This window comes from Garra rufa, chromosome 12 (genome assembly GCF_049309525.1).
Source record: "Garra rufa chromosome 12, GarRuf1.0, whole genome shotgun sequence".
NCBI lineage: Eukaryota > Metazoa > Chordata > Actinopteri > Cypriniformes > Cyprinidae > Garra > Garra rufa.
In genome coordinates, this window is record NC_133372.1 from 9,317,312 (window position 1) to 9,432,972 (window position 115,661).

General features: G+C 36.3%; 6 protein-coding genes across 10 annotated transcripts; 1 reads left to right on the top strand and 5 right to left on the bottom strand.

Annotated features, from left to right (window-relative positions):
* Positions 1-5,504: 5,504 nt before the first annotated feature.
* wiza (WIZ zinc finger a) lies at positions 5,505-27,739 on the bottom strand. The gene is made up of 10 exons (XM_073851969.1): positions 27,696-27,739; positions 26,822-26,946; positions 24,601-25,137; positions 23,504-24,415; positions 21,542-22,015; positions 19,378-19,698; positions 18,686-18,900; positions 16,566-16,830; positions 16,318-16,483; positions 5,505-6,653 (listed from the first exon to the last, which is right to left on the bottom strand). Exons 2-10 carry the CDS (start codon positions 26,922-26,924, stop codon positions 6,485-6,487), a joined length of 3,162 nt encoding a protein of 1,053 aa, XP_073708070.1. The 5' UTR covers positions 26,925-26,946; positions 27,696-27,739; the 3' UTR covers positions 5,505-6,484.
* A 4,100-nt stretch (positions 27,740-31,839) lies between these two features.
* On the bottom strand, positions 31,840-42,886 carry rasal3 (RAS protein activator like 3). 3 transcript variants are annotated; one of them, XM_073851782.1, is made up of 18 exons: positions 42,147-42,886; positions 41,660-41,799; positions 41,430-41,508; positions 38,297-38,364; positions 38,093-38,178; positions 37,727-37,853; positions 37,535-37,633; positions 36,774-37,445; positions 36,554-36,698; positions 35,748-35,892; positions 35,383-35,619; positions 34,664-34,865; positions 34,481-34,572; positions 32,919-33,210; positions 32,715-32,825; positions 32,423-32,613; positions 32,253-32,337; positions 31,840-32,151 (listed from the first exon to the last, which is right to left on the bottom strand). In XM_073851782.1, exons 1-18 carry the CDS (start codon positions 42,685-42,687, stop codon positions 32,062-32,064), a joined length of 3,402 nt encoding a protein of 1,133 aa, XP_073707883.1. In that variant the 5' UTR covers positions 42,688-42,886; the 3' UTR covers positions 31,840-32,061. The 3 variants fall into 3 exon arrangements, with proteins under 3 accessions (XP_073707883.1, XP_073707884.1, XP_073707882.1); XM_073851783.1 differs by having other exon boundaries at positions 32,919-33,207; positions 41,660-41,802; XM_073851781.1 differs by having other exon boundaries at positions 41,660-41,802.
* A 594-nt stretch (positions 42,887-43,480) lies between these two features.
* Positions 43,481-50,462, bottom strand: pglyrp2 (peptidoglycan recognition protein 2). Its single transcript, XM_073852040.1, has 5 exons — positions 50,232-50,462; positions 47,673-48,515; positions 47,384-47,594; positions 43,846-44,143; positions 43,481-43,751 (listed from the first exon to the last, which is right to left on the bottom strand). The coding sequence occupies exons 1-5, from the start codon at positions 50,293-50,295 to the stop codon at positions 43,731-43,733; spliced, it is 1,437 nt and encodes a 478-aa protein (XP_073708141.1). The 5' UTR covers positions 50,296-50,462; the 3' UTR covers positions 43,481-43,730.
* A 250-nt stretch (positions 50,463-50,712) lies between these two features.
* myh11a (myosin, heavy chain 11a, smooth muscle) lies at positions 50,713-86,225 on the bottom strand. Of its 3 annotated transcripts, XM_073851731.1 has the most exons (43): positions 86,139-86,225; positions 80,788-81,150; positions 80,034-80,190; positions 76,203-76,230; positions 73,397-73,496; positions 72,962-72,988; positions 69,504-69,596; positions 69,351-69,414; positions 69,135-69,233; positions 68,853-68,996; positions 68,645-68,740; positions 68,433-68,551; positions 68,159-68,311; positions 67,893-68,066; positions 67,499-67,672; positions 67,158-67,272; positions 66,698-66,891; positions 66,463-66,584; positions 66,142-66,211; positions 63,943-64,103; positions 63,754-63,862; positions 63,461-63,592; positions 63,166-63,372; positions 62,916-63,053; positions 62,697-62,820; positions 62,428-62,599; positions 62,075-62,287; positions 61,822-61,966; positions 61,526-61,732; positions 61,336-61,440; positions 61,085-61,237; positions 60,749-60,997; positions 60,450-60,662; positions 60,158-60,370; positions 59,920-60,081; positions 59,703-59,831; positions 58,542-58,630; positions 58,137-58,260; positions 57,759-57,967; positions 55,871-55,979; positions 55,592-55,764; positions 55,381-55,413; positions 51,803-51,941 (listed from the first exon to the last, which is right to left on the bottom strand). In XM_073851731.1, exons 2-42 carry the CDS (start codon positions 81,127-81,129, stop codon positions 55,389-55,391), a joined length of 5,832 nt encoding a protein of 1,943 aa, XP_073707832.1. In that variant the 5' UTR covers positions 81,130-81,150; positions 86,139-86,225; the 3' UTR covers positions 51,803-51,941; positions 55,381-55,388. The 3 variants fall into 3 exon arrangements, with proteins under 3 accessions (XP_073707830.1, XP_073707831.1, XP_073707832.1); XM_073851729.1 differs by lacking the exon at positions 55,381-55,413 and having other exon boundaries at positions 50,713-51,941; XM_073851730.1 differs by lacking the exons at positions 55,381-55,413; positions 72,962-72,988 and having other exon boundaries at positions 50,713-51,941.
* A 4,254-nt stretch (positions 86,226-90,479) lies between these two features.
* Positions 90,480-98,850, bottom strand: cep20 (centrosomal protein 20). Its single transcript, XM_073851951.1, has 5 exons — positions 98,804-98,850; positions 98,382-98,579; positions 98,171-98,255; positions 95,803-95,948; positions 90,480-92,197 (listed from the first exon to the last, which is right to left on the bottom strand). Exons 1-4 carry the CDS (start codon positions 98,829-98,831, stop codon positions 95,819-95,821), a joined length of 441 nt encoding a protein of 146 aa, XP_073708052.1. The 5' UTR covers positions 98,832-98,850; the 3' UTR covers positions 90,480-92,197; positions 95,803-95,818.
* A 1,409-nt stretch (positions 98,851-100,259) lies between these two features.
* Positions 100,260-108,834, top strand: ube2g2 (ubiquitin-conjugating enzyme E2G 2 (UBC7 homolog, yeast)). Its single transcript, XM_073852035.1, has 6 exons — positions 100,260-100,375; positions 100,735-100,770; positions 100,927-100,972; positions 103,541-103,659; positions 105,546-105,686; positions 107,858-108,834. Exons 1-6 carry the CDS (start codon positions 100,333-100,335, stop codon positions 107,968-107,970), a joined length of 498 nt encoding a protein of 165 aa, XP_073708136.1. The 5' UTR covers positions 100,260-100,332; the 3' UTR covers positions 107,971-108,834.
* Positions 108,835-115,661: the final 6,827 nt, after the last annotated feature.

The following is a 115,661-nucleotide window of genomic DNA, read 5'->3' on the forward strand; positions in this document are numbered from 1 at the left end:
TGGTAATAACTTTCGACCATAGTTGCTTTTGGAAAACACACCCTTGATTGATTAGAGAAAAGAAAAATAAACATGCTCACATGACAGCTGAAAATATCCTTGAGAAACAATGTCTTCAGTTACATGATGTGAGAGGAACAGCTGAATATATCCATAATATTAACAACCTGTCAGTGTTCTCTGTGATCTACCAGATAATACAATACATGAGTGATTTTAAGAAAAGCTATGCCATTTATCAAGCAGTTGAAACATCCTTTCGTATGAGATCATCTTACCTGAGCTTTGGCAGTATCTGCTCCAGACAGATCCAGTCGTGTCATATGAGAGTCCACTCCAAATGCAGAATCACTGTGTCATCAGTAGAGGAAACCAAAGATGCAGAGAGCAGCCAAGCGGAAAACATTTTGTTCCCATAGCACGACAAGCATTCGAACAACAATCAAATCAAAATGAATTCAGACACCTTCAACATTTCTCACATTATCAGTTTATTCGCTACAACTGTTAGTATGACAATATTTACATAACTATCAATATTTTGTTGACCGATTACCAAACAATGCTTAATGTTGTTCTCTCTGTGGTGTAAAAAGATCGCATTAGCAATTGAAGAAAAAAACACTTACGTGTCTGAATAATTTTTGGTCCAAAATTTTATCAGTTTTACTGGTAGTCACTTTATGAAGAATTTTTGGGTATAATATGTCACAGTTTACTTTATTTTGCTATTCTCACTTACATAAATGAACTATAGTGTCCTGCACCCACTAGTAAAAAAATATCAAAAATTATATCTGGTGTCTAAATGATTTTTGGTTTGACCGTACATCATCAGATACCAGGAATTGTAAACTGAACTGTCTGCGAAGCTATAAATCCAGAAAATAATGCTAAGATTTTCTCTTTCTGATGTTGTTTCTTCACTGTGGGTTTGTATTGACTGCCAAAGCTGATGTAAGTTATCATACACTTTATTCATTTATCATGACAAAAAGTTAAATAAAATAAAGAACCGTTATTCTTTGAGGAACATCCATTGAATAAGGTTTTAAAGGATATATTGTATAAATTATCCTTATTTTTGATGAACATTCTGAGGCAGCTGAAGATGGAAAAAACAAAAAAAACAAAAACATGAGTTCATCTGCAATGAGAAACGGCTCCTCGGAGAGCTCTGATTGCAAAGCCGCAAGTCGTGTGAGAAACCGTTCTCACTTGCCAAACCTTAAAGTTTATAAATCATCTATCAAGGATTACAGGCCTCGTTTAAATTGAGAAGAAGGTTTGGATTCTTTACTGTAAGTCAATATTGTCATTTACTGTTTTAACCAAATTCCCTTTTCTCAGGCCTTGTGGACTTATTTTAGTGTCTGGCTTAGCCAGTCTGTTGTACTTTGAAAAGGCTGTTCAAATAAATTTCTTACGACTATAAAATAAACAGAAGATTCTGAAGATTCCAAATGTCGTATTTTAAGTCTCTGAACATTTCATTCCAATTGCAGATTTGGTCTCAGGACCTAACATGACTTAAAGTGATACACTCTTAAAAATAAAGGTGCTTTACAGGGGTGCCATCGAAGAACCATTTTTGGTTCCACAAAGAACCGTTCAGTCAAATGTTCTTTAAAGAACCATTTCTTGCTTACTTTTTTATAATCTGAAGAACCTTTGTTGCCTCAAAGAACCTTTTGTGAAACTTTTGACCAGGGTTCATAAACGGGATCATATTACTCCAGTTTTTCAGTCCTTACACTGGCTGCCTGTGCGTTACAGAGTAGATTTAAAAATTTGACTCATTGTTTGTAAGTCACTACATGATATGGCTCCATCATATATTTCTGATTTATTGATTGAGCACAGTGTAACCAGATCCCTCCGGTCCTATGACCAGAGACTTTTGTTCATTCCCAAGACAAAGCGGAAGTGTAGGAAAGTGCTTCAATTGCCCCAAGACTCTGGAATGATCTTCCCACTTTTATTAGAATGGCTTTGTCTTTGGCTGTTTTTAAGTCTAAATTAAAATCCTATCTGTTCAACAAGGCTTTTAATTCTGGTTGAAACACTTTTTTATCCTTGTCCTATGTTGTGATGTTCCTTCCTCGTGATTTTACTCCTTTTTATTTTTATTTTTTCATTGTGTTATTGCTGTTTTTAGTTTTCTATTGTAAAGCACATTGGTCAACTCTGGTTGTAGGAAATAAAAAGGTTCTTCACAGCGATGCCATAGAAAAAACATTTTTGGTTCCACAAAGAACCATTCAGTCAAAAGTTCTTTAAAGAACCATCTCTTTTTTACCTTTTTATAATCTGAAGAACCAATTTTCACCACAAAGAACCTGTTATGAAACAGAAAGGTTCTTCAGATGTTAAAGGTTCTTTATGGAACCTTTTAGACAAAAATGTTCTTCTATGGCATCGTGAAGCACCTGTATTTTTAAGAGTGTATAAATAAAGTTGCCATTGCCATCTCTTTCTTACATTTCTATAATCTGAAGAACCTTCTTTCACCACAAAGAAACAGAAGGGTTCTTCAGATGTTAAAGGCTCTTTATGAAACCTTTTAGACAAAAATGTTCTTCTATGGCATCGTGAAGCACCTTTATTTTTAGAAGGGTATAAATAAAGTTGCCATTGCCATTGCCATCTCTTTCTTACCTTTTTATAATCTGAAGAACCTTCTTTCACCACAAAGAAACAGAAGGGTTCTTCAGATGTTAAAGGCTCTTTATGGAACCATTTAGACAAAAAGGTTCTTCTATGGCATTGACTTTTTTAGAGTGTAGTTCACCCAAAAATGTAAATTCTGTCATAATTTACTCACCTTCAAGTTCAGCTTCAAACCTGTATGAGTTTGTGTATTCTGTTGAACACAAAAAATACATTTTGAAGATAAGTAAACAGCTGCTTGTCCCCATTGACTTCCACTGTATTGGAAGTCAGTGGGGACCAGCTGTTTGCTTAACAACATAATTCAAGACTTCTTCTTTTGTGTTCAGTAGCATAGAGGCTTGGAACAACTTCAGAGTGAATCAATGATGAGATTTTTCATTTTTGGGTGAACTATTTCTTTAAGGTCAGTTCATGACTAAATTCATGACCTTCCATTATACAAAGCCACAGCATCTGCAATATTTATCTTTGAGTGCATTCAAAATGCTGTTGCTTGAATTGTCTTCAATGCTGAGGTCTTTTTGCTGGCTCCCAGTGTCTGTTCTGGGCTGACACTATTCTCAAGGGTTTGGGGCTTCACTCCTTCAATCTTCTATCAAGCATCCAGTTCAGCCTCCTCTTGATGTATAGCCCACATTGATCTCTATACGTAAGGGGCTCTTGCAAAAAACACTGCGTTGTTGCACTGGTAAGAAAGCACCTTGGTCATTCTAATGCCAGTTGTGCTGGATAATTTTAAGATTTCTTTTAATAATTTCTTTTGAAAAGGTTACTGCTGACCTTTCCATTCCCATTTCAGGTCCAAAGTATCATTAAAAATGATGTCAGAAAAATTAAACTGTAATTTTAATGGGGAAAATATCATGGCATAATGGGACTGAACAGAAAGTGCAGTGGCACAAAAATCTCCTAGACAATAATATAAAGGGAAAGTATGATACTTTAAATAAAATTTTGGTAAATGGTCTACGATATTAATGTAAAATGCCTGAACAGTGTTTTATTTTACATAAAAAATACTATATATATTACACTATAGCTATAAAAGCCACGGATAAAATAATATAAAATTATAAAGTAATTTTTGGTTTAAAGGTTCAATAAACTTCAATGTAAAAAAAGCCATAAAAGCTTCAAATAAAATAAAACAAAATAAAATAAATTTAGGTCTAAAGGTTCAATAAACTTTAGTGTAAAAAAAAATTAAGCCATAAAACCCACAAATAAAATAAAATTAAATAAAATAAAATAATTTTTGGTCTAAAAGTTTAATAAAATAAAATGAAATAGTGTTTGGTCTAACATTTCAGTACACTTCAGTGTAAAAAAACAAAACAAACAAACACAAAAGCCACAAATAAAATGAAATGAAATAAAATAAAATATTTTTTTGTCTAAAGGTTAAAAAAACTTCAGTGTAAAAAAATAAAGCCATAAAATCCACAAATAAAATATTTTTTGTTCAAAAGGTTCAATAAACTTTGAAGTAACAAAAGCCATACAAGCTACAAATAAAATAAAGTAAACTAATTTTTGATCTGAATAGTAATAAAATAAAATTTGGTCTAAACGTTTAATAAAATAAAATAATTTTTGGTCTAAAATTTCAATAATCTTCAATGTAAAGCAAGACACAAAAACCGCAAATAAAATTAAATGAAATAAAATAAATAGTTTTTGGTCTAAAGGTTAAAAATATTTCAATGTAAAAAAGCCATAAAAGCTAAAAAATAAAATAAAATAAAATAAAATAATTTTTGGTCTAAAGGTTTAATAAACTTCAATGTAAAAAAGCCATAAAAGCCAAAAATAAAATAAAATTAAATTAAATAAATTAATTTTTGGTCTAAAGGTTTAATAAACTTCAATGTAAAAAAAAGCCATAAAAGCCACTAATAAATTAAAAATAAAATAAAATAATTTTTGGTCTAAAGGTTCAATAAACTTAATTGTAAAAAATGAAGCCATAAAAAGCAACAAATAAAATAGAATAAAATATTTTTTGGTCTAAAACGTCAATGTAAAAAAAGCCATAAAAGCCACAAGTAAAATAAAACAAAATAATTTGATTATTTAGGTCTAAAGGTCTAAAACTTCGAAGTAAAAAATAAATAAATAAAACAAATAAATAAAATAACATAAAATAAAAAAAAATCAATGTAAAAAAAGCCACAAGTAAAATAAAACAAAATAATTTGATTATTTAGGTCTAAAGGTCTAAAACTTCGAAGTAAAAAATAAATAAAAAAAATAAATGTAAAAAAGCCATAAACCACAAATAAAATAACATAATTTTGGTCTAAATGTTCAATAAACTTCAATGTGAAAAAAAAAAAAGCATCATATGAGTTTGTATAAATCCAGGCTCTCTCTAATCAGAACTACAGCTAATGTAAAGCACATAATAATTCAGTTTGTCTTAACAGAACAGCCTGTTTCACAAGCACTCAATTTCCTCATTCTCGTTTGCTCTCTGAAAGGAGCCTTTATTCATGTAGGAGCTCCATAAAGGTGTCTGTCCAGTCTATATGTCCTGTAATTAACATCTCCCAGCACAGCTGCTTTACACAGACTCCTCACTGTGGGAAGCAGACCGAACTCTTGAAACAGGAGGCTTTCATTTACACAGGAATATAGCATTAGCAGACCTCAAGAGTGAAAAACAGCCATAAAAAAGTGGAAAAGGAGAGCAGCTCTGGGAATATCAGTGTCTTATTATGTCTCCGATACAAGAGACACAAATCGTACGCTGAATTTATTGTGTTGAAGATTCAATAGAGCACAGAAGCCTATAAATGACCAACAAAGTAGTAAATAGATTCAAAGTCTTTATTAAGTGGTTATCAAATGCAGGTATAAAAAGCTCAATACTGCATTTAACTCAATTATTTTGCAAAGATAACAGCGTGTTTGATTCAAGAATGATTGAATGAAAACCTTGCAAAACCTGAGACCAAGAAAATGGTGAACAAACCTCACATATCACATGAGAAATAATGCATATGGAAATGTACGTTTTCATATACAGTCTGGAAAGTATTTAATATTTGCTGTTGGAGTATTAAAACAGCCTTTACTCCAACCAGACACTGGCACAGTGTTTTACAAAGACAAATACACAAGTACATGTTATAGAATCACACGGTTGACTAATTTAACAGGTACTGTTAAAAGTATAGAAAAAAAACTGCTCCTGAAAAATGAGTTAGTAAAAACAAGACATATTAAAGTCTCATTTTAGTGCCTGGATCACTTGACGAGGCCTGCAGAAGTAGTGCTGGTTTCTATTTAAAAACATCCGTTTTATTGGCTTTTTTGGCATTGAAAAAACAGGTAATTGTAAGAAGCACCGCTTTCATAATCCTAAGTACTATATTAAAACGTAAGAACAATAACTTCATTTCAATGACCAAACGCTGGTCTACACAACTTTGTTCATAAAACAATAAAACCTTACTTAAAACGAAACACTTTAAGTACTATTTCAAACGTTAAGTACAACAGGTTTGAAATTTTGTTCATCAAGAAAACAGCTAAAATGTAGGAACACATTATAAACAGTGAGATGCAATAAACAGTAAAATACATTCAAAATATCCCAACCACGCCACTGGACAACACCTGACATGTTAAAAAAACCTGTGGTCAATCTCTTTCAGTAGTGTCTTACAAAAAATCAATGAAATTTAGGACGAAATCCACATCACAGTTGACAGTCAAGGTCCAGGTAATAAAGCTATACTTGTAATTAAAAAGTCAGTGTAGTGTGATTGCATAATTTTGAAAAGAAAGACCACAGCAGATAGAGCATCTAGACGGCCTGAGGGCCAATGAGCAGCGGTGCCTCGCTGTGACTGAGAGGAGGCTGCGGTGATGAGCTTGAGGCTGAATCCTTCTTCAGCTTGAGGATGTGCTGTTGTAGGTGGATGACCCAATCTTCTTGTATGGAGAGCGGTCCTTGGAAAACCTCCTCACAAAACCTGTCAAATCAAACAGAGATGATCACTTATTGTTCTAGTCTAGTTTTATTTTAAAGACATTTAATTATAATGAAATCAACTTGATTCAGATGCAGAACAGATTCAAATTCTATAAACTTTTTTAAAAGGATATAAATTGTTTTGTTTAAAGATCACTTTTTTTACAATTTTTTTTTCGTGCAATTGCGAGAAAAAAAGGCCAAATTGTGAGATGTAAACTGGCAAATGTGAGAAAAAAGTCTGAATGTGAGATGTAAACTCACAATTTCAAAAAACAAGTCAGAATTGCAAGATGTAAACCCGTAATCGAAGAAAAAGTCAGAATTGTGAAGTGGATCAAAAAGTCAAAATCAAAGTTCTAAGACAAAAAGCGGTATTGATTTGGTTTTAGAACAACTTTGATGAAAGGTTTTGATTAACTTCAAATGTTGACTACTGTAGTCCCTCAGTTGTCCACTGTGTAAAATGGATCTCAAAATCATACAGTCGCTGTTGAAAAGGGTTCAAATATGCAGAAGACGCTGGAAAAGCTAAAAAAGTACAGAATCTGAAGTGGGCAGTTAAACTGCACATGAGTAGGGTCGCAAAGGGGTGAAACACTGCTAAAATTCCAAAATTCTTTGAGAGGTTTCAGAAAATTTCCAGCCTTTTTATTAACTTTTTTAAAAATGATATCAATTGTTTTGTTTAAAGATCAGAAGAAAAGATTTTTTTCATTTAGTACCCTTCAAAGCAAAATAGGATGCACATTTCCTAAGACAAAATTATTGTATTCAAAAAGCATCAGTGAATGTTTGATTTTTTTTGTACTAGTTGGCAGAATAAAGTCCCTCAATCTCACAGTCGTGAGAATCATACAGTTGCTGTTGAAAAGGAGAATGTGCAGAATCTGAAGGATTTTTCAGAAAAAAACTGGGCAGTTAAACAACTTAGGACTAGGGGTGCAAAGGGGTGAAAAATTCCTTAAATTTGCCCAAAATTTCTGGCCTTTTTGCAACCCTACTCAAGACAAATAAGGGACTCCTGAACAGGTATGCGAACAGGTATGAGAAATCATCCCGTTTAGGACACACAATGTAAAGAATTAAATGATATATACAATGTAACATGTTTATTAAAGTTTTATTAAATTCAGCTATTTTTTCTTATATGTAAACATCTGTTAAAAATGTATGGAAGCTTGTTTCTGCAACTGAATATAAAAAAGGTAATTGTGTCTTTTTCAGTCAATTCTGACTTTTTTTCCCTCGCAGCTGCAAGTTTACATCTCACAATTTTTCTCATAATTGCAAGACATAAATGGAATTCTGACTTCATGTCGAAATTGTGAGAAAAAAGTAAAAATTGCAAGATTTAAACTTGAAAATGCAAAAAAAATTTGAATTGTGAGATGTAAACTTGTAATTGCAGGGAAAAAGTCAGAATTGTGGGATGTAAACTCGCAAATGCGAGAAAAAGTCAAAATTGTGAGATGTAAACTCGTAATTGTGAGCAAAATAGTCAGAATTGTGGGATGTAAACTTGCAAATGCAAGAAAAAGTCAGAATTGTGGGATGTAAACTTGCAAATGCAAGAAAAAGTCAGAATTGTGGGATGTAAACTCGCAAATGCAAGAAAAAGTCAGAATTGTGGGATGTAAACTCGCAAATGCGAGAAAAAGTCAAAACTGTTAGATGTAAACTCGTAATTGTGAGCAAAATAGTCAGAATTGTGGGATGTAAACTTGCAAATGCAAGAAAAAGTCAGAATTGTGGGATGTAAACTTGCAAATGCAAGAAAAAGTCAGAATTGTGAGATGTAAACCTGCAAATGCAAGAAACATCAGAATTGTGAGATGTAAACTTGTAATTGCAGGGAAAAGTCAGAATTGTGGGATGTAAACTTGCAAATGCAAGAAAAAGTCAGAATTGTGAGATGTAAACCTGCAAATGCAAGAAACGTCAGAATTGTGAGATGTAAACTTGCAAATGCAAGAAACGTCAGAATTGTGGGATGTAAACTTGCAAATGCAAGAAAAAGTCAGAATTGTGAGATGTAAACTTGTAATTGCAGGGAAAAAGTCAGAATTGTGGGATGTAAACTCGCAAATGCGAGAAAAAGTCAAAACTGTTAGATGTAAACTCGTAATTGTGAGCAAAATAGTCAGAATTGTGGGATGTAAACTTGCAAATGCAAGAAACGTCAGAATTGTGGGATGTAAACTTGCAAATGCAAGAAAAAGTCAGAATTGTGGGATGTAAACTCGCAAATGCAAGAAAAAGTCAGAATTGTGAGATGTAAACTTGTAATTGCAGGGAAAAAGTCAGAATTGTGGGATGTAAATTCGCAAATGCGAGAAAGTCAAAACTGTTAGATGTAAACTCGTAATTGTGAGCAAAATAGTCAGAATTGTGGGATGTAAACTTGCAAATGCAAGAAAAAGTCAGAATTGTGGGATGTAAACTTGCAAATGCAAGAAAAAGTCAGAATTGTGAGATGTAAACCTGCAAATGCAAGAAACATCAGAATTGTGAGATGTAAACTTGTAATTGCAGGGAAAAGTCAGAATTGTGGGATGTAAACTTGCAAATGCAAGAAAAAGTCAGAATTGTGAGATGTAAACCTGCAAATGCAAGAAACATCAGAATTGTGAGATGTAAACTTGTAATTGCAGGGAAAAGTCAGAATTGTGGGATGTAAACTCGCAAATGCAAGAAAAAGTCAGAATTATGAGATGTAAACTTGTAATTGCAGGGAAAAAGTCAGAATTGTGGGATGTAAATTCGCAAATGCGAGAAAGTCAAAACTGTTAGATGTAAACTCGTAATTGTGAGCAAAATAGTCAGAATTGTGGGATGTAAACTTGCAAATGCAAGAAAAAGTCAGAATTGTGAGATGTAAACCTGCAAATGCAAGAAACATCAGAATTGTGAGATGTAAACTTGTAATTGCAGGGAAAAGTCAGAATTGTGGGATGTAAACTTGCAAATGCAAGAAAAAGTCAGAATTGTGGGATGTAAACTCGCAAATGCAAGAAAAAGTCAGAATTGTGAGATGTAAACTTGTAATTGCAGGGAAAAAGTCAGAATTGTGGGATGTAAACTCGCAAATGCGAGAAAAAGTCAAAACTGTTAGATGTAAACTCGTAATTGTGAGCAAAATAGTCAGAATTGTGGGATGTAAACTTGCAAATGCAAGAAAAAGTCAGAATTGTGGGATGTAAACTTGCAAATGCAAGAAAAGTCAGAATTGTGAGATGTAAACCTGCAAATGCAAGAAACATCAGAATTGTGAGATGTAAACTTGTAATTGCAGGGAAAAGTCAGAATTGTGGGATGTAAACTTGCAAATGCAAGAAAAAGTCAGAATTGTGGGATGTAAACTTGCAAATGCAAGAAAAAGTCAGAATTGTGAGATGTAAACCTGCAAATGCAAGAAACGTCAGAATTGTGAGATGTAAACTTGCAAATGCAAGAAACGTCAGAATTGTGGGATGTAAACTTGCAAATGCAAGAAAAAGTCAGAATTGTGAGATGTAAACTTGTAATTGCAGGGAAAAAGTCAGAATTGTGGGATGTAAACTCGCAAATGCGAGAAAAAGTCAAAACTGTTAGATGTAAACTCGTAATTGTGAGCAAAATAGTCAGAATTGTGGGATGTAAACTTGCAAATGCAAGAAAAAGTCAGAATTGTGAGATGTAAACTCGTAATTGCGAGAAAAAAGTCAAAATTGTAAGATGCAAACTGGCAAATGCGAGAAAAAGTCAAAATTGTGAGATGTAAACTCGTAATTGTGAGCAAAATAGTCAGAATTGTGGGATGTAAACTTGCAAATGCAAGAAAAAGTCAGAATTGTGAGATGTAAACTCGTAATTGCGAGAAAAAAGTCAAAATTGTAAGATGCAAACTGGCAAATGCGAGAAAAAGTCAAAATTGTGAGATGTAAACTCGTAATTGTGAGCAAAATAGTCAGAATTGTGGGATGTAAACTCGCAAATGCGAGAAAAAGTCAAAATTGTTAGATGTAAACTCGTAATTGTGAGCAAAATAGTCAGAATTGTGGGATGTAAACTTGCAAATGCAAGAAACGTCAGAATTGTGGGATGTAAACTTGCAAATGCAAGAAAAAGTCAGAATTGTGAGATGTAAACTTGTAATTGCAGGGAAAAAGTCAGAATTGTGGGATGTAAACTCGCAAATGCGAGAAAAAGTCAAAATTGTTAGATGTAAACTCGTAATTGTGAGCAAAATAGTCAGAATTGTGGGATGTAAACTTGCAAATGCAAGAAAAAGTCAGAATTGTGAGATGTAAACCTGCAAATGCAAGAAACATCAGAATTGTGAGATGTAAACTTGTAATTGCAGGGAAAAGTCAGAATTGTGGGATGTAAACTTGCAAATGCAAGAAAAAGTCAGAATTGTGGGATGTAAACTTGCAAATGCAAGAAACGTCAGAATTGTGGGATGTAAACTTGCAAATGCAAGAAAAAGTCAGAATTGTGAGATGTAAACTTGTAATTGCAGGGAAAACTCAGAATTGTGGGATGTAAACTTGCAAATGCAAGAAAAAGTCAGAATTGTGGGATGTAAACTTGCAAATGCAAGAAAAAGTCAGAATTGTGAGATGTAAACCTGCAAATGCAAGAAACGTCAGAATTGTGAGATGTAAACTTGCAAATGCAAGAAACGTCATAATTGTGGGATGTAAACTTGCAAATGCAAGAAAAAGTCAGAATTGTGAGATGTAAACTTGTAATTGCAGGGAAAAAGTCAGAATTGTGGGATGTAAACTCGCAAATGCGAGAAAAAGTCAAAATTGTTAGATGTAAACTCGTAATTGTGAGCAAAATAGTCAGAATTGTGGGATGTAAACTTGCAAATGCAAGAAAAAGTCAGAATTGTGAGATGTAAACTCGTAATTGCGAGAAAAAAGTCAAAATTGTAAGATGCAAACTGGCAAATGCGAGAAAAAGTCAAAATTGTGAGATGTAAACTCGTAATTGTGAGCAAAATAGTCAGAATTGTGGGATGTAAACTTGCAAATGCAAGAAAAAGTCAGAATTGTGAGATGTAAACTCGTAATTGCGAGAAAAAAGTCAAAATTGTAAGATGCAAACTGGCAAATGCGAGAAAAAGTCAAAATTGTGAGATGTAAACTCGTAATTGTGAGCAAAATAGTCAGAATTGTGGGATGTAAACTTGCAAATGCAAGAAACGTCAGAATTGTGGGATGTAAACTTGCAAATGCAAGAAAAAGTCAGAATTGTGAGATGTAAACTTGTAATTGCAGGGAAAAAGTCAGAATTGTGGGATGTAAACTCGCAAATGCGAGAAAAAGTCAAAATTGTTAGATGTAAACTCGTAATTGTGAGCAAAATAGTCAGAATTGTGGGATGTAAACTTGCAAATGCAAGAAAAAGTCAGAATTGTGAGATGTAAACCTGCAAATGCAAGAAACATCAGAATTGTGAGATGTAAACCTGCAAATGCAAGAAAAAGTCAGAATTGTGGGATGTAAACTTGCAAATGCAAGAAACGTCAGAATTGTGGGATGTAAACTTGCAAATGCAAGAAAAAGTCAGAATTGTGAGATGTAAACTTGTAATTGCAGGGAAAAAGTCAGAATTGTGGGATGTAAACTCGCAAATGCGAGAAAAAGTCAAAATTGTTAGATGTAAACTCGTAATTGTGAGCAAAATAGTCAGAATTGTGGGATGTAAACTTGCAAATGCAAGAAACGTCAGAATTGTGGGATGTAAACTCGTAATTGCGAGAAAAAAGTCAAAATTGTAAGATGCAAACTGGCAAATGCGAGAAAAAGTCAAAATTGTGAGATGTAAATTCGTAATTGTGAGCAAAATAGTCAGAATTGTGGGATGTAAACTTGCAAATGCAAGAAAAAGTCAGAATTGTGAGATGTAAACTCGTAATTGCGAGAAAAAAGTCAAAATTGTAAGATGCAAACTGGCAAATGCGAGAAAAAGTCAAAATTGTGAGATGTAAACTCGTAATTGTGAGCAAAATAGTCAGAATTGTGGGATGTAAACTTGCAAATGCGAGAAAAAGTCAAAATTGTTAGATGTAAACTCGTAATTGTGAGCAAAATAGTCAGAATTGTGGGATGTAAACTTGCAAATGCAAGAAACGTCAGAATTGTGGGATGTAAACTTGCAAATGCAAGAAAAAGTCAGAATTGTGAGATGTAAACTTGTAATTGCAGGGAAAAAGTCAGAATTGTGGGATGTAAACTCGCAAATGCGAGAAAAAGTCAAAATTGTTAGATGTAAACTCGTAATTGTGAGCAAAATAGTCAGAATTGTGGGATGTAAACTTGCAAATGCAAGAAAAAGTCAGAATTGTGAGATGTAAACCTGCAAATGCAAGAAACATCAGAATTGTGAGATGTAAACTTGTAATTGCAGGGAAAAGTCAGAATTGTGGGATGTAAATTTGCAAATGCAAGAAAAAGTCAGAATTGTGGGATGTAAACTTGCAAATGCAAGAAACGTCAGAATTGTGGGATGTAAACTTGCAAATGCAAGAAAAAGTCAGAATTGTGAGATGTAAACTTGTAATTGCAGGGAAAACTCAGAATTGTGGGATGTAAACTTGCAAATGCAAGAAAAAGTCAGAATTGTGGGATGTAAACTTGCAAATGCAAGAAAAAGTCAGAATTGTGAGATGTAAACCTGCAAATGCAAGAAACGTCAGAATTGTGAGATGTAAACTTGCAAATGCAAGAAACGTCAGAATTGTGGGATGTAAACTTGCAAATGCAAGAAAAAGTCAGAATTGTGAGATGTAAACTTGTAATTGCAGGGAAAAAGTCAGAATTGTGGGATGTAAACTCGCAAATGCGAGAAAAAGTCAAAATTGTTAGATGTAAACTCGTAATTGTGAGCAAAATAGTCAGAATTGTGGGATGTAAACTTGCAAATGCAAGAAAAAGTCAGAATTGTGAGATGTAAACTCGTAATTGCGAGAAAAAAGTCAAAATTGTAAGATGCAAACTGGCAAATGCGAGAAAAAGTAAAAATTGTGAGATGTAAACTCGTAATTGTGAGCAAAATAGTCAGAATTGTGGGATGTAAACTTGCAAATGCAAGAAAAAGTCAGAATTGTGAGATGTAAACTCGTAATTGCGAGAAAAAAGTCAAAATTGTAAGATGCAAACTGGCAAATGCGAGAAAAAGTCAAAATTGTGAGATGTAAACTCGTAATTGTGAGCAAAATAGTCAGAATTGTGGGATGTAAACTTGCAAATGCAAGAAACGTCAGAATTGTGGGATGTAAACTTGCAAATGCAAGAAAAAGTCAGAATTGTGAGATGTAAACTTGTAATTGCAGGGAAAAAGTCAGAATTGTGGGATGTAAACTCGCAAATGCGAGAAAAAGTCAAAATTGTTAGATGTAAACTCGTAATTGTGAGCAAAATAGTCAGAATTGTGGGATGTAAACTTGCAAATGCAAGAAAAAGTCAGAATTGTGAGATGTAAACCTGCAAATGCAAGAAACATCAGAATTGTGAGATGTAAACCTGCAAATGCAAGAAAAAGTCAGAATTGTGGGATGTAAACTTGCAAATGCAAGAAACGTCAGAATTGTGGGATGTAAACTTGCAAATGCAAGAAAAAGTCAGAATTGTGAGATGTAAACTTGTAATTGCAGGGAAAAAGTCAGAATTGTGGGATGTAAACTCGCAAATGCGAGAAAAAGTCAAAATTGTTAGATGTAAACTCGTAATTGTGAGCAAAATAGTCAGAATTGTGGGATGTAAACTTGCAAATGCAAGAAACGTCAGAATTGTGGGATGTAAACTTGCAAATGCAAGAAAAAGTCAGAATTGTGAGATGTAAACTTGTAATTGCAGGGAAAAAGTCAGAATTGTGGGATGTAAACTCGCAAATGCGAGAAAAAGTCAAAATTGTTAGATGTAAACTCGTAATTGTGAGCAAAATAGTCAGAATTGTGGGATGTAAACTTGCAAATGCAAGAAAAAGTCAGAATTGTGAGATGTAAACCTGCAAATGCAAGAAACATCAGAATTGTGAGATGTAAACTTGTAATTGCAGGGAAAAGTCAGAATTGTGGGATGTAAACTCGCAAATGCGAGAAAAAGTCAAAATTGTTAGATGTAAACTCGTAATTGTGAGCAAAATAGTCAGAATTGTGGGATGTAAACTTGCAAATGCAAGAAAAAGTCAGAATTGTGAGATGTAAACCTGCAAATGCAAGAAACATCAGAATTGTGAGATGTAAACCTGCAAATGCAAGAAAAAGTCAGAATTGTGGGATGTAAACTTGCAAATGCAAGAAACGTCAGAATTGTGGGATGTAAACTTGCAAATGCAAGAAAAAGTCAGAATTGTGGGATGTAAACTCGCAAATGCGAGAAAAAGTCAAAATTGTTAGATGTAAACTCGTAATTGTGAGCAAAATAGTCAGAATTGTGGGATGTAAACTTGCAAATGCAAGAAACGTCAGAATTGTGGGATGTAAACTTGCAAATGCAAGAAAAAGTCAGAATTGTGAGATGTAAACTTGTAATTGCAGGGAAAAAGTCAGAATTGTGGGATGTAAACTCGCAAATGCGAGAAAAAGTCAAAATTGTTAGATGTAAACTCGTAATTGTGAGCAAAATAGTCAGAATTGTGGGATGTAAACTTGCAAATGCAAGAAAAAGTCAGAATTGTGAGATGTAAACCTGCAAATGCAAGAAACATCAGAATTGTGAGATGTAAACTTGTAATTGCAGGGAAAAGTCAGAATTGTGAGATGTAAACTTGTAATTGCAGGGAAAAAGTCAGAATTGTGGGATGTAAACTCGCAAATGCGAGAAAAAGTCAAAATTGTTAGATGTAAACTCGTAATTGTGAGCAAAATAGTCAGAATTGTGGGATGTAAACTTGCAAATGCAAGAAAAAGTCAGAATTGTGAGATGTAAACTCGTAATTGCGAGAAAAAAGTCAAAATTGTAAGATGCAAACTGGCAAATGTGAGAAAAAAGTCAAAATGTGAGATGTTAACTCACAAATGCGAGAAAAAAAGTCAGAATTGCGAGATGTAAACTCGCAAATGCAAGAAAATTTTTTTAATTGTGAGATGTAAATTTGCAATTGCAAGAAAAAAGTCAGAACTGAGACAAAAAGTTGCAATTTATTTTCAGTGGAGGTAAAACAAATGAGTAAATGAGCAAACATCCCTTTAAGCTCAAAGTACACTTGGGTCATTTTTTATGGGTACGTGCACAATTAAACACAAACCCTTTTCAAAACATACTTAATTTGATAGTGTGCATGAACACAGGGAGTCGACATACACACTAAACATATTTTTCTTGTACAGTGTCTGTGTCTTTTCTCTCAAAATTTTATGAGCGAGAAACGTGTCTGTACTTGTTTAAACTACAGTAGCGGGTATCTTTTGACTCCCTCACATAAGCACTCGTCTAAAGCCAAGCGTGTACAGTGCTGATGACGAAATTCATGGCATGTGCTCTGTTCACATAAAAAATGAAGTAAACTTTAAAGTTTGCAGACCCCTGACCTAGAACCATTTGAAGTGTAGAGAGCCAAGTGAAAGGAGAACAGGATCAGGCCATGATTCTGGCTGCTTCTCTGTGAGCACACAATTTTCACACAGCCAAATTTCATTAAACACAAACTAATTAGTTGTTTGAACTCACCTGCACTTGAGGGAGTACATCTTTCCTACCAGCTTTACTAAGCTATGCTCCGGTGGTCTCGGCACCAAGGATGGAATGTTTCCAGCCCGAGAAGGCTTTGAAGGTTCAGTTTCCCCTGATACACTCTCAGAGTGCGATAAATGCTTCGGAGGACGCCGTTCACAGCCTAAGACAAGGACAGTGATTCTCGTTATGCATATTAAATGTTCTTTATTGGTGAAAACAAGTAATACATATATATCCCTTACCTCGAGGTGAACGAACGTTCAACTCACTACGGGCTGTGGGAACCTGGATCAAGCTGTTTGAGGATAGTTCATATGATGAAGACCGTTTCTTGTGTGACGAGGAAGAGTGGCTCATCCCTGCTTTGCCCTCTCTAGTTGCTTTGGAATGCTGGGATACCTGCAGCTGACCTGCAGTGTCTTGAGTTGCTGATGAAGCTTTGTGAGAACCAAGACGGACAGACTCAGAATCTGAGGAAAAATATGGAGATGAGGTTCTTCTGGAGGCCTAAATCAGAGGGAGACAAAGAGACATTTTGTGAATATCAAGGACACAAGACATTGCTGACAATTTTGGGTATATGCAAATCTTAAGGAACACAGATAAAGCAGAAGATAAATCAATCAGTATTGTTGTAGTACAAGTAGGATGAGTATTTTCATGTAAAATAATTTAAACATCCTTGCAAATGCTTTAAGACCCTTAAAATACACATCATTTTATGTGTTGTTTTGCCCAGTTTTTTGTTAATTTTTATTTTTTAAAGATATTTAACCATTTAAAATAGTTACATTTGGGTCATTTTGGAGCTGGGTATGTCTTGAGTACCATTAGGTGTCAAAAATACCTTCAAAAATACTAGTAAAATCATTAACCTTACAATAAAGTTACAGTTGAGGTCAAGTTTACATACACCTTGCAGAATCTGCAAAATGTTAATTATTTTACCAAAATAAGAGGGATCATACAAAATGCATGTTATTTTTTATTTAGTACTGACCTGAATAAGGTATTTCACATAAAAGATGTTTACATATAGTCCACAAGAGTAAATAATATGCATAAAAATGGATCTCATAAAAATAGTCATTGTTGGAAGGGGTTCAAATACACAGAAATGCTGAAAAACCAAAGAATTAGTGGAACCTGAAGGATTTTTCTGAAGAACAGAAGGCAGTTTAACTGTTGAGGACAAACAAGGGACTCATGAACAACTATCACTAAACAAAAAAAGTATTAAGAATTACGTGTATTTAGAGGATTTACAGGATCATTTTTATAAATGCATCTATTATTTTCTCTTGTGGACTATATGTAAATGTCTTTTATGTGAAATATCTTACTCAGGTCAGTACTACGTAAAAAAATAACACGCATTTTGTATGATCATTTGCAGATTCAGCAAGGTGTATGTAAACTTTTGACTTCAACTGTATATTTGTGTCAAAAAATGTTTGCTTAATGTTTCTTTAAAAAAAATTGCCTTTTCACAATGGGACTGAATTTTGTAAATATGATAAAAATACTAAATTTATTTTGTCTGAAAACCTTTGCTGTTTTGATGTTGTTTAGTTTCGTACAATTGTATGTTCAAAAGATTCTCTTCAATATTGAAAAAAATATATGTATATATATTCTTATATACAACCATCATAGCTTTTTTGTGTGGTTAATGTGTAATTTTATTTTTTCAAAGAATTTTTAATTAATAAAAAGAGGTAAATAACATGGAAATTACATTCAACACTTTTTCCCCACATTTACTGATCAAATACAATATGGTTTTGTCTGGAAAGTATTAAGTTATGACTGTTGGACCTGGAATATGAATAAGTATGTATATTTTTATATGCATTATGAGGGTTACAGTTTACATTAACATGTGAAGCAAAAATCGCATTAGAAATTTAATAGAAAGTTAATATTAATATATATGATCATTTCCTAAAGAGATAAGAATATAATATAACTAGGATGATATGTGAGCCTGGACCACAAAACCAGTCTTAAGTAGCACTGGAATATTTGTAGTAATAGCCAAAAATACATTGAATAGGTCAAAATTTTCTTTTATGCTAAAATCATTAGGATATTAAATAAAGATCATGTTCCATGAAGATATTTTGTAAATTTCCTACAATAAATATATCAAAACTTAATTTTTGATTAGTAATATGCATTGCTAAGAATTCGATTTTCTCAGTATTTTGATTTTTTCGCTCCCTCAGATTCCAGATTTTTAAATTGCTGTATTTCGGCCATCAATGGAAAGCTTATTTATTCATTTTATTTTATTTTACCCTTAGGACTGGTTTTGTGGTCCAGGGTCATGTATTAAGTCAACAATTTAACCTGGACTCACCTTCTTAACAAGAGGCAAGTGCCCCTTCATGTAGCTTTTATGAAGCTCTGCTACCTTCCCTGGCTCACTCTTCATCCAGGCCGCCAGGGTCTCAATAGGAGAGCCGTTGATCTTCCAATCCACTCCCTGCTGCCTCAGGTGGGCTCTTGCATGGCTGGCCAGTGCCTTTCGATTCTCAAAATCAAAGCCGCAAAGTTCACAGGTGGCATCACAGCCTAGAGCACAAAGAGTAGAGAGTGGAGAACCCAAGACATGAGAGTAGACATTGCACCAACATTCAGAATAATGTCTGGATGCAGTCAGCTTTGGTCAGTTTGCCCTTAATTTGACTATATCTAAAATGAAATACAATGTACTTAAAATTTTAACATGATTTTCCTGAAAATGCATAGATGATGTATGGATAATGAACTTGCTTCATTCCAGCAAGTCTTCATTTTGACCAATTACATTTACTTTTTATAAATCATTAAAGATTTCAAATCTAAAATACAACACTAACCCTTGTCTTTGTGCATTTTTGGGAGGTTATAACGTTAGTTACTGAGAGACATGTAATCGTGCAGTTATGAAGAAAAAATCAAAAATACAACACTAACCCTTGTCTTTGTGCATTTTTGGGAGGTTATAATGTTAGTTACTGAGAGACATGTAATCGTGCAGTTATGAAGAAAAATCTTGACTGAGTATACCTGAAGACATGCTGTCTGAGGCAGCCTTCTCATTTTCCCCAGGTGACAGAGTTAACGTCTGAGGTGAGGATGCTGTTTTTTTCCACTGCACTGCTGGCCCTGATGCAGGTTCTGATTTGATTTGGGATGCCTGTTCAGTGCCCTCCCTCTTCATGAGTTCATACAGGGCCTCTATTGGTGGGACTTTCAAGGACCATCTTACTCCCAGTTGTCGTAAGTGACCACGTGCGTGACAGGACAGGGCTTTACGAGTATCAAACATCTCACCGCAGTATTCACAGCATACTAACGTTTTGGGCTCCTGCTTCTCAGGTTTTGGAGCTGTGGAAAGCAAACAGAAACCATTAAAAAACTAACAAAACAAGCGATCCACAATAAAACGTGATACTTGCGGTTAATAGTTACAGGGTTTCTGCAGGTTTTATGAAGGTAAATGTAAGACTTTTAAAACAGGCTTTCATACCCCACTGACAGATATTTGTTCTTGTTTTAAGCACAAATTCACTTAATTTTGCTTAGCTTTTCAGAAAACAAGACTTAATATCTTCATTTTGCATTCCCAAGTAAATTTATCTTGATTTAAGGATGTTTAGACATTTGTATTGCAGTCAGTGTAACACTTAATGTCATGACCATATTTATGCATCATCAAATGGCATTTAAAGTTTGATGCAAAATGGAAAAAGCGTTCCATCTTTGCTAAATATTTACATTAAAGGAACACTCCACTTTTTTGGAAATAGGCTCATTCTCCAACTCCCCCCGAGTTAATAAGTTGAGTTTTACCGTTTTGAAATCCATTCAGCCGTTCTCCTGTTCTGGTGATATCACTTTTAGCATAGCTTAGCATAGATCATTAAATCCTATTAGACCAATAGCATCACGTTCAAAAATGACCAACGAGTTTCGATATTTGTCCTATTTAAAACTCGACTCTTCTGTAGTTATATCGTGTACTAAGACTGGTGGAAATGCAAAGCTTCAATTTTCTAGGCTGATAAGATTAGGAACTACACTCCCATTCCGGCGTAATAGTCAAGGAAGTTCGCTGCCGTAATATGGCCGAAGCAGGAGCAGTAATACCACGCAGCACATGTGCAAATGCTAAACTAGCTGGGAACTCATTTCTGATAATACTCCGCCTGCTTCGGCCATATTACGACAGCAAACATCCTTGACTATTACGCCGGAATGGGAGTGTAGTTCCTAATCTTATCAGCCTAGAAACTCGCAGCTTTGCATTTCCAACGGTCTTAGTACACAATATAACTACAGAAGAGTCAAGTTTTAAATAGGACAAATATGGAAACTCGTTGGTCATTTTTGAACGTGATGCTATTGGTCTAATAGGATTCAATGATCTATGCTAAGCTATGCTAAAAGTGATATCGCCAGAACAGGAGAACGGCTGAATGGATTTCAAAACGGTAAAAATCTACTTATTAACTCGGGGGGAGTTGGAGAATGAGCCTATTTCCAAAAAAAGTGGAGCGTTCCTTTAAGCTTAAATAGTTAAATAGATGCAGGAAAGTAAGACCAAAAGTAACCAGGCAAATAGATGTAGGAAACATGACCATTACGAATTCATATGCAATTATTGTTGGTTTTTACACATTTTCTCAAATTTATACCTTTAATTTAATTATAAATAGCACGCCTGAGGCTGAAAAATCTAGAGAAAGTTTAAATATAATCTGCATTTTAAAGGGATAGTTCACCCAAAATTGAAAATTCTGTCATTTTTTACTCACCCTCACGTCTTTCCAAACCCGTAAATCATTTGTTCATCTTCGGAACACAGATTAAGATATTTTTGATTAAATCTGAGAGCTTTCTGGCCCTGCATAGACCGCAATGCAACTACCACATTCAAGGCCCAGAAAGGTAGTAAGGACATTGTTCCTTACTACCTTTCTGGGCCCTGAACGTTTCAGCTCTGTGGCTGTCTATGCAGAATCAGAAAGCTCTTGGATTTCATCAAAAATATCTTAATTTGTGTTTTCCGAAGATGAACTAAGGTCTTACGGGTTTGGAACAACATGATGGTGAGTAATAAACAACAGAATTTTCAATTTTGGGAGAACTATCCTTATAACTGGCATCAGCTGTGGCAAAAAAAAAAAAAAAAAAAAGAACAACAGAAGTAATGCTAATTTTTACTCACCTATCACAGGCGATCTAATTGTGTTGGAATCAGACTGAGGTGTTAAAGGGCTGGTGGGAGCACTTTGTGGTTTAGGAGACTCTATGATAGAGATATCCACTTCCACAGGCTCGTCCTTTGGTTTTGGGAACACAGGCCTGGAGCCCTTCTTGGCCTTTGGAACTTTGTGACGAACCGGAGAAGGTGAGGAAGGCTGGGTAATGGGTTTAGGGGATGGGAGGAGAGGGGGTACAGAGGGAGGTACAGAGGGGGATCCAGGTGGGGTCAGTGAGGGCGGACACAGAGGGCTGAGAGATCCTGCAGAACTACCACGCTGAGCCATGACCTCTCGCAGAGTGGCCATGGGAGACCCTTGGACGGACCACTCGGTGATGCCCATCTGACGCAGGTGATAGCGGGCATGACTGGCCAGGCTCTGACTCTTCTTAAACTTCTCGTGACAGAATTCACAGCTGACATCTTTGGATGGTTCACCTTTGTTATAAACAAAAGAAGAAACTATGTCAGTGCACATTTTTTGTTACAGAACTGTACGTTAGGGCATATTTCATAGTTAAAGACTGACCAAAGTTGGTTGGTTATTAGATGTAAAATCAAACCTTAATGCTTTCTGTGAGGAAGGTTAAAGGAGAAGTTCACTTCCCAAATGAAAATTTCCTGATAATTTACTCACCCCCAAGATGTTTGTCTTTCTTTCTTCAGTCAAAAAGAAATTAAGGTTTTTAAGGATACCGTTCCAGGATTTTTCTCCATATAGTGGACTTTAATGGTCTTTAATGGTTTAATGGCCAACGGGTTGAAGGTCCAAATTGCAGTTTTAGAGCAGCTTCAAAAGGCTCTACACGATCCCAGCTGAAGAATAAGGGTCTTATCTAGCAAAGTGTTTATCATTTTCTAAGAAAAAGACAAATTTATATACTTTTTTACCACAAATGCTAGTCTTGCACTAGCTCAACTTCACGTATTACATATTCTCCCATTCGTGACATAGGCGGAAGTACCAACCCATTTTTTTTAAAGCGAATGTGCAAAGAAAGTCAAACGTTAAAGTTAAAAAGTGTATCAATTATTATTTTTTTGTTTAAGAAAATGATCATTTCACTAGATAAGACCCTTATTCCTAGGCTGGGATCATGTAGAGCTATTTGGACCTTCATCCTGTTGGCTCCCATTGAAGTCTATTATATACAAAAAATGTCTGGAATGTTTTGCTCAAAAAACATAATTTTGTTTGCGACTGAAAAAAGACAGACAAGAAACATCCTGAATGATATGGTGGTGAGTAAATTATTAGGAAATTTTCATTCTGGGTAAAATTTTCTATGCATTTCTAATACATTTATTTGATCACAAATAGAAAAACAATAATATAGTAAAATATATTTTAATGCACAAAATTTTAAATAATGGTGTTCTGTTTCAATATATTTATATATTCAATATATTAATATATAGGATGAATAAAAAGAAAAAAAAAGTATTTATTTGCAATTTTTGTGACAATGCAAAAATCTTTATCGGTTTATTTAATGTATTCTTAGTGAATTAAGGTATTACTTTTAGACGGACCTCAAACTTTTGGATGGTAGTGTACATTTATATTGCTATTGACCAAAATAAAAATGAAAATTCAAAATATTTTATACAACAATTCAAAATGAGGTTCCCAAATTTTCTGATGCATTTCCATGACATTCCAGTAGTTCTTGACTGGAAAGAATTGTGAAAAAAAATTGTTACGATTGCAATCAAAAAAGAGCAATTTCTAGTCTTATACACAGATATTATATTAAAAATAAATATTATTATTTAAAACTGTATCCATTTCAAGTTTTCCAAGCCTAGGATGTCACTCTTTTAAAGTTTGGTTTACCATGTTTTGCTATAAATTATACAGTCAACAAGGTATTTAAACATTCTTCAAAAATGAAATAAAAAATAAAATAAAATTTAGTTTTTCACCTTGAGTGGGTGTTTTAAATTCTGCTTTTTTGTCAAGGGCCAAGCTCTCTGAAACATCTGTAGAAATCTTTGGCTTTGCCACCGAGGGAGGTGATTTCAAATCTGTTTTCTTGCTGAAAGACAAATCCTCTGCAACATCTGTAGAAACCTTCTGCTTTTTTGGCAGGGGAGATGCTATCAATTCTGCACTACCACTGAGGGGCGAAATTCCTGAAACATCTAGAGAAATCTTCTTCTTTTTCTTTGCAGGGGGTGATTTCAGTTCTATCTGACCGCTGAGTGGCATGTTCTCTGAAACATCTGGTGAAATCTTCTTCTTTTTCTTTGCGGGCGATGATTTCAATTCTACCTGACCGCTGAGTGGCATGTTCCCTGAAACATCAAGTGAAATCTTCTTCTTTTTCTTTGCGGGCGATGATTTCAATTCTACCTGACCACTGAGTGGCATGTTACCTGAAACATCTAGTGAAATCTTCTGCTTTTTGGCTGAAGGAGGGGATTTAAATACTACTTTATCACTGACGGGTAAGTTTCCTGAAACATCCTGAGAAATCTTCTTCTTTTTGATTGGAGGAGGTGTTGGACGCATAGACGACAGTCCTTTAAATGACAGAGGAGCAAGAGGGGGATTTTTGCTGATTGCTGATGAGGTAGAAGGAGTGGAGGAGGCTGATGTGCAGTCCTCAAAATCCAACCCTTCCCAATTCAAAGCACTGGCCTTTTCCTTAAATTCCTCACTCTGAATAAATTTATGAAGCATGTCTATGGGAGCACCTTTAGATTCTAAATTCACACCAAAGTGTCGCAGGTGGGCCCGCACGTGGCTGGAGAGACCTTTACGGGTCTCGTACCACGCTCCGCATAATTCACATACATGGCTGTCATCCCTCACTGTGGAATTCATCATAGTTTCTGGTGAACAAGCACAGAACACATTTTTAAAACTGATTGGAATGTTACATGCAAGGATTGCTTCATCATTTTAACTAGCTTGGTTTATAGACTAATAAAATTCACTAGTACACATTTAAAAAAAAAAAAAAAAATGTACCCTACTTCCAAGCACATACCAAAACATTTTTAATACCGTTACCTACCTAAATTGAGTGGGGCATCTGTTTCCTGAGGGGCCCAGAGAGGCTTGGTTGAGGCCAGTGAGAGGGAGGTAGACGGACTGCCACTGAGCCTGTAGTCCAGATCCTTATGAAAAGACAAGGCTGAAACTGGAGTGGATGTTACAAGTTTCTTTGGCGGTGCTTTACGAGGCTTTGCTACGGAGAAGGGCGAAGAAGAGCGAGCAGATGCTGCTGATCCCTTTACAGCAACGGGGGAAGACGAGGAAAGGGCATATTTTTTCTTTACAAGGTTGGATATTTTAATCTTCAGTTTGGGCCCAGTGTCCTTTTTGAGGCTGGGGGACTTTGTTTTGAATTTTTTAACAGGGTTGACCTGTTTTTCGAGCTTGGGTAGAGTTCCACCTCTTTCTTTCATTAACTGGTACAGGAGGTCTATAGGGGCTCCACTACTGTCAGACACAGCTACTCCCAGCTGCCTGAGATGATACCGGGCATGACTGGAGAGACCTCGCCTGGATTCAAAATTGGTCCCACAAAACTCACAGCTATGGATGCCTACTGTAAGAATGTAAGAGAAAATGCATAATGTGTAAATATAATTAAAGTTCAGTTTCTCATGGTGAAGTTAAACACAGACATTTTGTTTTGGGGTGAGAACATTTTCGAACTCAACTCAGTCTGTTCAAAGTTGACGCTGGAATACACAACTTTTCAAATTTTCAAACATATTTTAAAACGCTAGGCATCACACTGAAAAAAAGTTCATCATACACTACTAAATGACCAATGATCACACTACACATTCTTTCAGGTAGCTCCAAACACTACAAAATCACACAGAAACACCCTGGTAGAAGATGCATGATGAACGAGAACAATACAGTTGAGGTCAAATGTTTACATACACCTGCAGAATCTGCAAAATGTTCATTATTTTGCTCAAATAAAAGGGGTCATACAAAATGCTTGATATTTTTTTATTTAGTACTGACCTGAATAAGATATTTCACATAAAAGACTCCACAAGAGAAAATAATAGTTGAATTTATATATATATATATATATGTAAAAGTCTGTTAAAAAGTTTACATACGCTTGATTCTTAATACTGTGTTGATACTTGAATGATCTACAGCTGTGTGTTGTTTTTGTTTAGTAATAGTTGTTTATGAGTCCCTTATTTGTCCTGAACAGTTTAAACTGCCTTCTGTTCTACAGAAAAATCCTTCAGGACTGACAAATTATTTGGTTTTTCAGCATTTTTGTGTATTTGAACCCTTTCTAACAATGACAATGATTTTGAGATCCATCTTTTCAAAAGAAGATGGAGATCCATCTTTTCAAAAGAACTGAGGGACTCAGATATGCAACTATTACAGAAGGTTCAAATGCTCACTGATGCTTTAGAAGGAAAAACTATCCGGGGTGAAAACTTTTGAACAGAATGAAGATGTGTACATTTTTTCTTATTTTGCCTATATATATATATATATATATATATATATATATATATATATATATATACTTACATGTTTCCCAGATAACAAGTAAGTAAAATTTCCCTGATCTTCAAATTCAAAAAGTTACTTAATGCATCGTGTTTTCGTTCTGGAGCATCAGTGAGTGTTTGAACCTTCTGTAATAGTTGCATGAGTCCCTCAGTTATCCTCAGTGTGAAAGGAAGGATCTCAAAATCATACAGTAATAGTTGGAAAGGGTTCAAATACACAAAACTGCTGAAAAAAAAACCCAAAGAATTTGTGGGACCTAAAGGATTTTTATGAAAAACAGAAGGCAGTTTAATTGTTGAGGGCAAATAAGGGACTCATGAACAACTATCACTAAACAAAAAAAAAAAAAAAAAACACACAGCTGTGGGTCATTTTTAGGTAACAACAGTATTAAGAATCAAGCATATGTAAACTTTTGAACAGGCTCAGTACTAAATAAAAAATAACATGCATTTTGTCAGATCCCTCCTATTTTGGTAAATTAATTAACATTTTACAGATTGTAAACTTTTGACCTCAACTGTATGTGTTCTAAATGTATTGAATCATGTATTGAAAGTCTATGCTCAACATACAATATGCAATTTTCTACAAAATCTGTCAACTCATACTGCCCAATATCTGCATACTAGCTTTTTCAAAAAAGGGGAAAAAATCTGGGAAAATGTCAAGCAGTGTATTTTAGATTTAAGCACAGTTTATCATCTAAACTCTGTCTTCAGTGTACTTACAATCAGAGTTGTTCAATTCTTTATCTAAGTCTTTCTCCAGACACGGTGAAAAAACGGCGGCAGTGTCTGTCCTCTGAGCTGTGTCTGGTGCTGTCTTCTCCATGGCTGGAATCTCCTCCTGACACCTAGAAAAACAAAATGATAAGTTTAGACTTAAAAAAATACATAACTTATTAATATTTTTTTTGCAAACAGATGAAATATTCTAAACCTAGAGATATCTAAAAATCATAAGTTGCAAAAACTGTTACCACTTACCAAAATAAAATACCTACAAACATTACTACACTAAATAGTGTTACATTAGTAACGTTATATTAGTAAATATACATTAGGCATTACAGTAAAAAAATAGTCAAAATAAAACAGATTCCAGAAGCTTCTATTGCTGCTTGAAAGAAAAACATGTATTTACCTTTATTATTTTCTTATTGTTTTTACAGTAACAACTATGTTTTTCCCTGGAAGTGTAGCGACTGTTTTTGTAAAGGTAATGTTTACATCTTACTGTAACACTGTCAAGCCACTCACATCCATTCTTTTACATCTCTCGTTAAATATTTACATTTCTATCTCTCTATAAGATTACCTGCTTGAATTTATGCATAGTAATTTATTTTAACGAATATCACTATTGCACTCGTTAATGCTGTCCGTGACCATGAACAAAAACAAACTTCCTATCTCGAATAATTTTGTGCACCAGCATAACACAATGGACGCGCACATGCAGCTAGCACGAGCTAAATATTTATCACATAGTGCAGGTCAGTTAAACAGGTTTGCTAGTGTACAAAGGCACAAAGCCTGTTTGGCTAAACATAGCTACCCAGATTTTAAACAAAATGGTAAAGTACATAATGCTTAAAGTTACCTTTAAGTAGCGAGGATTTTACTACAGGAGGGAGGGCAGGCACTTTAATCAAAACAGCACAGTCGAGCTGGACTAACCAGGCAAAATCAATCGATAGCTCATCTAGAAAACACCACACAAGGGCGAGTCGCCGAGGCGTGGTAGCGGCTGCTATTTACAACTAGAAAGTGCGGTTCAGCATACAGAATAACTATCGTCTTTTAACTGGAGTTTTTAATTAGAGATTCGTTTAACATCCGTATGTTAAATTTGAAGATAAAATGTCACATTAAGAGAAAAAAAACGTGTCTGTGAAGGTACAGGTAAGGTGCAGGTGAGCCACTCCACAGCACTTACAAGGAAAACGATTCACATTTACAGATTTTTTTGTAGTTTTTAGATTATAATCTCATGGATGTAATATAATAAACTCAAATTTAGTGCTTTTTATATATTTTTAAACAATTGACTTCTGTTTGAGACACTTTTGTATCAGTAGCCTACTGCTACAATTATGTAATGTCTTTACGTTTAGTTGGTCAGGATATCACATAATGAATTTTTTTGGATTGGTATGGACACATATTATCCACCTTATTCTTCAACTTGGAAGTAAGCTTATAGGTGAGACTTGTGGTTCTTAGCCACTACAGGGAAATAAGGAAAGGAATAACAACGTGCATAAACGCTAGGGATGCACCGATACGTATCGGCCGATCATGCTTGCGCGTTTTGTCAGTAAAGCCGGTTCTGTAATCAGCGGTAAATGGCATCAGGTGCGTGATTTCACGTTGAGAACAGAACCGGCTTTACTGACAAAACGCGCAAGTAATCGGCCGATACGGATCGGTGCATCCCTAATAAACGCTAAAACTCCTTTCACTACAAATATTGATAATACTCATAAAAATGATGGTAAGACAGACCAGTTCGCAATATCACGCAGCAAAACAAGCTGTTTTGTACAGCTGAAAATAGCTGGACGCAAATGAGACTGGAAACCAGCCCCATAAAATTTACAAATAGAGGAATTGGTCAGTTACCTGGATACTCCATATTGGATCGGATGTAAACAACAGCATGGATTGCATGGTTAATGTACTACTGGATACGTTGTTCTGCTAATTTATGCTGTCTAAACCATGGAAAAAACATGTGAAAGCTGTTAAATCATATAGAGAAAGACTTAGTAAGCAGTAAAAAGTGCAATATTTTGACAGGTGGTAAAGATAAGCAGTGTTAATATATAGTAAGATAATAAGATATCAGCCTAAAAGTTCACCTACACTCTTAAGAATAAAGTTGCTTCACGATGCCATAGAAGAACCTTTTTTGGTTCCATAAAGAACCTTAAAGATCTGAAGAACCTTTCTGTTTCACAAAAGGTTCTTTGTGGAGAATGAAAGTTCCTCAGATTATAAAAAGGTAAGAAAGAGATGGTTCTTTAAAGAACATTAGACTAAATGGTTCTTTGTGGAGCCAAAAATTGTTCTTCTATGGCATTGTTGTGAATAACCTTTTAAAGCACCTTTATTTTTAAGAGTATACCTGACCGGAATTGATAAGAACAAACACGGATGTTGTCAAGATTCTTGCCCTGGAAATCCTAGTTCAGTTTGGCCAACCACAAACACCTTTTGTTTCTCAGACAGTTTTTCGCAATCTTCTCCTTGATTTGTTATAACTTTTGGCAATCTATAGTACTCAAAATGTTTTTCCCGGTCTGACCAGTTAGTTCAGCCCAAAAAATTGACCATTTTCAGCAGCAATAATGCAAAATATGCAAGTTTCATTTGGTTCAGTGGCATTGTTTATGTTCAGTGTTGCCAATATGGCAGATTGATAACACATCCTGAAAAACACTCTATAGCTGCGTCCACTCTTTTGGGAAAAGTAGGGTGGATAGAGGGTAGTTGTAAGTGAGAAAAAGTAAACTGGATGCATTTAATGCAATTTATTTTGCATAAATATGACCCAAAACATCATTATCATCCTGAAAGTAGACAAAGAGAACCCAATCAAACAAGTGAGAGAAAAATATTTTCTTTGTCATTTATTTATTGAGAAAAATGATCCAGTGTTACATATCTGTGCATTGCAAAAGTATGTGAATCTTTTCTTTCAGTATCTGGTGTGACCACCTTTTGCTGCAGTAACTGAAGGTAATTTTTTTGTAAATGCTGATCAGTTCTGCACAATAACATGTAGGAATTTTAGCCCATTCCTTAGTGCAGAACAACTTAAAGTCCCCCTGAAATCAAAATTAAAGTTTTTTGGCTTTTAGTATGAATATATTATCCTTAAGATTATCTATAAGCTAGTGTGCTTCAAAACAACGACAAAATTCGCGTTTACAAGATATGGGCATTCAAAACTTACTGTCTCGTCACTTCCGCCAATATTAATCAACGATTTTGATCATATCACCGTGCACTTCAGTTTCTCATCAAACGTTCTGTCCAATCAAATGCTCTCTAGAGTCTGTATTGTCCCGCCCCCTACACAGAGACGCAATACATCATATATGCGCTCATATGTGCAATCGGCATGTATTAAACTACACAGCCTCAGTATGATTATGAGTTTCATATTGAATCTGTGGGGTAATTTATTAGTCTGTGGCTGTCATAAGCTACAAATGCGGCTTTACCGAGCTTAACGGCTCTGGCCCGAGGAGATATAAATGAAATGCTATTGGCTATTCAAAATAAGTGGGCGGGGCTGGGCGATATGTTTTTGTTTCAGTTAAAAGCAGGTCACCACATAGAATAACGCTGCGTGTTTCAAGGCACTTCAGTGGACCTTTAAACTCTGTGATGTTGGTGGATTTCCTCCTATGAACTGTTTGCTTAGGTCCTTCCACAACATTTTATTTGGATTTAAGGTCTGGACTTTGACACAGACATTCCAAAACATTAACTTTGTTCTTCTTTAACATTCTTTGGTAGAATGACTTGTGTGCTTGGGGTTGTTGTCTTGCTGCATGACCCACGTTCTCCTGAGACTCTGTTCTTAAACAGATGTCCTGACGATTTCCTTTAGAATTTCTCGTATAATTCAGAATTCCTTGTTCCATCAATGATGGCAGGCTGTCCTGGCCAGGATGCAGCAAAACAGGCCCAGGCCATGATTACTACCACCACTATCTTTCACAGATAGGATAAGATTCTTAAGCTGGAATGCAGTGTGTTCTTTTCTCCGAACATAATAGCTTCTTATTTAAACCAGACAGTTCTATTTAGGTTTCATCCATCCATTAAACCTTTCTCCAATAGTCCTCTGGCATGTCCACATGATGTCCACAGCAATTGTCTTTTTGGAGAACAGTGGCTTTCTTCTTGCAACACTGCCATGCGCAACATGGTTGCTCAGTGTTCTCCTGATTGTGGACTCATGAACATTAATATTAGCCAATGTGAGAAAGGCCTTTAGTTGCTTAGAAGTTACCCTGGGAACTTTTGCAAACTCGCAGACTGTTACACGTTCTGTTTTGGAGCGATATTTGTTGGTCGACCACTTCTCAGGAAGGTAACAGTGGTCTTGAATTTCCTCCATTTGTACACAATCTGTCTGACTGTGGATTTGTGGAGTCCAAACACTTTAGAGATGGTTTTGTAACCTTTTCTAGCCTGATGAGCAACATCAACTCTTTTTTCGAGGTCCTCAGTAATCTCCTTTGTTCGTGACATGATTCACTTCCACAAACATGATTAGATCCCTGTTCTTTGAATAACACAGGTCATGTACTGACATTTGATAGTCATTGCACTGACTGAAAACACATCTGCACAGATGGACTCTAATTTCACTTTTAAGTTAACTGCTAATCCAAGAGATTTGCATACTTTTGCAATGCACAGATATGTAACACTGGATCATTTCTCAATAAATAAATGACAAAGAAAATATTTTTCTCTCACTTGTTTACTTGTCTATTTTCAGGACTTAAATGAAAATCTGATGATGTTTTGGGTCATATTTATACAGAAATATAGAAACTTCTAAAGGGTTCACAAACTTTCAAGCAGCACTGTATTTGTCATTGACAAACTAGTAATTTAGGGTTATCCAGTGCTTTGAGTCTAAGTACAGTTACATTTACACCATTTACAGTTAAAAGAACAACAGTGATGATTCAGCTTGGTTTGTTTAATGCACATTTTATTTGTGAAATTCTACAAAACAAATTATAAAAAAAGTCAAATTATTTATCTAGTAATTATTTTTGCTACTACAGTATATTATTGCAGTGATAATGGATTTGTTTTAATTGTGACAGGTATGTAAGCGCAGTATTACCAATGAACAAAATAAATCCGACAAAAGCTAACAGCAATGCAAAATGGCACTATGTTACACGCCACACCAGTTTACTTCCTGTCTTGCATCAGGTATTGATGTAAGTCTGTCTTATGCCATCCGCATTAACTGTGTAGAGTTGGTGCACATCTTTCATCAACCCGGCAAACTGCTCCTCCTGTTATCAGACACCCAAATACAAGGGTTAGCTTAGTCACATTGTATGTACAAGCCTAAATGAATGATATACAAAAACAGAACTGAAAAACATTAACTTACCAAAACATTCATGCGTTCTACTGCAGCCACAGCGACATTCAGCTTTCTTTCGTCTTCCTCTCTCTCTTCCTCTATTACGCCCAGTCTGCACAAACAAGAAGTCCTATGTGTATTTACAAATGAACACTTTTTGACTTCTTTTATCCCAAAATGTAACTTTTTTTATTTACCTGAAAGTTGCGCTTGCCAGCTGTTCCTCACGGATGGCTAACAGATTACGAAGCTCCTGAACTTCTGCCTGTAGCTGTGTATTCTGGTCTTGGGTCAGGTTTATGAAGTCTTCTAACCGTTTGGCCATCTCCAGCTCACGCTCGGTCACCTGCTCCACGTTCAAACGCAGCTCAGACAACTCTTGCGCGTGCTGTGAGATACCAAACATTTGTCAACATACTTGTGGCGTTTTATTACACAATTTCCATTTATTACACAAGTGGTGCTGCTGGAGTATGCAAAAAGACCCACCCTGTCAAATGTGCTTGTCTCCTCTTGCTCTCTCCCTAACTTTTGATAGGGCTCATTGCTGTTGTGTTGTATGATCCAGTGTACTTTTGCTCCTGGGACTGATTTTTTGTCCTATGCACAAACAGAAAATACAGATCAAAGGAAATATGTATTTGAGCACATCATTGGCAAAATGTTTGGTAAGTATTAACAGGTATTACTCACATTTCTTGGTGATGAAATTTCCAAACGGGCATCTTGATCTTGATCTTGACTGTAGTCCTCGCACTGCGTGGGTAACTCTTCTTTGCTTGCCTGCCTCTTTACTGGTTGCCGCTGAAGCCGTGATGGTCTGTTGGGGACACTGAAAGCCCGCTGAACCTGCTTCCGCTGACGTTGGGTTCCGCCTTGGTTGTGTTTTGAGTCTATGGGAAGTTGCTGCATGGACGTTTGTAATGGACTGTACTTGGGCAGATCCCTCGGAGGTAAATATGTAGGCCTTGGTGTTCCTTGACTGCTGTTTTCGCAAAAATGGAGACACAGGCAAGAGGTGTGTAAGTAGGGTTGGGCATCGAGAACCGTTTCCAACTTGGAACCGTTTAAAAAATAACGATGCCATTGGAATCGTTTATAAAATTTGTTTTCGATTCCGATCATCGGTTCCAAACACGCAAGTTTTGGTTTCCATTGTGGCCACCGTATTTCTGGAAATGCTTGCCGCGCGCTTGTTCAGTTGCAGCTATGGAGCACGGTTAGCTGCGCTCAAAAGTGTGGCTTTATTTCACACTAAGGGTATACTCACACTAGGCAGTTTGAACCGTGCCCAAGTGCGTTTGACCACCAAAGCGCGGTTCGTTTGACTAGTGTGAGTGCTCCGAGCCGTGCCCGGGGGCGGCTCGTTTAGCCAGCCCTGGCCCGCTTGGAAGAGGTGGGACGGTAAAGTTGGACTCGGGCGCGGTTAGCATGCAGTGTGAGCGCTAACCGTGCTGGAGCACGGAACAGGACGCGTGATGTCGCGTTTTTGCGAGGTAATCAGCGTTTTTTATAGTCCATAATCAAAGCTGCAAAGTCCTTGCTGCACTTCAGCTGGTACCTTGCAAACCTCCTCATACAAGCAGCACGATTGCGCGAAAATTTTCGTGCCACAAATGCGATAGACATGTTTAACGATAGGCTGTGGACAACCGCGGAACAAACGACTCAAAATTACTATCCACAAAGTAAAAGAGCGATGGACTAAATTGCGTTCAGCGAGAGCGCGCTCTTCCTGTGTTTTTACATGCAACACATGTGACAAAATGATATCTTGCACGGGAGGATGCACTACGAATATAACGAAACACCTACGCCTGCATGATGTACAAATTAAGGGGTGTAGCCTGTTTGACGTGCTGTGCAGGTCCACTGTCTCGTCATGCACAGAGAGTCCAGACCAGGGTGCAAGTTCTGCATATATAAATCTGTTTTTGGGCTGGTGCAGAGGCATTCCTAATTTTCTCCTACATGGGCTGCAGCTCCTAAAACTAAAACTCATATTGAATCAAAATAAAATTATCCTCTGTGAAATCAAATGAGCCTGTGACATGTTTTGACTCAGCCCACAAAGAATCGGAATTGAGAATCGAAAAGAACCGAAATCGAAAGGAAGAATCGGAATCGGAATCAGAATCGTTCAAATCAAAACGATGCCCAACCCTATGTGTAAGTATGTTGAACAAACATTGATTGATTCAGGTTCTCTAGGACCCCCCTTGGGGAATTTTGTTTAAGATTTAATATAACCTTACCTGCTAATAGGGATGCGTTGAGCTTCCTGGCCAAGGAACTCTGTGATCTGGTTCAGGATTGAAGGCAAGGGATGTAGGTTGTCTATTTGGTCCTACAAAAAAGATGCAGTTTTGCTCATGAGAACTTTGTTAATTAATTAGATCATCTTAAAATCTTCCGATCAATGAAGAAAGCAAAGTTACCGGTTTCATTACAGAGATAATATCAACCAGGAGATTGTGAAGAACTGCTAGACGAAGAGGCAAGTCTACATAGCCATCAAATCGAGCCATGGCAACCTCACTGTCTGGATCAGATACTTTCTGTAAGAATCCTCGCATAGGCTCCCAATGTTGTTCTAAAAACTCATTCATGAAAAACATGTACTCTTCTTTTTCGCCAAACCTGGTGGATATTGGGATAAAATGGTTGTTGCAGATTACATGAGAACAAATGTTATAAAAGATTAATTCCATTAGGATTTAACTGAAAGATGGAATGGTAATCAGAAAATTAGAAGATTAGTTTACTTCCTGACTGAAAATTTCCAAATAATTTAATCACCCCCATGCCATTGAAGATGTTCATTTGAGGAAAGCATTCCAGGATTTTTCTGCATATAATGGACTTCAGTGGTGGCCAACGGGTTATTATTCCTCGGCTGGGATTGTGTAGAGCCCTCTGAAGGTGGAATTTGGACCTTCAACCCATAGGCCACCATTGAAGTCCACTATATGGAGAAAAATCCTGTAATGATTTCCTTAAAAAAACTTAATTTCTCTGCAACTGAAGAAAGAAAGACATTAATGTCTTGGATGACATGAGGGTGAGTAAATCATCAGGAATTTCTTATTCTGGAAGTAAACTAATCCTATAAGGAGCACACTATTACAGTAAATTTGGCTTTACAGACGGGACTTACAAGGTGCAGTTTGCAAGGTTTTGAATGACCTTGGCTGTCAGAGTAAGAGTACGTAGGGTGTTTGGCTCTGGATAGGCTTGGGTGAGGCCGAAGAGTGATGGACTGAGGATCGCTGGGCATAAGAATCGAAGAAACAGAGATGCCGATATGAGACGGTGTCCGATGTCTGTTAGACCTCTGTCTTCACAATCTGATACCCAGCTGGAAAAAATCTCATTCAGCTCCGCAGGGAATGAGCTGTTCATAGAAGGGAAAGAATTGATCATTTAAAAATAATTTTCCAGTAGAAAACTAATGACACCCATTCGAAGTTAAGTTTTTACTGAAAATACTTTTCAAAGTATGTTCTTTTAGGGTTATCTTACTCTTGCATGTCAGTTATTCTCTTTACAACATCCGCACATGTCTCCTTTAGATGTCTCTGGTTGATTGGTAGATCAGAGGCAGAGCATTTCAGCGAGTCTACTTCACAGTTCTCTCCTCCACTATACAGTCTGGCAATGAAGTCCCCTATGGGTAAAGAGGGTTAAACAGGAGGTAAATAAGATAATAATAATAATAATAATTTGTAACATTTATATAGCGCTTTTCTAGACACTCAAAGCACTTTACAGTGTCAGGGGTATCTCCTCATCCACCACCAGTGTGCAGCATCCATCTGGATGATGCGACGGCAGCCATAGTGCGCCAGAACGCCCACCACACACCAGCTTATTGGTGGAGAGGAGACAGAGTAATGAAGCCAATCAGAATATGGGGATGATTCAGAGGCCATTATGGTCAGAGGCCAATGGGCAAATTTGGCCAGGATGCCGAGGTCACACCTCTACTCTTTTCGAAAGACATCCTGGGATTTTTAATGACCACAGAGAGTCAGGACCTCGGTTTAACGTCTCATCCGAAGGACGGTGCTTTTTGGCAGTACAGTGTCCCCGTCACTATACTGTGGTGCTAGGACCCACACAGACCACAGGCTGAGCACCCCCTGCTGGCCTCACTAGCACCTCTTCCAGCAGCAACCTAGTTTTCCCAGGAGGTCTCCCATCCAGGTACTGACCAGGCTCAACCCTGCTTAGCTTCAGTGGGCGACCAGTCTTGGGCTACAGGGTGATATGGCTGCCAAGATGACACATGCACTTTCATAACAAGGCATACAGTAGAATATTCTTACCAAGTGTGTCGATGAGATACTTCTGGCCCACCAGTTTCATATATTCATCAATAGCCTTTGTGGCCAGGGTATTCTCTCTAAAAATCAAAGCCTCATTTTCTCCCAAGCGCTGAACTTCTGCACTGCCGAGATCAATCAAGAACTCCTGCACATTCAAAAACCAATCAGAAATCAGAAGAGCTCAATGCCTTTTCCTGAAATTTCTGCTGTTGCCGCTTACCTTAGCTTTTCCAATGCTCTGGAGCACATGAACAAGTGCTCCTGCAAGTTCTTCTTTCTCCCTTACATTGAGAAGGGGTTCCAGGCTGCTGCACATATCTACGTAATTCACTGTGATATACTCTGCAAATTCCTTGTACCTCTCAATGGGCAGAATTTTCAGGATCTTGAATTTGGCCTTGAGTCGGATTGAAGCTTGTGATCCAACTTGGTCTTTCGCTGTGCTTGTTCCTGGGGGCTTGTAGGGAATGATTGGATACCACTTCTCCTGATAGGCCCGTCCTTTTATTTCTGACAGATTGAGAGGCACACTTCCTAGAGGATGCAGGATAGAGTCATCCTTGGAATGACGCTTCTTTTTGGGGTCTTCATCTCTGAAGAGGTGCAGGGTGATCTGGTTAACAGGGGGCAAGTTGTCAAGTTCAAAAAACTCTCCCCAGAATAGCTGGCAACCTCCTGAAGAACCACCTCCATGTCCTGTGCCAGTTCCTCCAGATCCTCCATCAACTGCTTGGCTGGAGCGTTGGACGGACTTCCCCACGACCCGGCTACTGGTACGAGCAAACAATGTACCATCAAGGTGGACCTCACAATAGTATCGCTTCTTTGGGGGAAGGTCTTTTGCTTCATTAACCCAAAGGCTCAGTGAGTACTCAGTGCGCTCACAGTTGTCCTGAAGTATAAATCATTATCATTATTTGTAACAAGTACACAATTAATGACATGTTTTGATGGATCTTTAAGTTGAAGAATATTCAGTACCTTATTTGGATGAGCAGCACGACGCAAGTCTTCAATCCAGCGGTCTCTTTCTGCAGCTGAGCTGCACCCAAAACAGTGATTATTCTCTGAGTTGATGACCTTTTAGACAAGGAAATGGCCAAATAATTGATTGGTTTAGACTATGGATTGACATAAAGATCGAAAAAATTAATATGTAAAAGCAAGGTCTACCTGAAAACAGTACTTCTCCCCTAGAATTGAGCTGTGGACTGGCCTGATGACAGTAGTCTGGTCTGTGCTAAGATCAAGGCTTTTTGCAGCACTGACTGGAATAGATAAAGATTCTCTGGAACCATACCTTTATAGAAAGTGTGATAGACTGGTAAATATCATATCAAACCATCAGACGATATGTTCAAATTGACATTAATCCGGGGGTGTCAAACTCAGTTGTTGGAGGGTTTAGTTCTAACCCTGCTCCAGCACACAATCCATGTAGTTTTGGCCCTCCAGGAACTGAGTTTGACACCCCTGCATTAATCGGTACTACAGAGTTAGCTTGGTCTTGTTTTCTATATTATAAAAATGATCCTCCACCTTCCAGCAACACTTAGTCCTGCAGTATTGAGCTGGGTGCTGCTTTTCCGTTTGTCATCACCCTGTAAGCGTCGCTTGATTAAATTCTAGCATGAGAATGAGAGAAAATATCAGTATGAGAAAATGCATATATTTATGGATGCATTTTGTTCAGCAACAGTTTCAGATTGCACAGATTTCTTAGAAATATTAATGTGTGCTCACTTTGACGCCACCATCTTGTCCTTTTATTTTGGTACCACTCTGGGGAACCACAGGATCCGGGTTTAGCTCTAAAGAGAGAAAGATAACACTTTCTAAATTAGTTTTAGAAACACTTCAATTTCACAATATTTCTCTAGTGAACATTGAAGATGGTCTGTCCCCTTTCTTTTGAAATATGTTGCATGATGTGTTTATTGATCGTTAAAGCTTAAGTGTGCATGTATGTCTTCCTGTTTATTTCGTTCTGGTGGGAAAAATACTACAGAAAGATGAATAATCTCAATGCAATCGCAGATTCTAAAACCATGACAGGAAGCATAGTCATTTCCTTCCTTGTATGTGCATCAGATCAATAATTACCAATTTAACAGAAAATGTAACTGTGTTACTGCAGTTGGATTCTGTTAATACAGAACAGAACTGAAATCTAGGAGCTTATTTAATTTTTTTTATGTCAAAAATGAGCTTTTACTTGATCATCCATGTGCCTCTCCAAGTAGGAGAGCAGACAAGCAGTATCATGAAAAGCATGTGCTCGAAATTTTTGGAATTACATGATTATAGGGATCTTAGGGGTGCAAAAAATAAATCATGATTACAAAAGCAGCAGCTGTAAAAGTGAGTCACATTTGTTTGGCAGCCTATTAATGTTTTGTGTCTGACAAAGTCAGACTTTGCACTTTGTCATGAATTTTCAAAGCACACGAAGTAACTAACTTGCAAAGAATGAAAACGTGCAAAAGTGCATCTGTAAAAATTGCAATGACCTGAATTGTTTTAGTAACTACTGCACATAGAAAATAAACTAGCATTTATTGCAAGTCTGCCAAGGCCAGTTGTGATGCATGACCTGGTATTAAAAGCACAACACATTTAAAAAATTTTTATGGTTTGATTAAACTTAAAGTCTTAAGTAAGACAGGGTATATTTGTAGCAGTAGCTAAAAATACATTGTATGGGTCAAAATGATCGATTTTTCTTTTATACTAAAAATCACTGGGATATTAAGTAAACATCATGTTCCATGAAGATATTTTGTACATTTCCTACCGTAAATATACCAAAACTTAATTTTTGATTAGTAATATGAACTTCATTTGAACAACTTTAAAGGCGATTTTCTCAATTATTTAAATTTTTTGCACCCTCAAATAGTTGTATCTCAACCAAATATTGTCCTATCCTAACATAAACCATACATCAATGGAAAACTTATTTATTCAGCTTTCAGGTGATGTATAAATCTCAATAAAAAAAAAAAATCGACCCTTATGACTGGTGGTCCAGGGTCACATATAAGTCTGTGTTAAATTGGGAAAAGCAGAAGGATGCTTTCAACACCCAGTGCCTATCATGGTATGGTCAACAAACTTTTTTTAGGAGCGTTTGGGTTGTATGTCATCTCTAAAGTCAAGAGAATACAAAACTAGACATATGCTTTTAAATATTTCATCACAAATGTCAAACTTTAGAAGGTAGATGACTTATATGATCTAACTTACCAGATCAAAATATCATTAGATATTTATGAAAGCAGAAATTGTCTGTTCTTTTTTCTACAAGAGAACCTACAAATAAGCTACAATAAATTACACTGTATTTGAAAGCACTACTCATATCTTTATATCTTTGTGCTTTGCTAAACAACTGAATTAGCTGAAAATTAAGATCCATGTAAACTCAGTTAACTGGATTCTGCCGTCTCCTTAGATTTGTTTTAATGCTAATTGAATTTCACATGCATTAAACTCTCCAGCGAAATAATTGGATTGAATCGTTTAAGAAGGCAAAGTTACAATCATTTTGCTTACCTAGTGCCCCTCCACATACTATCCAACGTCTGAAACCCATGCTTTGGAGTAACTTAGAATCAGCTGTTTTCCTTTCAGAACATTAGACTCATAAATCCTCTTTTATGGGTTTTTTATTTTTAATATAACGGTCCTGCATGCTCATTATTTACTGAACCAGACAGCACACCCCATCAGTCTCAGTCATCCTCTGGAATGGAACACCCAGTTATGATGATATCTTCAGACACTCAAAGGAAGCAATTTTACAAGCACACGCACACACAACCACGTCAACCATTTCCTCTGCGAATACGTTATTTAGCTTCACTTTAGTCACTGAGAGGCAGTCATTGGCTAGAGACAGATGATATCTCTCATCTCTTAAAGTCATCTCCGGCATTTAAATTGTCAGGACACGGCGAGCTTTAGGCCGTCACTTCATTCAAGTGTACTGCAATCCCCCCAGTGATCTTCTCAAGATAAAGTTCACATTTGATCTTATGAGGCCGGTTTGTTAACAATAAAAGTGGATCAGAAAGTTTTGAGGAAATGCTTTAGTGTTATTTCTGTCATGACAACTCTCAAAATTGTTTGGCTGAATTGCTGCTGCTGTTGGTTATTGCTGTAGCTGTAGATTATTGCTGCTGCTGCTGCATATGGCATAAAATAACCCATAGAAGATCTATACAGGTGGAGCTGGGGAAGAGGAACTCTGAAAGCATGCTGCGAAATGCCCAAGTGAATGCTACCAGCCATTTAAATAGATGTAAGCTCATTGGTTGCCACGCAACATGAACCAATCAGCTTGTGCCAAGTGGTATAAATCTGTGATATCATCAGTACGTTAACAACCCGTCAGCCTGCGTCATCTAGAGTTAAATGGCAGAGCTAGGTATTTGTTTGAAGATGGCACTTGGTTAGATATATTTGTAGCAATAGCCAACAGTAGATTGTATGGGTCAAAATGATCGATTTTCCTTTTATGCAAAAAAATCATTAGGATATTAAGTAAAGCTCATGTTCCATTAAGATATTTAGTAAATTTCCTACCATAAATATATCAAAACTTACTTTTTGATTCGTAATATGCATTGCTAAGAACTTCATTTGAACAATTTCAGAGGCGATTTGATCAATATTTCGATTTTTTTTGCACCCTCAGATTCCAGATTTTCAAATAGTTGCATCCAAATATTGTCCAAACCTAACAAATCATACATCAATAGAAAGCGTATTTATTTGACTTTCAGATGATGTATTTTGAAAAATTGACCCTTATGATTGGTTTTGTTGTCCAGGGTCTCATTTAGACATTGTTCTCAAACTCTGTGATACTGACCAGTATGACTTCCACTGATGTTCTGGAGACTGAGGCTGGAGAGACAACTGCTGGCCCGGTTTCGTACCCTCATCAATGGCTAAAAAATAAATTCAAAAGATAATGATATATTGGCAGCATAAGTTGACTAAAATAGCCTTTCCAAAATAAATTGACTGTTGAAGTTTCTTAATCTGCTAAGTATAATGTCTCATCATTTGGCAATGTTGAATGTGTCTGTTGTTCATTACCTCCTCCTCACGTGGGATAAGAATCTGTCCATCCTGAAGAAAACAGTTGCTAATGTCCCAAACGGGAACGTCTTGTTGAGGGGCCCAGGAGAGGCGAACAGTCTCTTGGACCACATTCTCAGGATCACGCTTTTCTTTGTCTCCTCATAAAATGTAAAAGAATTGACATACAACATTTTAATTTAAATAGCCTAGAAGCTTCACATGCTGCAATGAATTTGGAATCTGATTCCAATATCACTGCAGTCTTATCAATGTCCAAATACATGTTTAGGTCATTTGGGTACAAATGAAAAAAATCTTTCTGTGGTAGTTATCTATCTCACACATCCTGTTGTTGTACCCTCATTCTTTAGCGCCATTTAGTGGCATTTTCATGTATACTCTTTTAGAAGGAAGCAACTTTGCACTGTCCAACAGTAAAGGTACAAAATGGTTTCAAGCTAATGTTTTGCAGAAAGTTTAGCATTAAAACTAAAGTTCTTACCATGCTCTACAATGGCAGTGCTCTGTAGACGTGGTCTTTTGAACTTCTGTGAGACCGTTTGCAGGTACTTCCTTATTTTACCCCTCTGCGTCGTGTCTTGGACAGTGGACCCAGACGCCTGTGCACCGGAGGACCCAGATGCAGAAGATGAAGACAGGACTGAAGATAGGAGGGACCCCGGTGGCTCCGAAAGAGCTCTGCGAAAAGGGTTTTTCCTTGAAGTTGTTGGCTTGGATGGGCTTTCACTGTTCCCTCGAGTTGCAGTCGAACACTTTTCCCCCGCGTCTTCACTTAGAGCTTTGCGCCAACTCTGCATTTTGTTCCATTTGTTTGAAGCCCCTTTCTCCAGCCTCTCAATAGTCCCCTGTGTCGCTGTCTCATTCTTGGCCCCCGTGTGCCACTTGTACGTGTTGAGCAGCTTGCCATCCTCAGGTTGACGTGGGTCTTGATCGACCGGACTGTTTTGCTCAGGAGACAGTTCCATGTCTTCCTCAATCTGTTGTGCTGATTGCTCAGCATCCGGATCTTTGTTTGTACCCATTTTGAGTCCTTCTCCAAGACCCAATTTTGTGAGATATTTTTTTTATGCAATACAAAGTCTCTTTCTCGTAGATTATAGATTCCTTAGCACTTACCAGATCTAGAGGTTTTTAAACATCTTGCATCTTCTTCAATTTCAAAAGCTTCGGATCTCATCATCTACTCTCTTCACCTATTGGCTTGTTTGAAATGATGCAACCTTTGTGGTCCTCGGCTCTTGTAGATACGAGCCGTTTTTTTTAAATGCGTACTTGTCGTCCAGTATTCAGGAAGCCAGTCAGTTTGTGGGTGGGGAAATCAGGTTGGGTTTACAGGTTGAAGAAAGACTGAGAGATGAGGATTTTTCCCAGACTGACCAAACTAGTGCAAAATTATAGTGTTATATGTTATTTTCTGTGTACTTCTTATTTATAGAAAATCTAGAGCGTGTAATCTTTCATTTGATCATGTTTTGTTCTCATTTGTATACACTATATTTGAGTTTGAACTGAATTGGTATGGTTGTGACTGGTAAAATACTTCTGATTATCATAGCATAACATCATCAAGATTTGATTTTGTTGATTAAATATGAACAGCGTTGACAGTTTAACCTAAATACCTGCTGTTTTGAACCTGTTTTGTTCAGTGACGGTTAAACTTCCTGTCACAACAGCAGCACTTCCTGTCTCATTCTGGGGCCTGTGTGAAAACCACTTCCTGTCGTGGTAACGACTAAAGTAATCTTCTCAACCTTTCCTTCAATTCAAACTCTCACATTCAGAGTTCAACATATACGTTTAGAGATCAGCTTGTTTATTTTTGCACACATTATTTTCTCACATACACAGTGACATTTTAAGATTTCATACAGACTCCCAAGTAATATTAAAGTCCTGTTTTATGCTGATAACTTATATTTCAGTCCCAAACTTTTAACTTTTAGATTATATTAATTCAAATAAAATTAACAGTATTTCTCATACTATTTAGTGGGTTTCATTGTTGTGGTTGTAAAGCAGTCTTGCACTGGCAGTGATGTTAGTGACAGCAGGTGTCCTGTTGTTACTTTAAAGGATCAGTATCCTGTGAACAAACATGGTACAGGCACAAATCAGTGTATCAGTTAGAATGAAAAGTATTTCTAGCATCTAACTTCTGATTACAGCATCATACGTACTTTGTAGTGTTCCCAGGTTGTTATTTCAGAATACAGTGAATCCCCTGGACAGGTTGTGGTTGCTACCACTTGTCTGTGACCCAGAATGGTAAAATTCTTCTGCAGAAATCCCCTGCTCACTCCACATTTGACCAGATGATGGCGCAATAGCTCCATGTCATATTTGGAGGGTAAATGAGCAGCATAGTTCCCAATGAAAGCAACACCATACCCAACAGAATTACGTCCTTTAGTATGAGCCCCTACTGACGTCCAACCTCGACCTTCATAGATGTAGCCATCAGACCCAACCACAAAGCTTGGAGAGACAGCCAGATACACATAATACTTACAAATGACTCTGTCTGTGATCTTTATCATATATTCCACTCAAAGAAAATAAATGGGACAAAAATGGTATATGCTCTAATCGGTTTGTACAAAAACCACAAAGTAGGTCAATTCCATTTTTAAGCATTTGACATTTGTATGCATGTAAACATTTTTGCTGTTATTAAACCATTTGTGGGTTTCTAAGGCAGCATCTTAAAGGTTTAGTTCAGCCAAAAATGAGAATTCTGTCATTAATTACTCATCCTCTTGTCGTTCCAAACCCGTAAGACCTTCGTTCATCTTCGGAACTCAAATCAAGACATTTTTGTTGAAATCCGAGCGCTTTCTGACCCTGCATAGACAGCAAGGGTCCTACCATGTTCAAGGTCCAGAAACATTGTAAGGACATCGTTTAACTGTAATTTTAGGAAGACTGTCCGGAGAGAAGAGAAATCATTGAATAAAATTTTTATTTTTGTTTTTTTCTCAGAAAAAGTATTCTTGTGGCTTCATAAAATTATGGTTAAACCACTGATGTCATATGGACTATTTTAACAAAGTCCTTATGTTTGAGGAAGGACCCTTGCTGTCTATGCAGGGTCAGAAAATATCTTAATTTGTGTTCCAAAGATGAACGGAGGTCTTATGGGTTTGGAGCAACATGAGGGTGAGTAATTAAAGACAGAATTTTCATTTTTGGGTGAACTATCCCTTTAACTGAGACTTGACACACAATTGATTCCTAGGTGTATATGACCTTCTTTTGGACGAATACAATCAGAATATTATTAAAAAATGTTCTGGTTCCTTCAAGCTTTATAATGCAATGGGCGGGTGTTTCTCTTCATCAGTCCGATAAAGTCCATCCATCCATAATAAAAAGTGCCTCACACGGTTTCGAAGGATGAATAAAGGTGTCCTGTGAATCGGTGTGTTTTCATAAGAGCATAATAATCACTTTTCTCTAGCTTGCCCTCACTGTTATACATGGCAGCAGCTCCGGGCGGATGATGTATTGCGGAAAATGCATTGATTTGCTATAGGAGGCCTTTATTCACCCCCCAGAGTCATGTGAGGCACTTTTTATTATGGATGAAAGCGCTTTATTGGACTTGTTTAAGACTTATGAAGAGAAACACCCACCCATTGTTTATAAAGCTTGAAGGAGCCAGAACATTGCATTCGTCTGAAAGAAGGAAGACATATACGCCTAGGATGCCTTAAGGGGAGGAAATAATGGGCTAATTTTTATTTTCGAGTGAACTAACCCTTTAAGCAAAAAGTATCCAGTTGAAGTGTGCTTTCAATCAGTGGGCTAAATAGGAATACTTTACCACTGTTGCCACAGATTGTTTTTCACAACGGCCGTTCTGATGAAGAACAGTAGAAATTGTTGAATGAAGTTGTTGTTTTTGTTTTCTTTGTGCACAGAAAGTATTCTCGTAGCTTCATAACATTACGGTTGAACTGATGTCACATGAACTACTTTAATGATGTTCTATACCTTACTGGGCCATTTGAATGTGTCAGCTGCATTGCTGTCTATGCAGGGTCGGCAAGTTCTAAGATTTCATCAAGAAATATTTTATTTTGTGTTCTGAAGATGAACAAACATTTTACTGGTTTGGAATGGCATGAGGATGAGTAAATAATGACAGAATTAAATTTTTTTAGTGACTGCTTGGACTGCTTTCTCCACTAAGAACACCTACCATTTAGAACATGTTTCACATCACGATGCCCACCTTTGTAGGCAGCACACTAGGTTTAGCAAGAGAACATACAGTCAAGCCCGAATTTATTCATACCCCTGGCAAATTCTGACTTAAAGTTACTTTTATTCAACCAGCAAGTTTTTTTTTGTTCGACCGGAAATGACACAGGCTTCTCCCAAAAGATAAGAAGACGTACAAGAGGCATCATTGTGGAAAAAATATATTTGTCAGCTTTTATTTACATTTGAATAAAAAGTGGCATGTCTGAAATTATTCATACCCTTTGCAAACTGTCACAGTCTATGGGAAAATCTAAAGTTCTTTACCATTCCAAATAGTCCAAGCTGTTCTAAAGCATCCTAATTACCCTGATTCATTGGGAACAGCTGTTTTAATCAACTCAACAGGTGAAAAACAAAAGCTCTGTGCTGTTGGTTTGTGGACAGTCATGGCTAAGACAAACGAGCTCACTGAGGACCTGCGGCTGCGCATTGTGGCTGCTCACAAGTCAGGAAAGACCATATCTAAATGTTTTGAAGTTCCAGTGGCAAGTGGCAAGTATTATTAAAAAATACAAGACGTTTCGCACTGTGAAAAAATGTTCCGACATGGTCGGAAGCCAAAAGTGACACCTGTGCTGGCCAGGAGGATAGTGAGAGAGGTAAAAAAAGAATCCAAGGATCACCACTAAGGCTATCCTGATGAATCTGGGCTCTGCTGGTGGCAACATCTCAAGGCAGACAGTCCACAGACACTGCACACCGCTGGATTCCATGGATGCAGACCAAGGAGGACACCACTTCTCCAGATAAGGCGCACAAAAGCCCACTTGGCATTTGCAAATGCTCATCTGGACAAAGAAGAAGACTTCTGGTCTTCTGTTTTATGGTCAGATGAAACAAAAATTAAATGGTTTGGCGACAATGATGTAGCCTTCTTTTGACGTAAAAAAGGAGAAGCCTTCAACCCTAAGAACACCATCCCCACTGTCAAACATGGTGGTGGGAACTGTTTTTTTTTTTTTTTTTTTTTTTAGCCGGTGGAACCTAATTACGGTACCATGAAAAAGGAGCAATACATCAAAATTCTCAACAACAACATCAGGCAGTCTGCAGAGAAACTTGGCCTTGGGAACCAGTGGACATTTCAGCACGACAGCGACCCAAAACACACAGCAAAAGTGGTGAAGAAATGGTAGGCAGACAAAAACATTAACGTTTTGCAGTGGCCCAGCCAGAGTCCTGACTTAAATCCAATTGAGAATCAGTGGAGGGAGCTAAAGATCAGGGAGATGGCAAGGAGACCCTCCAACCTGAAAGAGTTGGAGCTCATCGCTAAAGATGAACGGGCAAACATACCAGTGGAGACATACAAAAAGCCTGTGTCATTTCCAGTCAAAAAAAACTTCCTGGTTGAATAAAAGTAACTTTAAGTCAGAATTTGCCAGGGGTATGAATAATTTCAGGCTTGACTGTATATTTGTGACATAATCATGCAGAAGCAGATGTTACCTGTAGCCGATGTCATACCAGCCCCGGTCCTTTTGGTGGAAATGTTGCATTGCCCTCATATTTTTGGAACACGCCTGAAGGTTTCGGCAGGGTTTGCTGGGAGTTGATGTGTGGTGAATATACAGAAATTGCAGAGGTGGAGACAAAGTGTCAAGAGGAACCGTGGGTGGCGCTGCACCCCATATACATCTTGGAATGATGGCAGGACACTCTGAAGGAGGGTAATCATGATGATTGTTGGTTTGAGCACACAAGTTTTATTTGACCAACTGGATGTACCTTCACTTACCCATATAGCGTAGCACAAACTCTTTAATTCCTTTTTCTATAAGACTCTCCACCCCAATGTCTGCTTGATGGCTATGTAGTGCTTCTGCTACCTTCTCTTGAAAAAGTGATGAATTTGTGATCTTTTTAAAATTCTGTCTGCGATAGCGGCCCCTCAGTTGAGTATTCGAGACATGATCCAACTCTTCCATAGTCTCTAAGTAGTAGCTCCTCAGTAGTGTGCTTAAATTTACTTCAGAGCAGTTAACAACGGAAAGGTGCTTTCCAAGTATGGCTCCATCCATTCCACCATGGACCACAGCATCAGTGGCCAAGGATGGCATGCCTGAAAGGGTAAAAACCATGGGAGCATATACACTGTCCCAGCAGCCACCCGGTCCAAGTCGTTCAGGTGGAGTTGCATGCAGAAATGACATGCCTAAGTACTTGGCCAGTGGGAGTAGATAGAAACCATGAGGCTGGTTATTGTCCTCATTTGCCCGTAGTCCATATTCAAGACCTAAAAGCAAAGGAGCAAGGGCAACCGTCGTGCCATCAGGAGTCAGAACAACTCCCCTCTCTTCATGACCTTTTTCTGTTATGAAATGATGAGTGACTTTGTTCAAGAAATGGGAGAGGCTGTTTTTTATATTCAGCTGCTCTGTGATAAAGCTGTTGTTTTTGTTGTGAATATCATCTTGAGTGTCAGATGATCCCACAAAATCATGCGTGACGTTGTCACTTCGTTCTGCAATCTTGTGTAGACTCGTCACTAAAGCCAGTGGACTTAGTCCTGGGTTTGAATCTTCTAAGTGTGTAATAGCAGTTATAAAGTGCTCCATGTTCCTCAAGTGAACAGCTGTAACTAAAATATATAATTATGTGAGATATAATAATATGCATATGAAGTTATAATCAAGAAACAGAGGGTTTTGGGGTAGTGACAGAAGTATATGAGACAATGAATTTAAGCATTAAAAGTATAGCATGTGTCCACTGAAATTTGCGCATATCGCTAAAGTCGAGATTGTAGTCGAATTAATCTGTATGCGTACTGGATTAAGACAAGCTACAATCACATTGTGTAGGTTTGTTAGTCTGAATAAAAGCTGGAATACACTACACAGGGCACACAAAGAAAGGACAATTCTATCATTAATTACTCACCCTCATGTCGTTCCAAACCCATAACTTTGTTCATCTTTGGAACACAAATTTAGATATTTTTTATGAAATCCGAGGGCTTTCTGATCCTTCATACACATGCACCATGTTCATTTTTGTTTTCTTTGCAGTTTGCACATAAAAAGTATTGTTGTTGCTTTATAACATTATGGTTGAACCACTGATGTCACATGGACTATTTTAACAATGTCCTTACCTTTCTGGGCGATAAAACGTGTCAGCTGTGTTGCTGTCTATGTAGGGTCAGAAAGCTCTCGGATTTCAAGATGAACAAAGTTCTTACAGGTTTAAACCAACATGAGGGTGAGTTAGTAATGACAGAATTTTCATTTTTGGGTGAACTATCCCTTTAAAGGCTAGAATACACTACATTACCTTTTTGCCTTGATTTTCAGTTCGGGTGCGCGAACAGTACTTACTATAAGTCAGGAGTCTGCATATTTTGAGAAGCCAGTAATTAATATTTTTCACAGAAAATTGTGTAGCATATGATAAGCACAGACTCCAATGTTTAGTTTCAGATCAATCAGAGGATACCAAACATATTTGATATTCTGAGCTGATTTTAGCATATTTTCATCATGTTTCTACGTGAGTTTGTTCTGTTCAGAATGACTTGAAAGTCTGGTAGTGTGTGATACTCAGTTGTTTAATGTGTCACAGTGTTGGGACCGAGGGTATGATGCCTGATGTTCTAAAAATTTGATCAGATTTGAAGAGTTTTGTACTGTATTCTAGCCTTGTCAAGTTTGTTTCCTTTGATTTTCGTCTGGATGTGCGAACAGACTAAAAGTCAGGAGTCTGCAGATTTTGAGAAGCTAGTAATTTACATATTTCACAGAAAATTGCGTAGCATATGATGAGCACTGACTCCAATTTTTAATTTCATTTCAGTCAGTGGATACCAAACATATTTGATAATCTGAGCATATTTTGAGCATGTTTCTATGTGAGTTTGTTCTGTTCAGGTAGTGTGTGATTCTCAGTTATTTATCCCAGTTTTGGGACCGAGTATATGTGTTCTAAACATTTGATCAGATTTTAAGAGTTGAATACTGTATTCCAGCCTTAAGCAAAAATGTGACTTTTATCATTACAGTCAAACATAATTTACATAGCAATAAAAGTAAATAAAACAGACAAAGTACTGCTTTTTTTGGACTGAACTTCAAATTTTAAAATGGATGTAAATGATGCCTGGTGTTCTAAAAATTTGATCAGATTTAAGGAGTTGTGTACTGTATTCCAGCCTTGAGCAAAAATCATTTAATTAAAACTAAAGAATTTAGATGACATTTAAACAACAATGAGAAAGACAAAGTACTGCTTTATTCTGACTCAACTTCGGATTTTAAAATGCATGTAAATACATGTCAAATGTAATAAATGCACATACCTGAGCTCTGAATGACCATGCATATCCCAGACATGGTAATAATCCACAATGCTCCTTTTGTCATTATCAATACTAAATGCAACTTAATACTAAGTGCTTGATATGAATGCAGTGTAAAATATGCTAAAAGCACTGAAGACCAGACTTCAAATTCTGCAATTTAGCATTAGTCAGGTGGTGTATTATGCTATGAAAAACATGTTTTTGTGTTGTCAGTGGTATTGCATGTATGAGGGTGTACGAGTGTGTATGTTTGTACTCTGATATGAGTAAAGGTCTTCCCCATAATCTGAATTTAAATACAAATATTGATTTTTGGATGGCAGTGACTGAGTGATCTGTCATTCTATTTGTTGTAGAAGTACCAGGTTACTGGAAATAAAAGTAAATAAGTAAAGGACAGCTAGATATAGTGTTATACAACGTAATGGCAAAAAATGTAAAATAAATAAATAATGTAAAAATGATTTAAAGACACAAAAAGTTTTTTTTAGACTTTATTTCATGTGCATGTGGTTTCACAAATGAATAGATAAAAGTAGATAATGTGAAGAAATCCAATGACATGTCATTCCCAACCGACTGTAAATTGTTTGTGCCAAGTGAAATTAATGTAAAAATAAATTTTATATATATATTTATATAATTTCAAAGTTCTTTTACAGGCATTTTCTGTCAATAGACATCTATTTGACAGAATGGATTTTAATTGCTTTCAGTGTGTCTATTTCAAATATTGAAATATCTGTAGGAGGATGAAATGAAATCCATAATATTTGTCTGTTAAAAAGTCATTTTATATAATAATTTTAATAAACATTTAGAGGGAATAAAAATACTATAGAAAATTACAGTTTTCCAAGGTACCTGACTGTATGATAAAATTTTGCAAGTTTTTCAAGTCTTCATTGATAGTTTTAATTTAGACGCGTTCTTGAGGCTGCAATCTACTACATCTCAATAACCACATTTACTTGGTGTCTCTACAGTAATGAAAATTAACTTGACACCATGACACACTAGCTATTCATTTTGGAAAGAAAATCTGTCAAAGTGTCCTCCAGAATTGCTCTGTAATGTCCGAGTTGTATGTATTGCAGGAGTATATACCAAATAAATGAGAAAGTGCAGTATATTCAGGGACAAGTATGCAGTACAAAACAGTGAACAGCCATTTACCTGCAGTTGAGACATAAAAATGAAACAGATGGTCTTTTAAGAGACAGTACTAGGTCTTAGGACCACCATGTTTCATTCAGACGTTTAAGAATAATTAAAGAACCTGAAAAAGGAATAGCAAGTCTTATGATGCTATATTGGAATATGAGCAGATCTGCAGCCACAAAAGAAAAATTAAGGGTTGTGGTAAATGAAATATCAATAATTATAATAATAATAATTAAAAAAAACTATTAAATCATGACTGGCCAAACAGCAGTGCTTTGTTGCAGTCAAACATAATTATGATCTAAATAATGACCATTGTAAAAGAAAATGTGATTTTTGTTAAAAAGGTCTTCTTTTAAGATAAGAATACCATGTTTGAACAGTATGGTGAGAGGTGTCTATTCATTATTTCTGGTTCCATTGTAGTCGCCCTGCATGTCGGCATCATCCTCTGCAGTGTCTGAGCTGTCGATCATTCCTCGTCTGCCTCCACCAGTTGTGCGCCTTGGTGTACTGCTGAAGGATGATGGCTCGTTGCCTCGCCTAAAATGTTGCAACAAATCTTAGTATAAAATACATAGACTTTTATGACAGGTTGCTTGGAACCTGATACATATGTGTTAGCGCTTAAATAGCATGTTCAGTTTGTGAAACCATTTTAAATGAAGGATCCTTTTTATAATCCCAAACTGTTTGCAAAGCCTGGAAGAAATCAGTGACACAATCCTGAAGCGTGATCTACCAATTGGCAAATGCATGGAATACATGTTCCTAAAACGCTCAATTTAACATCCTACCTTAGGTGGGACTCAAACCAGAGACTTTCTTAATGACAACAGTAACAAAATAATAAATACTACTATTGTAATATTTCACTGAAAAATTAAAAACAGAGTATCTAAGAAAATAAAAACTTCATTTTGAGTAAAACCCACAGGGAGCCCCTTTAAAGCTTCCTTTTGTTGCGCTTCTCATTAAAGGAAACCCCAGGTATTAAGACTTGTATGTCTCTTACTGAAATATGTAGTAGAAAACCCTTGAAAGATTTACATTATTTGAAAAAATCCACATCGTTTTATACATATTTTGGACTATGAGGGGTGCCATTATTGAGATAACGGGAAATGGTTGCACTCTGTGAGCTACTAGTGCAACCTGATGCTATTTTTACCGCAACACAACTCGGAAAAGAAAATACTGATGTGATGCCACATTGTGCGATTTTGGTTTCAACAAGAGAAGTGCTGTAAATCTTCACTGCTTTTCTAGCGATAAGTAAAGGAGAAAAGGATAGAAAGATGTCTGTGGGCGAAAAAAACTTTCTAAAGACCTGCGTATTTGTTCTTTTCACTTTAGCCTTGATGCCTTTGAGGCTTTAAGTAGGCCACAGCTACTGAAAGAGCTTACAAACGGCAGAGACAAGAAACGCTAGATGCCATCCTGGCCTGGCCACTAGAGGCGTTTAGACTCCTTGAAGGAAAAAAAATGGTATGGCATTTGGTATAAGCCTAGGCTTCTATCCATCGCCACCTGTAAGCTCTTTTCAGTAGCTGTGGTCATCGTATCATCGTAAAATATCATATTTTATTTTCCGAGTTGTGTTGTGGTAAAAATAGCAACAGGCAGTGCCAGTAGCTCACAAAATGGTGCCCCTCATAGTCCAAAATATGTATAAAACAATGTGGATTTTTTAAATAACGTAAATCTTTCATGGGTTTTCTACTACATATTTCAGTAAGCCACAGGTTTGAGAAACACTGCATTATTAAAAGTACAGTAGTGAATGCAAAAAAATAGTAATCACAGAGACTTTGATTTAAAAGATGTTAAGAGTTTTAGTTCATACGTGATAGAACTACAGTATGATGGCGTTTTAGGGCCACGTTAAAAAATATAAAAGGTAAAACTAATATTTTGAGAATAAAGTCGAAATTACGAGAATAAAGTTGAAATGTTTTGAGAATGAATTAAAGTTATAATATTTTGAGAGTATAGCCCACGGTATGCAAATAAGCCTGGATTGGGAGCACTGGGAGAAGTTGCCAGGCCACCAGAAATTTATTTGAATATATGTGTGATTATTAGCAGAAACCATACTGTACCATGTGTTATACTCACTGGGACAGTATGCTTGGAAATAATATTTAATGTCTTTTTTGACTTTGTTCTTTAAACATTTCTACTTTATTCTCATAATTTTGACTTTATTGTTGAAATATTTCAACTTCATTTTCGTAATATTTTGACTGTATTCTCTTAATTTCGACTTTATTCTCTAAATATTTCGACTGTATTCTCGTAATATTTCGACTTTATTCCCATAAATTTGACTTTATTCAAGAAACATTTTGACTTTATTCTCATAATTTTGACTTCACTGTTAAAATATTTCAACTTCATTTTCAAAATATTTCAACTTTATTCTCTTAATTTCGACTTCATTCTCTAAATATTTTGACTATTCTCTAAATATTTCGACTTTATTCCCATAATTTTTACTTTATTCGACACACATTGTTAAATTATTTAAACTTAATTTTCGAAATATTTCGTCTTTATTCTCTTAATATTTCGACTGTATTCTCGTAATATTTTGACTTTATTCCCATAATTCTGACTTTATTCAAGAAACATTTTGACTTTATTCTCATAATTTTGACTTCATTGTTGAAATATTTCAACTTCATTTTCAAAATATTTCAACTTTATTCTCTTAATTTCGACTTCATTCTCTAAATATTTTGACTATTCTCTAAATATTTCGACTTTATTCTCATAATTTTTACTTTATTTGACACATTTTGACTTTGTTCTCATAATTTTGATTTCATTGTTAAAATATTTAAACTTAATTTTCGAAATATTTTGACTGTATTCTCTTAATTTCGACTTTATTCTCTAAATATTTTGACTGTATTCTCGTAATATTTCGACTTTATTCCCATAATTTTGACTTTATTCAAGAAACATTTTGACTTTATTCTCATAATTTTGACTTCACTGTTGAAATATTTCAACTTCATTTTCAAAATATTTAAACTTTATTCTCTTAATTTAGACTTCATTCTCTAAATATTTTGACTATTCTCGAAATATTTCGACTTTATTCTCATAATTTTTACTTTATTCGACACATTTTGACTTTGTTCTCATAATTTTGACTTCATTGTTAAAATATTTAAACTTCATTTTCGAAATATTTTGTCTATATTCTCTTAATTTCGACTTCATTTTCTAAACATTTTGACTGTATTCTCGTGGTATTTCTACTTTATTCTCGTAATTTCAACTTTATTCTGGTGTTATTTCTACTTTTATTCTCATAATTTTGACTTCATTGTCGAAATATTTTGACTTTATTCTCTTAATTTCAACTTCATTCTCTAAATATTTCGACACTATTCTCAACTTTATTCTTGTAATTTTATTCCCGAAATATTACAATATCCTTAGTTTTTTTTATTTTTTAACATGCCACTAAAACGCCATCGTACTACAGTGATATAACTGTGCTGTTGTTTCATTGATAAATAATTGAAGTACTCGCAGTACAAATGTGCACCTGAAATACACAGAGATAAATCACTTCTTCACCAGCATCCTAATAAGTACAGTATGTCACAGCCACAAGCATCTTTTACAGTGGAAAGTGGTATTAGACATCAGATTTGTAAGAGGTTAAAGGCAGTGTTAAAACCTCATTTGTAAACAGGCTAAATGAGGTCGGTTCAGAAAACTGAACCATGCTTTGAGAGGGAAGAGGGAAATATGGTCAAATATATGCTAGTCTAATTTAATATTTGATATATTATAATTATAATCTATCAAGTGTATTCAATTAGAATTTAGAGTAGCGATTATTAATGATGGAAGCATTGAAACCATATTTCACTCCCAGAGGCAAGAAATATAATTGTGACAAGTAAAAGGAAAGATTTGTGAGGAGTACATCTTCTGTGTCAACTTTTGAGCACAGAGGTACCTGCATAGTCACTGTGTAGGTTCAGGATTGCCTCTGCAACATAGACAGAGATAGACAACCTTCGGTTTGCAGTTGATAAAAGGAAGGGATTTGGGCTGCGCTACAAGTGCTGAGAATTTGCTCAAAGCTTTGTCTAAAAGAGTAGTTACTGCCCAAAGATTTTAGAACTTTTTGTGGGCGCTGAACCAGGCCTTGTGAGCGTCAGGCATACCTGAGTTTGCTCTTGAGGGAAGAGACCTCACGGGTCATGGCATCATTGGCCTCTGTGGCCTCATCCAGCTCTCTCTGAAGCTTCCTGCGGGCCGCGGTGATTCGCTGGGACTCCTCCTCGCTTTCTTCCAACTGCCTCTTCAGCTGTTTGACGCGAGCATTGGCCTTATCCGCCTGTGAAAGAGAAACACTTCTCAGGCCAAGCGCACACTCCATTCTAGTGTATTACAAGATCCTTTTCCCTAAGTATGATCCATAAGTACAGTAAAAGAGAGCTAACCTGGTCTTTGTATTGTTCTGCTTGCTTTCGTTCATCTTCCACTTGGGTCATAAACTCCTTCAGTTTCTTATCCTTCTGGCGAACAGTCTTTGCTGTGTTCTGCTTTTCTCTGCATTAGAAAGGAACATCAGTTACAACCAAACTGCACCAAACTAGATGAAATTATGACATTATATCACATCATCTATGCTTAAAAAAGCTCGGACATGAGATCTATTAAAACTGTTTCAAAAGTTTGGGGTTTGTAAAATTTTTAAAAATCGGTCTATTATGCTCAGTATGTAATTGATTAAAAATACGATATAAGAAACTGCAATATTGTCAAATATTATTACAACTGAATTTCTATTTTAAAATGTGGCAAATCTGAATTATCACTATCATTACTCCTGTCTTCAGTGTTTCATGATCCTTCTGAAATTATTGTAAACAGTGCTGCTTAATATTTTTGTGGTAACTGTGATGTTTTTTTTTTCCAAGACTGTGATGAATAGTTTTATAGTTTTATTAATTTATTAGAAACAGAAATCCTTTAAAAAAAACTGTTAATATATTTAATTGCTGAATAAAAGTATTAATTAAAAAATGTTCTGATGTTAGTATATGGGCTTTTGTTTATCATTGTACTCATGTAAAATAACATTTTTAAATATTATCTGGAAAACATTTACATTATGACTACCAGTCGAAAGTTTTTGAACGGTAAGATTTTTGCATTTATTTGATCCAAAGTACAGCAAAAACGGTAAATTTTGAAAACATTTTTATTATTCAAAATAACTGTTTTCTATTTGAATGTATTTTAAAATGTAATTTATTCCTGTGATTTCAAAGCTGAATTTTTACCATCACTACTCCAGTCACATGATCCTTCAGAAATCATTGTAATATTATGATTTTTTTTCTGCTTAAAAAAAATGTATTATTATTATTATTATTATTATTATGTTGAAAATAGCTGAGTATAATTTTTGTCAGGTTTCTTTGATGAATAGAAAGTTTGAAAGGACAGCATTTATCTAAAACAGAAATCTTTTGTAACATTATAAATGTCTTTATCATCACTTTTGGTCAATTTAATACGGAGCCCCTAAGGGGACGTGGAGCAAAAAATAAATAAAGATTAGTTTCGCGTGCTCACGTGAAACTATCGCGTGCGCACGTGAAACTTTCTCTATAGTTTCGCGTGCGCACGTGAAACTATCGCGTGCGCACGTGAAACTATGGCGTGCGCACGTGAAACTATGGCGTGCGCACGTGAAACTTTCTCTATAGTTTCGCGTGCGCACGTGAAACTATCGCGTGCGCACGTGAAAGAGAAAGTTTCACGTGCGCACGCGATAGTTTCACGTGCGCACGCAATAGTTTCACGTGCGCACGCGATAGTTTCATGTGCGCACGCAATAGTTTCACGTGAGCACGCGAAACTAATCTTTATTTATTTTTTGCTCCACGTCCCCTTAGGGGCTCCGTAATTTAAAGCATCCTTGCTAAAAATTTCTTTCAAAATGCAGGCTTGGTGAGGAGAAGAGAGTTCTTCGAAAAACATAAAAAATCATACTGTACTAAAACTTTTGACTGGTAGTGTATATATATTATAATATGTTATATATTAAATATATTATATATATATACAGTTGAATTGATTTTCTACCCATTATTGCAATATAACAGAGCTACAATCAATAGAAATTAAATTTGTATAGCACTTTTAAACATTTTTTTAAAGTTAAATATTTTTTTCTCGCAAAAAATGGGTTATGTTTCTTTCAAAATATAATTTGTGAAATGTTTTTTAATATTTAATAACTTTTTGTGGTCTCACTTGCCACTCATTGGGGGCCCACGTATCGCAGTCGAAAATCTTTAATATTAATAAAAGACTTGCCTGCTCTCCTGCTCAAGTTGTTCCTCCAATTGTGCCACTTTAGCCTCAAGAGCAGTGATGGAGGACTTAAATTTGGATTTGACCTGGTTCTCCATTTCCTGGAGTTTAGCTTTCAGCTCCTTATTCTGCCTCTCCATCAACTGTCTGGCGCTGTCATTCTTTTGGGATGTGGCGCGTTCGGCCTGGAGCTCGTTGGTAAGTTGGTCAACCTGCAAGATGAAGAAAACATTTGAGGAAATGACATGGTTTTCATACAAATTACAAAGTGATGATCTATGTGATTTATGTGTTTCTCAAAGTTTTTAAATCAAAATGTATTATAATTCTCTTGATATTTGCCACAGATGGTAATTGCACCATATAATATACTATATGTACCTGCTGAACGCTTTTTCTCATCTTGTCATTAAGCATCTCCATATTGCCCTGCTCCTCCTCCAGCTCTTCCTCCAGCTGTTGGATCTTCGCTTCTAGCCGTCTCTTCTCATCAGACAGCGCGGATCTTTGAGGTTCAGTCAAACCACACATTAGTTGTGCTTGGAGTACATTTTTGCTGTACTGTTTCATTACACAAACTGTGCTGGTGTGTCTAAAAGTGAGCTATTTCACATAGCTGAAATCCAGCGCTACACTCTGTTCTCATACAAACAGTCACACTAAAGTATGTCTACCATTAATTGTAACAGTGAACCACATGTTCCAACGGAAGTCAATCTATCAGAGGATTATAATGAATTCCACAGGATTCGAATATTTCTAGGATATTTTATTGGTCATACTCACTTTCCAGATGCATTGCTGGCCAACTCATCAGCCAGTTCATCTCTCTCCGCTTCAGCTTGCTTCTTAGACCTCTCAGCTGCAGCCAAGTCCTACATTTAAAGAATTTAACTGAATTCTTCAATAATAAATGTGAGACAATCATGCAAATCAATTGCCGCAAGAGTTCAAAATTTGTTTTTGTCAACTGAACACCTGAAACTAGATTACTTTAATGAATAGTTTACTTCCAGAATAAAAATGTCCTGATAATTTACTCACCCTCATGTCATCCAAGGTGTTCATGTCTTTCCTTCTTCAGTCAAAAATACATTTTTGAAAAGGTTTTTGAGGAAAACATTCCAGAATTTTTCTCTATATAGTGGACTTCAGTGGTGGCCAGGTCCGAATTGCATTTTTAATGCAGCTTCAAATTATTAGCTTACGTAATTACATGTGTGGCGGTTGAAGTACTGACCTAGTGTTTCCAAAAACGAACATACAAAGAGAGTAAAACGCCCCTTACAAAAAAAGGTAAAACAATGTCAGACAATTTTGAAGTTGGAGGAGAAAATTAGTTTTTTTTTTTTTTACCATACCCTACATTTTTGAACTGAAGTACAACAACCAGAGCTAGTGCAAGACAAGCATTTTTTATATTATTTTAGAAAATGACCTATTGACCCTTATTCCTCGGCTGGGATCATGTAGAGCCCTTTGAAGCGGCATATATGGAGAAAAATCCTGGAATGTTTTCCTCAAAAACCTTAACTTCTCTTTGACTGAAAGAAACACATGAACATCTTGGATGACAAAGGGGTGAGTAAATTATCAGGAAATTTTCATTCTGGAAGTGAATTCTAATTCTTTAAGATTTAAGAATTAAGATTAAGACATTTATTAAAGTAATGCAAGCATTCCAAAAACTAAAATTAAGTTAAACTGAAATTAGTTTATTTTCATTTATTTTTTTAAAGTGCATTTTAATCCTGTATTTGTATTTCTATCACTAAACCCCTGCAGTTCCATCATGAACCCATAGGGGTTCTGTGAGCCCCAATTTACCCAATTCAAATAACTCAGAAGTGTACTATTTTGGAAACAATACATTTGTTTGAATGAACAGCCCTATACACACCTCATTTCAGACAAAATTCCTCAGTGTGTCAACCATAATAACCTCACCTCCTGCATCTGTAGAAGTTCAGCCTCCAGAGTCTTGGCCTTCCTCTCATTCTCCTTGGCACTTGACAAAACCTCCTCCCTGGCAGCTCGAGCATCATCCAGCTCTCTTTGGAAGTCTTTCATTTGAGCCTAAGTCATAAAACCATTGATTACTAAAAAGTATTACATTTATATTCGGAGGTCAATAATTTATCAAATCATAAAATGTAGTTTTCACCTGGAGCTTGCGGAGCTGCTTGATCGCCTCTTCTCTTCCCTTGTTAGATGTCTCAATCTGGCCCTCGAGATCCTTCATGTCTCCCTCTAGTTTCTTCTTGGAAGCAGCTATTGCAGTCCTTTGCTTACGCTCATCTTCAAGTTCAGTTTCCAGCTCACGTACCTGTTGGATAAGATGTTCGTTTAAACCCAAAAACACTTATGTAAGTCACAATCTGAGTGAAGAAGCAACACTGCACCTGTTTGACCAGCTGCCTCTTCTTCTCCTCTCCTTGCTCATCTCTACCCTGGAGATCTCGTTCAAACTGGGCCTTCAGGGCCTGCATGTTGACTTCCAGACGCAGTTTGGCATCCTCAGCTGCCTGTAATTCATCCTCCAGCTCTTCCAACTGAGTCTTCATCTCTTCTACCTGAGCCTCCAGACCACGTTTGGACTTCTCCAGCTCATGCACCTGAAATTAGAAAATGAGTTTGATTGAAATTTCTCTTATCTTAATGACCTAATGGAAGGATTGCACTATTTGAACTTACGCTTTTGCCCACATCATCTTTGGAGCTGACTAGGTCCTCCATTTCAGCACGAAGGGCTTTATTGGCTCTTTCGAGCTCCTCACGGGATTCTTGAGCTTCTTCGAGAGCTCTAGCTAAAGACAGAGCCTTGGTCTCCTTTTCTCTGGCCTCGGCCTCTGCGCGATCTCGTTCATCTGCATACTTATTGGAGATGCTCTTCTCTTCAGCAAGCATCTGAAAGGAAATGGCTTAAGTGAAAATACGCCCACATCCAGTGGCACAATTAATTGTGTGTAATATTTCAAGGAATAATCAAAAACCTGATCAAACTTCTTCTGTTTCTTCTCAAGGTTGGACACCAGCTGTCTCTGGCTGTCCAAATCCATCAGTGTATCTTCAAGCTCCTGTTGCAGTCTGTTCTTGGTCTTCTCAAGCTTGTCAAAGGCTGCTGCCTTCTCCTCAAACTGAGTATTGGCCGCCTCCAGGTCTCTTTGCAGACGCTTCTTACCTTCCTCTAAAAGTTCTGCGTTACCTGTCATCTCTTCCAGCTTCTTCTTAAAGTCAGAGAGCTGTGGACACAATGGATAGTCAATATGTAAATATTGAGGTTTTAATGGAGCAAGACCAAAGATAATTCATCTTATTGTTAACCCTACCTGAATGTTCAATGTCGTAACATGTCTCTCCACATTCCTCTTTGCTTCTGATTCCTCCTCAAGCTGCTCCTGAAGGGAATTACGGTCATCCTCCATTTGACGTAGTTTGGTGGAGAACTGCAGCTTTTGTCTTGTCTCTTCAGCCAGCAACTCCTAAAAATGTCAAAACACGAGTGAGCCAACAACTCAAATTCTGTTCACATTGCCATATTAGCTATGAATCAAAGAACACTACATAACATTGCACATACCTGTGTATCTTGGACTTGAGAAGATAAACTAGCCACATCCTTGCTAAGTTTTATGTTCTTCCCCTCTGCTTCATTAAGAAGGTTGGTAATGCTCTCTAGTTCTACCTGCCAGGGCAAGAACCACATGGTAAATATACTGTTTCCTCTAGGTTCTCCCAACAGCACCATAAATATATCCACCATCACTCACAGTGATTTTAGAGACCCGATCCCCCAGCTCGGCTTTCTGCCTCTCGCTGTCATTAAAACGAGACTGCAGGTCAGCAAGCTGTCCTTCCACCTTCTTCCTCTTGTGCTCCACATCCTGTTTGCTCTGATTAAGAGAACGGATCTCCACGTGAAGTTCTGATGTCTCCTTCTCCAGAGCTTGCTTGGCTTTCTCCAGGTTTGACTTCACCTAAGAAGCATTTCATATGTATATATTTTACATTAACACTTTGAGTTCATTTTTAACAGAAATTACATTGATATTCGATAGTTGCCTACCCTCTTGGACTGCTCCAGCTGCTCTGTTAGCTCCTCTAAAGCTTGGGTGTGTTTCTGTCTCATTTCTTGCACCTGTGCCTCATGGACACGGCTCTCCTCCTCCATGGCTCTTTTCAAAAGAGTCACCTCCTGCTCACGTTTGGCCCTAAAAATAATGTATTCTGATGTTCAGTTCAATGGTTTCTTGTAAACCCTCTTTCATTGTGTACTATATTAGATCAGTACAGATGCAGATCTTTGTATCTACACACACCTGAGCTCCTGCTGAGTGGCTGTGGTGTCCAGTGTGTCCTCCAGCTCTGATTTGAGAGCTTCAAGCTCTTCTCCCAAATCCCTCTTGGTCTTTTCAGCCTTATTCCGGGCAGCCCGCTCTGATTCTAGGTCCTCTTGAAGATCTGAGATGTGTCCCTCCAGCTCTCTGATCTTTTTCAGTGCATTGTTTTTCTGAGCTGTCTCATCCTCCAATCTGAAATAGAAATGCAGAGAGAATACAAAAGTTAGATTTCTGTATGAATTATGACTTGAAACTATCTTCAGTTTAGCTTATTTTCTTAATATCCAAAAAAAATCATGCATTCTAACATTTTCAATTAAAGATTTGTATACCGTGCCAGGGCAGCCTGAAGTTCCTCCTCTTTTTTAGCAAGCTGGGCTTTCAGATCAGCAATCTGAGCTTGGAGCTCAGCAATCTGCTCCTGAAGGTCATTTGATTCAGCCTCCAACTTTCTCTTGGATTTTTCCAGCTCCTGTCGAGACTTTTCCTCTTTCTTTAAGCGAACTACAGATCAGTGATAAAAAAGATACAAATATCACTTATAACTGAATTAGACATGAATGTGATTATCATAATGTATCTAAAAAAAATATGGACAAACCCTCCAGGTCTGAGATCATTGACTCATGCTTATTCTTCAGCTTTGTCAGGTTTTTGGATTTTTCTTCTTCTTCAGCTAGGTTTGAGCTATAATCTGCTACCCTTTCTTCTAGAATCTTCCTCTCCTGCAAACAGATTAAAAATTAAACACTTCAATTGCCTACCAAAATATATGTCATCTTAAAAAAAAGAAGCAAAATCTAATTTGTTGAAATTAAACCTTCTGCAGTTTGTTGTTATGGTCCTCCATAATCAGGATATCATCCTCTAACTTCTTGATCTTGGCATCACAGGTAACCTTCTCCAGTTGCAACTTCTGACGAGCATCCTCTTCCTCCTCAAGATGTTCCTCAAGATCCTTAGAACATTAATTTAGAGACAAGAGAGAGCCATGGACTAAGTAGCAGAATTTAAAAACATCTAAACTGAATTTGAATTTTGTAAATGAAAACCATTCAATGAAAACATACTTTGATCTGATCATGCATTTTCTTTTTTTCCATTTGTAGGGCTGCACCACGATCCTCCTCCTCCTCCAACCTGGCCTCCATCTCATGCAAGATCTCCTCAAGTTCTTGCTTCTTGGTAGCTAACCGTACTCTCATTTCCTCCGCCTCTGCATAGAGCTCTGTCTCAGCCTGCAACTTCTCCTGGAGCTGGTTCCTTTCATCTATAAGCTACGGATGGAAAGATCTTATTGTTTATAATCAGTGTATGATTAATTGTTATTAAACGCCGAAAGACAAAGTCAGGGTTTCGTCATACCTGTGTATGTTTCAGTGAAATGTCTTTTAGCTCTGTCTCATATTTTTGTGCAGAATCTTTGAACCTTTGGAGCTCCTCCTCCTTCAGACTCATCTCCTCTTCTTGGCGTGTCACCTGGAGGAGAGGCTTCACCTGTGGACAATGATGGAAACATGTTTAGTTGAATACTAACAGAAACCCTTAACGTCTTCAAGAATCCAAATTTATGCACCAAGTTCAACCATGTTCCTTGTACAGGAACTATACAAACTTTGTTTATAGCCACATTATTTAATAGAAATTCAATGTTTTACCTTGGTGAAGAGTCTCCACCACTGCCAGTTCCTGAGTTTCAGATAAGCAGCACAGTTCCTCTGGATCACCTTCATAGCTGTTAGCTGTTGCTGCCTCTTAGCAAAGGCCCTGCACATAGTTTTAAATAAGAATAACTCAAATTCCATATTACTATTTTGAAAAATGCTGTATTTATAAACTCTACCTACTTTCTAGCTAGGAATCCCCTGGCCTGTGCCTGGAAGGCAATGATTACGACTGTGATCTTCAGGTCACGTTCCTCTTCAAGCTGGGCCAGGACTCCTGTGCGGAAGAAGATTTTGCTCTGACCAATACGGTACAGGTTTGGGTCCAGATCCAGGTGCTTGATCTACAGAGAGTATTAGGTATTATACATGTACTAGTAAGTGTCTCTAACTGTATGAAGGAATTATAGTTGAAAGCATGTTTAAACCAGCTGATTAGATGCCACAGTTAGATGCAAGTTAGCATATAGAGTAATTACATAACTGTGGTGGGCATTCAGGGAAAATTCCACAAAGAAAAGAGGAGTATGACATGTGATGATTTCATTGCTGAGACTATATGTACAGTGAGGAAAAACATTATTTGATCCCCTGCTCATTTTGTAAGAAATTATCAGTCTATAATTTTATACTATAAGTTTACTTGAACAGTGAGAGACAGAATAACAACAAAAAAATCCAGAAAAACCTTGATTTACATTGATTTGCATTTTAATGAGTAAAATAAGTAAAACATTACTTAGTATTTGGTGGAAAAACCCTTGCTGGCAATCACAGAGGTCAGACATTTCTTGTAGTTTGCCACTAGATTTGAACACATCTCTAGAGGGATTTTGTCCCACTCCTCTTTGCAGATCCTCTCCAAGTCATTAAGACTTTGAGGCTGACATTTGGCAACTTGAACCTTCAGCTTCCTCCACAGATTTTCTATGGGATTAAGAGACTGGCTAGGCCACTCCAGGACCTTAATGTGCTTCTTCTTGAGCAACTCATTTGTTGCCTTGGCCGTGTGTTTTGGGTCATTATCATGTCCATCCAAGACCCATTTTTAATGCTCTGGCTGGATTCAATGCCCTGGCCCTAATGGTACGGCCCCGTCCATCATCCCTTTGATGCAGTGCAGTTGTCTTGTCCCCGTAGCAGAAAACACCCCCAAAGCATCATGTTTCCACCTCCATGTTTGACGGTGGGGATGGTGTTCTTGAGGTCATAGGCAGTATTACTCTGCCTCCAAACACGTTGAGTTGAGTTGATGCCAAAGAGCTTGATTTTGGTCTCATTTGACCACAACACTTTCACCCAGTTCTCCTTTGAATCATTTAGATGTTCACTGGCAAACTTCAGACGGGCCTGCATATGTGCATTCTTGAGCAGAGGGACCTTGCGGGTGCTGCAGGATTTCATTTCTTCACGGCGTAGTGTATTACCAATTGTTTTCTTGGTGACTATGGTCCCAGCTGCCTTGAGATTATTGAAAAGATCCTCCCGTGTATTTCTGGGCTGATTCCTCATCGTTCTCATGACCATTGAAACTCCACGAGGTTAAATCTTGCATGGAGCCCCAGAACAAGGGAGACTTTTGTGTTTCTTCCATTTGCGAATAATCGCACCAACTGTTGTCACCTTCTCACCAAGCTGCTTGGTGATGGTCTTGTAGCCTATTCCAGCCTTGTGTAGGTCTACAATCTTGTCCCTGACATCGTTGGAGAGTTTAGAATCTGATTGACTGATTGCTTCTGTGGACAGGTGTCTTTTATACAGGTAACAAGCTGAGCCCTTAAGAGAGTGCTCCAAATTTCAGCTTCTGACCTGTATAAAAGACACCTGGGACCCAGAAATCTTGCTGATTGATAGGGGATCAAATACTTATTTCACTCATTAAAATGCACTTTTTTGAAATGTGTTTTTCTGGATTTGTTGTTGTTCTGTCTCTCACTGTTCAAATAAACCTACCATTAAAATTATAGACAGATAATTTGTTTGTCAGTGGGCAAACGTACAAAATCAGCAGGGGATCAAATAATTGTTTTCCTCAATGTACATGTGACTTGTAAATGATATTGCTATATGTTCACCTCGGCTTTGTTGTCTTGAGCAATAAAGTCTGAATTTGGCATCTGGAACTTCTTGACTCAAGAAATTCTTTTTGAAAACCCTTATGAAAATTAACCATGGTTTTAATATATGAAACCACAGTTTTACTTCAAATACCATGGTTGAACTATGGTTAGTGTAGCAAAACCATGGATAATTTGTGGTTACCATGGTTTAACCATAGTAACCATGTTTTTTTTGTTCTATTTGTAGGAATTTTCGTGAGGGAAAGAGAGATGACTTTCTATGACATGCTCTTTAACAAGATTTAATAGGATAACATCATACCATCAGACAGCAGGCCTGCTTGCCATCCATGAAGCCCTTTGGAATAGCACTTGGTGCCAAGATCTCATATCTGCATTAAGATAAAATGAAGAGAATTGCATTATATCTGATATATCTGATATCAAATATATTTGGCACAACGTAAGTATGTAATCACTGCTGTATTGAACTGCAAATTGGAGTCCAGGTAGCAATGTATTTTTACCTCTTTGAATTATGTGAATTTATATTGTTTTTCCATTGGTTATGCAGTTAAATAGTCAATAAGACAGTTAGCCTTACTACGTGAAAAGCTCAATCTAAAATAATAAAGCTACCCACCGCTGTCTAAACTCTTGGAAGACAATTCTGTTGGGGAATCCTTGGCGGCAGATACGAATACCCTCCAGCACACCATTACATCTCAACTGTTCGAGCACCAGGTTGGCATCCAGCTTTCCTGCCTAAAGGCAAAAAAAGTTCCCTTAACTTGGACATAGAAAGTCTTAAAATAGTACCCTATGCCCAAACAGCATTGATACCACCAATTTTAACATTGTATGCAGCAGTGACATACCCGTTTCTCATGGTTAGGGATAATGCAGCGAACAAAGTTTGGCTGTGTGTTGTGCAGTGTGGTCATTAGTTTGGCCAAAGACTCTTTGTAAAGTTGGCCCACAGTACGGAACATGCCCTTCTTGGTCTTAGAAGCACCAGGTCCACTGGTGTCTGACATCTTGGCAATGGTTTCCAATCCAACCACACGGTCAGCTGAGAAATAAAAAATACAGATGTCAACTATTATTCTTATCTCAGTTATATTTGTGATGTAATATTGTGCTTTGATTACCCAAAACAAAAAAGGTGGGAACATCGTAGATCATGTTTCTTTTTGTGACACCAATTATGAAAATACATACAGTGTATGAGAAATGATATTGTATTCCCAATTGTAAGTCGCTTTGGATAAAAGCGTCGGCTAAATGAATAAATGTAAATGTAAATGTAAATGAGAACAATGTATTGCTGATACTGACCATCCTTCCACAGGTCTTGCACAAATGGATTGGAGGAATTATTCAGCAGTGCTGTAACATTGTCATTTAAAGGGTCCATGTTCTTGGTCAGCCATGCTGTGGCATTGTAGTCCACCTAATTATGAATGGTAGGTTTAGGTCATTATATTCAAAAAATCCATTAAGAATGAACTGTGCACATTTGCATTTTTTACATTCTCCACAAAATTTAAGCTAGACATCACAGCAACATTTCCTACAGCAATGAATATGCTCCAGAGTTCTTGGGTTATCATTGTCTGGATCACAATACTCTCCTCGTATTGATCCATAAAAAACTTTTCCTTTAAGTCAGAACTCACCCGTCCTGCATAGTGAAACACAGAGAATTCTGTCTTGTCCTTCAGTTGCTTAGGCTTAGCAAACTTAGTATGATTAGAATGAGTGTTGCAAAGCTTCTCCACGAAGGAGACATCTGTTGCCTTTGGAAACCAACACTCTTCATCCAACAGAGCCAGGATGCCTGGAGGATTGTTCTGTGGAGAAGGTTCAGTAAAGTGAGTGGCATTACATTCTGTAAAAATAAGACATTACTTCAACATAGGACTTCCATCAAAAGTGTTCCTGTTACAGGAATTATGAGAAATTAATTGAAGACATTGGTCACCTTACAACTTTCTGCTGGAAGCAGTTGGTTGAAACTGCAAAGAACAAGAATCATTCTGTTCCTCCAAATCTACACACACTCAAACTTACCGGCCTTTCAATAAGTTCGATGCAAGGTTGCAAATCCAGCCCGAAGTCAATAAAGTTCCATTCGATGCCTTCACGCTGGTACTCCTCCTGCTCCAGGATGAACATGGTGTGGTTGAACAGCTGCTGAAGCTTCTCGTTGGTGTAGTTGATGCAGAGCTGCTCAAAGGAATTGTCCTGAAGGAGAAAAACACTATATGCCATTAGCCTTAACACCTCTGGTTTGTTGATTTTTAACCAAATTTAATTTTCTTTCAAGTTTTCCAAACCTCGAAGATCTCAAAGCCAGCAATGTCCAAGATCCCCAAGAATGAGGCACCTTGACGTTTCGTCTTGTCCAGTGCCTTGTTAACTCTTAGAAGGAGCCAACGGAACAAACGTTCATACATGGCTTTAGCTAAAGCTTCAATGGCAAAATCAGCCTGTAAGATGAAAGGTATCATATTGGTTATACTGTACGCTCTTCCATAATAACAATCAAGTAGGAGTTTTCCAGTTTCATCACAGATTTACACTCGCAGAACAACTATACACCCTCTTCACCTGTTCTTTGGTTTGGGCTTTTTGCACAACCTCACGACCCACTTTAATACGTGGCGTCAGAATGGCTCTAGTGAAGTCTACCACATTAATGCCTTGGAGATGGCAAACTTTCTGGGCAGCTGAGAATGAAACACATTTCAGCAGTCATATATTTATTGATTTATCTTAGTCTGAGAAGTCTTTCATTTAGCATTTTCCCCAAAGTTTCTAACCTGTGTTGTCTGGCATGGTAGCCTGTTCCTGGTTCCTCTCCTTCTTGAACTCAATGTTACCCAACTGCAGCACAGTTGAGACAACTTTGAGGACATCTAAAAAAAAAAAAAAGTACAGTTTCTCAGGATTATCCTACTAAACTCTTAATAAGCAAAAAATGTCTCTTGTTGAAAGGACACCATGTGTATATTTGATTGCGTTTAATACCTGTTCTTTCTTCAACAGTGAAGCCCATGATATCCATGGCCTCCATGGTTTCTTCATACATTTCATCATCCTGGTTGCCTGGAACCTGGACATGGCCAGCCGAGAGGAAACGGTAGTTGTTGAAGTTTTCAAGCAAAAGCTCCTCTGCCAATAAAGAATAAAAATTACATCAATAGTGCATGAACATACCTGCGTTTATAAATCTCAGTCTGTCTGTCATTAGATAAATGTGAAGATTACTTACCATATGTAAATCTTAAATATTAAGCTCTCTCCACTTACCACGTAATTTGTCCATTGTGCCAGCTACCATGTAGTAGAAGATGTGAAAAGCTCTTTCAGTTTTTGCTTGTCTGATACAACGAGATTTCTCCAACAGATCTGAAGTGGTTCAGACATTAAGGTGAAACTTTGCAAAATATTTAAATTGCTAATGTAATTGGTTAATAATTCAGGATGTGAGATTGTATACAGCTTGTATTAAGTTATTAAGGATACAGGTCTCTATGTTGGCTCCAACTATGAAACCTGTCACATCAAAGTTAATGCGGATGAATTTGCCCTGTGAAGAAATGATGTCGAAACCATGAATTAGTTACAGCCTTGGTCGTTCTTGTTACTTCTGCTATCATACAGCATTTGCAAACTTACGAATCGAGAAGAGTTGTCATTCTTGATGGTTTTGGCATTACCAAAGGCCTCTAGAATTGGATTAGCCTGGAGTAGTTGCTTTTCCAGCTCACCCTACAGTACCAGGGTTAGAAAGTAATGAAAATCATTCAATAGAAAACAATTCAAAGAGGAAAAAGAGAATGGGAGATTTCAGACGTTTGGAATTAAAAAAATTAAAAAACTAACAAAAGTCCCTTCTTTTGGAGTGTAGAATGCACAGTTTTAATTATAAATGTCTGGCAGGACAAAATTGCAAAATTTAACTCATTTAGCAATTCTTAATGTGTGCTTCAGATACGTAAGATGCAAGTACATAATTTAGGTCATGTCAATTTAGATGGGCGTAATCCCTTTAGATCAAAAGCGTGCTGTTCTATTCTGGAATACTAAGCATGTGGAGAAAAGACATGAATGGGGTTCACAAAATGGATCTCAATTATAGATCTTTAAGCATTCACTTAACAAGATAAAAGTTACTCAGTGGGATGAAACACTGAGTCCTTAGAGAGCATAATGCTGCCTTTGCATCACAAAGCTACTAGTGTCATCTGACCACATAATTAGATTCTCATTTTTAGACTTAAACGAGGCAGAGAAAGGTTTCAACCGTGACACAAACTTTCAATTACTTTCTTATTGAGCATCAAAAAAAGAAAAGAAGATATCTACCAGAGATAGCTTGCTGCTGAGAAGGAGAGAAGATCGCTGAAAGCTTCAGACAGTGACAGAGAAAAAATAAAGCAAACTAGAAAAGAAGGAAAAGAAGCAACATTTAGACTGCTGACAGAGAGATTGCTGGGAAGAAAGGACAGAGTGAAGCCTGTATCAACATTCATAAAGCACTTGGCTGAATTCGACAGTTTCTCTCAGTGGTCTCAGGACAAAGCATATCAGCTGACAGATGATGACAGCTTCATTGGTCCATGGAATGCCATTCAGAGTATTTAAGTGGTGTGGAGTGAGAGAGGAATGGGGAGCAGAGTAGAGTTATTTTTGAAAGTCAAAACAGTGTTTTCTCTTGCCTCCGCTGTGAACATAACACGTTAATAACCCATAGTGCAATTACACATCAACAAGAAATCAACAATTTTGATAGACTGTTAAGCACTTGAAAGATTAGTTCACTTCCAGAAAAAAAAAATCCTGATAATTTACTTGCGGCCATGTCATTCAAGATGGTTGTCTTTTTTTGTTCAGTCAAAAAGAAATTAAGGTTTTTGAGGAAAACATTGCAGGATTTTTCTCCATATAGTGGACTTCAATGGTGGCCAACAGTTTTAAGGTGTAAACTGCAGTTTCAATGCAGCTTCAAAGGGCTCTACACAATCCCAGCCGAGGAAAAGGGACTTATCTAGTGAAACAATCGGTCATTTTCTATTAAAATTTATATACTTTTCAACCACAAATGCTCGTCTTGCATTAGCTCTAGGAAAAGACATTGGAAAAGTCACGCACGGTTAATTCTTTGTCTGTGTACTTCAATTCATAAAGGTAGGGTTTTCTCCTCCAACTTCAAAATCGTCCAACATTGTTGTTTTATCTTTTTATGTAAAGGCCATTTGACTTTATTTGCATGTTCCCATTGTAAACACTGGGTTGGTACTTCCGCCTGTGTGAATACAAATTTTTTTTTCCAGAAACTTACCAATTGTTTCACTAGATAAGACCCTTATTTCTCGGCTGGGATCATGTAGAGCCCTTTGAAGCTGCATTGAAACCCCTTGGCCACCATTAAAGTCCACTATACACTCTTAAAAATAAAGGTGCTTCCAAAGGTTCTTCACAGCGATGCCATAGAAGAACCATTTTTGGTTCCACAAAGAACCATTCAGTCAAAGGTTCTTTAAAGAACCATCTCTTTCTTACCTTTTTTATAATCTGACTCTTTCATCATAACGAACCTTTTGTGAAACAGAAAGGTTCTTCAGATGTTAAAGTTTCCCAATGGAACCATCGTGAAGCGCCTTTATTTTCGCAAATTTTTATTTAATTTTATTTTTTTTTAAAGAAAATTAGCAATTGTTTCGCTAGATAAGACCCTTATTTCTCGTATAGAGCCCTTTGAAGCTGCACTAAAACCCTTTTATTAAAGTCCACTATATGGAGAAAAATCCTGAAATGATTTCCTCAAAACCTTCATTTCTTTTCGACTGAAGAAAGAAAGACACGAACATCTTGGATGACACAGGGGTGAGTAAATAATCAGGAAATTTTTATTCTGGAACTGAACTAACCCTTTAAAAAAAGATGGGGACAAAAATCAAGAATGTTTATTAAAAATTCATGACAAAGGGTGAACACAAGTGTAGGGGACTTTAAAATTGCAGACTAAGGGGTGTTTACACAACACCATTTTCAAATTTAAAAAAATGTAAAATGTTATTGTCTCATTGTAAACTACAAAAATGAAAATGTATGAAAAAGGTGACGTCTACAGGCATGAGGATACCACAGCATTTTAAGGCATTTTCACAGATCCATGTGAACGTTTTTGTGTACAGACAATAACAAAACTTTTAAAAAACGCAAAGGAAAAACTTTCAAACACATATAATGATGTTAACAGAACATTGTTTTAAAACTGTTCATAATTATAAAAAACATAAAACATTCAAATAAACATTTAAAAACATACTGTAAGAATACAGTAGGAAATGTACACTCATACTCATTCTTACTCACATACAAATAACCTTACTTAACTGAAAGATGAAAAAAACTAAGATTTTTAACCTTGAACTTTATAGAAGACTACTATGTACACTATTCCTCCATGATAAAAAGGATATCAGAAGAAGTGTTTAGTAAATTTCAAAGTAGTGCATTCAAGTGTAACGAAACTACTTTAGGAACCAAGAACAACTATTATGGGCATCCCTTTTAAGCTCATATGCATGGCAGTTATGCATAAAACATCTATAGTGTGTGTGTATATTTTGGTTTCCTTGCATATCTCTTGTGTCATTAACGCAGATCTACACTGAGGTAGTATTCATATTCCCAATGCACACGCATATGAGCTTGACAGATGATGCACATTAACCCGTGGTAGATTAATAGGTGAGAAACGAGAAATGATATGAGACTCAATTCAAAAGGCTATACGTTGGCATGCACACACACTGTGTTCAGACAGACCATTTCAATGCCAGGCATCTGCTCTGGCAAAGAAAAAGTTAACCACATCTCAGATGGGGGAATGGCACACACGTGATCTAACGGCGTAATGTTGATTTTATTATTTTCATCTAATCATTTGTTGAAACATCATGCGAACACTGGGGCTCTTTGGCACATTATTTATCTACAATCTACAGGCGGCTTGTTTAGAAGGTCCCTCCATGTAAGACTTGTCTAATGTCACTCTCAGTGAGAAACTCAAGCATGCAAACTCTCAAACCCACACAAGAAGGAGTTTTGCATCCTTTTTTACTCACATAGGCAAACTGTTGTCCTGCATGTTGCTATTTGAGGAAATTCATTAGGGAAATTGTCATTAGATACGTGTAAACTCACTGGTTTTCCTTTAGCATCCTTAAAAGTCTTAATTTCCTTGAGACACAAATGGCTCAGTAGCACATAATCACACAATAGTTTGATATCAGGCAAAATCACAGCCAGCATAATCTTGTGATAAATGGGTTATGATATCAAACATTAAAGACTGAAAGGAGTGCTCTTATCTGTTCACAGTTTCACCTTTGCACATCAGTATTTTAGTCATTACAAAAGGATTTAGAATGTCAGACCCTGATTTAAAGGAATGGGGTCAAAGCAAGGGCAAAATCTGATGATTGAACCCATAAGCACTGGCTTGAGAAGAAGACAGAGGTTATCAACGAGAGAAGTTTTTTTAGACTGTTTATACTTACAGCGCTTGTGTCTTTCTTGCCTTTGTGGGACGAGGCCACTAAAGCCAAATACTGGATGACTTTCTTGGTGTTTTCTGTCTTCCCAGCACCTGATTCACCACTAGGAAGAAAACAAGAGTGAATGACAAAACTGTTTTCTTTCATTGAATAATACCTTTTTTTATTATTATCTATGATTAACTTGGTTACAAGGGGTTACAGTGCACCTCTATGATACGAAAGAGATATTACTGAACCTTCATGCTGACACGCTAACATTTCCATATTAGGAAAACTGAGTCTGGGATCCACAGGCCGTCCTGCAGCCGAAGGGCTGGTTCTTTGGCAGGAGCAGGATGCCCTCAGATCCCTTCACTCAACACATATAAAGCCATTTTATGGGCCACTTTATACTGCATTGTTTGTAGATCCACAGTTTTTGACCATTTATGATACAGTATAGTAAAATGCATGACGATTACGGGCGCTGTTGCCAAATGGTGATTGAATATTGGACCATTCCCATACATCACATTAGATATGGCTATGGGAAAACGTGTGGATTTTTCACGAGGCCTCAGATCAGTGGTTTTCAAACAATCCATGTGTTTTTAACAGTTTAAAAGTCTTCCAAATCTTCTAAAAACTCTTTGAGACAGCCTCAAAATAAAAAAAAGCATCTTCATGAGAGAGTCGGGCCATGCGGAAACATCCTGATGTCATTAGAGAATTCTGTGCCCAAGCAACAGTTGCCCTAGAGCAGTTTAAATGGCTTCAATTTCCTTTTCCACACTCAGAGGAAGTTTGCCGACAGTATCTATGGGCGCCTCCCACACTGACACATCGAATCAACACCGTTTTATTTTAACATCCTCATATTTCACAGCTGTTTTATTATCACACAGATGTAAAACAATGATATCGGTCGTGAACGTCAACTTAGTAGAGCAACAGCTATTTTCGCATGGCCATGTTTTGTAGTGAGGCCTGCAGAGATGCAAAGCAAATGCCCAGTAATGACTCAAAAACAAACATAAATGAAGCCAACATGCTTGATCTGGATTTAGAATCAGGACAGGGGGCACATTTCCTGTGAGTAGGCCGACTCTGAGGAGACATGACCCTTGGGGTTCATCTGCCTTGTTCCCACTGCTAAGGACATTTCGAAAAACATGCCCTAGAAGTTTATGTAATTATGTCTACTAATCATAATGTGGTGGCTGCCATCCTTTTAATTGTTAAATATTGTATTTTAAAAGGAGCTTGAAGTGTTTATCATTAGTCTAAATTTGTCAAACATGTCAACTTTATTCAGGGAATGTAAACAGTACACTCTGACATGGATGACATTAACCGTTAACCACTGTCAGATGACATTGAATAATATTATTTGGCTTCATCTGCTTTGTGCAATGTGTTTACAATGCTATCTGTTAAAAAATTAAAACATTTGTGACCCTGGACCACACAAGCACTCATAAGGATCTTTTTTTTTTTTTTTTTTTTTGGACAATATTTGGCCGAGATACAACTATTTGAAAATCTGTAATCTGAGGGTGCAAAAAAAAATCAAAATATTGAGAAAATTGCCTTTAAAGCTGTCCAAATGAAGTTATTAGCAATGCAGATTACTTATCAAAAATTACGTTTTGGTATATTCATGGTAGGAAATTTACAAACTATCTTCATGGAATATGATCTTTACTTAATATCCTAATGATTTTTGGCATAAAAGAAAAATTGATCATTTTGACCCATACAATATATTATTGACTATTGCTACAAATATACTCATGCTACTTGCTATTTTAAGTATACTTACTACTTACTATTTTTTATTTTAATTTAATTAATTTTTTTTTTATATTTTACAGAGTTAAACACATTTAAGTCATCCTACAGCTCACTGAAAGTTCTTGTAGAGATTCAGTGCTTATAATATAGTGCCTTTCCATAGGATTGGCATGGTAATGTATATGACAATGTTAATGTGTTTGGTTTTGGCGGAATAGATCTGCTACGCTGCTGCTGTTGGAGCGGCAGAGCAAGTACCGAGACTTGCTACTGCCAATACATCCACAACATTCTGCTGTGAGCATGTAAGAAACACTGCTGCTGCACGTATAACATATATGAAATAACCCCAATATATCATACATAAAATCACTCCGCAGCAAATCTGTAAAGGTGGAGCTTGGGAAGGTGGAGGGTTTCTGAAGCACGCTGCAACTTTTAAGTATTTAAATGTTGAGCAGCAAGCTTATTGGCTGCTGATGCAAAAAGAACCAATCAGCTGCGCCATGTGATATTAATGTCATTATGTCAGATTGAGTTTGACCTATCTGGGTTTTCATGCCAGAACTATCATGACAACTCTCAGATGATTTTAGCTTGGTAATGTATATGAAAATATTAATGTATTTGGTGTTTAGCAGAATAGATCTGCTACACTGCTAAATTGCTGCTGCTGTTGGTTATTGCTGTTGTTGTAGATTATTGCTGCTGTTGCAAAGCAAGTATAGGAACTAGCTACTGCCAATACATACACCGACACAGTGCTGTGAGTATTTAAGACATACTGCAGCTGCACAAATAGCATATATAATAACCCATAGCAGATCTATACCGGTGGAGCTGGAGGGTTACAGAGAAACTCTGAAAACGCGCTGCGAAATGCTGTAGTGAATGCTAACCAGCCATTTAAATATAAAGCAGTAAGATCACTGGCCATGTATTACCAACCCATCAGACCTGCACCATCTAAAGCTTCATGACAGAACTTGGCATTTATTTCAGTGATTCATATAAAACAATAATAAGAACTCACGTGCAAAGAATAGACTGGTCCTCTCGATCTGTAAAAAAAAAAGACAGAAATTACAAAGGCCCAAGGAAACTGTCAGGCTGGTGCTCACGGAAATGGCAAGACTGTATACTATGTCATTTTTGAACATCATGAAATACTTAAGTGGATAGTGAGGCGAAGAAACTTGCTGTAAAAACTCAAAAAGACCTTGACATGTACGCCAGGAATGGATTACGGACACTGTGCTTGGCCAAAAAGGTAGATAAATAATACAATAATAAATAAATATGTTTTCTGTTGATATATGGTTTGTTAGAATGGGGCTGCTTGTAAGCCTAGGGGGAAAAATGTTCTTGACAGTAACTAAACTGGTTTGTGATCAAATACCATTGTTATTACAGCATCCAATAATGCACAAAATCTAATAATCTTTGATTTTCTGTGCAGCAATTTGATTTGCTGAAAAAGAAACTGAATCCACACATTCTCTTGGGAGATGCAACACAATTCTTACTGAGTTCAGCAGTGGGACAATCATTGATTCATGCAGCTAAAATTAGAAAACCTTCTCAGATAATCTTGGCTCCATTTAAGGTTTTTTAATTCTAACCATACAACGATTGTTCAGAAGGTGGGATTGAAAAACAAAAAAAAAATGTGTTATTGTATCATTTATTTAATAAGTATTTGATCAAGTCAAACAAAACATGATCCTCTCTGAACAATAAATTTGTACTTTAAATTCAAACAGAGCTCAGTTTTTATCTATGATCCTGGAGCCTGGATGAACGCCCAACCAGCTAATCAGCTGAATGTGAGCTTGCCTGTTCTGCTCAAGTACTATAGAACGTCTTCTGTTGTAAACACAATGAATGACTATTGCTCATTTTGGATATGACTTAAGCTGGGCATGTTTCCACATACAACATGAAGTCTGTTCCCTTGTTTCTTCCTAATTAAGGCACAAATCGAGGCATTCGGGAAGCAGAAAACCAAATCTAAACACTCAGATGTGGAAACTGCACCTCAGCCAGACTGTTTGACAAAAAGCAAGATGCACAGGTATTGTTGTATCCAAGCTAGTAAGAAGTTACAGATTCAAATCCAATACATATATCATCATAAATATACTAACAAACAATTTTATTCCTTTCCATTCCTTCCCATACGGGATCCTGATGTTTTCAATTACGACAAGGCTACACCACCCGGTCAAGCATGGAAACCTTACTGGACTTCAAAGGGAGATCAGTGTAAGCCTAAGCAGGAATGTGAAGACTGACGCTCATGGCTGAACTTCAACAGTTCAGGATATACAGTAGCTACTGCAGGAATCCCTCAAAACATGTTGAAGATGTCTTGTCATGTGGTGTTTAAGTGCTAATTTTGAACAAGAAATGATCATCAGTCTTCATATAGCGGGAAATGAGTCTCACTGTGAACACAACATGACATTGTGCAATGATCTGCATGAATTTACAGGGTTTTAGTATGATTGTTCAGTCCTTGTCTAATGTAAACAGAATAATGAGAAGTGAACTGAGCAGAATTACTCTTGTGGAACAGCGTGACAATGCATCTACTACTTCTGCTTTTTGAAAGCAATTTTTTGCAAGTTTTGCATAAGATAACTTTGCAGAAAGGTTTTGTGTTTAGCTTAAGCACTTACACTATCTCACAAAAGTGGGTACACCCCTCACATTTCAGCAACTATTTTAGTATATCTTCTCAAGGGACAATACTACAGAAATGAAACTCGGATATATTTTAGAGTAGTCAATGTGCAGCTTGTATAGAAGTATAGATTTACTGTCCTCTGAAAATAACTCAACATACAGCCATTATTGTCAAAATAGCTGGCAACAAAAGTGAGTACACCCTAAGTGATAACAGCAGTATGTTGTTTAACCATGCAAAGCCACATGTCCTATTCATCATGTTTATGTTTTTGTCTGCTTGACAGGACCATACAAAGTTGTGTATCTTGTATTAGAGCAGTTCAAATTAGGTGCTTTGAGTACAACTCTCTCATACTGACCACTGGATGTTCAACATGGCAAAGAACTCTCTGAAGATTTGAGAATTAGAATTGTTGCTCTCCACAAAGATGGCCAAGGCTATTAGAGGTTTAGGAACACCCTGAAACCGAGTAACACTACAGTGGTCAGGGTCATACAGAGGCTTTCCAAGATTGGGTCCATTCGAAACAGGTTGCATGGGTCGATCAACGAAGTTGCACACTCGTTCTGTGCGTCAGGTGCAGAACCTGGCTTCAAAGAACAGATGCATGAGTGCTGCCAGCATTGCTTTAAAGGTTGCAGAAGTAGAAGGTCAGCTTGTCAGTGTTCAGACCATACGCCGTACACTGCAACAAGTCGGTTTGCCCAGGTGTCGTCTCAGAAGGAAGCCTCATCTAAAGCTGGCTCACAAGAAAGCCTGCAAACAGTTTGCTGAAGACAACCTGTCCAAGAGCATGAATTACTGCAACCATATCCTGTGGCCTGATGAGACTATAAGGTAAACTTGTTTGCCTCAGATGGTGTCCAGCATGTGTGGCGATGCCCTGGTGAGGAGTACCAAAAAAATTGAGTGCTGCTGGTACTGGGGAGCTGCAGTTCATTGAGGGAAACATGGATTACATTATGTACTGTACATTCTGAAGCAGAAAATGATGCCTTCCCTCTAGAAACTAGGCCGGCAGTTTTCCAACATGATAACAATCCCAAACACACCACCAAGATGACAACTGCCTAGCTGAGGAAGCTGAAGGTGAAGGTGATGGGGTGGCCAAGTATGTCTCCAGACCTGAACCCTATTAAGCACCTGTGGGACATCCTCAAGTGGAAGTTGGAAGAACACCATGTGTCTAACATCCAGCAGCTCTGTGAGGAGTGGAAGAGGATCCCAGCAGCAACCTGTGCAGCTCTGGGCAATTCCATGCCCAGGATGATTAAGGGAGTGTCAGATAACAATGGTGCAAACACAATATATTGACACTTTGGACAAGTTCACTTAGGCTGTACTCACTTTTGTTGCCAGCTATTGACAATAATGGCTGTATGTTGAGTAATTTTCAGGGGACAATAAATATTTACTGCTATACAAGCTGCACATTGACAACTCTAAAATATATGCAAGTTTAATTTCTGTAGTATTGTCCCTTGCTGAAATGTGAGGGGTGTACTCACTTTTGTGACATACTATATCTTTTCTTCATCTAACGCCATGAGCTGATGTGTCAACAAGTTTATTAGCAACACAACAACTTACACTGAGGTGTAAAATATTGTGTGGTTCTTCTTCTTCTCATTTAGCACCTCATTTCACTCTGTAATATAGATTCAGACTTCTGTGGATAACAACTGCTGTTTAAAATTGTTTGAAGCTTTAAATGTGTTAAAATGGCATTAGATGTGTGACCTGCTGACACATGTGTGTATGTGCCCATCACACCACTGACTGACCTGTTAATACAGCCTGTCACACTTCATTTAACAAACACAAATGGCATTTGAAGAGCTCACTAATATAAGGAGATTCTACAGGGGCTCTCAGTTTAGCCCCATCCCTATTCATACAAACCTGAACAAGCTAATCAAGGTCTTCAGGATTGCTAGAAAGTTACAGGCAAGCAAATTTTAGTCTAAACTCTACATGAAAGTGGATGTTGAGGGCCATAGTTGAGAACCTCTCCTGTTCTGCTGCTAATTAGTGAAATAAAAATGCCTTTTGGGTGGACAGTTTGAAGTTTTAAAGACAATCGCTATTGTGGAATCCAAATATTAAGATCTTATAAAGAGAAGGAAGCTGTCTACGAGTTAATGTGTCAACATCCAGCAGACCAGACCTTACCTTGCATCATGTTCCTGTAGGCGTTGTCCGTGATGGAGTAGATATGGGGAGGGACCTCATGGCGCTTTTTGCCTTTGTACATTTCAATGATCTTCTCAGAGTAGATTGGTAGCATTTTATAGGGGTTCACCACCACACAAAACAGCCCAGAGTATGTCTGAAGAAAGACGGACAATTGTTATGAATCCATCAAGTAAAGAACAACAAGGAGACATGGCAGCACAGTAAAGAGTCATACAATGTATCGTAAAATATAAATTCAAGGAAGTTTGGTTTGAGTCTGTATATTTTAACTCATAATATTTAAAAGCTAAGGTGATGCATATTCCATATGGAGGACTCCTGTTCCCAAGATATCCTCAAAGCAAAAAATTTTGTTAACTAATGGTTTGTTTCCAGAGTGCAAACATAGTTTGGAGGCCTGTGGATGTTTTATGACCCCTCACTCTTGGGAAACGTATAGTTCCTGTTTCTTAAGCTTTAGCGCTGGTCTTCATTGCCATTTTAAGCTTAATGCTTGTAAATGCAGTTTTTTCATTTGGTCGGCCACAATGAGTTGTTTATAAATGTTATACGTTTGCTGATAATATTATGTTATGCACTGTGTTATATATTAGTAATGTCAGCAGGGGGTCAATGACAAATAAGAGTGTCCAAGATAAAGAATAAGAACGTATGATGCGCATACTTGTTATAATTTATTAAACATTTATGTTATTTCAAATAAAATGTATAATCACTGTGGCATACTCACATAGATGAGTCCGGAGAAGTATCTCTCCCTCAGGTTGTGTAGAACAGAGGCTTCATTCAGACAGGTGAGCTCTGCCATATCCTCCACCTTGCTGAACTTGGGTGGGTTCATCTTCTGGATGTCATCCTTGTTGACCGTGATTTTCTTTCCATTGTCCACCAGCTCCACCAGTACCTCATCGCCACGTTCCTCTTTGATGCTGGCTGACTCAAAACCATGTTTATCAGAGGGGACCCATACCAGCTTTCTGGCTGCCCAATCTGCCTGGGCCACAGGGCTGTTAATGAAGTCTTTGTCCAAGAAAAGGAATTTCTCGTCCTCACTCAGGGCCTTTTTCGTCATCTTGGTGCTGGGTTATGACAACTACAAATTTAAAGAGAAACAGATTTTTAAACAATGTGTTTTGTAAATAAAATTCTCTAACTTGGATGACCCTACAGCAATACTAATAATCATTTTAAACATCACTGGCCACAATATCCATCGTTTTCTTCCCATAAGAGTGGGCGCGGCCATTTGTAAATCTTACTTACCATATTATTTTAAGGTATTGTCTTAATTAAGAGCACACTGGTTTGTAGTGCAAACAGTTTTAAGTTGCTAAAGGTGGCAAACTATTCAAGGCAGGGCTGTTACACCATAGACATTGTGGTCTCCCTTAAAAATTGGAAATGACCAAATTGTCTCCCTATTATTTGGTATTTGACCAAAAATTTTAAAAGTTACATTTTTATTGTACTCTTTTACATTTTTCATGGTCAAATTGTTGCACCAAATATTTTTATAGTTACATTTTTAGCGGTCTAAAAGCATTCATCAATGTCAAAACGATTGAGATGGCCAATCAAATCAAAGGCGACGGCTTTACTGTTCACAGAAACTGCGTGTAAATTTCACCATAGTGCCTTAGTAAGAGTGCAGGATAATATGTAATTAACTAAATAATTTTTTTCCCTCAAATTTTATCATTATGAATTAGCTTTTTTTACATATTAGGCATACAAATAAGACTGAATGAATGCATATTTTAATATAAAAATATTATTTGCAAACATTTCAAACAAATGACTTTACTGTCTTTTACTGTCCTTTTTTTTTGTTTATTACACTAAATCCATTTAAACCCTTTTGATTCAATTCGAGTAGCACATTTAAAAAAAATCCCAACAATTTGCAATTAACATTTTAATGTCTACAAGGCATTCCAGTGGCTGTAGCATTTTTTGTCGTAAATACATTAAGTATTTTATCAGTTTTGTACAATAATACCATATGATTACTTGCTTTAGACACTTATAAATATTATTGCCTCGTTGCTATTATATATGTATTTTGAGACAATTTAAAAGCTATTGTCCACTAAGGTAAATTTTTATTACCACACACACACACACACACACACACACACACACATGTTGGGTTTACATGTTTTATGGGGACACTCCATAGGCGTAATGGTTTTTAGACTGTACAAACCGTACTTTCTATCGCCCTACACCTACCCTACACCTAAACCTAGCCCTCACAGGAGATTGTGCACACCTTTACTTCATCAAAAAAACTCATTGTGCATGCTTTATAAGCCTGTTTCCTCATGGGGACCTGAGAAATGTCCCCACAAGGTCAAAATCTACTGGTATTACTATCCTTGTGGGGACATTTGGTCCCCACAACGTGATGAATACCAGGTACACACACACACACACACACACACACACACACACACACACACACACACACAAAAAAAAAAAATATAATTATCCGTTTACTCGATTAATCGTCAGAATCAACCGACTACTCAATTACCAAAATAATCGTTAGTGCTCTAAAACCCTTTACTTATTTAATTCCTTAAAACAAAGCATACACACAAACACACATTGAGGTTTTCACCAATATCCAAGGCCTAATATCACAAAAGAATACGCAACATCAACCAACATCATCATTTATGAATGAATTTTGGTTCTGGTTGCAATTCACGAACACTACTTTTGCAAATTTCACCTATTAAACCATAATGTTCCTTAACAAACATTGCGTAACAAACAAACATAGCACCGCTATTATCACCTATTTAAATGAAACGATAAGAAAAATGCTTGGGAAATATAAAAAAAAAAATGTTGTCAGTATTGACTCAACATACACCCAGTCTGACCAAAAACATGAAACATCCTGAATGGCAAAACATATATAATTATATGATTATCTCCAAAGCAAATGCTGTTTTTCGTGTTTCTTTTGGAGCTCAGCTGTGGTCCCGTGCTGTGATGACCATATAAGGCTGCCTTCGAGTCAGTGGACGCTCTGTCGACCTAAACAGCAGAAGCGAGTGAACTCCCAAACAAAGCCCTTATAGGGAATAGTATGCCTCCAGCCGGACTCGCAGTTTACTCCAAAATGATAACATTAGGCAGGGACAGTCGGAGGCTGGAGGGGGTCTGATTTTCCTGCCACTTTCCCCCACCCTTCTCTTCCTCTGGTGGGCTGATATAGGGAAGTTTACACAAGTATTTTCAAGTACAGTAGAGTTGGCAAACAGCAGGTGCTGCTTTGGAGTTCATGCAGCCACAGTGCTTTAAAAGCAATTTAGGGAAACAATTCCAAAGCTACGCCTGGTGAACCAATTTCCTTTGACATTTATAACTGTCCATTGTTTACATTTACATTGTACAGTCGGTTTTAACAGAAAACAGGAAAACACTTTTCCCACCTATTTAGATTGTAACATAAGTACATTTTAAAAAAAATAAACTGCAATTAAATTATAAATTATAAATTCCATCTAGCAGGCAGGTCAGACTGTTTGCTAGTAATTTACCTCTTTTACCTTAAGCTGAAATTTGCATGCTCCTTTAGACCTAGAAGTCAGAAAGTATAAAATTTTTGAGCGTTTCTAAAACGTGAATCTGTAAACGTTTATTTTTTCTACCAAGGTTAGAAATCTGCATTCTTTTTTTCCAAATGACGACAAAATCGTGACAAAAATGCCTGTCGAAAACATAACGGATGGAAAATGGTCATTTAAATGGCCTATAATCATTTGAGGGCGAGACAAACAAACAAAGTTTTTTTTCTATGATAAGCTGATTTAATTAAATGAGGGAATTTCCTGTGTCCTGTACACACTCTGGGAAGTTCTTTCATTTCTGCACTTGAAAATCATTGAGCTTTCACCCAGGTTTTTATGGATCAGCAGTTTCACACTGTCCAAAATCCAAGCTAAATAAGTCGAGGCTATGTTTTATTTCAAAGAAATTCTGCTTTTTTTTAACACGGCAGAAGTAAAAGGTAGCACGAATGAGTTTTGGCCTGTGTTCAAGTGGGCCTAAAGCCCAGAAGATCATGTGACCGTGTGTTGTGCGGATGGATTTTTGTGACCCTCTGGTCCTGTGAAAGGTTTTCTCCTCTCTTCTTTACTCCTCCTCATCCTTTTCTCATTCCAGCCATATGGTTTTCTTTTTCTCATAAGCAGCTGTGTCATTTCAGTTTCTTCTATGAACAATTTTATTGAGATGGACGTCATACAAGGTCAAGAGCTCAAGCTTTAAAGCTGTTGCTACAACAATATATACTGAACATAATGCTTCCTCATTAAACATTATTTTGCCATTAATGACTATAAAGACCTTTCTTTAACAAAACATTCTGAATCTGTGATAAGAGTGGATTAAAGTGTTAGACATTAGTCTAGCTACTTATTTTAAGAAATAAACAAGAGTTCCAGCAGGAGTCTGTCAGGTGATGCAGAATTGTGTTAAATCATTAGAGGAACAATCAGGTAAGCAGCTTAAAGATGAAAAACAAATGTGCTAAAACACAGGTCAAAAACACTGAAGCTGAAGAGGCTGGAAGTAAACTGGTGAAAACTTGCTAGGTCTACTAATCTTACCAATAAAACTGGTAAACTTCCTTTTTCTGCCAAGCCTGAACTTCTGCCTCATGCACACACCTACTATTATTATGAAATATATATTTTTTAAAATTCTCCAAAGTATTAAAATAGTTTAGATTTACACAGCTAAAGAGAATAATATGAAGATTACCCATAAATGAGATTGATTTATTATAATTCTTTTAGTTGCATGCAGTTCTAAATGCAGTTTGCTTTTCTGTGGTGAATTTCAGCCACACAAAGATTTTGCATTGTAAAAATTGAAAAAATAGTTGTATGGGACATTTATAATATTGTATGGTGCTTTTGGATTTTTTTAGGCTTGGCAGCTTAGAAAAGTTGCCAGATTATTCTCAATTATATTGCACAAAAATAAAAAGGTCAAAAAGGTTTGGAAGGACATGAGGTTAAGTCTTTCAGCTGCATGACTGCAGAATACATCTTAGGAAAGGTTATGCCACTGATCAAGTCACTAATGGATAAAGTGATGACATACTAAGTACTGAATTCAGCGACTACTTCCACTGCATTTATTTCAAGATCTTGATCTTTTTTGTCTAGACTTTCTCACACTATTGTCTACATTTAGTTGTCCGTGCATATCATCACTACAATGGGAAATGAGAGGACAGTCAGTTGACACTGTCTGCTGTTGTTCACCACAAGGTTCAGCAGAAAGCTGCATTTGACAACCATATTTGGAGAACAGGAAACTCTTTGGTTTGTCAAGCTCACTGCTTCTCTCATTCTACGCACTTTCCTCCACCATTTCCTATGACAGACTCTGCTGAAGTCAAACTTTTGCATGAAAGCGCTGATGCCAAGACATGCTTCCTATCTTAACAGCTCATGAGATACTTTAGGATGATGTTTTGACTAGAAGGTCAGAGATGCATGATTTGTTGAAAGCTTTTGCACTGTGCAACAAAGTATAAGGATAAATTCTGTTAACTACGTTTAAAAATATGCTGTTCAAAACCCCTTTAAGTTCTGACAAGAACGTCAGTCACCATTCACTTTTACTGTGTGGAAAACAGATGCAATGAAAGCGAATGGTGACTGAGACTGTCACTAACATCCTGACATTAATGTCCTTTTAAGTTTCACGTGAGAAATATGAAATAACATGAGGGTAACTAGGTAAAATGTTCACAGCATTTCCATTTCGTGGAAATATCACTTTAATAGCAACATAAAATAACTGAATGAACAGCTGTCAAACTGATTTCAAGCAATTGAAAGTTGACAGCTTCAAATTTCAATATTCAGTTTATAGTTTTACCTCACACAGCTCTGCACTCAAGCAATTTTTTGCACACATGACACTTTATAAGCAACTTTCTGGCATACATTCACAATGATTTACATATCTGAAAGCCTCCATTAGCCACGCATGCACAACTAAAACAGTAGTATTTAATACTTTAAAAAAGTAATATGGATGTATACTCACAAGGCTGATGAAAACTTGCCGCGATTTGGAAAGTTAGGGTTTGGAGAGTCCCGTGACAGTGAGGTACTCCAAAGACGAACAGTCCAAATTAGACAGAAAAGCATGAGAACATCATTTAAACCGAGATGCGGATCAGTAGGCGGGGCCGAAGAGCCGATCTGCGATGTGATTGGTCAGCGAGTTTTGACAGTTCAGGTGAACGACAGTCTCCACGCTAGCATCCGTGTTGTTTCAACACTTAAATGTTGCAAGAGTACCTCTACAGCAAGTGCAGAGTTTTCAGAAGACTGTATAAAAGTGGAAAATGAAAGTGAACAGGAATTCATTACTGCACAGCTCCTCTTATGTTTCATAATAATTAGTTGACAGCAACCATTGAGTTAGTATAGGTTGGATTTTATTTTTATTTTTGAAATAAAATTACTCATTTGACTCGCTATGGCTAATTTCATAGCTAGCATTTTAGTTCATTTAATGCACTATTAATCATGTCTAATATTTACACTATTCTTCTCAGCTTTATTGGGAATACATTTCTTTTTCTGTTTTCTTCACACACTTAGTGTCAGATTTTATCTTTCCAAGCATGCTCTTCATTGATACTGTTGTCTCTTTGGTTAAAAATAAATAAATTAACTAAAAAAGAGGGGAAAATTGGGAAAAAAGTGATACAACGTTGTTTGATGTTCTGGAAATTACATTATAACCGAGAAAATTTGATTTAATGTGATTAAAGTCACATGTATACAATATTTTGAAATGATTTATGATTATTCCACTACTTATTTACATTATCATAGTTTTAAATATGCAGTAATTCATATTTTCAAGGAGGATTTTTATACTGATTTAGAAGCAGAACACAAACATTTGTCGATGAATCTGGAATACGGAAAAATGTCAGATTTAAATTTTGTGAAATTGAGATTTATAAATCATATGAAAGCTGAATAAATAAGCTTTCCATTGATGTATGGTTTGTTAGGATAGGATAGGATATTATTTCGAGATTTAAAATCTGGAATCAGGGTGCAAAAAATCTAAATATTAAAAAAAAGTCTTTAAATTTGTCCAAATGAAGTCCTTAGCAATGCATATTACTAATCAAATATTATTATTATTATTTTTTATATATATTTACAGTAGGAAATTTATAAAATATCTTAATGGAACATCACTTAATATCCTAATGATTTTTGGCATAAAAAGAAAAATCAATCTCTTGCTACAAATATACCCGTGCAACTTAAGACTGGTTTATGGTCCAGGGTCATGAATGACTATTCTGTCTTTATTTTTTACATGCCCATGTAATTCCAAAACTGTCACTTTATTTCTTGTGTAATACAGAAAGAGATGTTTTGCAGTATGTTCACACTGCTCTCTTCCATACAAAGTGAATGGGGTCCAGACAGTGTCAAGGAATATACAAGGAAACCCTAAAAAAGTAAAAGGATCGAGTGCAACAAAAAGGGGAGATTCCTAGTCTACATGCTATATACTACATCTGGACGAGGCGAATCCCCTGAGATCCTTTTTGGGACCCTTATCGTTACGCACATCACATTCCGTCCCCTCTATTCCCACAACGGGCTCCTGCTATCTAATGGAACTTCCTATATAAGGACAACCTCCAAATGCATCCAGTAAATCAAGTCTGTGATGTTTCCAGGGAACAGGACCCAGGCTGGTATGCTCTGAGGCCTTGCTGCAGTCCAAAAGAGAGATGGGGGAGAAAACAAAGCCTGCAGGCAAAGAAGCGCCTCTGTCACTGGTCAGCATCAAGCTCTTCTGGATGTGCGAAGGAAAGAAGGGAGGTAGGGAGAGTGCCTTGGAGACAGATTGAGGATGGGGGTGTATAGTGAGAGCTGAAAGCGAGAGAGAGGCAGAGATGCACGACTCTACTAGGTCTCTGTTGTGCCATATAAGGACAATGGGGTCTGCCTGGAATCTCGCCTGTATTCTGTGTTTAGAAGGGAACACCGAAAGACTTGGACCCAGTGACTAAATATGGTGCAACAGCAGTGTCATTGTTAAGACAAACAGGCATTCATTGGGATATCTTTTGACTGTTTACTCACCAACAATAAACTTCGCAGTAGCTGCAGACGCTCATTCCAGCAAAGACTAACACCAATTAAGGAATGTGAAGTATTGCACCTGCCCGTGCTGTAAAAATAGAAACATAAATGTTTGTTTGATAGTTTGCTACTTTGTGTGGTTTGTATAATCAGAGACACTAATACTGAGCCACGTACAGGCTGTATCAAATATCTTGTCTGAACTTTTGATCATAATTAAAAAAAGATAATGTTATATTTTTTACTAAAATGTCTCACTAATAAACAGTGCAATCTGAAAAATGTTTATAATATTTGAGTCTGGAACACAAAATTTGTCTTAAGTAGCATGGGTATATTTGTAGCAATAGCCAAAAATACTGTACATTGCATGGGTCAAAATTATTAATTTTATGCCAAAAGTCATTAGGATTTACAAAAGACAAAGAAAGAAAGACATGAACATCTTGGATGACGAGGGGGTGAGTAAATTATCTGTAAATTCTTGTTCTGAAAGTGAACTACTCCTTTAAGTAAAGATTATATTCCATGAAGATATTTTGTAAATTTCCTACCGTAAATATATCAAAACTTAATTTTTGATTAGTAACATGCATTGCTAAGAAGTAAATTTGGACAACTTTAAAGGCAAATTTCTCAATGTTTAGATTTTTTTGCACCCTTAGATTACAGATTTTCAAATAGTTGTATTTCGGCCAAATATTTTCCTATCCTAACAAACCATACATCAATGGAAAATGTATTTATTCAGCTTTCAGATAATGTATAAATCTCAGTTTCAAAAACTGACCATTATGACTGGTTTTCTGGTCCAAGGTCACATATTACACAAAAAAAGGATACAGTAAAAGCCTGTTAATTCACAACTTTAAATTAACTCATACACTGTAACAAAAAAAGTCAAAGATGTAAATACAGATCGACTGAGCACATTTTAAAAGAAAAATAGACTTAAATAGAGATAGTCTTTCGACTTCAAATTTGTTTGTAATAATCTGTGAAATATACTAGCAATTTCTACACCAATTTCTGTCAGTATATATATATTGCAGAACAGCAAATAATTTTACAACACAATACTGTCAAATTTATGTTTTTTGCAAGTAAAAACTATTCCCAGAACTGTTATTTACAATATGCATTACAAACTTTTTATTTGATCAAAATAAAAATTATAGTGTTATTTAACCTCAGGTATTTTGAGCTGTTTTTTCCCATATAATGAAAGTGACTATGACAAAACTGTATCCTAAAAATGAAAGTCTTATGGACTTTCTGATGTAGAACCCGATGCGCTGTTAAAGGAGTAGTTCACTTTCGAACAAAAATTTACAGATAATGTACTTAAACCCCTTTGTCATCCAAGATGTTCATGTCTTTCTTTCTTCGGTCGTAAGGAAATAGTTTTTTGAGGAAAACATTTCAGGATTTCTCTCCATATAATGGACTTCTATGGTGCCCCCGAGTTTGAACTTCCAAAATGCAGCTTCAAAGGGCTCTAAACAATCCCAGCCAAAGAAAAGAAGGTTCTTATCTAGCGAAACGATCGGTTTTCTAAAAAATTACACTTTTTAACCTCAAATGCTCGTCTTGTATAGCTATCTGTATAGAGATTAAAAAGTATAAAAATTGTAAATGTTTTTAGAAAATAACCGATCGTTTCGCTAGATAAGACCCTTATTCCTCAGCTGGGATCATTTAGAGCCTTTGAAGCCGCATTTAAACTGCATTTTGGAAGTTTAAACTCGAGGGCCCCATAGAAGTCCATTATATGGAGAGAAATCCTGAAATGTTTTCCTCAAAAAACTATTTATTTACAACTGAAGAAAGAAAGACATGAACATCTTGATTGACAAGGGGGAGAGTATTACATTATCTGTAAATTTTTGTTCTGAAAGTGAACTACTCCTTTAAGCAGAGCACACAAAAAGTATCCTCAAAGCTTAATACAATGATGTCACATGGACTATTTTGTCCTTACTACCTTTCTGGGCCTTGAAGATGTCAATCGTGTTGCCGTTTATGCAGGGTCAAAAAGCTTTCAGATTTTATCAGAAATATCTCCATTTGTGCTCTGAAGATGAACAAAGGTCTTACGGGTTTGGAACGACATGAGTTATTAATGACAGAATTTTCATTTTTGGGTGAACTATCTCTTTAAATTTAGACACTACTTTCTTTCATTGTATGGAAAAGTGTAGAATTTTTTTTTAATTCCCCAAAAAGTAAGCAAGTAAATAAATGACGACGGAACTTATAGTTCTGGGTGAACAGTTCTTTATTTTCAGAAGGTGAAAAACAATAAAACGTGGGAAAGAAGAGAAAATACAGATTTGGACATGAGTTTGGCTTTAAAGCATACTGAAGTACTACCACGTCTAAATACTTAGTTGTACCCTTAGTGGAAGAACACTATCTCAGGAATTAGTCCTGACTCTGTCTAAAGGAGAGGAGGGAACGGGAAATATGTGCTAGATTAAAGCTGAGTGAAGCACAGGCTGTTCAGAGCAGACAGTCTCCTGAGACTCATCCAAAAACTCATTTGGACTCAAGCCGTTCAGAGTAACTGGCGCATTAAGACTTGCCTACATTAATTAAGAGAATGTCATCACCTAACTAGACAAAATCTTACTACAAGGTGCATATGGTACCACTTGCAGTGTCACAAGCACAGTCATTTTTACTGCGGCTTTGCTTACGGACATACAAAAACAGGAAATTACGGTGAATTAGTGAACAGTGAAACAGTCAACAGTTCTCATACATGCGTCAGTACATGCTGTTTTAAAGGGTCATACGTGTTAGGATATATTTGTCCTCATTGGAGCGCAGTTCCAACTTAGCAGCAGGACAGCAAGCAAATATTTGTCTGCTCATATTTATTCAAATGGTTTCACATGATCTATCTGCTGATGATAACCTTTAACTGAAAGAAAACGTACCCCAATGCTCTGGGAAAACGTCTACATTAACATTTTAACAAACTGCTTTATTATCCTTCATCTGTGATAATATTCAGTGTGAAATGCTAAACACATCAAGTGAAGTATTGAGTGAGTATGAAGTGACTAACCTTTTAAGGAAAATTAGGAAATTTGGAGAACTTGGCAATGGATGATGTTTACAGTGTTTGTGAGCTTTGCTGCTTTAAGGTGAAAGAAAACCAAACATGTAACAACTCAAGTAAGGTTCTCAATGAGAAGTACTTAGAAATTAAAGCAAGAATAATTATAACAGGTCTTATTCTTCTGTATAAAGTGTTTTTTTGTAGAAACAGACAATTTGTTAAGACAAAGTTAAAGGTTTGAAGTGAGAACAGCTTAAGTGAGGCTGTAGTTCAAATGTCATTTCTTGACAGGTTGGCTTTGGTAAAATGATAAAGAAAGTGACGGATGAAAACCAATCAAAAGAAAGAATGTTCAAAATTCAAAGTTCAAGGATCTGGGCCTTCACCAGAAAGACTCATTTTAGAAGCTAGCCAACAATCCAGGCTTGTTTTGGACATTTTGCCATTTAAGATGAACAATCAAAGCACTTATCTTAACATTAGCTTAACATTTACAATTCAGGCTGCAGAAATTAGCAGCATTTGCATACTTTATCACTGTTAAAAACAGTAACAAATAAATGTGTACAAAAAAATAAGGCAGCAAATGTAAATTTAATATGTCATGTAACAGCCTTTAGATGCAAACATGTAAACTTCAAAATCAGCTAACTGGATGTCAAGACTATTTAAATTTAATAAATGAGAAATATGACTACTGTAAAATAGAAGCCGAACTGAACAATCACAATGGTATTTTTCATAAAACTGCAACTAGAAGTACAAAAAAACAACAAAAAATACAACATCAAATACATTCAACATCTATAACCAGAGTAAGCTGCACACAATATTTTGGCCTCTAAAATGGAAATATTTTAATTGTGATCATATGGCTTTCTCTTGTGTGTTGGTTCCAGATGACTGCAGAGCTAGAGACACAACAAAAACAACTTAAAAGGATGCGTTTTGAAAGTTTTTCAGACTTACGAAACTAAAAATTACATTTGTAAATCTTTACACTAAATCAATGGCTGTGTCTCAATCTGCTCCCTAGCTCCTGAGCTCGTAAATCAGTATGTCGAGTACACAACCCCGGTCACTGGTAAGTGGCTCACTGCGCATTGGGACAGTGATTACTCAATTTCCGACAACATGACTACTTACAAAGTCAATGGATAACAGGTCACCGCTGGAAATAATCAACAACAAGCAGGACCAATTTCTTTTCGAGATTATTTTTTGTTCTCTTTTGTAACACATCCTTACAACATTTAGACTGAATATTAAATATCAACCTTATTCTTTACCGTGGAAGTAAGCTTATGGATGAGACTTCTGGTTCATTATCCGCTATAGGGAAATAACAAGAAGAATAACAGCGTGCAGTAAACGGTACAACTGTTTGCATTACAAACCAGTGTGTTCATAATTAAAGGGTTACTCCACCCCAAACTGAAAATTTTTTCATTAATCACTTACCCCCATGACGTTCTAAACCCGTAAAAGCTTAGTTCATCTTCGGAACACAATTTAAGATATTTTGGATGAAACCGGAGATTTGTTACTGTCCCATTGACTGCCAAGTAAATAAATTTTCGTAGCTTCGTAAAAATTATGGTTGAACCATTGATGGCAGATGGACTATTTTGGCTATTTTTATATCCTTGACAGTGTTATTTACTAGGGATGGGACGATAAATAGATTCACGGATCGATTCTGAGATCTTCTGAATGCATCGAGAATCGATTCTGAGCTTAGATTTTAACAGCAGATGGCGCTAAAATCTAGCTTTTATCCACACACTCAAGTAATTTCACCTCGGCTCAGAATGCTTTTATGACGCGAGATTAATGTAAACACAGCCCACTGTGAACACCCTTGTAATTCGCTTCAACTTTTTCGAATAGTATGAATGGTTATTTTAGGTTCAAGTGCGAGTAAGGATTTGGAAACAAGCAGAGCCCGGCTGTTTCTAAAGCAAGCAGTGGCATTTGCTGTTCAAAACTAAGCTCAGAATCAATTTGAGAAAGAATCGCGATGTGTTCGGAAATCATTTCTCGAATCGTGTTGCAACGATTTATCGTCCCATCCCTATTATTTACTTGGCAGTCAATGGGACAGCCACAAATAGGTTGGGTATTGAGAACTGGTTCCAATTTTCCAATAACTGGGTATTCGATAAGACACGTGCATTTTGATTCCGTTTAACGATTCCCGCGTTCGCATTTTAATATAATTTTTAAACTATTTAAGTGCGGGAAGGAAAAAAAACTTGCACACTACTTGCTTGCAGCGCACACATCTGAAGCGCAAGCACAAAGAACAGCGGCCCGATTCAGGTTCCCGACCTGTGTCCGTTCTCAAACAGTTTCGTGCATTTCCACTGCAGAAAAGGTTGTTCCGGCTCAGAACTGACTTTTCTTTCACATTTATTGACCCTTATCCTCATAAACACAGCGTTTTTTGTCTTGAGTGAACGTAAACAGGTGAGCAAGAAAACGCATGTGTAACAGTATTTTTTAGATCTTTGTTCCATGTTAAAGAGACAGCCATCTAATAAACGTGCTGCCTGTCATTAATGTTAATCTAAGAACAAAAGAAAATCATTAACTGACTGAATATTTTTTTTTATAAATTTAATGAGGATTAATCAATATTTTATTTATTAAAAGAAAACTATGCATTTTTTTTAAACTTTTGATTTCAATTTCTGTACCTGACTATTGTTTATTGATTTGTTTGTTCCTATTTTATTACTTGTCTTTACCAATGTAATGTTTGAAATTTATATTAGTCTAGTTGTTTTTTTTTTCTGTGGTATTTTATTTTGGTAAAATCATAGGCAAAAGACAGAATAAATATGTTTGACATCTAAATATTTGACTCAACTTTTTTAATAGGAATCGATAAGAATCGGAATCGATAAGCAGAATCTGAACCGGAATCGGTACCCAACCCAACTACAAACCTCCCGTTTTTTAGTGATTAATGACAAATCTTGGGGTGGAGTAACCCTTTGAGTTAATACATTACAATAATATGCTAAGACTAACCAATTTGCAATATAAAGCAGCAAAACGAGTTGTTTTGTACAGTTCAAAATAGCTGGAAGTGGATGAGACTGGAAGCCAGACCCATAAAATTTACAAATGGCCTTGCCCGCTCTTACGGGAAGAAAAAGGTAGATAAATGTTAACTAGATGTGTTCACTTCCTGTCTAGCGATTAGGGATGGGATGATAAGTCGTTGCAACGTGAATCTAGAAATGATTCAGCATCGATTCTGAGATTTTCTGAACACATCGCAATTCTTTCTCAAATCGATTCTGAGCTTAGTTTTGAACAGCAGATGACACTGCTTGCTTTAGAAACAATTTGAAGAAGTTTGAAAGACATTAGTTTGAAGACAAGTTTGAAGACATTAATCTCACGTCATAAAAGCATTCTGAGCCTAGGTGAAATTACATGATTTAGCCGAAACGCACAAGTGCTCTTCAGCACTCTTCTTCGTGAGCGTTTGAGTGTGCAGATAAAAACTAGATTAGAGCGGCATCTGAGCTTAGAATCGATTCCAAAGAGAATCGCGATGCATTCGGAAGATCTCAGTATCCATCCACAAATCGATTTATCTTCCCATCATTACTAGCCATGTGTGCTTATGCTGAAATATACTAAAAATTCAAATCTTCTATCACGTGCCAAGTTGTTATCGAGTTGTTACGTAATTTCTAGTAAGGGAGCATTGTGAGCATTGTGGCTCTCTAGTTTTGTGATGCATTGGGCAATTTTTTAGATAGTGATCGTTCCAGTGCACTGAAAGAATTTCGCGATTGAGACAGCCCAATTTCCACAAGTTGGTATGATTCTTTAGAGTCTTCATGACATGTCTGCAACGTACTTTGGTTAAAATTCATCAATGGTTGTGTAAAACAACACCCTTTTAACCTTGTCAAAAACAGCTCTGTTCACAGCGAGCCGTTTCAGTGCATGGCTCTTTAAATCTTAATGAGCTACCGCTCATCCTGCCGCTTTTTTCTATTCTCGTGTATTTTGTGGCGTGTTACCATCAAAAACAAAACTAATCCACTGCGTTGGGAGAAAATGAAGACTCTTATGTTTACTTTTACATCCAACTACAACACACCTGCACTGCTTAAAAGATACTGTTGTCGCTACAGCTGCTTTAGCGCAGAGAAAAAAGCGTATACAACTGGCTGAGGGTGGAAACATGCCAATACGGGAGAGTCTGTCAGCGGTCGTGGGTGGGGCCTAAGCAGTATGATGTCATATTTCTCAGAAAAACAAAACGGCTTGATACTTAAAACTGTTTTTGGGGGGGTAAAAAAGAAGTGAATGGATTTTTATTATTGTAGGGTGGTTGTGTCTACACACTTTTATTCAAACACCATGTAAAAGTTAATTTTGCATCTGACGTCCCCTTTAAAATAGCGACTCCACGATCATCGCCTTGACTACGGAACAAGGGAGCTGACTGAGATACACCCAATATGTAAAAGAAATGTCAAACTCTTACCTCTCTTACCTCAGCATTATGACTCTGCACTACGATGAGCATGTGGTTCTTGTGAAGACACTGTTGCTGAGCCTCTTAGGAAGAGTTTTCCTTTGTGCTCTTCCTTACTGCTAAGGAAATGATGGAGCAATCCATACAACAATGGCCTAAAAAACAACAAGACAGATATATAAAAAGCATAAAAGAATGGTTCATACATACAAAAATTAAAATTCTGTTTTCATTGCATGGAAAAGGTCAGCTTGGACATTCTTCCAAAATATCTCTTCTTATGTTTCACAGAAGAAAAAAGGTCAAAGACCTTAAAGGGATAGTTCACCCAAAAAATTCTGTCATTAATAACTCACCCTCATGTCGTTCCAAACCCACACTTTTGGGTCATCTTCAAGACAAAAATTAAGATATTTTTGGTGAAATGCGTGAGCTTTCTGACCCTCCATAGACAGCAAGGGTCCTACCAAGTTGAAGGTCCAGAAAGGCACCAAGAACATTGACAAAATAGTCCATGTGACATCAGTGGTTAAACAGTAATTTATGAAGCTACAAGAACACTTTTTGTGAGCAAAAAACTAAAATAACTTTATTCAACGATTCTTCTCCTTCGCATCACCCTCGCACCATTTTGGAGTAGTTTTTCTACACAACAACAAGTATTCTCGTAGCTTCGTAACATGGTTGAACCACTGATGACACATGGACTACTTTAACAATGTTCTTACTTCCTTTCTGGGCCTTGAACACACGTTGCTGTCTATGCAGGGTCGAAAAGCTCTTGGATTTCATTAAAAATATCCTAATTTGTGTTCCGAAGATGAACAAAGGTCTTATGAGTTTGGAACGACATGAGGGTAAGTAATTAATGACAGAATTTTCATTTTTGGTTGAACTATCCCTTTAAAGGCTGTTCCTTTGATATGTAATGAACAGCAGTTTAGATAAAGTGCTAATAGTGAGAAAAGTGATTATTTGCGTAAATACCCAGAGGTTGCTATGATCAAGCAGCTTTATAGTCGTGCAATGAGCAAGAAATTCATTCAGTTACATCTATACTTGACTACTGGAGTAGTATTTTGGCTGACTTACCAAACAGCCCTAAATACTTAGAATGAGTTACGAATGCAGCAGCAAGAATGCTTCCTCGTACTAGACTGAAGAATCACATTCAGCACTTAAATCACTTCACTGCCTACTTGTGTCTCACAGAACGGATTTAAGACCCTGTTATTATTAAATGTCTACATGCTATTGCAGCATTTCTTCTAGCATTCCGGAACCCAAATTAAGATATTTTTGATGAAATCCGACAGCTTTCTGACCCTGCATAGACAGCAATGCTACTACAATGTTCAAAGCCCAGAAAGGTAGGAAGGACTTATTGTTAAAATAGTCCATCTGACATCAGTGGTTCATCCGTAACTTTAAGAACTTTAACAAGAATACTTTTTGTGTGCAAATAAAACAGACAACAACAAACTTTATTCAACAATTTCTTCTCTTTGGGGTCACTACTTGAATGATGTTCTTACTACCTTTCTGGGCCTGGGAAGGTTTCAGTTGCACTGCTGTCTATGCAGGGTCAGAAAGCTCTCGGATTTCATCGAAAATATCTTAATATGTGTTCTGAAGATGAGCAAAGGTCTTACGGGCTTCGAACGACACGAGGATAAGTAATTAATAACAGAATTTTCATTTTTGGGTGAACTATCCCTTTAAAGGAACACTCCACTTTTTTTGGAAACAGGCTCATTCTCCAACTCCCCCCGAGTTAATAAGTTGAGTTTTACCGTTTTGAAATCCATTCAACCGTTTCCTGCTCTGGCGATATCACTTTTAGCATAGCTTAGCATAGATCATTAAATCCTATGAGACCAATAGCATCGCGTTCAAAAATGACCAACGAGTTTCGATATTTGTCCTATTTAAAACTTGACACTTCTGTAGTTATATCGTGTACTAATACCAGTGGAAAATGTGTAAGCTATGCTAAAAGTGATATTGCCAGAACAGGAGAACGGCTGAATGGATTTCAAAACGGGGAGTTGGAGAATGAGCCTATTTCCAAAAGTGGAGTGTTCCTTTAAGTGTCAGCAGGCCCCAAACTCCCTCATAGTGACCCTGGGACATATTTAGAAAATGAAATGTTTGTAAACACTGTTTTAAAAGGTACTCTATAACTGTTTTATTTACTTGTCACAAATCATCAGGGGCGCCGCTCGCAATTTTGGGCCCTATGACAAAATATGAGGTTGGGGCCCCCCTACCACACCAAAGCAGATCTCTGGGGGCCCCTAAAGTGCATGGGCCCTTAGAATTGTCCTAACCCCCCCCCCCCCCCCCCCTTAGCGGCGCCCCTGCAAATCATACTTACACTGCTTTGGCACTTGAATCTTCTGCTACATTGAGCTCATTAGCCATGAACTCACGATCTAGGGGAACTTCAGGCTGACCTGATTCTGAAAAGACATTGTTTCAATCAATTTAACCTTCAAATGTTTGTTTATATTTAATTGTTAGAAGTAATATAGAGCTAAGACTGAGTGACCGTGTGTCTGGTCCTCCTGCAAGGCTCATATACTCACCTGCGGTCAGGACCGATGCAGAGTATCGATACTTGTTGAACTCCAGGTATTCTCGGATCAGTTCATTGATCAGCAGGTTCTCGTGGGACAGCGGCGGGCGCGGCGTGCTCTGATCGTCCAGTGCGCTGAACACCTCCGCCCGGATCCTCGCCTTCAGCTGCCCGAGGACTCCTCGGGCCTCCAGAGTCTCTTTCAATGCTATAGACCATTCATTTGAAAGCCAGAGAGAGAATGTGAGTTAGGCTAACCTGCACAACTATAGCATACACAACTGTGGAGAGATTTGGAGGTTACGTTTAAACATCTAAAAACATTTATAACATACCTAACGACTGTAGATTTATGAAACAAAACACACAACATAATCATAACGTTGGCACAACGATATTATGCATTATGACAGTTTATGAGTATTAGCTCACCGCTTTTCAACTCTGTGATGGTTGCCATTGCAACAGTTCTGCACTTCTCAGACGCTTCCGCTGGAGGTCAGTGTGGCTCTCAACTGCGTATATAGTTGGGCTACTGCTTAGCCATTCCACTCTAGTACGGGACCAAGTGCACAGAAATTATTTTTGAATAATAATAATAAAAACAGTGAAAGTGAAATAAATCAGCATCATTACTCCAATCTTCAGTGTCACATGATCCTTTCGAAATTATTCCAATGTGCTGATTTGCTGTTCAAGAAACATTTTATTATTATTATTATTATTATTATTATTATTATTATTATTAATAATAATAATAATAATTATGTATAAATTAATTATAAATTATTTATAATTTTTTTCAGGATTCTTTAATGAATAGAAAGATCCTAAGATCAGCATTTATTTGAAATAAAAAGCTTTTGTAACATTATACACCATATGCCATCCAAAGCTTTGAGCCAGTATAAATTTTATTTTTATTTTTGGGAAAGAAATTGTAGAAATGAACACTTCTATTTAGCAAGGATGCTTTAAAATGATCAAAAGTGATGATAAAGACATTTATAATGTTACAAAAGATTTCTATTTCAGTTAAATTCTGATTGTTAGATCTTTCTATTCATCAAAGAATCCTGAAAAAAATCTACCTAACTGTTTTCAATATTGATAATAAAAAAAAAAAAAATGTTTCTTGAACAGCAAATCAGCACATTGGAATTATCTTTCTATTCATCAAAGAAACCTGAAAAAACTCAACATAAAAATAACAAATGTTTTTTGAGCAGCAAATCAGAATATTAGAATGATTTCTGAAGGATCCTGTGACTGGAAAAAATGATGCTAAAAAAAATCAGCTTTAAAACCACAGGAATAAATTACATTTTAAAATATATTAAAATAGAAAACAGTTGTTTTAAATAGTAAAAATATTTCAAAATTGTACTGTTTTTTGCTGTACTTTGGATCAAATAAATGCAGGCTTGGTGAGCAAAAGAGACTTAAATAATAATCAAACAGTAATGTTGAATTTTAAAAAAATTAAACGCTTATTAAACAGACATTATTATTGTTAAACACAAACACAATAAATCCAATAAGCATAAGGACATAAAGACAGAAAATAGAAATAGAAATAAATGAATAAATAAAGCTATTTTTAAGCATAGCCTACAGATAAATAAATAAATATTTTAAAAACCCGAAAAAATTACAAAGTACAAATGTAGAATATTAAATGACCTTTTTAATAATATTAAATACATCGAAATGTATTTAATAAACGGCTGCCCTAAATATAAAAAAATCCATATATAACATCAGTTTTAGTGAAAAAAAAAACAACAAAAACAAACAAACCACGTGAGGTCATACGTATTGCGGAAGTAAAGGTCGAGTGGAAAGATATCCGCACGCGAAATTCTTTGCTCGCTTTTGTCCCGGAAGAACAAGATTACTCATCGTGTCAGTTGTCGTCACCTTTCGTGCCAAAACAACTTCTTTCTAGATCAGGCTGTAAAATGGCTGGAACAGCTTTAAAAAGACTCATGGCTGAATACAAACGTAAGTCATTTCATTGTTTACACTAACGCCGCGCAATGTTGGTGCTTGTGAATGGTGAATTTTAACACTGTTTTGGTAGCAACAGTTTGACAGCTGCAGATACTTCCAGAACTTCACCAGCATATTCTGACAGTGTGAAATGATTTCAGTCACTAATATAACAGCAGTAGCACCAAACATACTAAAACTGACCGGGTAACTGCTATTTATGGTCATACTAAATTTCTTTCACATGCGTACTGCGAGTCATGCCATGGCAGGAAAGTGTGTGATGGTTGTCTTTTCTTAGATATATTTCCTATTGAACATAATTATATGGATACAGTTAGCTCAACGCATTCTTTCTTCTTTCTTTCCAGAACTAACCCTCAACCCTCCAGAGGGGATTGTAGCAGGTAAGAATTAGGGCAGCTACTGAACAGCTCTATTGACCTGGTTTTACAGTAGATTATTTAGAATCCTTATAAGAATTTTTATAACGTTTTTTTTAATGTATTAATTTATCTGTAGAAGACGTTAATTAATAAACAAGACAAATGTTATCCCTACAGGGCCTGTAAACGAAGAGAATTTCTTTGAATGGGAGGCTCTGATTATGTAAGTATTTATAAATTTATTTTTTTTCCCTTTATTTTTGAATTATTCTGCCACAAGTTAAAAAAAATTTAATTGTGACTTTTCATGGCACAATTGAGATTTTTTTTTTTTATATCTCACAATTTTTAATTTATATCTTGCATTTCTTACTCTTATTTTTTTCTTAGAATTCTGAGTTTGTATCACACTTCATTTTATTTCCGCTACAAAATGGAAAAAAATCTTGGAAAAAATATTTTTCCTCATAATTACAAGTTTATATCTTGCAATTCTGATTTTTTCCCTCACAATTCTGAGTTTGCATCTCGCTGTTCTGTTTTCTTTGTTTGTTTTTGTTTCCACTGCAGATTAAAGAATAAACAAATACCACTATTTTGACATCACTTTTTGAGTTATTTTGAGTTTATATTTCAGTTCTCAGAATTTTGATATATAAAGTAAGAAATGCAACAAAAAAGTCAGTGTGAGATATTTTATATCTATATAAGGTAATTGCAACTTATATACATACACTAATAATAATTTTTATTTATATAGCGCCTTTCCTAGTCAAAAGTCCTAGCGCACTACCAGTCAAAAGTTTTTGAACAGTAAGATTTGTAATGCTTTTTTTTTTTTTTTGAAGAAGAAGAAGCCACTTCTGCTCACCAAGCCTGCATTTATTTGATCCAAAGTAGTAATACAGAAAATAACTATTTTCTATTTGAATACATTTTAAGTTGTATTTTTTTCTGTGGTTTCAAAGCTAATTTTTTTGCATAATTTTTCTAGTCACATGATCCTTTAGAAATCGTTTTAATATTCTGATTTGCTGCTCAAAAACATTTATTATTATTATGTTGAAAACATATTTTTATGGTTTCTTGATGACTAGAAAGAATAGCATTAATTTGAAATAGCTTTTGATCAAATTAAAGCATCTTTGCTAAATAAAATGTATTAATTTGTATTAATTTATATAATTTCTTTCCCAAAAATAAAAACGATACTGACTCAAAGCTTTTCAATGGTATAGCGTATAATGTTACAAATGCTTTTTATTTTTATTCATCGAAGAATCCTGAAAAAAATTTACTAAACTTTTTAAACTATTGATAATAGTAGTAACAAAAAAATGTTTCTTGAACAGCAAAATAGCATATTAGAATGATTTCGGAAGGATCATGTGACACTGAAGACTGGAGTAATGATGCTGAAAATGTAGCTTTTATCACAGGAATAAATTCCATTTTAAAATATATTCAAATAGAAAACAGTTATTTTAATTATTTAAAAATATTATAATATTTTATAAGTATAAATACCGGCTTGGTGAGCAGAAGAAATGTTTAAAAACCATAAAAAATTTTACTGTTCAAAAACGTTTGACTTGTAGTGTATATGTGTGTTTGTTTGTAAGTGTGTGTATAAGTATATATACTACAAAATACATTTTTTACAATTTCTGAGTTAAATATGAGTACTCCCAAATGATCCGTGATGCTGTGGGGATGCTAGGTTGTTGCTTAGGGTGTTCTAGATTATGTACTGACTCGTATGTAAAGATCACTTTAACTTCAACTTAAAACACCATAATGAGCAAATTTAACTGCTGTGAGTCATAGTAATATCTGTAAAGACACACAACATTCATTCACATTCCCCTATTCATTCACAGCATCATGCACAGCTGTTCACTGACTAGCATTTATCCACTGATTATCCAATGACATTAAGTGATGATAAGTGACTTAGATTTTAGATAAGACAAAGCAATTTGTCCTCCGGTAAACCAAACTGGTGGTTTGATGAGTGGTTTTGAACGATAAGTTTTTAAGTGCAACTAAGTGCCAAGCAAAATAAGGAACAGAGTCCCTAGCAACTCCCTGACAGCTGTTCCACAGACACGGAAGTGTGTTCGTTTGATGCGCTCCTCATCATGATGACCGATCAATATCTGCCCTTAGAAACAGTATTTGATAGACAGCGGGATATGGTAAGTAAACAGAAAGGGATTTGCATGTTAAATGGGAGAAGGACTCCATGAAGTTCTGCCACTGCTGTCAGTGGTGGATGAATTTCTGTGATTTATGGCATTGTGTGATTTTATGATTAAGGTGAAGTGTACCGGGCTTTTTTAGTTTTATTTTTTATGCTGAAGGCGGTCAATGGTTTAACTTGCCTCATATTACAGTGATTCTCATGCACAGACATTAACTAAAAGATGCATTTAGACTGAAGTTTGTGTATAATCCAGGTATATACTTTGAACAGAAGTTATTTTACATGTCTGAGAAACTTCCTCTCCAACCTCCATGTAGGTTTATCTAATTCATGATGCTTATATTCTAAAAAAATGATTGGAGTTGATTTATTACAAATGTTGTAATAAAACTCTAAATGCTTAGGATTTGTGGGTAATAGAGTAATAGCTTATCCAGATATCCTCTCATAGCCCCTTCTTAAAGGGGGTTGAGGGTCACTACTGGAATGCTTCATTACTTTGTTTCTTTAATTGCTTTTTGTTGCACACAGAGGTTCTTAACAAAGCATATAGCCATTTAATGTTGGTATTTTTCCATGTTTTAGGGGACCAGAGGACACATGTTTTGAGGGAGGTGTGTTTCCTGCCATTCTCAGTTTCCCTTCAGATTACCCTCTCAGCCCTCCCAAGATGAAGTTCACCTGTGACATGTTTCATCCAAACAGTGAGTGCTACAAACATTCAGCATTCACACAGTCTATGCAGTTTCACAAAATTTTTTACAATTAGAGAAGTTCACTTCCAGAACAAAAATTTACAGATAATTTACTCACCCTGTTGTTGTGCAAAATTTGTTGTCTTTCTTTCTTCAGTCTTAAAGAAATTATGTTACTTGAGAATAACATTTCAGGGTTTTTCTCTATATAGTGGACTTCTATGGTGCCCCCGAGTTTGAACTTCCAAAATGCAGTTTAAATGCAGCTTCAAAGCTCTCTAAACGATTTCAGCCAAGGAAGAAGGGTCTTATCTATAGCGAAATGATCAGTTATAAAAAAAGGTAATTTATATACTTTTTAACCTCAAATGTTCATCTTGTCTAGCTGTGTGTGAACCCTGTGTATCCTGGTTCAAGACAGATAGGGTAGGTGTTTACAAAGTGAACGTGCAAAGAAGATCAAGTGCCCTTTACAAAAAACAGTAAAACAGCAATGTAGGATGATCTTGAAGTTGAAGGAGAAACTGAGATGGGAGTTTTTCAGGACAGGACAGTAGAGAGATGACAGGAAATCAATGGGCAGAGAGAGGGGAGCAGGATTGGCTAAGGACCTCAAGGCAGTAATCAAACTCGCCGTGAGCACAAATGCACTATATGGCGGCACACAATTAATTTTTTTTTCTTTTTAGAAAATAACAGAATCGTTGTACTAGATAAGACCCTTGTTCCTCGGCTAGGATTGTTTAGAGCTCTTTGAAGCTGCATTTAAACTGCATTTTGGAAGTTCAAACTCGGGGGCACCATAGAAGTCCACTGAAATCCTGAAATGTCTCTCACTAAACCTACCATAAAAATTATAAACTGATCATTTCTTTGTCAGTGGGCAAACATACAGAATCAGCAGGGGATCAAATATTTTTTTTCCCTCATTGTGTCACAATATTACTAATTTTACACTGAAATTTAGATCAAATATATGCAGCCTTGGTGAGCATAAGAGGAAATAATATTAAAAATCATTTGTTTGATTTTAATAGTAGTAATAAGTCTTCCTGTGCATATATTGTTTATTTAACGATCACTCAGCAGGTTAAACTAATCACTTTAGGATTTCCAGTGTTAAAAGAGCCTCCAAGAGCAGGAACACTCTTCTAATGAATTTATAGTCATTTGACATTGAGGAGCATAGACTTAGATTTGGAGTTCTAAGTGCCTTTATGATCGGGGTATTTCCTCTGGTCCTGCTGGTGGATGTGTGGACACAGCGTTCAGGGAAGTGGGCCCAGATAAAGGTCTTCCTGCAGGCCACAGATAGCAGGAGCCCAGCCTACAGTCCTCTGATGGTGCCGGTACTCTGGAGGCGGTTATCAGACCTGGACGGCTCAGATTCTGATCACTGTCCTCAGCTGTGGAGAGAATGAAGAGATAACATCAGCCGGGCTGTTGGGTGGCTGATACTGTGCGGGGGTGGATTCATTCAGCCCTGATCCTGGGTTAATAAACTTGTGTCCCATACACTCACTTGTCCAAAGTATTACTTGATTTCTTTGTGTGTCTTTAGATAGGAAAGGCCAATCACGGGTCATTGCTCATGGAACTAACGCTTTAATTGATTAATAGATTTAGCAGATTAATCAGTATGCTCTTTTGATCCTAACATCTGTTCGTAATTGCTGATTCAACGCTTTTTAATCCAATTTTGGCCTTTTTTAGCTAATTGGGAGAGTAGTTCATTCTGTGGGATGAAATGCAGTGAACTGAGCCGGCCAGAGATGCAGATATAATCAAATCGAAAGTTTATTCAAATGTATTCAGTCAACTGGCAGTGAAGACAGTAAAGATCTGTAGAGGATAAATTATGTTAAATAAACGTTTTTATGGTGTGTTTTCTGCAGTCTACCCAGACGGCCGTGTGTGTATCTCAATCCTGCATGCTCCTGGTGACGATCCCATGGGTTATGAGAGCAGTGCTGAGAGATGGAGTCCCGTGCAGAGCGTGGAGAAGATCCTGCTGTCTGTGGTCAGCATGCTTGCTGGTCAGTCAACATTCACTCAGTCATCAGGGAACTGTCACAATTGTGCTGTTCTGATTTTACTTGCCTAAAAGTGGATCCTGAAATCAAGAAGCCTCAATATCTGATCTCATGGCGAAAACGTACCTGTGGGAACTTTTTTGCAAGATGCGAAATACATACCAATAAGTACTTATCACTGCAGTTTCTAACAGAAATGTCCACTAGAGGCGGTAAAACAGCAAGCACTAGTGATTGTTTTTTTATACACGCATGATTACAGCTCCTTATGTTTCGCTTTCCGAACATAACAAGCTTGTTCGGGAGTTCAGCCAGTACGGAATTGGACTTAGGATGCAGAATCTTTGGGTACAAATACTGTGAAAAACATGACTCATGATGAAAGAGCTAAAAGATGAGATATTGAAAAACGAGATTAAACGGCATGCTTGTTTTTACGTCACATTCGCTTTTGTTTATACTATTGGGTAATTTTTGGTGTAGCGCAGATTTGGTGTATGTTATTTTAAAACACCATAGAGCATTAGGGTTATAGCGTCACTCAACTGACATTTCAAGTCAGAACTGCGGTGACACATACAAAACTAACATTATATGTACCATATGTACGTTTTTCTGTTCCTGGGGGAAAAAACAAACATTCTTTTAGCGACACTCAGTGGAAATTTCACATCGAATATGTCACAAAAAGTACATGACGGTACTTATTTCACGTCATGCGAGAAAGTTCCCAAAGGTACGTGTTTGATATGAGATCAGGTTGTCAAAATTATTTGATTATTGTTTATTACAATTTTTTTTCTCTGGAATGGGAAAAATGCAGTCAGACAATCTATTTCTGTTTTTAAACTTTGGGGTTGGTAAGATTTTTTTTTTCTTTTTTTAAAGAAATTAATAGTTTTAGCAAGCATGCATTGTTGAAAACGTTTTTTCTTCAAATAATTGCAGTTTTTAATTCTTTTAAAGAATCATTAAAAATTTGTTCCATATAAATATGTATTGTCAACATTTATAATAAAAATAATAAGTGTTTCTTGAGCAGCAAATCAGTATATTAGCATGATTTCTTAAGGATCGTGTGACACTAAAGACTGGAGTAATGATGCTGAAAATTCAGATTTGCCATCGCTAGGAATAAAAGACATTTTAAAATATATTAAAATCAATAATGGGTATTTTAAGTTGTCATAATATTTCACAATATAGCTGCTTTTATGATCAAATACATGCAGACTTTGTAAGTAAAAGAAACTCCCCCCCCCCCCCCCCCCAAAAAAAAATCTTACCCACTACAAACTTCTAAACATATAAATATGTGACTCTGGACCGCAAAACTAGTCTTAAATAGCACGGGTATATTTGTAGCAATAGCCAAAAATACATTGTATTTGGGTTTTTTGTTTATGCCAAAAGTAATTAGGATATTAAGCAAAGATCATGTTCCATGAAGATGTTTTGTAAAAACTTATTACCAATCAAAACTTAATTTTTGATTAGTAATATGCATTGCTAAGAACTTCATTTGGACAACTTTAAAGGTGATTTTTTTTCAAAGCATTGAAAATTTACACCCTTAGATTTCAGATTTTCAAATAGTTGTATCTTGGCCAAACCATGTATCTTTATGACTGGTTTTGTGGTCCAGGGTCACATATATTTGTAAAATAGTGTTTGTTTCAATTTTTAATTAATTGACTTTTAATTTAAAAAAGGTTTATCATACATTTAGTGTGTATTTTCTTTTTATGTTCCATGTTCTGCCTAAAATCTTTTTTTTTTTAAGGGATAGTTCAGCCAATAATAAAAAAAATCTGTCATTAATTACTCACCCTAATGTCATTCCAAACCTGTAAGACCTTCGTTTATCTTCAGAACACAAATTCAGATATTTTTGATGAAATCCGAGAGCTTTCTGACCCTTCATAGACGGCAACACAACTGACACGTTCAAGGCCTAGAAAGGTAGTCAGGACATGGTTAAAATAGTCCATCTGATTCGAAAAGAAATTGTTAAATAAAGTAATTTTTGTTTCCTGGGCCTTGAACCTGGTAGTTGTTGTCTATGCAGTGTTAGAAAGCTTAATTTGTGTTCTGAAGATGAACAAAGGCCTTACGGGTTCACATCCTGTCTGTGCCTGTCCTTAAATAATTGTAAATACCATCTACTCCTCCAGAGCCCAACGATGAGAGCGGAGCAAATGTGGATGCCTCAAAAATGTGGCGTGAGGACAGAGAGCAGTTCAACCGACTAGCTAAGCAGATCGTGCGTAAATCTCTTGGCCTCTGACTCTTCTGTGTACAAACACACACTCACACTCCAGGACTGTGAGGATTGACGTTTACAAGGATTCAAACTTCCCGACGGAAGAGAAGAGTGTCTGTGCTGAGTGTTGTAATGTACTGCCCCCCTACCTCCACCAGTGTGAGCACTTTATTCCCATCCAGGCTTTCATACTTGTTCCCAGTCCTCCCCCTCTCCTGTGATCGGGTGGATGCGTGGACGAATTGTTTTTGATGAAGAAGGCAAAACATACATTCACTGGACAGTGTTTTAAAAGAGAGCCAAGCATCACTCACAAAATAAGTACACAAAACAGTTATTTACAGCCATTTTGGGCTGCCGGTTTGTTTGTCATGCCTGTTACCTGTCCATAGATCCATGAGTTCAGCAATGGAATGCAGCTTTGGTTTGCTGACAGTATGCTGATGCATGCTTTAATGCCTCATTCTAATAAAATGCATCGTGAGGCAGTGACTGAGACTATCACATACACTTATGAACAGATTATATTAATGATCTTTTAGGAAGAAAGAAAAAGATCATTTCTATGGATTCAAATTCAATAAATGTTCTAATTTAAAAACATTTGATTACATTTAATATGAAAATATTTTGAAACTTGGTAATGCACAGATAGGTCAGTGATTTTCTTCAATTTCACTTTTTGCTTTTATTGAGGTTTTTAGATTCGGTAGTAGCAGGCTGGAATTGTCCAGCCTTCGGCAGAAAGACAGACCAAAATGTTGTTTGATTTACACCATCTTTACGTTAATTAAAAAATCTTTTAATTCTGTATTTGATTTTTTTCTTTTTATCTGTTCTCAAGGATTGTAAAGCCAATAAAATCAGTAAATGTTTGTGATTTATGAACCCCTTCGGTTATTTTTATATGAATGTGCACAAAATTTTCATGTTGCTCCAAATTCTGCACAGAAGGCAAATGTGTGTGGAAAAATTGCAGTGTTAATTAATTCATACAAGATAATGTAGTAGTGGGTTAAGCTGTCAATTTACTACCAAATTAGGGAAATTAATATTGTTATTTTTTTATGATTTCATTTCAGTTTAGTTTGCTTTGACATAAAACAGAACTACTTTTGCAAACTAGTCCTAGGGTTTTCACCTGATTGGAACCAAACCAGTGCAGAAAGATTCTCTGGGGAGTGAATATCAATAATTATCAAAACAAAAAATCTTAACTTTTGACTCGCCGTTGCAAATAGATGCCAAAAAGTTGAAAAGGGGCAGTGCCACTTGTAGTAAAATGCCTATAACTGCTGAATGGAATGGGATATCTTTGCCAAACTCAGAACACTTATGTAAGAGCTCAATCTGAGGTTGCAGGACAACAATTGCAGAGCTTGGCCACTTGGCTATAAGAGGAAAAAAACATAAAAAACGTATACCTACGCAACCATTTGTCCACTCAAGTGTCTATATGGACATTTGCGTATCTCCAAAAAACATAGCCGCGAGTTTGAGCACCTATTAGACATGGTTACTGGAGGCTGATTGGATAGAAACTCTAGGCATCGACTCAAGGCCCCAAAGGTCTGTGAGAAATTTGAAAGAAATCGGCCACTGGGGAGGCCATATTGCGTTTTTCAAGAGCATAAACGATTGTGCATTACATGCTTTTTCGCATATACACAGAATAATTGTATCATATGACAGAACTCCTTATTCCGGACAACTTTGCCTCTAGAACCACTGCTGTCAATTAAAGCATTTGTTAAATGATTGAGAAGATGTAAAAAAAAAAAAGAAAAAAGAAACCTACTTGCGAACTAGTCCTAGATTTTTTACTCAATCTGAAAAAACAAAACAAAAAAACACTGCAGTACAATTCTCTGGACTCTCTAGGTCAACATGCAGTGTTAGGGGGGCCTCCAAGAACGTGGTTGGGGAAGCACTGCTCTAGGTCAATAATTATCAAAAAATGTTGGAATTTACCTTTTGGGAAGCTGTCCGAATGTCCCCAAAATCCTATAAAGCCTAAAGGAAAATTCAAAACTTCATAAAACCTGGTGAGCACATGCGGCAGGTGATTCTAAACACGCATGGAAAGTTTTAAGGAGATCGCTCCACAGCTGGCGCTATAACAGTCATAAACATTACTAAACATATTTCTATGGTAAATTACCTTTATTTATTTTATTACATATTGTCTTTTTTCATATGTGCTTAAATCCCTCAAAGCACTTGAACCCTGGTAATTACTGCTTGCAGATATTTTGTTGTATGTTAATAGCAACTGCGCTCCTTAATATTTTTGTGGAAAGAATGATTTTTCTTCAGGATTCTTTGATTAATAGAAACTAAAATAGAAGGCATTTATATGAAATCTTTTGACACATTATGAATGTCTTTTATGCCTATTATGCCCCTTTTTACAATATGTAATATAAATCAGCTCAAAATACCCCACACATTATTTATTATATAATTTTGAAAATGCCCATTTTGAGTGAAAGCAGAAACACGTTTTTGTGCATAAAAATGCAAATAAGCTGCTGCTCCCTGCCCAAGTTTCCAGAATAGAGCTGCATCTTTACAGCTCGTGCCTCAGATACTCTGCCAACGTGATTTTCACGTCTATCGATCATGCGTTTTAAAGCCATATCAGTTTCTGATATAGGGTTTTCTGAGCGCACACATCCGAAGCGAACACACAGAAAGCGGCTGTCACAGCATGTAAGTACTAAACTGAGTTCTCTTTCATGTCTTATTGCACTTAAACTGTGAAATACACACAAGTTTATGTCAAAAACACAGGAGTTACAAAAACAGTCAGTTATGTCTGTGAAGTTAAACAGCTGGAAAAGAAATCACATGTTTATATTCGATCTGTGTGGCAGCAGTGCAACATACAGTAAATAAATCAATAAATCCACTGCTCTCTTGTCTCCACTGAGGCTGGGACTCTAAATACTGTTCTGTGCTCATCTGTGCAGCCAACGACAGAACAGTTAGCATGCTTTGCTTGAATTTTTGCCATGGCGTTAGAACTGGTACACCATTGTTGTTTGTGAAAAAACAGGGTGATGGCTCCTTGAGTGGAAACAAGCAGATTAAGGGGCAGTAATATTATAATAAGATCCCCATTCTACATCACAGGAGAGCGAAATCTGACACACTCGTTTTCACATGCTTGGAGAAAAAGGCTTACCAAAACAAAGTTACTAGGTTGTCGTTTTTCACATTTTCTGGGTTGGTAGATGCACTAGGTACCCAATTACTGCATTTAAACATAGAAAAAGTCAGATTTTCATGATATGTCACCCTTATTGTAAAAAAAAAAAATTGAAAGAAAGCAAAATGCACGTTCACGTAACAACTTTCCAGTGAACTAGAGGTGGATATCAAATGTGTTTGAATTGGCAGAGCTCATTCGGGATTTGCAGAATCTGACCGCATCAAAGGATGGATTAACTCTTGTTATTCTTAATGGCATATCAGCTGATGGAGCTCATTATAAGGCTGCTGCTTCCGCGTGTATCTGCTTTATCATCTGCATACTAGAGACCGCAGGTTGCTGTTATTGACAGGACCATAAGCATAAGAGCAGTGCTTCTTTATGGCAATCACCTCCCACACATTACTGTAATTGAATGTCAAATATGATGACTTTGCTTGCTCTGATCAGCTCCCACATACGCACCTAATCTCACTTTGGCTTTCCTCAGATCTCTGTCATCTTTGCACTGATGGATGGCCACAGTCTTTCTCCCTGTTATGAGTAACAACTGCTTGAACGTTGCTTAGACTTTGCAGGAACGTTCACTTTTAAAAATAAAGGTGCCAAAAGCGTTCCAAAAGTGATGCCATAGAAGAACCAAAAAGAACCTTTCAGTGAACTGTTCTTAAAAGAACCATTTTGAAGAACATTTTAAAAGTCTAAAGAACCTTCTTCTACTATAAAAAATCTATTTCTGCATTTGAAAGGTTCCATGGATGTTCAAGCTTCTTCATGGAACCATAGATGCCAATAAAGAACATTTATTTTTAAGAGTGTTGTGCTTAACCGTTGTGCTTAAACTTAACCGAGAACTTTTTTTTTTTTTTTTTTTTTTTGTCAATTTAACTTGAAACTAAAACAAAATTTTGGCTTTAAAACTAATCTAAAATAAAATTCTCACAAATGAATTTTTATTTTTGTTTTTGATAAGTGTATAAAACATTGAATAAAACTTGAATACATGAAAAAAAAAACATTGAAAAAAACCCCCCAGTAAATAGCAATCACAGACAAATCTAATGCTTTTTATATGAGACTAGTGCACAAATTTTTTCAATTAAATTGAATTTATAAACTAAGCTGAAACGAACAATGATAAAACTAACAAAAATTATATGAAAATGTTTTATGAAAATACATAAAAAATGTACAAAACAAGTTAAAAAACCGGGCATGACAATTTAAAAAAAATGTTAAAATGTTATCAAATATTAAATTGAGGTTGACAATTTGTCCATTAAAAGTGTAATTAAAACAAATATAACTTAAAACTTAAATATTGTGAGTGACAATTTACTCATTAAAACTTAAAAAAAAAAAAAAATAATAATAATAATAAATAAATAAATAAATAAATAAATAAATATATATATATATATATATCAAACCGGGCATGACAATTTAAAAAAAATGTTAAAATGTTATCAAATATTAAATTGAGGGTGACAATTCAACAATAAAAGTGTAAAGAAAACAAATGTAACTTTTAAACCAGTTTGTCAAATATTTGGGGTGAAAATTTAGCCATTAAAATGTAAAATTAAAAAAGTTAAATGTTGTCAAATATCAAACTGGGGATGATAATTTCATCATTAAAAGTGTATAATAAAAAATGTAATGATTTTTTTTCTTTTTTGATAAGTGTATAAAACATTTTAAACATCTTGCATTAAACATGAAAAAACCCAGTAAATAACAATCACAGACAAATCTTATGCTTTTTTATGAGACCAGTTCACAAATTTCACAGCCCTAAAATAATAAGACAAAAATAAATTGAATTTATAAACTAAGCTGAAATGAACAATGATAAAATTAACAAAAATATATATGAAAATATTGACAAAAAATACATTTAATTTTTTTTATTGAAAAATAAATTAATTAAATATTAAGTATTAAATTAAATATGTATTAAAAAAATTAAATGTATATTATATTTAATTATATACTAATTATACATTTATAACTAAATTAAAAATGTGAAAGTGAAACTGTAATTATAACTGTGGTTGCATTTTATTTTACAGTACATGTACTTAAAGTATACTTACCTAAAAAGTACTTGGTAATATAAGTTATATATTACTCAAGTTTTTAAGATACCTTTAAGTTTAGGGGTTGGTTCAGGGTTAGTACCTAGTTACTATAATAACCACATATTATGCACATGTGCACTTGGACTGTAAACTATTGAGCTACCTATAATTTTATATACAAAAAAAACTATTATTTTAAATATACAATTATAAATCTATAATATTAGATATTCCAATGTTTATCCCAAAACAGACCATAGCAGTGGTTCAGGAACCAGATTTTACATCAAAAAATGGGAGACCCAACAAAGTACCAAAATTGTGTATTGGAGAAATTTTCTTAACTCCTAGCTTTGCATGGTTATAGTTATTATTAATGTTTTATCACTTCTGTCCACAGTCCTATCAAAACTTAATTGTAAGAAAGAAAGAATTGTAACTTAGAACGTATGATATAAGAACAAGGCTGCGTCCATCTCTTCTGGAATCTCATCATTGGGAACACAAACCCTGCAGTTAGGTGATGAGTTTCCCTGTCTAAACATGTCTGCTACTTCACACACAGCACTGATAATGAAACATAAATGGAGCTCAAAGCACGGCTCAGCCTCGGGGTCAGACGTGAGACCACAACGGCTTTCAAAGAAGAACTAACATGACACACGCCTCTCTCTCTATCACTCCCTGATCTCTCCATCATGCGTCAAACCACTCCTGAACTATTTGATCTGAGACAGGTTCACTAGAGTCCAGTTTGTTGTTCACCCAACCCTGAGACTGACGTCAAGGCTGACCTGCATCAACCAACAGAACTCTGGTTAATTTGTAATGAGCCATTCTTTACATTTCCATATATGGTTCACAAGATGTTTTTGTTAAGTTTTATGTAAACTTACAGTCAAAAGAACTCATTTAGTTACTATTTGTTGAACATTAGAAGGGACATTTCCCTGTTTTTTTTATTCCTCATTAAATAAAAGACTAATGGTCTTTTTATTTAATAAGGAATAAACAATTAAAGGATTGAAATGGATTTAAGGGTATAAAGACAATGAAAGAAGAACAGTAAAAGAACAAGAAAACACTTTTTTAAATTTAGATTTAATCAGATTTATTTGTTTGAGAACAACATTTTTATTTTAAAGTGCCATTTTATTTCTAATATGTTTTAAATAGAGGATGGCATATTGTCTTGATACATTTAATTATGAATTAAATGAATCACATATATGACAGCTTATGTCTAATCCAAAAAAAAAGTCCATAAGTTTGTTGTTCAGCCACACTACTTAAAGCCGCACTGGACATTCTTTGCTGTTAGACAGAGAAATATATTAGTTTTAGAACTTTAGGACTTTATAGAACAAATATTGTCAGATTTGAAATATTGGGGTTTATATTTGGCCATTAAAACTATTAAATAAATTAACTTTTTTAAATAAAAATGGTCAAATATTGTCAAATATCAAACTGGGGGTGGTCATTGAAAATGTAATGATAAATAAAACAATTGTTAAAATATTTTCAAATATTAAATTGGGGGTGACAATTTGACCATTAAAGTGTAAAGAAAACAACAAATGTAGCTTAAATCTTTTTGTCAAATATTGCCAAATATTAAATAGTGTTTGTGACAATTTTTGGCTATTAAAACTAAAATTAAAAATTAAAAATGCAACTTTAAAAAAAAATGTTAAAATATGGTCAAATATTAATTGGGGTTGACAGTTTGACCATTAAAAGTGTAATTAAAACAAATGTTACTTTTTGTCAAACAATTTTGGACAACAATATGGCCATCAATGTATCTTTCAAAACTTTTTTTTTTTCCAAATATTGTCAAATATCAAATATTGAGGGGCAACAATTTGGCCATTAAAAGTGTAAAAGTAAAACAACTAAAATATTGGGGGTGACAATTTGGTCATTAAAAACAATAAAAATGCAACTTTAAAAATATGGTCAAATATTAAAACTGGGCATGATCATTTCGTCATTAAAAGTGTAATGATTAAAAAAAGTTAAAATATTGTTGAATATTAATTTGAGGGTGAAATATCAAACTGGCTGTGATTATGTCATCATTAAAAGTGTAATAAAAAAAAGTGTTAAAATATTGTTAAATATTAAACTTGTGGTGAAAATTTTACCATTAAAAGTATAAAGAAAACAAATGTAAGATTAGAAACGTTTGTGAAAAATCACCAAATATTAAATACTGGGGACAATTTGGCCATTAAAAGTATCAAAGTAAAAAGTTTTAAAATATGAAATATTCGGGGTGACATTTTGACCATTAAAAGTTTAAAGGAAACATATGGGGACAACAATATGGCCATCAATGTATCTTTAAAAACTTGTCAAATATTGTCAAATATTGGGGGTGACAATTTGACCATTAAAAGTGTAAAGGGGACATA

What these genes read in the sequence shown, in the direction of transcription:
- wiza (XM_073851969.1), bottom strand. Translation starts at nt 26,924, where the DNA reads ATGGAGAAGACAGCACCAGACACAGCTCAGAGGACAGACACTGCCGCC. An exon ending in ATTTAAAACACCCACTCAAG is followed by an intron (nt 22,016 to 23,503) that starts GTGAAAAACTAA and finishes TTTATAACAAAG; the next exon opens with GTGAACCATCCAAAGATGTC. An exon ending in AATTAGATCGCCTGTGATAG is followed by an intron (nt 19,699 to 21,541) that starts GTGAGTAAAAAT and finishes TGCTTTCCACAG; the next exon opens with CTCCAAAACCTGAGAAGCAG.
- pglyrp2 (XM_073852040.1), bottom strand. Translation starts at nt 50,295, where the DNA reads ATGACAAAAGGAGCATTGTGGATTATTACCATGTCTGGGATATGCATG. An exon ending in GTTTGTGCTACGCTATATGG is followed by an intron (nt 47,595 to 47,672) that starts GTAAGTGAAGGT and finishes ACCCTCCTTCAG; the next exon opens with AGTGTCCTGCCATCATTCCA. An exon ending in CAACCTGGGAACACTACAAA is followed by an intron (nt 43,752 to 43,845) that starts GTACGTATGATG and finishes GTTTGTTCACAG; the next exon opens with GATACTGATCCTTTAAAGTA.
- ube2g2 (XM_073852035.1), top strand. Translation starts at nt 100,333, where the DNA reads ATGGCTGGAACAGCTTTAAAAAGACTCATGGCTGAATACAAAC. An exon ending in TGACATGTTTCATCCAAACA is followed by an intron (nt 103,660 to 105,545) that starts GTGAGTGCTACA and finishes TGTTTTCTGCAG; the next exon opens with TCTACCCAGACGGCCGTGTG. An exon ending in TGTGGTCAGCATGCTTGCTG is followed by an intron (nt 105,687 to 107,857) that starts GTCAGTCAACAT and finishes CTACTCCTCCAG; the next exon opens with AGCCCAACGATGAGAGCGGA.
- rasal3 (XM_073851781.1), bottom strand. Translation starts at nt 42,687, where the DNA reads ATGGGTACAAACAAAGATCCGGATGCTGAGCAATCAGCACAACAGATT. An exon ending in AGAGCATTGGAAAAGCTAAG is followed by an intron (nt 36,699 to 36,773) that starts GTAAGCGGCAAC and finishes TTGAATGTGCAG; the next exon opens with GAGTTCTTGATTGATCTCGG. An exon ending in AGAATAACTGACATGCAAGA is followed by an intron (nt 35,620 to 35,747) that starts GTAAGATAACCC and finishes TTCTATGAACAG; the next exon opens with CTCATTCCCTGCGGAGCTGA.
- cep20 (XM_073851951.1), bottom strand. Translation starts at nt 98,831, where the DNA reads ATGGCAACCATCACAGAGTTGAAAAGCG. An exon ending in TGCATCGGTCCTGACCGCAG is followed by an intron (nt 98,256 to 98,381) that starts GTGAGTATATGA and finishes ATGTCTTTTCAG; the next exon opens with AATCAGGTCAGCCTGAAGTT. An exon ending in GATTCAAGTGCCAAAGCAGT is followed by an intron (nt 95,949 to 98,170) that starts GTAAGTATGATT and finishes GTTGTTTTTTAG; the next exon opens with GCCATTGTTGTATGGATTGC.
- myh11a (XM_073851729.1), bottom strand. Translation starts at nt 81,129, where the DNA reads ATGACGAAAAAGGCCCTGAGTGAGGACGAGAAATTCCTTTTCTTGGAC. An exon ending in TTCCAAGAGTTTAGACAGCG is followed by an intron (nt 66,212 to 66,462) that starts GTGGGTAGCTTT and finishes ATCTTAATGCAG; the next exon opens with ATATGAGATCTTGGCACCAA. An exon ending in AGCTGGAGCAGTCCAAGAGG is followed by an intron (nt 61,733 to 61,821) that starts GTAGGCAACTAT and finishes AATGCTTCTTAG; the next exon opens with GTGAAGTCAAACCTGGAGAA.